Source organism: Petromyzon marinus, unplaced genomic scaffold, assembly GCF_048934315.1.
Source record: "Petromyzon marinus isolate PM22_M1 ecotype Great Lakes invasive population unplaced genomic scaffold, UKy_Petmar_22M1.pri1.0 PM_G_Scaffold_62, whole genome shotgun sequence".
NCBI classification, from domain to species: domain Eukaryota; kingdom Metazoa; phylum Chordata; class Hyperoartia; order Petromyzontiformes; family Petromyzontidae; genus Petromyzon; species Petromyzon marinus.
In genome coordinates, this window is record NW_027423016.1 from 409,092 (window position 1) to 553,270 (window position 144,179).

Genomic DNA, 144,179 nt, shown 5'->3' on the forward strand with positions numbered 1-144,179 from the left:
ATTCCTGATCGTACGTTTATTGCGACAATGTTCATAGGGAACACGTGTGGAGGAGAGTTCCGGGTGAAGTCTCCCCTTACTTGGCAACCATGGTGGCTGTCCGCTGATCACTCTCGCTCCGTCACAGCTACGAGCTGTAGGGACGGGACGCTCCACCCTGGCGCTGTTTTAATTCACAGCACAAAGAGCGGAGAGCCTCATCCCTGCAGTTCCCTCCTGTTGTGCCGCAGCATTTACCGCGTAACGAGGCAACGTTTTCATGAGCAGTGCGTTCCACTACACACCCACACGAGCGAACCATGTGCAACAGTGTGCGTACTACACTACTATACACTACACTATACACAACACTATATTCTAAACTATACACTACACTATACACTACACTACTATACATTACACTATACACTACACTACTATACACTACACTATACACTACGCTACTATACACTACGCTACTATACACTACACTATACACTACACTAAACACTACACTAAACACTATTATACACTATACAATACACTACTGTACACTACACTATACACTTATACACTACAATATACACAACTATACACTACACTATACACTACTATACAATACACTATTATACACTACACTATTATACACTACACCAGGGGTCGGGAACCTTTTTGGCTGAGAGAGCCATGAAAGCCACATTTTAAAATAAATTTCCGTGAGAGCCATATAATACTTTTTTTAACACTGAATACAACTAAATGCGTGTATTTTTAACTAAGACCACCAATTTTAGAATATAATAAGTCTCTGAATGTATCCATTTTAGTAACGTTATACCAACAACCAATATAAATAAAATACTTCTTACCATTCATGCGACTTCTGGTGCTGCATGGTTTTGCTGATGGCTTTGTAGTCTGGTTGATACGTGGTGAGGTTAAGCTTCATGCAGGCGTTGAGGCTTTCATCCGTTAAACGGGATCGTAGGTTGGTCTTGATGTTTTTTAGATGTGAGAATGACTGCTCACATGAATACGTAGAACCAAACATGGTCAATAAAGCAATACTCACGCTGCAGTGTGTGGTATGTGACAGGAGGCGCGTTCCATGTTTTGACAATCAGCTGGTCTGCAGGTTGAAGTTTTTTCATTTCTGTCCACTCGTGTTTGCTCGCCAGCTCTGCTTGCTGTCGTTCAAGTCTTTCCAAAGCTTCATTCAGTGACTTGAACTTATTCACCCACATGTCTGAAGCCTTCAGGTCAGCAACTTCCAGCTCAAAATCTCTGATGGAGACACCAGGGATGTAACTCAGGTCGGCTTTGTCCACTGCACACTCGTGTGGATGAGTGATGAACTTGAAAAGACGAGTGTACTCACGAAATTCTCCAAAGCGTGCTTTGAATGACTGCTGGAGATCAGATGTGAAGCCAGCTAGCTGCTGGAGATCAAAATGTTAAACGGGGTCACTTGCTGTGCACACATCTTTAAATTCTCTCAGTTTTTCAAAGTGCAGTAAACGACCTTTTTCAATATCCACGATGAAGAGTTCCAGCTTGTTTTCAAATGCAAACACTGCTTGTTGAAAGGATAAGACTATTTCCAATGCCTTGCATTTTCACATTGCGCTGGTTCAGATGTCCAGTCATGTCCACAAGATAGTACAACTTCATGAGCCACTCAGTGTTAGCTAGCTCAGGATGCTCGACATCTTTCATTTCAAGAAAATAAATCAATACAAACCGCCACTTTCAAATGTTTCTTGCCGTTGATTTTCGCACCTGATGATGACTGCTTGCGTTGCAGTCGAACCATCGTGAGAATCCTCTACACTTGTTAAATTAGCGCTCGTTTACCATTGATTTACTTATTGTTACCGAGACTATCCTTGCCAAATTACTTGTTTAAGAGATAGCAACTCGCCAGGTGTTTAAGAGGAAAAACCAAAGAGGCAAATTGCTGAGAGGTGCGGCCACAGGCCGAAGAGTGACGCACCTTGAATGTCGTCATTCAAGGTGCGTCACTCTACGTATGAATGTACTCGTCGTCGCTATTAAATCATTGTTTACTGTCGAGCAAGGGCGGGCACGTCCAAGTTGTTTTCCACTGAAGCAAGTGAGTGGTGGGTGTTGATTGGTTACTCGCGATGCGCACCTACCCCAAGTCTGATACGGCTACACGGGGGGGTTTCTGTCCTTGCCTTGGGTCAGAATCAGAATCTCAATCAATATTCACACTGCAGGAATACGATGAACTATAAAGCTCGTTCTCACAGATGTTCAGTACCCTTGGTTCGCCTCGTAGACCGCGACGGCTTCGGCCCAAGCGGCTGTGGATGAGGACCTCGCAGGCTTCTTAGAATCCGGAGTCAAAAGGGAGGGAACCGGGGGTGGAGGAAGAAAATTGTGAAGCGTGCCGCTAAGCACGCTCCTCACATACAGCTGCAGAGACGAAGATCCCCCCCTGGTAGCCTTGGGCCGGAGCCGTGCTGAAGAGCAGCACGGCACACCGCGCCTGGCCACCTTTGTCGCCCCTATGCTGATGCCTTCAAGGGGAGGTCTCCACATTGGTAATGTTTTAACACGTTGAATCAGATGCTGTCATCGTTTTGAGTCTGAGTGGATGTAGAGGAGGCCCATTACTTAAAAAAAAAAGAACTCAACAACTGGAATATAAATTTGTGTTAATCCTCTAGCGACGCAACAGCCCTGCCGACTCCCCACACGGGAATCTACACACACAGCGACACTCGCTCCACTCGCCATGTCAATGTATTTCTGCAGGTGCTCGCTAACAGCACCTGCCCCAACAGTCTGTTAAGGTGCTCGGGGCAGGTGCTCGCTAACAGCACCTGCCCCAACAGTCTGTTAAGGTGCTCGGGGCAGGTGCTCGCTAACAGCACCTGCCCCAACAGTCTGTAAAGGTGCTCGGGGCAGATGCTCGCTAACAGCACCCGCCCCAACAGTCTGTTAAGGTGCTCGGGGCAGGTGCTGCGGGATATTTGTCTTTGCGTGAGTGTGTAAATGTGGGAAGCGGTAGTGTCGTGATGAACACGCTTCGCCACGAAGTCGGCCAACTAGTTGGATTCCCCGCTCACGGCAAAGACCAGTGACGATTGTCTGAATCGGTTATGGCCTCGCCTATGTTGATCACTGTTACATTGTTTTTTGTAGCTTTGTTTTGGTGATTTTGAAAACGTTTGTTGTAGTACAGAGTTAGCCTGGTAACTTTAAATTGTCTTATGGTTATTGTTTCACTTGCATCCCACTGGGATTTGTGCACGCAGCGTTGAAATACGGTTGTTTTTTTCTGGAAGACTGCTGTTTTTTTCCTGGATTTTTCTGTTTGCGCGTAGTCACTTTAAGACGTTTCTTGTTCACGTTTTTGTTTTGTTGCGGTTGCACCCGAGTCAAGGGCCGCACGGCTCACAGGGCTCTACACCTGATACATGAAACTTAAATTGAACTGAAGACGACGTCTCATCAGCATGCATCTATCCTCCACGCGTGGCTTCTTTCATGCGGCTTCTACGATTTTGCCTGAGAGTCTCCCGCCGCGTGCCCCCATAGGTCTTCTCCATCGGTCGCTCGACTCGCGTAAACCATTCATCCGCGTGGTCCACGTGGTCAAAGAAGAAGTTGGTACCAGCCAAGACAGCACAACGCCAGTAACACAGACTTATGTTAATGGTCGATAAGAGTGAAGTACAGTACGTCATAACCCACTCATTTCAAATGTTTTGCCACATAATTCGTTGCTATTGGTCACATGAAGAACTTGGAATTGCTAATGCTGTGCCACCTCAGGTTCTAAGGCAAAGTGAAATGTCTGCTCTGGGCCGGTCAAGGACACCATTTCTGGGATCAAACTATCACATTCACGACACGTGATAAAGCATATAAGCAGTATGCACTGCTGTAACCTTAGCAGGTACCACCACAGTCAGTATGCACTGCTGTAGTGAAAGCAGGTACCACCACAGTATGCACTGATGTAATTATAGCAGGTACCACCACAGTATGCCTGCTGTAATCATAGCAGGTACCATTAGTGAGTATACCTGCTGTAATCATAGCAGGTACCACCACAGTCAGTATGCACTGCTGTTATAGCGTAAAAAAATATAACGATACTATCATAGAATGTTGACTAAACGAGCATAAATTTTTAAGTAATTTAGGATAAACATTAAACTTAATGAGTATGGATAAATATACTGCATTAGCATACATATTAAAATTAATTAGCATACCAAAATTAGCATAGGACAACCGTTGACCAATCGCTGCGTACCATCGCCGGAGACGCTCCCAGGTTTGCCTCTCGACCAATCGGATCGCTGGCCCTCTCCCCCTCCCCTCCCCACTTTGGCACGCGGCGACCAATCAGATCGCGGGAGGACACTACCATTTTTAATGCCCTACACGCTGAACGCCGCGCGCCCATGTGCGTGTGAGTGTTTAGTTTTGTTTTAATTATTTTAATCATTAAAGTTCGCGAGTGTCAAGGTAAGCTACGTTGACTTTTTTTAAAAGCATTTTCTCAAGAGAACCGTTGTTGCTGCTGTTGTTGTGAAAGGCCCGGTACACCCTGAGGCCTTGCCTAGACTAGGACAGCCTTGATGTCACGTGGGTCCACACTCTTTGCTTCTTTCGGTAAAGTCACGGAGGTAAAAAAAAGGTTTAATTTATTATTTAATTTAATTACATTTTATTTTATACCTATGTTTAATTTAATTATTTTTAAAATTAATTTAATTAAAATGTATTTTATACCTACGTAATTTTTTTATAATTTAAATTAATTTTATTTTATACCTACGTTAAATTTAATTTAAATTTGTAATAAATAAAATTTTATTTCATACATACGTTAAGTTAACTTGAAATTTTTATAAATTAAATATTTTTTTATGTATTTTATACCTACGTTTAATTTAAATTTTTAATAAATTACATTTATTTAAATTTGTTTTATTTTAAACCTACGTTAAATTACATTTTTAATAAATTACATTTATTTAAATTACATTTATTTTATACCTACGTTAAATTAATTTTTTAATAAATTACATTTATTTACATTTATTTTATACCTATGTTAAATTAAATTTTTTAGTTAATTTATTTAATTTTATTTTATTTTATACCTACGTTAAATTTAATGTTTTAATAACTAAAATTTATTTTATTTAAATAAAATTCATTTTATTTCATACCTACACAGGTACAGTCATTTTAACTGCTCTGACTGCTACAAGCTAAGTGCACCCTGGAAGCATATTATTAAGTAATACATTTTACAATTCCTTATAGAGGAACCCCATACTAATGAACTGACTACGTATCTATATAATTAAAAGACCGCACACAGATATCGCAAAAGCGGACTCCGTTGTCAATGATATAATTTGATGTACGTACAGCAATTGATGTACGTACAGCAATTGCTGTACGTACATCATTAAAATTACACCGATTGCAACACGTCACCAAAGACAATTTTAATTTGCCCCCCGGGTCTGATCGCGTTAACTGTGCAGGTGGCGGGGGTCGAGAGGTGACTTGCACGTGTGTGCAGCTTGTTGAATATTGACGTGCGATGACTTGTGGAGAGGAAGAATGATGATGATGGCGATGCAAGTCTTGAAGTCTGACGTTGTTCTCCGAGTCGTGTAGCCTACCGCGTGCAACTTTGGGGATTGCTGTGTAATGTCATTTTAGTTTCCTCTGTGGAACTTTTTATTTTGTTGATCATAACGATGTAACTAACGTAGGGCGGGCTTGGGAGCGGCGTTGACGATGTGTTTTGGCATTGCACCAACCAGCACTTTTGCATTCAGAAGTTGGAGGTGCTTTGATTGTTACAGCGAGAGGTGGAATCATCACCACCATGGGTTTTAAGTGGGCACGGAGCCCGTCAAGGGAATGGGTAGGTAGAGGAATGGGGTTGGAGAGTATACACAACTTGCATTTCTAGTAATTTCAACAATTTATGGGCATGCGCATCATTAACAGTGTCCTGATTGATGAGCAAAACAAAATCAATCTATTGTCATAAATGAGTCTGAAATATCAATAGTCATGCTCAAAACCGCATTCCTATTGCTATAAAAAATCATTGCACCCCCATTCATGACAATTCCAATATGGTCATTATGATGCTCAGAATTACACTTATATTCTCAGAATCATGAACATTTATTAAAACAGCAGTGTGCTCAAAATGCTCATTTAACAATTTCAACATGTACACAATCAATTCCAAGATTCTAATCAAAGTAAGTCCTATGTATCGTGGTGTTTTCATGCTTATACATTATTGCGCCCCCCCCCCCCCCCCCAAAAAAAATATACAAAAGTCTATTTTTATAATGTTTTCATGGTGTACAGTCTGGAAATTACCCACATGGCAAATTTCCAGTTTGGTGCGTGTCGGGAAGTACGCTAAACCTTTTGAAAAGACGCACACATTCACAACTTTGCCTTTGGTATATATATGGAGATTAGTAATAAATTGTTAGTTTAACACGTAGGCTTTCGCGACCAATATTATTCATTATAAAGGTTTTTGGGTTAGATCGCGTTTATTTATAAATGTGTCGTAACCCTCCACCACCCGACACGGCCAATCAGCAAAAAAAAGTGTCACGTTGACAAAAGACAAATAATTCACTACTTCAGCCCACCGGTGTGTTGAAGAGTTAATCCACATTTACAGTTTGAGTACGACGTTTCGCTGGTAAATACTTCCAGCATCACAAAACCCGGCCATCCAGTTTATCATGGAAATGGAGGTGAATAACACACTCCCATTCCTAGATATTTTGCTTGGACATGGCCTAAACGGTAAAATAACACACAGCGTTTACAGAAAGCAAACGCACACTGATGCCTATCTGAATGCAGAATCACATCATCATCCAGCTCAAAAATCCTCTCTTATCAAGACGCTCGTACATCGGGCGAAAACAGTGTCAGATGGTGAGAGTCTAGTGAGAGAGATTAAACACGTTAAAGACGCACTACGACAGAATGGCTACAATAATGCTCAAATTAACAGAGCACTGAATGCCAAATCACGATCGCAAAGCAATACTACTGAAAGCGACCAGATTGTTAAAACAATAAAAAAAAATCCATATATCTCAGGAGTAACTGACAAATTAGCCCGCGTTTTGCAAAAGCAAAACATTACAGTAAGATTTGGTACAGTACACAAAATTCAAAAACTAGTATCTTGCACTAAAGACGCATTACCTAAACTATCAACAGAAGGTGTATATCGGATTAATTGTTCATGTGGCAGCTGCTACATTGGGCAGACGGGACGTAACATCAGCGTAAGACTAAAAGAACATCAGAGAAATATTAAATTATCTCAAACACAACTGTCGGCAGTGGCAGAACATGCTTGTCAACAAGGACACTCAATTGATTTTGACAATGTTGCAGTGGTGTGTAAAACTAATTATTACTGGCAAAGACTAATTAGAGAATCCATTGAAATTGAGAGGAACAAGAATAACTTTAATCGCTCTGACAGCTACCGGCTTAGTGCGGCCTGGAAGCGTATTATTAAATAATACACATTACATTTTGATTTAAAGAATTACTAATCTACAAAACATCACCAATGACTGATTACTAATCGATTATATAATTACATTACCTCCGCCTCTAATCACTGCACCTGATGAGTTAAGTGATGACGTCACCCTGCTGCTCTATATAAAACCGGGAGCAAGCGAGGGCTTTACCATTCTGGCGAATTGCCCGATGATGCTGGAAGTATTTACCAGCGAAACGTCGTACTCAAACTGTAAATGTGGATTAACTCTTCAACACACCGGTGGGCTGAAGTAGTGAATTATTTGTCTTTTGTCAACGTGACACTTTTTTTTTGCTGATTGGCCGTGTCGGGTGGTGGAGGGTTACGACACATTTATAAATAAACGCGATCTAACCCAAAAACCTTTATTATGAATAAATTGTTAATTTAACTACTTTGAAGTTGACGGATTGGAACTAGGAATAGCACTGGCTCACCACGGGGCTTATCACGTGGTATCTGGGCACTTTATTTGAAACGTAAACCCCACAGTTTGTGAGTACAATTCCTCGCAAGTTGCGTCCACAGACACAGACAGACAGACAATGACGTTTCTAGGTAAGAGTAAGAAATGAATCTACATGTCGAGGAGAGACGAGAGAGCCAAGAGGTCACCTCGGGAGACGGGGCGGCGCGTCAACCTTAGTCACGTGACGGAAGGAGTGTGGGCGTGCCGTGCGTGTGTGTCGTGTACTGTGTGTGTGTGTACTGTGTGTGTACTGTGCGTGTGTACTGTGTGTGTGTAGTGTGCGTGTGTGTACCGTGCGTGTGTGTGTACTATGCGTGTGTACTGTGTGTGTACTGCGTGTGTGTGTACCGTGCGTGTCGTGTGTGTGTGTGTACCGTGTGTGTGTACTGTGTGTGTGTGTGTACCGTGTGTGTGTGTACCGTGTGTGTGTACTGTGCGTGTGTGTGTGTGTACCGTGCGTGTGTGTGTACCGTGCGTACGTGTGTACCATGCGTGTGTGTACTGTGAGTGTGTGTGCGTGTGTGTGTGTAATGTGCGTGTGTGTGTACCGTGCGTGTGTGTGTACCGTGCGTGTGTGTGTGTATCGTGCGTGTGTGTGTACTGTGAGTGTGTGTGCGTGTGTGTGTGTACTGTGCGTGTGTGTGTACTGTGCGTGTGTGTGTACTGTGCGTGTGTGTGTGTACCATGCGTGTGTGTGTGTGTCGTGCGTGTGTGTGTGTACTGTGCGTGTGTGTCGTGCATGTGTGTGCACCGTGTGTGTGTACTGTGTGTGTGTGTACTGTGTGTGTGTGTACTGTGTGTGTACTGTGTGTGTGTGTATTGTGCGTGTGTAACGTGTGTGTGTACACTGTGTGTGTGTACCGTGTGTGTGTACACTGTGTGTGTGTGTACCGTGTGTGTGTAACGTGTTCGGCGGTAGTCTAGCGGTTAGTACGCTGCTCTACGAACATAACGACCCGAGTTTGATTCCCGCTCACAGCCAACACCCAATGACGATTATTTGAACCGGTTCTGGGCCTCCCCTAGGTCGACTCAGCCTCAAGTGAGTACCTGGTGCGGTGTGTAAACATCGCTACTGGGGAGACAAAGGCGGTCGGGCACGGTGCTGGCCACCCACCCCTTCGTGTACCGTTCCGGCCTTCATAGGTGGCGCTGCTACTTGCTAACAGCACTTGCCCCAACAGTCTGTTAAGGCTACACGGGGGATCTTTGTCTTTGTATCACCACCCGGAAGTCACGGAGCTTTTGAGGCTCCGAGCCACGTGGGGATCCACAACAACGTGAGGCGGTGCCACTCACAGGTGAGACTCGGGGATATGTGATTTCTAATCGATAGCCATCCGTCAGTTAACCCATCGCAACTGCTGAGTCTGTCACGTGACTTCCTCCAGCGAGCCTTTGACGCTTCACGTGGCCTCCAAGTGTACACAGTGTGTACGTATACACAATAATGTCCACGTTGTTGTTGCTCAGTTCACGCACTCAAGGGAGGGGGCAATGGAAAATGAATGTAAATCAACTTAAATTCCATCCCCCATGACCTCATCGGTATGAAGTGCCAGCGGGAGGTGTACCTCGCGAGTGACGTCATGTCACCAAGGTATTCACACTCCCCCAACCCCGTCCATGGCGCTCTGGAGCTAGACGTCACCTCCGCTTGGGTCACTGCCGATATCAATCCAGTGGCAATCCTTATTTGGGCAAAGCCACGCCCAGTGACTACGGTTCATTAACATAATGTGTCCGTTGAAGCCGTCCAGTTTAGCAGCCACGCCCCATCCCTCGACATATGACCAGTTAACATTAACATAATTTATTCAGTTACAGAGCGCTCATTATGGGAGGGGCGTGTCTCTTACCCCGGAAGTGACGTCATGTTACCTGCTTACCCACGTGACGTCGCGAGGTAACAGGAGGCTGCCGATTCGCGCTTGCACTGAAATCCGAGGTGAGAAATTCTCATGGTGGTGGTTGTTGTTGTTGTTTACCAAGGTAGAGCCTCTCTCTCTCTCAGGGATGTCAGTTGAGTAGCAGCGAGCATAGGAATCGATGTCCAGGTTGGAACTTTACAACGCGCGGCCTAGCCACGCGGGGCCTTGCCTCCTGCCCTCGCCTGATTGCATTCACTTTAATTATCTCGCTTAAGTTTAATTTGTCTTCACCCGGCTCGCCACTTTGTAACTTTGTTTTATTGTCAATATTCACGCAGTTTTTATTTTCTTTTGTTAGCAGGCCAAGCCCGCTTGAGCTGCTTTACCGCTCTTGTTATCAGAAGCGACCTGCCCACAACAACACAAGGTGAGGCTTTGTCAACGTGTGTGAATGTTTTGACTTAAAACTTTGGTGACTGCAGGAATTAATATTCTTGGTTCTTTCGGTAAAGTCACGTAGATAGAAAGTTAAATAAAAATGACAATGAAAATAAATATAAATAAATTGTAAATAAAGCAAAAAAACTCACGTCGTTTTGATCGCAACAAAAGTGGTCTTTATTTAATGTAATTGTATTATCTGTTATTGTTATTTTCTATCTACGTAACTTTACCGAAGTCAACAAGAATACGTGTGTCAATGTCTATCGGTCAAAGACGCTCAGCGGAGAGACGCGCAAACTCCAAATATACAGCAGGTGTCAGGGTCGGGATCGAACCCACGACGTCCTGTATACCAGGTGAGGTAGTTAACATCTCACCACGGAGAGAGACACGCAAACTCCATTTAGCCTCGGCTATGTTCGTTGATCCTCAATTAATTACTTGGTGGAGTGAGGAAGCATTCATGCCAAGCAGATGAAGGTGGCCAGGCATGATTCCAGACACGCCACCACCTGTTTACCCAGTGACAGTGTACAGTTTGTGTTTGCAGTGACGTCTATTAACTCTGTTGAACACGGAGGTTATAGCGTAATAATAGTTTACTTTTGTTTTCCTCTGGAACTCTTTATAATAATGGAAACAGGAAGTTAACACAGCACACACATGCAGCTGAAGTCGGAACTATTCATCCCAGCATTCAAGGACATCTGAGCCTGGATTCACACCTCTAAGTTGCGATTGAACGTTAATTTATGCATAACACAAATAGTATTATTTTCAACACCCTTTGCTATGTCAGCTGAATTTAGCTCTCATAAATATTCCTTTTGTAGCCAGACAGCCGAAATTGTGTACTCGGAGTTTTGGGTGAACATTCATTTTGAATATACGAGGGCTTCCAGGCATGTTTATAACCATTTGCCCTCTCATTGTGTGCCATAACAACCCGTGTGATGAATTTGGGAAACGTTTTTACTACATCCTGAATATATGAATAAGTATAGACGTGTAAGTCACATGTGACTATATATGCATTCCGCTGTGCCTCGATACTGTCGTGTAGATGGTGTGGATATTATTTTTTTCTGTCTGCAGCTGACGCTTCCTCTGACGCTTCCTCTGCAGAATTGGTCTGATGGAGCAAAGGCGCTCGGCGCAGCTCGGTACGACAAGGCAACAATGCGACCAGCATGCATACAGCACGGATCGTACTGGAAATTTCACACTGCACGAGAGAACTCACACAGGAGAGAAACCCTTCAAGTGCAGTGTGTGTGGGAAGGCGTTTGCACATTCATTTACTCTTGTAGAACACCAGAGAACACACACGGGAGAGAAACCCTTCAAGTGCAGTGTGTGTGGGAAGGCGTTTGCACGTTCATTTACTCTTGTAATACACCAGAGAACACACACAGGAGAGAAACCCTTCAAGTGCAGTGTGTGCGTGAAGACGTTTGCACATTCATATACTCTTGTAACACACCAGAGAACACACACAGGAGAGAAACCCTTCAGGTGTACTCCGTGCGGCATAGCGTTTTCAAAGCAACAACATCTTCAAGTACACCAGAAAACACAAAAGCATCAGAAGATCCACAAAGAGTGGAGCCTGAAATCGGCTTGTGAAAGTCAAAGTGCCACCATGAGCCCATCCCTCATGAAACACGAACCGGAAGAAAATCCCAGCTTGGACACTTTTAAAGTTATCGAGGTGAAATATGAAAAGGTGATGGTGAAGAGGGAAGAAGTGAAAGTGAAATGTGAAGAAGTGATGGTGAAGAGTGAAGAAGTGAAGGTAAAATGTGAAGATGAATATTCAACTCCAAAATGGGACCTTCACATCGACGGAGGCAACGTGAAGCAGGAGGAGAATTCTGACTGTGAGGCAGAGCGAGGCAACTCCCAGCAGTTTGTGGAAGTGGAGGTGTGGGTGGACTTGCTCCTAGACAATACAACGTCAAGTGGAGACCCGGTAGATGTGTAAGCCAGAGACGATGTCGCTACAATAGATGCACCTTTGTCACAGGCCTTTAATGACAAGAATGCGAAGTTGAACACTCAATTCCTAGGTTCAACCTGCAGAGTAAGAGCGAGCGGCCAGTCTTTGTGGACCTGTGGATTGGGGAGATCTCTGACCAGGAGCGAGAGCCAATAAGCCCCCAAGCATTCACTATGTTATCAATTGCATTTATATGGTGCTTGCTTAATCGCCTCTACGTGACTTTACCGAAAGAACCAATGAGTTTGGATCCCTGCAGTCACAAACTTCAAATCAAGATTGCCTCAGCAACTCGGAGTTTTGTATCTCGTTTCAGACACTCGAAGAGCATCCCCAAGTAGCAGCTGCCCCTGTGTGGTACAAGGTGGTGGCCCTGCACCGGCCTGCATGTGGACAAGAGCCTGTCAGTAGGGGGCGTTGGTTGATGTGTCATCTTAGTTGTGGAGTTTGTTGGTAATGTTTCGATTTAAAGCTTTCGTGACTGCAGGGATTCATCTTCTTGGTTCTTTCGGTAAAGTCACCACGTAGAAGGGAAATAATAAGATAATAAAAATGAAACAAAATAAAATTCTCACGACGTTCGCAAGAAGCCGAAACGTCGTGAGAATTTTATTTGATTATTTTATTATCTTATTATTTCCCTTCTACGTGACTTTGTAGATAATGTTTAGAATGTTATCAATTTTACCGAGACGCCAGCGTGCAAATGGCAATAGTGCGTTGTACATACACTGTTAAGCAGACGGTGCATATTTTTTTAAAAACAGCTTCTTGTTAATACGATGTAACCTGATGAGGTCTATTTCACTGCAGTAATTCAATTTTTGTTCAAATGCCTGTCAATAATTTAGGATGAATACTTGTCTGATTGTGCGTGTGCATGTAACATTTTGTCTGAGGGTCACACATTGAATAAGTGATGTTAGGACAAGGTGTGCCTGTTTGGAAGTAACCTGTACAGAGAACTCAGGTGAGACCCGTTGTTCTTGTGATGCAGGTCAAAGGGCACTTTTGTGTTTCACGAAGCGTCGGCCTCTGAAGCAACTCATTGTCTTTGAAATAGGGAGCACGCTCGGATCATTCATCAGTTACAAGGCATACCACTTAAAAGTTACACGTATAGGAGGAGGTACATTCTCTACAACACGAATTGTAGTTTTGTGTTACGTGTTGACGTAGATTTTGTCTAACTAAGACTAGAAATGCACCTTGCTGATTCACGTCTGGATGTTCGTACCTATCGCTTGAAGCAAGCCCCACTGCAGTTGAGACGCTGTGCACCAATAAGGGTCCAAGCATTTTAGGGCCTTCGGCCAGGAAAGTCACAACATTTACGGCACACGAAGGACGCATTCACGCAAGCGCCCCGTGCTCCGTTTTGAAGTTTTAAAATGAAACATCTTTGAATCGTGTTGTGTTTTGAATTAGATCATTGTTATTTCTTCATTAAAAGCTTCTTTCAAGCAGATTTTGTGTCTCTAACGGCGACTACAGGGACCACGTGATTGTTTAGAAATGTCTTTGATTATAACTATATTTGCCTACAATTCGTCTTGTGTAGCTTATTTAGACTATAATTTATTCACTACCCAAACTGTATTGACTTGAAAGCATAGAGCTGATATTTGTAAGCAATGTCTTTTTTATTTATACGTTTGACAAAAAAATATGTGCACAAATTGAACTTGTTCAGATACAAGGTGAATTCACAAGGCTTTGTAAAGAATCCAATATTTCAGAATTTTGCCTTAACAGAGAATATTTTAAAAAATGTTGGTAACAATAAAGATTCAGAAATATATATTGTGCCGTCTACAATTTTATTGTGAAGTGGAATTGGTAAAAAAAAAAATTGTACACGTAGAGGCATTGTGGTCCATAAGTCTGGTGACACAGGCGTTGTGGTCCATAAGTCTGGTGACACAGGCGTTGTGGTCCATAAGTCTGGTGACACAGAGGAGTTGTGGTCCATAAGTCTGGTGACAGAGGCGTTGTGGTCCATAAGTCTGGTGACACAGAGGCGTTGAGGTCCATAAGTCTGGTGACACAGAGGCATTGTGGTCCATAAGTCTGGTGACAGGCGTTGTGGTCCATAAGTCTATGGGCTGTGTTGAGTCTATGGCAGTGTTGAGTCCATGGGTCGTGCTGAATCTATGGGCAGTGTTGAGTCTATGGGCAGTGTTGAGTTTATGGTAGTGTTGAGTCTATGGTAGTGTTGAGTCTGTGGGTGGTAGTGTTGAGTCTATGGGTGGTAGTGTTGAGTCTATGGTAGTGTTGAGTCTATGGTAGTGTTGAGTCTATGGTAGTGTTGAGTCTATGGGTGGTAGTGTTGTGTCTATGGTAGTGTTGAGTCTACAGTGAGGTAAAAAAGTATTTGATCCCCTGCTGATTTTGTACGTTAGCCCCATGACAAAGAAATGATCAGTCTATAATTTTAATGGTAGGTTTATTTGAACAGTGAGAGACAGAATAACAACAAAATCCAGAAAAACGCTTCGCTACGTGGCCACGAGTGACGGTGAAATATGAAGAAGGGGCGACCTTGAAGCGTGAAGGTCAGGAATCTTCTGCGGGTGCTCCTCCTCCCACGTTTGCAGGTGCCCATCAACGTCATCACAGCATCCCAATGGCAGTATTCTCGACACGAATATCTCGAGACTCAAGGAGGCTATTCTGGACAAAAATCATTCGCGTTATTCTTATGATTATTGTAATCCTCATGTGTGTATGTTGAACTTCTTTCGCACAGTACGTAGCCAACCTTGCTATACATCCTAAATAGAATAGAAGAGTCATCCTGTGCAGAGACCGGTGCCTGCCGATAAATGTGTAACTTCTACCCTCGAGCTCAGATAAGAGCCGTCAAATGTATATTTGACAATGGTGACACTTTGATTTGTGTTCCTGGATAAGGTTAACATATAGGTTGCATTTTGCATTCAAACAGATGATTATACAGGAATACAGCTTCTGACCTTCAAGTGTGCATAACGTTAATTTTATTTAAGCCGAGATGCCATTCATTAATGTGAATGGAAATAAGCTCAAATATACGTTTTATGAAAGTATACCATTGATGAAATTTATGGTGTGCATTATTGAAGGTCTGTGAACTTTATAACAGTCTTCCCAGGAAGTGAAGAAACTTGTGAAGCATTTCTAAAACACTTTATATAAACAAGGTTAATGTTTTAATGGTATCTGTGAAAGCAAGCAGAGGATGGAGCTCTTTTTTATCAGCGTAGTACGGTGCCCACACTCCTCTTACACAGCAACTCTTTGAGTTTATGGATCAAGCAGAGATCGTAAAACTCTGCACGCCCGACTTGCAGGGCAGCACTGTGGTGTCTGTAAGAGCGTTCATTTTGATCTATGCACGTAGTCTTCAGTCTCGGTGGTGCTTTCCTGGATAAATATTCTAATGAAATATGGATGACGAATGTTAGCAACTGCTCAATCTGCTGTGTGTGTATATATTTACATTTCTGCTCTAATTTGATGCGTGAAAAGGGGAGATCCATTTTTCACTTAATGGGAACCAGTCTTCCCGAAAAAAAATTGCAGTATAGTGACTGTACAAATATACTTACAGCTTTGTTGAACAGCACCGCTCACCTTCATTACAGTGGAGATAACCCATGTATATCTGTTCACCAACATTGATCTGTTGTTCACACATTACTAAGCTTGTGGTTATGGTGGTGGAGGCAGAAAAATAAATTCTCATCCCCACAGTCCACAATTGTAATGCGAGCTTGTGATCTTTGCAGGTCTTTCTCCGGCTCAGACCACCTTGCCTTGCACATGAAGAGTGTTGTATGTGTTAGAGGCGTTACGGGAGGGTGACACGCGGTTGTGTAACGGTGGCCACACAAACACGTGTAGAGGCGTTACGGGAGGGTGACACGCGGTTGTGTAACGTTGGCCACACAAACACGTGTAGAGGCGTTGCGGGAGGGTGACACACGGTTGTGTAACGGTGGCCACAAACACGTGGAGAGGCGTTACGGGAGGGTGACACGCGTGTGTGTAACGGTGGCCACAAACACGCGTAGAGGTGTTACGGGAGGGTGACACGCGGTTGTGTAACGGTGGCCACAAACACGTCCGCTACGGCCACCACCCTGGGGGACTGGGGGACGCTGTGATCACTCCCAGCCCCGCCCCTCAGTGAGGGACAGTATAAAAGGTGGGACCCGGGGAGCTGAGGTTTAGTTCGACTCAAGCAAGATGAAGAGCCAGTGAAGAACGAAGATCTACTAGCCAGACCCTGGAACTCCTTTGGCCCGCTGTGTTTCTGAGGGCCGGGCACAGCACGCCAGTGTGTGACCCCAGAGCCACGAGGGCCGATGTCCTTCCGAGGGCCTGACTCGTGTGGCTGGTGATCGGGACCTGCACCGAAGCTGGGCCAGCTCAGACAGCCTCCTGAGAGAGGACCAGGATAGAGGGAACCAGGGAACTGGTGTGGGCTAAGGCTCGGGGAACGTTTCCCTTTGTAGAGTACGGGTGAAGAGGCCGTTACCTCTTCAAGTATCAGATTAGCCACTGCAGAGTGAAGTGTCTGTAATAAATACGTGTTGCCTCCGAAGAATAAGTCTCCGTCGTCAATAAGGCCACTACACTTGCACAGCTGCTTCTGGAGTTGCTTGAAAGAGCCATTCTTACCCAATAGACAGTTCTTCACCATAACACAGGGGGTTATTTTTTGAGGTTATATATAAATGTTGTGTCGTTAAATCTGCCACCACCCGGCGCAGCCAACTAGTAAGGTTTGTCACGTAAACAGAAGACGCCAATTCGTTACTAGTACAACTCACGCCGGTGTGTTGGGGAGCGAAGCCACAACGTTAACGATCTGAGTACGACTTGGCATGTTCTGTTTGTGACGAACCTTACAAATTGGCTGTGTCGGATGGTGGCACGTTTCACAACACAGTTACGTATTCACGCGAACTAACCCAATAAAACCTACGAGGATGATATTTTGATTTAAAGCTTTCGTGACTGCAGGGATTCATATTCTTGGCTCTTTCGGTAAAGTCACCACCACGTAGAAGGGAAACAATAAAACCAAGAATAAGGATGATATTGGTCGCGAAAGCCGACGTGTTAAACAGTTCTTCACATTTCAATAATTCAGCAATGTATTTTTATCTCTCAAAGGTAAACTACAATATATGTAAATGCAGAAATACATTTTTCACAAGACTGATTGTTTGAGCTCTTGTTGGTGATTTGGCTAAGATCTTCATCTTGGCTACACTTGAGAATCTGGTTTAACTTTGCACGCTCGCCTGGGTTTGAATCCAGGATCGGCGGTGCTGGGCTCAGTCATTTGACGCAGCATTACACCTCCAAACCACCTGTCGACTTTCTCATTTATTTTTCACCTACGTTGTGACTTTAACCGAACAAAACCAAAGAGTATGATTCCTTGCAGTCACGAAAGCTTAAAATCTAGAACAAAAAAAATGTCTACTTTCTCTATGAGAAATGTCAGGTGGGGCTTAAACTTCTGCGACGAGGAGGAAGCAAAGCCCTTCCGTGATGCCGTGGAGGATAAGCTGCGACCTGAGGCACCAGAAGAGCCGTGAGTGCACTTTTGTTGCCGAGTTGGGGACGGGTGTGCTCACGTTGACAAGTCAGCGGTGGACGTTTATGTGGTCTGAGCAGGTTAGAGTAAGTAGCACGTAAAACATCGCATCCCGTGCCTTCTTAAAATACTCGTTATTAAAAATACTCAAATGCTACCATGTAACATTTTATAAGCGAAAAACTTTTCATCATTCTTGAGCTGCTTGTGTTCTGAATGACGTGACGGGTTGTACACATGAGTGAAATGGCCGGCATCTGTAAATAGCACTGGGGGGGGATATGAGAGACTGATAAAAATGACAATGATGTAACTGCAGATACAGATTAAAGAGGCTGTGAAAAAAGAATCACATTTGTACATTACATGTTACGTGCCTGAAGTCGTGTTCTAGGATGGACCACCGAAGTGGGCTTGAGAAAGACACTCACACCGCTTTAAGGGATGCTCAAGGCTGCTGATGGAATGGTAGCCAAAGCAGAAATGACTCCCTCAAGGATGATCACCATGGACGTGGAGTAATGTGAAACGATAACGCGCAGGCATGAGATGGATGGTATTAGCACCATCGAAAGACCATGTGGAATTGTATTGGCGTGGGAATGCTTTCATTCAGCGGTGGATATTTCTGAGCTGATGATGTTGTTAATATTGCTCTGATATTAAGTGCATGAATATGCACTTATAAAACAGTCTGCCTCAGCAGCAGGCCAAGGCTTTCCCACTTGATGATGGACGCTTGTGTTGCACCCGAAACGTCGTGATTTATTTTATTTTATACCTACTACGTGACTTTACCGAAAGAACCAAAGAGTATGGCTCCCATAGACTTCAATGTTAAAGTCTCCCATAGAATTCAATGCTGAAGTCTCCCATAGACTTCAATGTTAAAGTTTCCCATAGACTTCAATGTTAAAGTCTCCCATTGACTTCAATGTTAAAGTCTCCCATAGACTTCAATGCTAAAGTCTCCCATAGACTTCAATGTTAAAGTCTCCCATTGACTTCAATGTTAAAGTCTCCCATAGACTTCAATGTTAAAGTTTCCCATAGACTTCAATGTTAAAGGCTCCCATAGACTTCAATGCTAAAGTCTCCCATAGACTTCAATGTTAAAGTCTCCCATAGACTTCAATGTTAAGTTTACCATAGACTTCAATGTTAAAGTCTCCCATAGACTTCAATGTTAAAGTCTCCCATAGACTTCAATGTTAAAGTCTCCCATTGACTTCAATGTTAAAGTCTCCCATAGACTTCAATGTTAAATTCTAGATTTAAAGCTTTCGTGACTGCTAGGATCCATACTCTTTGGTTCTATTGGGTAAAGTCACGTAGGTGAAAATAAAATAACAAAAAATCACGACGTTTTGGCCACAACACAAGCGGCCTTCATCAGGTGAAGGAACGAGACTGTCTGGAGGACAGCGCTGGAGTGGGAGAAGCCACGCTTAGATCACGACCTTTAAGCTGTGTGAGAAGAAAAACACAAAGCGCCTTGACAAAGGAATTAGCATATAATTTAGCATTGAAATGGCTAATTGAAATAGCTAAGTTAAAGTGTACACATCCGGAGAGGTACCCCTTGACAAAGGAATTAGCATAGAATTTAGCATTGAAATAGCTGAGTGATTAGCTTGTAACTGGTCACAGAAATAGCTATGTTAAAGTCAGAGCATATACATTCACCGAGGCACCTAGTACTCATCAAACAGAATTTAGCGAAACACAACCACGCTCAGACATCGGACCTGTGTGCGAGCAAACAAGGTGTTCTGACAAAGAAATTAGCATAAAAATTAGCATTTGATTGGCGGATTTTAGGAAAGAGGTGGTGTACGTGCCGTTTGGCGCGGGGGGGGGGGAAGGGGGAGTTTACCTATTGATGGTGTGAAAAGGGAATTTATAAGAGCTGCGAAAGTTTGGGGTACCACTACTTGAAAAATATACCGTACCATTGAAATTAGTTTAATGTTTAGTTCGATTTAGAACATCTTTCCAATGGTTGCTTAATTTGAAACCATCCTCTCGGTTGAAATTGTGTCTGTGTTTGTAGATCTGAATTGCTTCATGAACAAATCTCTGATAAAAGCCCGTGGGTTTGCAAAGAACCTTGGTATCGGAGAAAATTATATCGTGATCACCCACAGCATTGTAACAATGATCAGCTATGGCAGAAGAATTCGTTCTGCCGTGTTTCAAATCTAATTTGTGCTCGCGAATTCGGTCAGAGACATGTCGCTTTGTCTCACCGATATAGCAATCACCGCAGGTACAACTCAATTTGTAAACCCCGGGGTACTGTAAATCAGAAATGACATCCTTCACGGATGGGATCAGATCACGAATTTTGTGTACTGTATTGAACCGGATCTGGATGTTGTGTTTGTTTAGAAGTTTGGAAATCTTTTTAGTAACGCCTGCTATATATGGAAGTATGATGGTTTTAACCGGAGTATCAAGTGGTTGTTTCTGTATGGAGGGAGAGACAGCTTGGTGGATGGTACGGTCAGAGTAACCATTCATTTTGAGGGCCAAGTGTACATGTTTTAATTCACTGGTCAGGTGGTGTTGGTCCGAAACGCAATGAGCCCTATGGTATAAAGTTTTGATGAGAGAATTCTTTTGGGCTGGGTGGTGGTGGGAATCAGGTTTCAAGTAGGAATCTGTGTGGGTGGGTTTCCTGTAGACAGAATGCCCCAATGAGCCATCAGGTCTCCTCTCAAACAGAACATCTAAGAATGGTAGCTTGCCATCTTTCTCCACTTCCATGGTGAATTTGAAGTCTCCCATAGACTTCAATGTTAAAGTCTCCCATAGACTTCAATGTTAAAGTCTCCCATAGACTTCAATGTTAAAGTCTCCCATAGACTTCAATGTTAAAGTCTCCCATAGACTTCAATGTTAAAGTCTCCCATATACTTCAAAGAGTACGGACACAGTAACCAACCTTATTTATTCACTCTAAGCCCTGCGCAGTTTTAATGAAGGTTATACCTGATCGTAAATCAAATGCTACTTCATTTAATTTCAAAGGCACAAATCAATAATGCTAATAAAACACAATGCAGGAATATCGATGAGTTCAAAATGAAAATGTGTTTTTCTTTGCAAGCTAACTGTATGAAAAATTACATCTGTTGAAGAAATAAATTACTTGCTCAAAGGATTAAATCACCTTCCATTACTCAATGCGCATCTCAGATTACTGTTTCTGTGACTAAAGACAATGCAAGTATAATCATTGCTGAGATTTGTTGCCAAGATTTGTTCCACTTGCTTGTGTACTATATATATATTACTTTCACGTTACTGTTTAAATAGAAGGAAGACGTCGTAATGACCCAACGCCACCTATTTCACGGCGTGACTCCACAGGTGAGCCAGGTGATAGGTTTAAGTCTTCTCGACGATTGCCTTGACCTTTGCTAAGATTAGCCAAATAAGCGGATTCTTTACTCATCCATCCCTCGAAGTTGGCTGTATCACTTGGGGTAGCTAATACCCACATTAGAATGAGCCAGCACCGTTTTTAATGACAGACAGTAAAATGGAATGATGGATTGATCCATTGATATCAATATCGATTTCGCATTTAATTAAGCATGCATTGAATCGAATATGAAAACAATCGATTATTTTTATCTGAATGTTTATGCAATGGGCCCAAATTCACTACAATGTTATAAAAAACGGATAGATGATTTTATTTAAATTGCGGCAATTCATCTAATCACGAGGTGCAACTAGTGACATCATTGTTACACCTACATCAGAGAGCCACCTTGCATTTTTTGTTTCACTTAATTTGGATTCGACCAACTCTGAGAGTGAGATATAAGTAGCACATGTCAGATGACTGACACGCATTGAACTGCTCTAATGGAGCACAGGAATGTGCTGGTTAAGTGTGACCTCTTGAAGAGATGCCAGAAGATATTCTCGTGGTGTTTCTTGTGGCATCTTTACTAATTGAGACATCGATCTGCTGCCAGTAGGAATTTCCCTGCCTTGTGTATTGGCTTCGATATTACAATTCGGAACATAAATAGTTAAGCATTCAGAAAAATAGTAAAATAAAAAATACAACTGCACATTAAACATGTGCTCAGACACATTTGGCTAATCAGGGTGGAGTCTAAGGTGAAACTGGCTGTTTGCTACTGGAAAATTGATTAAGTAACTGTACTCTTTGTTTTACTGTAACCATCTCTGCATAAAAACAAATTGCATTGTCTAAGGGTATCAGCTTTCCCTGTTCCTTGGCTGTTTGCTCAAAATGTCACGGTTAGATCCGTGTTGAAACAAATAAGAGACACTGACCTTCAAAATGTCATGGTTAGATTCGTGTTTAAACAAATAAGAGACACTGATCTTCGAAATGTCACGGTTAGATCCGTGTTTAAACAAATAAGAGACACAGATCTACAAAATGTCACGGTTAGATCCGTGTTTAAACAAATAAGAGACACAGATCTTCAAAATGTCACGGTTAGATCCGTGTTTAAACAAATAAGAGACACTGACCTTCAAAATGTCACGGTTAGATCCGTGTTTAAACATATAAGAGACACTGACCTTCAAAATGTCACGGTTAGATCCGTGTTTAAACAAATAAGAGACACTGACCTTCAAAATGTCACGGTTAGATTCGTGTTTAAACAAATAAGAGACACAGATCTTCAAAATGTCACGGTTAGATCCGTGTTTAAACAAATAAGAGACATTGACCTTCAAAATGTCACGGTTAGATCCGTGTTTAAACAAATAAGAGACACTGACCTTCAAAATGTCACGGTTAGATCCGTGTTTAAACAAATAAGAGACACTGACCTTCAAAATGTCACGGTTAGATCCGTGTTTAAACAAATAAGAGACACAGATCTTCAAAATGTCACGGTTAGATCCGTGTTTAAACAAATAAGAGACATTGACCTTCAAAATGTCACGGTTAGATCCGTGTTTAAACAAATAAGAGACACAGATCTTCAAAATGTCACGGTTAGATCCGTGTTTAAACAAATAAGAGACACTGACCTTCAAAATGTCACGGTTAGATCCGTGTTTAAACAAATAAGAGACACTGATCTTCAAAATGTTATGGCTCGATCCGTGTTCGCGACCTGAGCTCAAAACACAAAAGACACAAGGTGATGATGATGGTGGTGGTGATGATGGTGGTGGTGACGATGGTTGTGATGTTGACGACGGCGGTGTTGGCGCTGACGATAGCGATGGCGGCGGTGGCAAGGAGCCCGCTTGCAGGCCTGCCTCACGGCTCCGTGTGTCTTGGAGGCAGCGGCAGGCCGTCAACACCGCTGCTGCCTCGTCAGTGACGACCGCACATCTCGGCCAGCGACCTGCGGCCGTGCCTGGTGGCCGCGCCCGTGGCCCTGTGCAGCGCCAGCGTGTGGCCACCGCCCTCCTCCTCCTCGCTCACGACGAAGCCGACCGCGATCGCTGCCTCTCCTCCTCCCGATCCCTCCTCTTCCGACTCTCCCGAGCAAACGTGACGAAGGGCCGAAATGATGACGACGAGGAGGGGGACGATCATGAAGATGATGGTGAGGATGATGATGATCCACGGTAGACCACGTCCCGACTCCTCCGCTTCCTCCGCTCCTCCTGCGAGTGGAGAGAGACGGCGTGGGCAGAGAGCGCGGAGAGAGGGCAGAGAGAGTGGAGAGAGTGGAGAGAGAGTGGTGAGTGGAAAGAGATAGAGAGGAGAGAACGTGGAGAGTGGAGAGAGAGAGAGGACAGAGTGCAGACAGATAGAGAGGAGAGAGATAGAGAGGAGAAAGAGTGGAGAGAGGAGAGAGAGAGGAAAGAGTGGAGACAGATAGAGAGGAGAGCGAGTGGAGAGAGAGAGAGTGGTGAGTGGAGAGAGAGAGAGAGTGGTGAGTGGAGACAGATAGAGAGGAGAGAGAGTGGAGAGAGAGGTGAGTGGAGAGAGATAGGAGAGAGTGGAGAGAGAGTGGTGAGTGGAGAGAGATAGAGAGTAGAGAGGGTGGAGAGATAGAGGAGAGAGTGGAGACAGATAGAGAGGAGAGAGAGTGGAGAGAGAGGAGAGAGAGTGGTGAGTGGAGAAAGAGTGGTGAGTGGAGAGAGAGTGGAGATAGAGTGGTGAGTGGAGAGAGATACAGAGGAGAGAGAGTGGAGAGAGTGGAGAGAGAGTGGTGAGTGGAGAGAGAGTAGAGAGAGAGAGTGGAGAGAGATTGGAGAGAGTAGTGAGTGGAGAGAGAGTGGAGAGAGTGGAGAGAGTGGAGAGTAGAGAGAGAGTGGAGAGAGTGGAGAGAGTAGAGAGAGTGGAGAGTGTGGAGAGAGTGGAGAGAGAGAGAGGCGTCTCTGCTAGTGGTATGTGAGAGAGAGAGAGAGAGACTCAGCGTCATCGCTGAGTCTCTCTCTCTCTCCTGCCGCCCCGGTTACCTTCCACTGTGACCTTGACGGATCGCGACCTCACCAGGCCCGGCACGGAGTGCGGCGAGGTGACGCACCGGGAGCGGCCGTCGCCGCCGCTCCCCCCGGACGGCCTCGCGTGCCGCGGGGCCGGCGTGGCACCGCCGGACACCGCCTCCCCGGCCTGAGGCACGCAGAGCGCCGGGGAGGCGACGGCCGTGAGGCTCCACGGAGCGTCGGGCGCTCTCTCCGCTACACCACCCCCCCCCCCCCCCCCCCCCCGGAACGCTCACCGACACGCGAACGCTCACCGACACGCAACGACACGCCCACACGCGTCACCGCCAAGCGGCGGTGACGTCACCGCGGCGCTCGCGCCAGGCCGTGTGCACGTCGAGGCCACCACGTGAAGTGTCGAACGCCCGCGGGCAGGAGGTCACGAGGCAGACCCAGCAGGTGCCACGGTGCCATGGGTCGACTGAGATGCCTGGCACGGTGCACCACCTGTACCCCCTACTGTGCCACTCACCTCATTCTCATCTTCGTAAATGTCACCCACCACCATCACCACCGTCACCACCGTCACCACCACCGTCACCACCACCACCGTCACCACCACCGTCACCACCACCGTCACCACCATCACCACCACCACCACCACCGTCACCAACGTCACCACCACCGTCACCACCGCCGTCTTTGTCTCCCCCGTGCTAGCGATGTTTACTACAAGTACTCATTAGAGGTTGAGAAGACCTAGGGGAGGCCCAGGACCGGTTCAGAAAATCGCTATCACTGCTGTTGGCTGTGAGCGGGAATCGAACTCAGGTGGTGGTGGTGGCACGGTGGTGGTGGCATGGTGGTGGCACGGTGGTGGTGGTGGTGGTGGCACGCTGGTGGTGGTGGTGGTGACGGTGGTGGTGGCACGCTGGTGGTGGTGGCACGGTGGTGGTGGTGGCACGGTGGTGGTGGCACGGTGGTGGTGGCGGTGGCACGGTGGTGGTGGCACGGTGGTGGCACGGTGGTTGTGGTGGTGGTGGCATGGTGGTGGTGGTGGTGGCACGGTGGTGGTGGCACGGTGGTGGTGGTGGTGACGGTGGTGACGGTGGTGGTGGTGGCACGCTGGTGGTGGTGGTGGCACGCTGGTGGTGGTGGTGACGGTGGTGACGGTGGTGGTGGTGGCACGCTGGTGGTGGTGGTGGTGACGGTGGTGGTGGCACGGTGGTGGCACGGTGGTTGTGGTGGTGGTGGCATGGTGGTGGTGGTGGTGGTGGCACGGTGGTGGTGGCACGGTGGTGGTGGTGGTGACGGTGGTGACGGTGGTGGTGGTGGCACGCTGGTGGTGGTGGTGGCACGCTGGTGGTGGTGGTGACGGTGGTGACGGTGGTGACGGTGGTGGTGGTGGCACGCTGGTGGTGGTGGTGGTGACGGTGGTGGTGGCACGGTGGTGGTGGCACGCTGGTGGTGGTGGTGGCACGCTGGTGGTGGTGGCACGCTGGTGGTGGTGGTGGTGGTTGTGGTGGTGGTGACACGGTGGTGGTGGCACGGTGGTGGTGGCATGGTGGTGGTGGTGGCACGGTGATGGTGGCACGGTGGTGGTGGCATGGTGGTGGTGGTGGCACGGTGATGGTGGTGGTGGTGGCACGGTGGTGGTGGTGGTGGCACGGTGGTGGTGGTGGCACGCTGGTGGTGGCACGGTGGTGGTGGCACGGTGGTGGTGGTGGCACGCTGGTGGTGGCACGGTGGTGGCGGTGGCACGCTGGTGGTGGTGGTGGCACGGTGGTGGTGGTGGTGGTGCTGGCACGCTGGTGGTGGTGGTGGCACGGTGGTGGTGGTGGCATGGTGGTGGTGGCACGGTGGTGGTGGCACGGTGGTGTTGGTGGCACGGTGGTGGTGTTGGTGGTGGTGGCACGGTGGTGGTGGTGGCACGGTGGTGGTGGTACGCTGGTGGTGGTGGTGGTGATCGTGACACAGCGACTGGGTACCTCTGCGCACTTGTAGTCGGGTATCCCGGACGACGAGGGCGTGACCTGGGTCGCCCCGGCCGTGACCTGGGTCGCCCCGGCCGTGACCTGGGTCACCCTGGCCGTGACCTGGGTCGCCCTGGCCGTGACCTGGGTCGCCCCGGCCGTGACCTGGGTCGCCCCGGCCGTGACCTGGGTCGCCTCGGCGGGGCCAAGCCTCACGTCTTCCGGGTCTGGTGAGGAGGACAGACGACAACCCCCCGCTGAAATCTCGATTTGAAGCTTTCGTGACTGCAAGGATTCATCTCCTTTGGTTCTTTCGGTAAAGTCACCACCACGTAGAATGAGAATAAAATAATAAATCGATAAAATAAAATAACGCGATAAAATTCTCACGACGTTTCGGGCACGACACAAGCGGCCTTCATCAGGTGAAGGGACGAGACTGTCTGGACTGATGCTCCTGTTGTTTGTGGAGTGACTCATGCAGCTGGAGCTCCAGCGCTGTCCTCCAGACAGTCTCGTCCCTTCACCTGACGAAGGCCGCTTGCGTCGTGGCCGAAACGTCGTGAGAATTTTCATCGCGTCATTTTATTTCATCGATTTATTATTTTCATTCTCATTCCACGCGGCGGCGGCGACTTTTACCGAAAGGACCGAAGAAGACGACCGCCCACTTACTCGCGGCCAAGCGGCGCCGTCCGCTCGCGACGTCCCCCCCGAGGAGCCGCCGGCGGAGGAATCCGTGGAGTCGCGGGGCTCTCGGCGTGTCCCAGACGTCCAAATCGGGGTCGCCTCCACCTCGTCTCGCGGTGACGACGACGACGACGACGACGATACAACGAGGTGGAACGGGTGGCACGAGGTGGGACGGGGTGGAACGACGATACAACGAGGTGGAACGAGGTGGAACGACGATACGAGGTGGAACGGGGTGGAACGGGGTGGAACGAGGTGGAACGAGCCGTCGCGCCCACCCCCACCGGGATTCCCCCAACGCGCGACGCGCGAGAGGCGACGGTTCAGCGCGAGGAAATTCGTCCCCAGGCGACGTGGGTTCGACGCCTGGGCCAGGGCATCTCTCCTGCCTCGTAGCAGCAACAACAGCAAAACAACAACAAAACAACAACAACAACAACAAAATAACAACAACACAACAACAAAACAACAACAACAAAACAATAACAACACAACAACAACAAAACAACAACAACTCAAATAGTACAACACGCCATTCCGTCCCGGGATGCCACCTATTGTAGATGCCACTGGTTCTTCACGTTCTGCAGATGTAGAAGCCACTGGTTCTTCACGTTCTGCAGATGTAGAAGCCACTGGTTCTTCACGTTCTGTAGATGTAGAAGCCACTGGTTCTTCATGTTCTGTAGATGTAGATGCCACTGGTTCTTCACGTTCACTAGATGTAGATGCCACTGGTTCTTCACGTTCTACAGATGTAGATGCCACTGGTTCTTCATGTTCTACAGATGTAGATGCCACTGGTTCTTCACGTTCTACAGATGTAGATGCCACTAGTTCTTCGTGTTCTGCAGATGTAGATGCTACTGGTTCTTCATGTTCTACAGATGTAGATGCCACTAGTTCTTCGTGTTCTGCAGATGTAGATGCCACTGGTTCTTCACGTTCTCCAGATGTAGATGCCACTGGTTCTTCACGTTCTGTAGATGTAGAAACCACTGGTTCTGCACGTTCTGTAGATGTAGATGCCATTGGTTATTCACGTTCTGTAGATGTAGATGCCACTGGTTCTTCACGTTCTGTAGATGTAGATGCCACTGGTTCTTCACGTTCTGTAGATGTAGAAGCCACTGGTTCTACACGTTCTGTAGATGTAGAAGCCACTGGTTCTTCACGTTCTGCAGATGTAGATGCCACTGGTTCTTCACGTTCTGTAGATGCCACTGGTCTTCACGTTCTGTAGATGTAGATGCCACTGGTTCTTCACGTTCTGTAGATGTAGATGCCACTGGTCCTTCACGTTCTGTAGATGTAGATGCCACTGGTTCTTCACGTTCTGTAGATGTAGATGCCACTGGTTCTTCACGTTCTGCAGCTATAGATGCCACTGGTTCTTCACGTTCTGTAGATGTAGATGTCACTGGTTATTCACGTTCTGCAGATGTAGATGTCACTGGTTCTTCACGTTCAGTAGATGTAGATGTCACTGGTTCTTCACGTTCTGCAGATGTAGATGTCACTGGTTCTTCACGTTCTGTAGATGTAGATGCCACTGGTTCTTCACGTTCTGTAGATGTAGATGCCACTGGTTCTTCACGTTCTGCAGCTATAGATGCCACTGGTTCTTCACGTTCTGTAGATGTAGATGTCACTGGTTCTTCACGTTCTGCAGATGTAGATGCCACTGGTTCTTCACGTTCTGTAGATGTAGATGCCACTGGTTCTTCACGTTCTGTAGATGTAGATGTCACTGGTTCTTCACGTTCTGCAGATGTAGATGCCACTGGTTCTTCACGTTCTGCAGATGTAGATGCCACTGGTTCTTCACGTTCTGTAGATGTAGATACCACTGGTTCTTCACGTTCTGTAGATGTAGATGCCACTGGTTCTTCACGTTCTACAGATGTAGATGCCACTGGTTCTTCACGTTCTGCAGATGTAGAAGCCACTGGTTCTTCACGTTCTGTAGATGTAGATGCCACTGGTTCTTCACGTTCTGTAGATGTAGATGCCACTGGTTCTTCACGTTCTGCAGCTATAGATGCCACTGGTTCTTCACGTTCTGTAGATGTAGATGTCACTGGTTCTTCACGTTCTGCAGATGCAGATGCCACTGGTTCTTCACGTTCAGTAGATGTAGATGAAACTGGTTCTTCACGTTCTGCAGATGTAGATGCCACTGGTTCTTCACGTTCTGTAGATGTAGATGCCACTGGTTCTTCACGTTCTGCAGATGTAGATGCCACTGGTTCTTCACCTTCTTCAGATGTAGATGCCACTGGTTCTTCACGTTCTGCAGATGTAGATGCCACTGGTTCTTCGTGTTCTGCAGATGTAGATGCCACTGGTTCTTCACCTTCTGCAGATGTAGATGCCACTGGTTCTTCATGTTCTACAGGTGTAGATGCCACTGGTTCTTCACGTTCTACAGATGTAGATGCCACTGGTTCTTCACGTTCTGCAGATGTAGATGCCACTGGTTCTTCACGCTCTGCAGGTGTAGATGCCACTGGTTCTTTACGTTCTCCAGATGTAGATGCAAGTGGTTCTTCATGTTCTGTAGATGCCACTGGATCTTCACTATCTGTAGATGTAGATGTCACTGGTTCTTCACGTTCTGCAGATGTAGAAGCCAGTGGTTCTTCACGTTCTGCAGATATAGATGTCACTGGTTTTTCACGTTCTGCATGTGTAGATGCCACTGGTTGTTCACGTTCTGCAGATGTAGATGCCACTGGTTCTTCACATTCTGTAGATGTAGATGCCACTGGTTCTTCACGTTCGGCAGATGTAGATGTCACTGGTTCTACACGTTCTGCAGATGTAGATGCCACTGGTTCTTCACGTTCTGCAAATGTAGATGCCACTGGTTCTTCACGTTCTTCAGATGTAGATGCCTCTGGTTCTTCACGTTCTGTATATGTAGATGCCACTGGTTCTTCACGTTCTGTAGATGTAGATGCCACTGGTTCTTCACGTTCTGCAGCTATAGATGCCACTGGTTCTTCACGTTCTGTAGATGTAGATGCCACTGGTTCTTCACGTTCTGTAGATGTAGATGCCACTGGTTCTTCACGTTCTGCAGCTATAGATGCCACTGGTTCTTCACGTTCTGTAGATGTAGATGTCACTGGTTCTTCACGTTCTGCAGATGTAGATGCCACTGGTTCTTCACGTTCTGTAGATGTAGATGCCACTGGTTCTTCACGTTCTGTAGATGTAGATGTCACTGGTTCTTCACGTTCTGCAGATGTAGATGCCACTGGTTCTTCACGTTCTGTAGATGTAGATACCACTGGTTCTTCACGTTCTATAGATGTAGATGCCACTGGTTCTTCACGTTCTACAGATGTAGATGCCACTGGTTCTTCACGTTCTGCAGATGTAGAAGCCACTGGTTCTTCACGTTCTGTAGATGTAGATGCCACTGGTTCTTCACGTTCTGTAGATGTAGATGCCACTGGTTCTTCACGTTCTGCAGCTATAGATGCCACTGGTTCTTCACGTTCTGTAGATGTAGATGTCACTGGTTCTTCACGTTCTGCAGATGTAGATGCCACTGGTTCTTCACGTTCAGTAGATGTAGATGTCACTGGTTCTTCACGTTCTGCAGATGTAGATGCCACTGGTTCTTCACGTTCTGTAGATGTAGATGCCACTGGTTCTTCACGTTCTGCAGATGTAGATGCCACTGGTTCTTCACCTTCTTCAGATGTAGATGCCACTGGTTCTTCACCTTCTGCAGATGTAGATGCCACTGGTTCTTCATGTTCTACAGGTGTAGATGCCACTGGTTCTTCACGTTCTACAGATGTAGATGCCACTGGTTCTTCACGTTCTGCAGATGTAGATGCCACTGGTTCTTCACGCTCTGCAGGTGTAGATGCCACTGGTTCTTCACGTTCTCCAGATGTAGATGCCAGTGGTTCTTCATGTTCTGTAGATGCCACTGGATCTTCACTATCTGTAGATGTAGATGTCACTGGTTCTTCACGTTCTGCAGATGTAGAAGCCAGTGGTTCTTCACGTTCTGCAGATATAGATGTCACTGGTTTTTCACGTTCTGCAGGTGTAGATGCCACTGGTTGTTCACGTTCTGCAGATGTAGATGCCACTCGTTCTTCACATTCTGTAGATGTAGATGCCACTGGTTCTTCACGTTCGGCAGATGTAGATGTCACTGGTTCTACACGTTCTGCAGATGTAGATGCCACTGGTTCTTCACGTTCTGCAAATGTAGATGCCACTGGTTCTTCACGTTCTTCAGATGTAGATGCCTCTGGTTCTTCACGTTCTGTATATGTAGATGCCACTGGTTCTTCACGTTCTGTAGATGTAGATGCCACTGGTTCTTCACGTTCTGCAGCTATAGATGCCACTGGTTCTTCACGTTCTGTAGATGTAGATGCCACTGGTTCTTCACGTTCTGTAGATGTAGATGCCACTGGTTCTTCACGTTCTGCAGCTATAGATGCCACTGGTTCTTCACGTTCTGTAGATGTAGATGTCACTGGTTCTTCACGTTCTGCAGATGTAGATGCCACTGGTTCTTCACGTTCTGTAGATGTAGATGCCACTGGTTCTTCACGTTCTGTAGATGTAGATGTCACTGGTTCTTCACGTTCTGCAGATGTAGATGCCACTGGTTCTTCACGTTCTGTAGATGTAGATACCACTGGTTCTTCACGTTCTGTAGATGTAGATGCCACTGGTTCTTCACGTTCTACAGATGTAGATGCCACTGGTTCTTCACGTTCTGCAGATGTAGAAGCCACTGGTTCTTCACGTTCTGTAGATGTAGATGCCACTGGTTCTTCACGTTCTGTAGATGTAGATGCCACTGGTTCTTCACGTTCTGCAGCTATAGATGCCACTGGTTCTTCACGTTCTGTAGATGTAGATGTCACTGGTTCTTCACGTTCTGCAGATGTAGATGCCACTGGTTCTTCACGTTCAGTAGATGTAGATGTCACTGGTTCTTCACGTTCTGCAGATGTAGATGCCACTGGTTCTTCACGTTCTGTAGATGTAGATGCCACTGGTTCTTCACGTTCTGCAGATGTAGATGCCACTGGTTCTTCACCTTCTTCAAATGTAGATGCCACTGGTTCTTCACCTTCTGCAGATGTAGATGCCACTGGTTCTTCATGTTCTACAGGTATAGATGCCACTGGTTCTTCACGTTCTACAGATGTAGATGCCACTGGTTCTTCACGTTCTGCAGATGTAGATGCCACTGGTTCTTCACGCTCTGCAGGTGTAGATGCCACTGGTTCTTCACGTTCTACAGATGTAGATGCCACTGGTTCTTCACGTTCTGCAGATGTAGATGCCACTGGTTCTTCACGCTCTGCAGGTGTAGATGCCACTGGTTCTTCACGTTCTCCAGATGTAGATGCCAGTGGTTCTTCATGTTCTGTAGATGCCACTGGATCTTCACTATCTGTAGATGTAGATGTCACTGGTTCTTCACGTTCTGCAGATGTAGAAGCCAGTGGTTCTTCACGTTCTGCAGATATAGATGTCACTGGTTTTTCACGTTCTGCAGGTGTAGATGCCACTGGTTGTTCACGTTCTGCAGATGTAGATGCCACTCGTTCTTCACATTCTGTAGATGTAGATGCCACTGGTTCTTCACGTTCGGCAGATGTAGATGTCACTGGTTCTACACGTTCTGCAGATGTAGATGCCACTGGTTCTTCACGTTCTGCAAATGTAGATGCCACTGGTTCTTCACGTTCTTCAGATGTAGATGCCTCTGGTTCTTCACGTTCTGTATATGTAGATGCCACTGGTTCTTCACGTTCTGTAGATGTAGATGCCACTGGTTCTTCACGTTCTGCAGCTATAGATGCCACTGGTTCTTCACGTTCTGTAGATGTAGATGCCACTGGTTCTTCACGTTCTGTAGATGTAGATGCCACTGGTTCTTCACGTTCTGCAGCTATAGATGCCACTGGTTCTTCACGTTCTGTAGATGTAGATGTCACTGGTTCTTCACGTTCTGCAGATGTAGATGCCACTGGTTCTTCACGTTCTGTAGATGTAGATGCCACTGGTTCTTCACGTTCTGTAGATGTAGATGTCACTGGTTCTTCACGTTCTGCAGATGTAGATGCCACTGGTTCTTCACGTTCTGTAGATGTAGATACCACTGGTTCTTCACGTTCTGTAGATGTAGATGCCACTGGTTCTTCACGTTCTACAGATGTAGATGCCACTGGTTCTTCACGTTCTGCAGATGTAGAAGCCACTGGTTCTTCACGTTCTGTAGATGTAGATGCCACTGGTTCTTCACGTTCTGTAGATGTAGATGCCACTGGTTCTTCACGTTCTGCAGCTATAGATGCCACTGGTTCTTCACGTTCTGTAGATGTAGATGTCACTGGTTCTTCACGTTCTGCAGATGTAGATGCCACTGGTTCTTCACGTTCAGTAGATGTAGATGTCACTGGTTCTTCACGTTCTGCAGATGTAGATGCCACTGGTTCTTCACGTTCTGTAGATGTAGATGCCACTGGTTCTTCACGTTCTGCAGATGTAGATGCCACTGGTTCTTCACCTTCTTCAAATGTAGATGCCACTGGTTCTTCACCTTCTGCAGATGTAGATGCCACTGGTTCTTCATGTTCTACAGGTATAGATGCCACTGGTTCTTCACGTTCTACAGATGTAGATGCCACTGGTTCTTCACGTTCTGCAGATGTAGATGCCACTGGTTCTTCACGCTCTGCAGGTGTAGATGCCACTGGTTCTTCACGTTCTCCAGATGTAGATGCCAGTGGTTCTTCATGTTCTGTAGATGCCACTGGATCTTCACTATCTGTAGATGTAGATGTCACTGGTTCTTCACGTTCTGCAGATGTAGAAGCCAGTGGTTCTTCACGTTCTGCAGATATAGATGTCACTGGTTTTTCACGTTCTGCAGGTGTAGATGCCACTGGTTGTTCACGTTCTGCAGATGTAGATGCCACTCGTTCTTCACATTCTGTAGATGTAGATGCCACTGGTTCTTCACGTTCGGCAGATGTAGATGTCACTGGTTCTACATGTTCTGCAGATGTAGATGCCACTGGTTCTTCACGTTCTGCAAATGTAGATGCCACTGGTTCTTCACGTTCTTCAGATGTAGATGCCACTGGTTCTTCACGTTCTGCAGATGTAGATGCCACTGGTTCTTCGTGTTCTGCAGATGTAGATGCCACTGGTTCTTCGCGTTCTTCAGATGTAGATTCCTCTGGTTCTTCACGTTCTGTAGATGTAGATGCCACTGGTTCTTCACGTTCTGTAGATGTAGATGCCACTGGTCTTCACATTCTACAGATGTAGATGCCACTGATTCTTCACATTCTGCAGATGTAGATGCCTCTGGTTCTTCACGTTCTGTAGATGTAAATGCCACTGGTTGTTCATGTTCTACAGATGTAAAAGCCACCACCGCCATCTATTGCGTGGCGGTTGAACTTACAACTCTCGTTCCGAACAGGCAACTGGACTTACAAACAGGTTTGAGCGTCTCTCTGAACGTTCAAAAGTCAAATGTTCATAGGTAGTGGTAGTCTCTGTGTTTAATTTGACCTTAACCCAATAAGATGGTCCGTCAGGCATGTATTTTCTGTTGTGCACATCACACACATGTCTGTTGTGCACGTCACACGCATCCGTTGTGCACAGGCGTCTGCCTGGTGTCCCGTGTACTCACAATGCAGCCCCACGTGGATCGTCTCCGAGGCAAAGGCCTCACTCCTGCCGCCCGGCATCGTGTAGTTCACCACGCAGCGGTACCCGGCTCCCACATCCCGCTCCTCCGGTTTGTAGCTCAGGACGGATGTCACGGCGAAGGTGCCGTTGGCCTCCGTCGCTACCGTCCGCGTCACTTTCACGTCTAGCCACGCGCACGCACGCAAAGACAAAGATCCCCCGTGTGGACTTCAACAGACCGTTGGGACAAGTGCTGTTAGCGAGTGGCAGCCCGGCACGACACGCGAGGGGGTGGGCGGCCAGCACCACGCCCTGCCAGCTTTGTCCCCGCGGCGCTAGCGATGTTTACTCACTGCACCACGTAATAGTATACACTACGCAATACACGGCACTATAGCAGACGTATTCACCAACAGATACATTAACCGACAGATACATTCACCAGCAGATATATTCACCAGCAGATACACTAACCAACAGATATATTCACCAACAGATACATTAACCAACAGATACATTCACCAGCAGATATATTCACCGGCAGATACATTAACCAACAGATATATTCACCAGCAGATATACTTACCAGGTGATGGCAACAGGGGCAGGGAAGCCTTGTACCAGGTGATGTGGGGCTCTGGGTAAGCGTTGTGCACGAAACATTTACCAATCTGCACGAGAGGGAAACAGACCAACACATACAACAAAGAACCCCTGTATAGCCTTAACAGACTGTAGGGGCAAGTGCTGTTAGAGAGCACCTATAAAGGCCGGAACGGTACACGAGGGGGTGGGTGGCCAGCACCACGCCCGACCGCCTTTGTCTCCCTAGTGGCAATGTTTACACACCGCACCAGGTACTCATTTGAGGCTGAGTCGACCTAGGGGAGGTCCGGGACCGGTTCAGATAATCGTCACTGGTGTTGGCCGTGAGCGGGAATCGAACCCGGATCGCCAGGTTCATAGCGCAGTGCGCTAACCGCTACACTACCGCTCCTCACTCACACAGAGACACTCACACAGAGACACTCACACAGAGAGACACACATAGAGACACACAGAGACACTCACACACAGAAACACACACAGACCAACACACACAACAAAGACAAAGAACCCATGTATAGCCTTAACAGACTGTACGGGCAAGTGCTGTTAGCGAGCACCTATGAAGGCCAGAACGGCACACGAGGGGGTGGGTGGCCAGCACCACGCCCGGTCGCCTTTGTCTCCCCGGTGCTGGCGATGTTTTTACGCACCGCACCAGGTATTTGAGGCCGAGTCGACCTAGGGGAGGCACAGGAACCGGTTCAGATCATCGTCACCGGTATTGGCCGTGAGCGGGAATCGAACCCGGGTTGCCAGGGTAGTAGCGTTATCCACGTCGGGATCGAACCCACGACCTCCTGCGTACCAGGCGAGGTAGTCAACATCCCCCTAACCAAAACTAAACCACGTTTGAATCTACGCACGAATCGGTGGCGTCTACAGCACAGCCATTGGCGTGCGGCCGTTTTCGCGAAGGGGACGCCGTGAAGGTTAAAAAAAGAACAACCCTTAAATGACCGTCAGCGGACGGCGCAACAGGAATTTGAAATAAAAAAATGTCAACGTATTCTAGATTTAAAGCTTTCGTGACTGCAAGGATCTCCATACTCTTTGGTTCTATTCGGTAAAGTCACCACGTAGGTAAAAAAGTAAAACAACAAAAAATCACGACGTTTCGGCCACAACACAAGCGGCCTTCATCAGGTGAAGGGATCAGGCTGTCTCGAGGACAGCGCTGGAGTGAAACACAGCCACGCTCAGACCGCGAGACAACCTGATCCCTTCACCTGATGAAGGCCGCTAGTGTTGTGGCTGAAACGTCGTGATTTTTGTCGTTTTACTTTTTTACCTACGTGGTGACTTCACCGAATAGAACCAAAGAGAATGTCAACGTAGGCCAAGGGCTCACCTCGTGGCGCTGTCCGTTGAGCAGCACGGGCCGCTTGCTCGCCGTCACGGCCACCGTGGGGGCCGCTGGAAGGGAAGCGAGGGGAGGGGCCGTCCCGTGCGTCAATTTGTCGCGGGGCCGTCATCGGCCACTTGCTCGTGAGTCCGACCTCACTCCGAAATGTGGTCGAGTAGTGCGTCATGTATAGTAGCAGCAGTGTGCACGCCGTGCAACGCGTGTGGAATCGACGGGAGCGAAGTTGGACTCACGGGCAAAATCGACTAACGAACGTGGGCCCTCTGGATCCCGGCTTGTTCGTATGTGGGCAACGTTCGTAAGAAGTAACGTCGGTAAGTAGTAGAGACCACGCAAAAATGTTCGCGAGTGAGTCACTGCAGTAACGTTCGTAAGTAGAGGCGTCACGCAGTAACGTTCGTAATGTCCACTAAGGAGTCTCCGTAGCAACGTCCGTAAGTAAGGGGAGCCCTCGTAATGTCCACTAAGGAGTCTCCGTAGCAACGTCCGTAAGTAAGGGGAGTCCTCGCAATGTCCACTAAGGAGTCTCCGTAGCAACGTCCGTAAGGGGAGCCCTCGTAATGTCCACTAAGGAGTCTCCGTAGCAATGTCCGTAAGTAAGGGGAGTCCTCGTAATGTCCACTAAGGAGTCTCCGTAGCAACGTCCGGAAGCAAGGGGAGTCCTCGCAATGTCCACTAAGGAGTCTCCGTAGCAACATCCGTAAGTAAGGGGAGCCCTCGTAATGTCCACTAAGGAGTCTCCGTAGCAACGTCCGTAAGTAAGGGGAGTCCTCGTAATGTCCACTAAGGAGTCTCCGTAGCAATGTCCGTAAGTAAGGGGAGTCCTCGTAATGTCCACTAAGGAGTCTCCGTAGCAACGTCCGTAAGTAAGGGGGGTTCTCGTAATGTCCACTAAGGAGTCTCCGTAGCAATGTCCGTAAGTAAGGGGAGTCCTCGTAATGTCCACTAAGGAGTCTCCGTAGCAACGTCCGTAAGTAAGGGGGGTCCTCGTAATGTCCACTAAGGAGTCTCCGTAGCAACGTCCGTAAGTAAGGGGGGTCCTCGTAATGTCCACTAAGGAGTCTCCGTAGCAACGTCCGTAAGTAAGGGGGGTCCACGTCGTAGGGGACGTCCCCCCCCCCCCCCCCACTGCGCGTCATTCTAAAGTGAGTAGCCCCGACCGTGAGCTCGCTTACAAAACAGCCGCACTCTTGTGGTCGCCTCTGCCACGCCGGCCCGCCCCGCAAACACCTGGCAGATGAAGTCTCGCTCATCTGCGACCACCGTCGCGTCCAGCGCCAGGGCGGAATCGTCGCGTTGGGCATCAATGCGGTCCGTGTAGCCGGTATCCGCGTCGGCCACGAAGCGTCGTGAGTCGCGGTACGATATCCTCACTCGCGAAGTTGTCGAAATCTGCGCCGGGGGGGGTTTTGGCGACGGCGGTCGGGCGTATGACAGCGTGGTGAGTCTATGGGTAGCAGTGGTGAGTCTATGGGTAGTGGTGAGTCTATGGGTGGCAGTGCTGAGTCTATGGGTAGTGTTGAGTCTATGGGTGGCAGTGTTGAGTCTATGGGTAGCAGTGTTGAGTCTATGGGTGGCAGTGCTGAGTCTATGGGTAGCAGTGTTGAGTCTATGGGTAGCAGTGTTGAGTCTATGGGTAGCAGTGTTGAGTCTATGGGTGGCAGTGTTGAGTCTATGGGCAGCAGTGTTGAGTCTACGGGCAGTGTTGAGTCTATGGGTAGCAGTGCTGAGTCTATGGGTGGCAGTGTTGAGTCTACGGGCAGTGTTGAGTCTATGGATAGCAGTGCTGAGTCTATGGTGCAGTGTTGAGTCTATGGTGCGGTGTTGAGTCTATGGGCAGTGTTGAGTCTATGGTGCAGTGTTGAGTCTATGGGCAGTGTTGAGTTTATGGTGCAGCGTTGAGTCTATGGTACAGTGTTGAGTCTATGGTGCGGTGTTGAGTCTATGGGTAGCAGTGTTGAGTCTATGGGTGGCAGTGTTGAGTCTATGGGTAGCAGTGTTGAGTCTATGGGTAGCAGTGTTGAGTCTACGGGCAGTGTTGAGTCTATGGGTAGCAGTGCTGAGTCTATGGGTGGCAGTGTTGAGTCTACGGGCAGTGTTGAGTCTATGGATAGCAGTGCTGAGTCTATGGTGCAGTGTTGAGTCTATGGTGCGGTGTTGAGTCTATGGGCAGTGTTGAGTCTATGGTGCAATGTTGAGTCTATGGGCAGTGTTGAGTTTATGGTGCAGCGTTGAGTCTATGGTACAGTGTTGAGTCTATGGTGCGGTGTTGAGTCTATGGGTAGCAGTGTTGAGTCTATGGGTGGCAGTGTTGAGTCTATGGGTAGCAGTGCTGAGTCTATGGGTAGCAGTGTTGAGTCTATGGGTGGCAGTGTTGAGTCTATGGGTAGCAGTGTTGAGTCTATGGGTAGCAGTGTTGAGTCTATGGGTAGCAGTGTTGAGTCTATGGGTGGCAGTGCTGAGTCTTTTGCTCATGACAAGTGGAGGTGTGCGGGGGGGTGGGTGGGGGTGGCGGTACTCACGATGTACCACTGGGTGACCACGCCGCTAGCCACGGAGACGTTGTACGTGCAGGGGACCACCAGAGGGCGTCCCAGTTCCACCTCGACCAGCGGCCTCACGGAGATGGAGATCGCCGCATGGCCACCTGCCACGATCACCGCACGCAGATTCCTAGTGTAGTGTATAGTGTAGTGTATAGTGTAGTGTATAGTAGTGTATAATGTAGTGTATAGTGTAGTGTACAGTGTAGTGTACAGTGTAGTGTACAGTGTAGTGTATAGTGTAGTGTACAGTGTAGTGTATAGTGTAGTGTATAGTGTAGTGTATAGTGTAGTGTATAGTGTAGTGTGTAGTAGTGTATAGTGTAGTGTATAGTAGTGTAGTGTATAGTGTAGTGTATAGTAGTGTATAGTAGTGTAGTGTATAGTAGTGTAGTGTATAGTAGTGTAGTGTATAGTGTAGTATACAGTAGCGATGCCCCCGCTGTGTGCTGCGGTGTGACGACGTACACGATGGCGATTATCACCTTGCAAGGAGGAGGCGAGGAGGAGGAGGAGCACCACCAGACACCATGGCAACATTTGGTCGGCACCGTCCTCGCCGCAGATTGTGGAGCCGTCAAACCACCGTGGCCTTCCCGTCGCTAGTCCTAGTGTAAGTATTAAACGCGACGCATTTCACGATACAGGTCGAGCGGTCCTCCACTCATGACGGAGATGCGTTACGACAACCCTCATCGCAGGTCTAAAATATCGTTAAGTCTAAGATGGCCCTAGCCTACCCGGGAGTCTTAAAGAATGGTGAAAATTTATCAAGACAGAGTAATTTACAGTACCGTACTGTGTAAACTATATACTGTATTGCACAGTAAAATTCAAAGTAAAAAACAAGGTAAATTCTTAGCCTACCTATGTGAACTGCAATTTCATAGAAAGTGTTTTCAGGAAACAATCCTCTGCTATAAAAACTTTTAACATGCATTAAACGTATGTATCGTAGTAACCCTAAAATGAAATCGCTAAAGCTATGTTATCATACACGCATTGAACGTATCGTAACGTATCATATTGTACTGTACTCACCAAGATTCTGTCCGTCGTCTGCACACTTGAATGATGTTAGGTTGTTGATGGCCACATTAACTTAGTTGTTGGAAGAGGAGGATGGCGATGATCAAGTTACAGTCTCGTACCTCGTAGCACGCTGCTGCGTTTGCCTGCCGCGCAAAATTAAAAATATTTTGCTATTTTGTCATATTGCTATCGCCATCGTAACTGTGGTGCCACCACAGCGGAGCAACTCCACCGGCTATACCCTCTCCTCGCACCCCCCTCCCCATCCCACGAACGCACGCACGCCCCACTAAACACCCGCATGTACCCCCGTAGGGTCGCGAGGAGGGATCACCTGGTGCGATGGGTTTTCACCCGAGGACCCCACTAGCAGGGACGTTCCACGGTTTCCCCGGACCAGGAAATTGGCCCAGCCCCCCAGACCGGATTACATGGCGCCCCCCCCCCCAAGAAGGGGGCATAGAGCTTTACAGGCCGGCCGCGATGAAGCATACACAGCACGGGGGGGTGGGACCTTCAGCCAGTACCCAGCGGCAGGGTAAACAGTGGGGTGGGAGGGAAAAGCCCCTAGGCAGATAAGAAGTTGACTTAAGTTGGAGGGAACGAGGGGATTATCGATGAGTCAACGGCGAGGAACACAGGCACAGAGACAATGGGAAGGGGGGGGATGACGCGACCCCCCCCCACCCAACGGCCAGAGCGCTCAAAGCGGCCGCAAAGAGGATTCGATTGGATGCGCAGGATGACGTCATGTGACCCGGGGGTTAAGGGGCTTTGGAGACATAAGGGGGCCGGAGGGGCGGATTGAATCAGAGTTCTTCTGGAGCGGCGGGAGAGACCAGCCGTCCTCAGCGTCCGTTCGACGCCTGCAGGGTGGAGCTGGAAACGGTCGGCCAGAAAAAGTCCCCGAGGCGAGCATCTTCCCCAGCCCCCATCGGGCAGCTGAAGAGGTGAGTGGGTACGGGAAAGGGGGGCCAATTCAGTCAGCTCGAGCTTGGGGGATAGACGCACTCTGCGACGGGTAAGTGATAGGAGGAAGGGTGCTGGCTGGAGGGGGTCATAAACGGGGGTTCACTATTCGCTCCGGGAAATAAATCTTAGCACAGACTGACGCTGTGACGCGTGGTGCCATGTGTGCGTCTGTGAAGAGCGGTGGGAGAGCGGTCGGCGCAACGACGGTGTGTGGGTGACTTTAATCGGCATAGGCAAGACGCGCACGAACACAAATAAATAATTAATTAGAGGGACGCTTGAACGCGCCCGCGAGCGTAGTGCGCAGAGAGTAATTAATTATTGATTCCGAGCGCCGTTGGCTTGTTGACACAATGGCTTAGCAGAAGTAATTAATTAACTCTAAACAGCCGGCCAGTCAAACCATTACGTCATCCACACGGTTAGGCCACACGGAGTGGGGGAATCACACGGCGCCTAATCAACCCCTAGGCGGGCTGGGCCAGCCGCTAGCTATGTCGGTCCGAGAGACACAAACGCGGAGGGGACGGGGGTGGGGGAGGCAAACACCCCCCCCCGCGCGTGGAGGGGGAGGGGGGTACCAGCCCCCACCCATTAGACGTGGCGCCCCCCCCCGCTCGTGGTGAGTGAGATCAGCCCCCACGTAATGGGGAGTGGGGAGGGGGGCACTAGCCCCCACATGACATCTAAATATCGTAAGTCGGACCGTCGTAAGTCGGGGACCACCTGTATAGAGACCACACACACCACACATTATGATAGAGAACACATTATTATTTATATAGAGACCACACACACACACAACACATTATTATTATAGAGAGACCCCCCACACACACACATATTCTACAAACAAAATGAAGGTACCCCCATGGGTTCTCCCTTATCAGTGGTACCAAATGTTTTCAATGAGAAATTTGAAACAGATGCCATCCAGCCATCCACCCTACGTCCTTCCTTGTGGAAGAGATACGTAGATGACACTTTCGTCATTTGGCCGCATGGCCTGCCAGCACTGAACCATTTTTTCAACCACATAATTTCCATACACCCATCCATCAAATTCACCATGGAAGTGGAGAATGACGATAAGCTACCATTCCTGGATGTTTTGATCGAGGAGAGGCCTGATGGCTCATTGGGACATTGCATCTGCAGGAAAGCCATCCACACGGGTTCCTTTCTAAAGCCTGATTCCCAACACCATCCGGCCCAGAAGAATTCCCCCATTAAATCACTACACTATAGGGCAACACTGCATCTCCGACCAACATCACCGAGCCAGTGAACTGGAGCACGTACACAAGGCCCTCAAGGTGAATGGATACTCAGGCCGCACAATGAACGGGACGGATGAACGAGACGAACAGGAACGAATAGGACTAATGAACGGGACGGATGAACGGGACGAACAGGAACAGGAACGAATGTGACTAATGAACGGGACGGATGAACGAGACGAACAAACAGGAACAGGAACGAATGGGACTAATGAACGAGACGGATGAACGAGACGAACAGGAACAGGAACGAATTGGACTAATGACCGGGACGGATGAACGAGACGAACAGTAACAGGAACGAATGGGACTAATGAATGGGAGGGATGAACAGGAACAGGAACGAATCGGACTAATGAATGAGACAGATGAACAAGGTGAACAGGAACAGGAACAAATGTGACTAATGAACGGGACGGATGAACGAGACGAACAGGAACAGGAATGAATGGGACTAATGACCGGGAGGGATGAACAGGAACAGGAACGCAGCTTTGGCGACAGGCTCCGTGACATCGCGAACGCGGTGGAGGCCGCAAGCGGCGAGCGAGGACGCAGGAGGCGGAACGACGCCGCCATTGACACAAATAAACGCGCGGCGGTGGCGAGATTGGAGATTGTATCGCCGCGGTGAAAACACTACAACTACGACCGCAACAACATCGTCAACAACAACAACGTCGTCAACAACAACATCGTCAACAACATCGTCAACAACGTCGTCAACAACATCGTCAACAACAACGTCGTCAACAACATCGTCAACAACAACATCGTCAACAACAACATCAACATCGTCAACAACAACATCGTCAACAACAACATCGTCAACAACGTCAACAACATCGTCGTCAACAACATCGTCAACAACATCAACAACATCGTCAACAACAACATCGTCAACAACGTCAACATCGTCGTCAACAACAACATCGTCGTCAACAACAACAACATCGTCAACAACAACCAACATCGTCAACAACAACATCGTCAACAACATCATCCTCAATAACAACATCATCGTCAACAACATCGTCAACAACATCGTCAACAACGCCAACAACATCGTCAACAACCTCGTCAACAACATCGTCAACAACATCGTCAACAACAACAACATTAACATCGTCAACAACAACATCGTCAACAACGTCAACAACATCGTTGTCAACAACATCGTCAACAACAACATCGTCAACAACATCAACAACATCGTCAACAACGTCAACAACATCGTCGTCAACAACATCGTCGTCAACAACAACATCGTCAACAACAACCAACATCGTCAACAACAACATCGTCAACAACAACATCGTCAACAACAACATCCTCAACAGCAACAGCATCGTCAACAACATCGTCGTCAACAACAACGTCAACAACAACGTCAACAACAACAACGTCAACAACAACATCGTCAACAACAACATCGTCAACAACGACCAACATCAACAACAACCAACATCAACAACATCGTCAACAACAAGAACGTCAACAACAACATCGTCAACGACAACATCGTCAACAACAACATCGTCAACAACATCAACAACAACATCAACAACATCGTCAACAACATCGTCAACAACATCAACAACAACATCGTCGTCAACAACATCGTCAACAACATCAACAACATCATCAACAACAACATCAACAACATCGTCAACAACAACAACAATGTCGTCAACAACATCGTCAACAACAACGTCATCAACAACAACAACATCAACAACATCAACAACATCGTCAACAACATCGTCAACAACATCAACAACAATGTCGTCAACAACATTGTCAACAATGTCAACAACAACATCGTCAACAACATCAACGACGTCGTGAGCGGCCACAGAGAGTGGCGGCGGGACGCTCGGAGCGAGCGGAATCCGAGCAGCGACAGCTGAAGATGCCCCAAGTAGCTCAAGGAGTTGGGGAGTTGGGGGGGAGCCCGGATTGATGGCAAAGGTAGGAGCTGAATCAGACGTCAAAAATATACAGCAGCAGCAGGCATTGTCAGGGTCTGGATAGAACCCACAACCTCCTGTAGACCATGCGAGGTGGTCAACATCTCATAGCCACCGTGATAATGATGAGAGACAGACTACAAATATACAGCAGCAGTAGCAGGCATCGTCAGGGTCTGAATAGAACCCACGACCTCCTGCCTACCAGGCAAGGTAGTTAACATCTCATAGCCACCATGATGATGATGAGAGACACACAGACTATAAATATACAGCAGCAGCAGGCATCGTCAGGGTCTGGCTAAAACTCACAACCTCCTGTATACCAGACGAGGTAGTCAACATCTCATAGGCACCGTGATGCTGAGAGACACAGACTACAAATATACAGCAGCAGCAGGCATAGTCATCGTCTGGATAGAACCCACGACTTCCTGTATACCAGGCGAGGTAGTTAACATCTCATAGGCACCGTGATGACAACAACAACCACAAGACAACTTTAGATTAAGGCCATCAGTCTAACTAACAACAAACAGTGACGAGGTGGGGGCAAAAAAATCGCAGACGTTAGCTGAATGTGTGTCGGGGGAGGGGGGTTGGGGAGAAAGTTAATGAGTTTATATTTAAACAAACTTTGTTGTAACAACTCCGCCACCACCGCCACCACCACCGCCGTGAACTTCACCGCAATGCTGAACTACACGCGACCTAAGGGACCGCGGTGATTTGCGGCTCAGCGTCAGTTGCTGGACAACACGCGACCCCCAGGAAGTGCCCCCCCCCTCGAGGCTAAGGGACCGCGGTGATTTGCGGCTCAATGTCAGTTTCTGAGCTCCACGCGACCCCAGGAAGTGGCCGTCCCCCTCGAGGCTTGCCGCGACCTAAGGGACCGCGGTGATTTGCGGCTCAACGCGACTTGAGCGTGGACAATGAGAACCAAGCCAAAAAACGTAACTTGTATATAAATAAATATTGTTTACAAATATAAATATATTTTTTATTGTCAACGATAGAATCTAGTATTGTCACGAGTGTGACGTACGTATAGCAAGTTTAACAGTAGTCGATACGACATTGGGGAAGTGTGTTAAAATTTTAGTCCTTGCCGGTAGAGGTCAGAGGTCGCTCCGTCTCACGCTGACGACGTCCCGCGGACGTTCACGATGGGCAGCTGGAGACTGCTTCAAGCACAGCTGCTGCTGCTGCAGCTGCTTCAAGCCCAGCTGCTGCAGCTGCTGCTTCAAGCCCAGCTGCTGCTGCTGCAGCTGCCGGGCACGAGCGGTTGGCCTCCTGCAACCGGTAACGAGGCTATTCACTATTTTTATTTTATTTAAACCAGTTAAGGCGCCACACTGAGATGTTTTTTTAAAAATATATATTGTAGCTCTCTGTTTGCACCTGGCACGCCGCATCCACACGCGCACGCACGCACATGCACACACAAAGACAAAGATCCTCCGTGTAGCCTTTAACAGACTGTAGGGGCAAGTGCTGTTAGCGAGCAGCACCTGTGAAGGCCGGTAACGGTACACGAGGGGGTGGGTGGCCAGCACCACGCCCGACCGCCTTTGTCTCCCCAGTGGCGATGTTTACACACCGCACCAGGGTACTCATTTGAGGTTGAGTCGACCTAGGAGAGGCCCGGGACCGGTTCAGATAATCGTCACTGGTGTTGGCCGTGAGCGAGAATTGAACCCGGGTCGCCAGGTTCATAGCGCAGCGTAGCGCTAACTTGCTACACCACCGCTCCCCACTCATACACACGCACACGCGTGTGCACACACGCACGCATTTACACACACACATGTACACACACACGTACACACACGCACGCACGTACACACACGCACACAAAGATCACCATCACCACCACGTGACGCCCTTTGACAGGCTGCCGTGGCGAGCGCCGTCCACGAGCAGCAGCAGCAGCAGCACCACGTGAAGGCCGCTACTGTGGTACACGTGGTGGGTGAGCAGCACCACGTGAAGGTCGCTACTGTGGTACACGTGGTGGGTGAGCAGCACCACGTGAAGGCCGCTACTGTGGTACACGTGGTGGGTGAGCGACACCACGTGAAGGCCGCTACTGTGGTACACGTGGTGGGTGAGCAGCACCACGTGAAGGCCGCTACTGTGGTACACGTGGTGGGTGAGCAGCACCACGTGACAGCCGCTACTGTGGTACACGTGGTGGGTGAGCAGCACCACGTGAAGGCCGCTACTGTGGTACACGTGGTGGGTGAGCAGCACCACGTGACAGCCGCTACTGTGGTACACGTGGTGGGTGAGCAGCACCACGTGAAGGCCGCTACTGTGGTACACGTGGTGGGTGAGCGGCACCACGTGAAGGCCGCTACTGTGGTACACTTGGTGGGTGAGCAGCACCACGTGAAGGCCGCTACTGTGGTACACGTGGTGGGTGAGCAGCACCACGTGACAGCCGCTACTGTGGTACACTTGGTGGGTGAGCAGCACCACGTGAAGGCCGCTACTGTGGTACACGTGGTGGGTGTGGGTGAGCGGGCAGCACCACGCCCGCCCGCCTTTGTCTCCCCCAGCGGCCGTGTTCGTACGCTGCATCCAGCTACGCACTTAATGCCGAGTCGACCTAGGGGAAGGCACGGGTACCGGTCGAGGTTAATCGTCGCCGATTTGGTAACACGCGAGCGAGAGAGAATTATTCGAGCTCGTCGTCACCGGGGGTTCACGGGGACACCTCGCGATGCCCCCCACAGCCTTCGACAGGCTGTGGGGGGCAAGTGCTCACAGGCTGTGGTGGGCAAGTGCTCGTAGCGAGCGGCACGACGTGAAGGCCGCTACGGCGTACACGAGGGGGCGTGGCTGGAGCGGGCGGGCGGCACCACCACGCCCGGCCGCCTTTGTCTCCCCCAGTTGCCAGCGATGTTTTACTACTGCACACCGCACCGGTCAAACCAAAGGGCGGAGGCCCGTGACGGGTTCAAATAATAATCGCCGCTGCTGTTGGGCTCACGTGAGCACGAATTTAGTTTGGGGTTACCGGGTTCAAAGGTCGGCGTGCTAATCGCTTGCAGTCCACCACTGACCCCGTACACTTTTTTATTGTGTGCACCTGGCACTCCGCATCCGTTATTCTATCTCGCTGCGGCTATCGGCAACAATCCGGGTGCATTTTTTTTCTTCGATTTAAAGCTTTCGTGACTGCAAGGATTCATCTTCTTTGGTTCTTTCGGTAAAAGTCACCACGTAGAATGAGTATAAAATAGTAAAAAAACACAATAAAATTCTCACGACGTTTTGGCCACAACGCAAGCAGGCCGTCTTCAGGTGAAAGGTACAGACCTGTCGGGACGACAGAGCTTCAATGAACGGTGTTAAGATTCGTAGCGACTTTTAAAGTGAGGCACCTTGACAAAGGGGTTTACATATCAAATAGCTGAGGGATTAGCTTGTGACTGGTCACAGGAATAGCTATGTTAAAGTCAAAGCCTACACATCCACAGAGGCACCTAGTACAAATCAAACAGGAGAATTTAGCATTGAAATAGCTGAGTGATTAGCTTGTGACTGGTCACAGAAATTGCTATGTTAAAGTTAAAGCCTACACATCCACAGAGGCACCTAGTACAAATCAAACAGGATAATTTAGCATTGAAATAGCTGAGTGATTAGCTTGTGACTGGTCATAGAAATAGCTATGTTAAAGTCAAAGCCTACACATCCACAGAGGCACCTAGTACAAATCAAACAGGAGAATTTAGCATTGAAATAGCTGAGTGATTAGCTTGTGACTGGTCACAGAAATGGCAATGTTAAAGTCAAAACCTACACATCCTCAGAGGCAACCTAATCCGGGTGCCTTTTCCATTCTGCCTTGCGGACTGGAAGATGTTCGGCGTGATTATGAAACGCACAAGCGTACAAACGCACGCGTGTACCACGCCGAGCTTGAGGTACGGCTGTCAAAACCAAACAATTCAATTGCGCGTGCACTCACCAAAAGTTATTATAAAATCGAACCGACGCATTCCCAACTATTTTCTGGGGTTCGTTAACGGCGTGGCGACTATGTGACATCGTCGTTGCCACGGTTCGCGTAATTGCCGACCGCTTTTCTGGCGTGGCCTTCAGTGCCGTGCGTTCATGAGCCTCGGAGACTGCATCGATTGCGACCGGAACTAACGCCATGCTAAATACGAGCGCCTCAACGAATATTGGGAAATCGTCCTGTTGTGAAATTTGATGGCGTATCGTGAAAAAAATATCTTGCGGCAATCCCAGTAACAACACCTTCAGTCGAAATTCGTTTAGGCTAAGCCTCGGCGCGTCCTGGGAAACCCCACAATCCTCTGCATGCTAGCTGTTTCTGTTGCAACAGCTGAATTGCCTGTGTCCACGACGGGTTTTATTTCACCCGAGTATTTACAGTGAGGGAAAAAAAGTATTTGATCCCCTGCAGATTTTGTACGTTTGCCCACTGACAAAGAAATGCTCAGTCTATAATTTTAATGGTAGGTTTATTTGAATAGTGAGAGACAGAATAACAACAATAAAATCCGGAAAAACCCATGTCAAAAATGTTATAAATTTATTTGCATTTTTACGAGGGAAATGAGTATTTGACCCCTCTGCAAAACATGACTTAGTACTTGGTGGCAAAACCCTTGTTGGCAATCACAGAGGTCAGACGTTTCTTGTAGTTGGCCACCAGGTTTGCACACATCTCAGGAGGGATTTTGTCCAACTCCTCTTTGCAGATCTTCTCCAAGTGATTAAGGTTTCGAGGCTGACGTTTGTCAACTCGAACCTTCAGCTCCCTCCGCAGATTTTCTATGGAATTAAGGTCTGGAAACTTCTTGAGCCACTCCTTTGTTGCCTTGGCCGTGTGTTTTGGGTCATTGTCATGCTGGCATTCCCATCCACGACCCATTTTCAATGCCCTGGCTGAGGGAAGGACGTTCTCACCCAAGATTTGACGGTGCATGGCCCCATCCATCGTCCCTTTGATGCGGTGAAGTTGTCCTGTCCCCTTAGCAGAAAAACACCCCCAAAGCATAATGTTTCCACATCCATGTTTGACGGTGGGGATGGTGTTCTTGGGGTCATAGGTAGCATTCCTCCTCCTCCAAACACGGCGAGTTGAGTTTATTCCAAAGAGCTCCATTTTGGTCTCATCTGACCACTACACTTTCACACAGTTGTCCTCTCAATCATTCAGATGTTCATTGGCAAACTTCAGACGGGCATGTATATGTGCTTTCTTGAGCAGGGGGACCTTGCGGGCGCTGCAGGATTTTAGTCCTTCACGGCGTAGTGTGTTACCAATTGTTTTCTTGGTGACTATGGTCCCAGCTGCCTTGAGATCATTGATGCCAGTTAAAAAGGGTAAAACCTATTACTATATCCTCCCGTGTAGTTCTGGGCTGATTCCTCACCGTTCTCATGATCATTGCAACTCCATGAGGTGAGATCGTGCACGGAGCCCCAGACCGAGGGAGATTGACAGTTCTTTTGTGTTTCTTCCATTTGCGAATAATCGCACCAACTGTTGTCACCTTCTCACCAAGTTGCTTGGCAATGGTCTTGTAGCCCATTCCAGCCTTGTGTAGGTCTACAATCTTGTCCCTGACATCCTTGGAGAGCTCTTTGGTCTTGGCCATGGTGGAGAGTTTGGAATCTGATTGATTGCTTCTGAGGACAGGTGTCTTTTATACAGGTAACAAGCTGAGATTAGGAGCACTCCCTTTAGAGTGTGCTCCTAATCTCTGCTCGTTACCTGTATAAAAGACACCTGGGAGCCAGAAATCTTTCTGATTGAGAGGGGGTCAAATACTTATTTCCCTCATTAAAATGCAAATCAATTTATAACATTTTTGACATGCGTTTTTCCGGATTTTGTTGTTGTTATTCTGTCTCCCACTGTTCAAATAAACCTACCATTAAAATTATAGACTGATCATTTCTTTGTCAGTGGTCAAACGTACAAAATCAACAGGGGATCAAATGCTTTTTTTTCCCTCACTGTAACCGACGTGCGATGATGAATCTGTCGATGTATGCCACAGGCTAAGCTCCCGATGCACATGCCACATGTGCATGTTTAAGAAACGCGATCGTTCCCTGTGGACATTCGGCTTCATCAGGCTCTGCTGCGATGCAGACGGCACCCATGTTAACATACGCCCATCAGTACACGCATGCAAACGGTGGTGGGGTGTCAACTACCTCGCCTGGTATACAGGAGGTCGTGGGTTCGATCCCAACCTTGAGGCTTGTATACTTGGAAGCTTGCACGTTAACCCTGTGGTCATGTGGAGTTCTCGCCGGGTCCTCCAGTTTCTCCCTCCGCGTGTAGAATCAACGTCACGCATTGCGAGTATTTGGACACTGCTGTGCATTTCCACATGATAAGTCACTTTCGTTGATCTGTCATTTGTGTGGCCAAGTTGCTTCGGCGAAAGAGTTTCGTGGCTCAGTGGGCCTTACTTGCTCAAATATTAAGAAAAGTTTTCATTTTTTTATTTAAAGCTTTCGTGACTGCAGGGATTCATATTCTTGGTTCTTTCGGTAAAGTCACCACGTAGAAGGGAAACAATAAAATAATAAAAATAATAAACTTCTCACGACGTTTCGACTGCAACACAAGAAGCAATCATCATCAGGTGTGAAACCACAGCAAGAAAATTTGAAAAAAGTGGCGGTTATTTTTTTTCTTCAAATTTTCTTGCTGTGGTTTTCACACCTGATGATGATTGCTTGTGTTGCAGTCGAAACGTCGTGATAATTTAATTGTTTTATATTTTTATTATTTTATTTCCTTTCTACGTGGTGGTGACTTTACCGAAAGAACCAAGAATAAAAAAAACGTTTTCAGTTGATAGAATATCAACTTAGGGAGCAGCCGCGAATCCCTGACCCGACCGTTCGTTCATTCGTCTGTCCCTCGTTTTCCCTGGGCAGTCTTCCCGTGCCCGGGCAGCGTCCTCCTCGTTGGCGAGGCCTCGCACCTCCTGGAGGCGAAGCAGCAGGCCGGCTCGTGGTGCCGCGACCCGCTGCAGGCCACCGACAAGGTGTACGTCATGCCGTGGACGCCGTTCCGCACCGACAGACTCGTGGAGTACGCCTCCCTCCAGGACATCCTGGCCAGGCGACCGCTCACCAACTACAAGCTGCCGCACCGCGTCGACGGCACGGGCTTCGTGGTGTACGACGGAGCTGTGTTCTTTAACAGGGTCGGTGCCCGGCGCCGGGGGGGGGGGGGGGTTTCCGCGTGAGCACCAGTGGGATGATGGATGGCAGATGGCGGTAGGGGCGGTAGGGGCGGTAGGGGCGGTAGGGGCGGTAGGAGCGGTCGGGGCGCCGCGGTGGAGAGATGTTAACTACCTCGTTTAGAATCCACACGCTTTTAGAGTAATTGGCCGCTATTACTTTGCCACGTGAGAAGCCGCTTGGTTGAGCTGTCATTTTTTGTGTGGCCAGCTCGCTTCTGGAAAAGAGCTGTATGGCTTGGTGGACCTTGCCTGGTACGACAGAGCCGTGATGATGATGATGATGATGACGATAGGGGCCGTAGGGGCGGCGCGGTGGAGAGATGTTCACTACCTCGCCTGGTATGCAATAGGCCGTGGGTGAAACCACTTGGCAACGTCGCCCCTTCCCCCTACTGGCAGCGTATACCCGTCTGTGAAATGGCGCCTTCATTCGTGATGGCCCCTGCGGTTCTCAGATTGGCGCGAATACCAAATGTGTTGAATTATTAATCGTGTTCATTACCCGAAGTATAGGACGGTGGTGGGGAGAGAGCTTTTGCCAGAGGGCCGGATAGAACTTTGATTTCTCTTTCCAGGTGGGGGCACCCACACATACGCTGACACTAAACTTTTATCAGGCTAGGGACTGTTGCAATGACTGGTGGAGAGATATTTTTATTATTTTATTGTTTCCCTTCTACGTGACTTTACCGAAAGAACCAAGAATATGGTGGAGAGATGTTTACGACCTCGCCTGGTATACAGAAGCTCGTGGGTTCAATCCCGACCCTGGCGCCTGCTGCTGTATATTTGGAGTTTGCGTGTTCTCCCCGTGGATTTTTCCTCTGGGTCTTCCGTTTTTTTCCCTCCACGTTGAGAATCGACTTCACGCGTTCAGAGTATTTGGCTGCTGTACATTTCCACTCCGTTGAGCCATCATTTAGTGGCCAGGTTGCTTCTGAAAAAGAGCTATCCCGGCTCAGTGGTCCTGACCTGTACAATAAAAATAGTTAATAGTTTTATAGTTTGTAAACTGAGCTCAGAACTCCAGTAAACATTGCAGTTGCTGAATGAATTAACTGGGGAGCGAGAGACCTCCAGTTGTGAGCTGTATATACAACAACAACAACAACCGCCTTTCGCCACTAAGTGGCGGTGACGTCACCACGACGCTTGTGCCAGGCCATGTGCACCTTGAGGCCACGTGAAGTGTCGAATGCCCGCTGGCAGGAGGTCACGGGACACACCCAGGTGCCATGGGTCGACTGACTGAGATGACCGAGATGACCGGCTGATGCACCACCTGTGCCCCCTACTGTGCCAACTTGCTGTGTTTTAGCCACCCGGCGCTCCGCTCGTTGTTGTGAGCGTCGCTCCTCAACCCTCTGTTGTTGTTGGAGGGCGACTGCCTACAACTGCCCAGTAGTGTCCTTCACGAGCCTCCTCCACAGAGGCCGATCTTGACACCGCTGGTACCAGTCATTGGCAAGTCCACTCAGCTCCACATCCTCCTGTACCACGTCACTCCATCTCTTCTCTAGCCCGTGCCGCGCCCGTTTAGCCACCTCGATCCGGCCGAACAAAAGCGATTTGGGCATGCGGTGATTGGGCATGCGGGCTACATGGCCCAGCCAACGCAGCCTTGCCTGCCGGAGGAGCTCACCGATGGGACTTTGTCCAGATCTTTCGAGGATTTGTGAACTCCTCACACAATCCAGTCTGGTTAAACCCAGGATGGATTGTAGGCAGGCCAGCCTAAATGTTTCTAACTGGCGAAGGTGTTCCATTAGGGGTGTCCACGTTTTGCAAGCATAGAGTAGGGAGGGAATGACTGTGGCCGAGAAGACCTGAAGCTTCTTGCGGAGTGACAGACCAGGTAGCTTCCACACAGCTTTATGCAACGATGAAAAGATGATGCCGCTCGACTGATTCGGAGTGAGACCTCTGCTGTTAAACCGGAGCCTGTCATGAGCACACTGCCCAGGTATGGGAAACTCTCCACTCTCTCCACAACTGCCCCATCACCGATTGGGAGTTGTGGGGGTGGAGTGTCCGATGGTACAAAATACCCAGGCAGGTGCTTAGTTTTGGTGTGGCTGATGGTAAGGCCCCACCACTTCATGGCACACTCAAGTTTCAGCAGCAGCGCCTCCAATTTCTCCTCTGAGTGAGCTGCTATTACCAGGTCGTCGGTATACATAACTTGGTTGACCAATAGGGAGCCATCCCTTGACCGCACCCGGGCATCAATCAGCCTCCCATTCTACCTGTACCAGATGGAAATTCCTCGGGTACAGCTACTGAAGGCTTCACGAACTACGTGGTCGAAATAGATGTTAAATAATGTTGGAGCCAGAGGACATCCCTGTTGCACCCCAAGGTGTACAGGGAATGGCTCTGACTCCCGGCCACGTAGTTTTACCTGGGCCCGCTCACTATCATGAAGGTCCTTAATGATCATGAGCAGAGGCTCAGGGATTCCGAAAATACGAAGAACAACCCAGAGCCCAGGCCTATTGATGGTATCATAGGCCTTGACCAGGTCAATGGAGCAGAGATGCAGGTCTTGTTGGAATTCCCTACACTTCTGCTGTAGCACACGGGCAGAATATATGGCATCTGTTCAGGACCGCCCTTTCCTGAAACCGTATTGGAGCTCTGCCAGCCTCTCCTCAGTGTGCCTAGCAAGGCGATGTTGAATAATCCTTGAGATTCCCCTGTAGTTGTTACAGTCTGTGCGGTCCCCCTTCTTAAAGAGGGGGACCACCAGGGCATCCTTCCAATCCTGCAGAACCCATCCAGTGGTCCAGACTGTTGTTATGATGTCATGTAGGGCAGTCTGTGCACAAACGCCACAATCCCTCAGCATTTCGCTTGGGAGATCATTTCTGCCCGGTGCCTTTCCTGGTTTCAGGCTCTGGATCGCCTTCAGTACTTCCTCAATGGATGGCACATCAGCCAGCCACTCACAGGGGGTGACTTCTTCCTCCAATATTTGAGGCACCGCAGCCTCAGCAGGGTCATCCCCACTTTGTCCCATGATGTTTTCCAGGCTGAGGGATTCCCCCTCCCCCAGGACCTCACAGAAATGCTAAGCAAATCTGCAAACCTGTTCCTGGGGGTCAGAGATCGGATCACCGTTCTTTCCCCTAATGATGGTAATAGGTGTGGCGCTGCAGGTTACTTTTTTGATGGAGTTAAATAGAGATTTGTGATCGCGGGCCATTGAGGCAGACTCCATCTCCACAGCAACCCGCGACCACCACCCATCCTTGCAGTGCCTCACGGCTCTCCGAACCTCCGAGCGAAGGATGCGGTAAGCCTCCTCATTCTCCAACGTGGGATGCTGTAGCCGATGAGCGTGGGCCTGTCGCTTTTTCTCAACCATCCTGAACACCTCCTCTGTCAGCCAGGGTCTCTGGGGAGGTCTGGACCGCGTACCCAAAGCAGCCATACACACACACAAAGATAAAGATCCCCCATATAGCCTTAACAGACTGTAGGGGCAAGTGCTGTTAGCGAGCAGCTATGAAGGCCGGAACGGTACACGAGGGGGTGGGTGGCCAGCACCACGCCCGACCGCCTTTGTCTCCCCAGTGGCAATGTTTTTATCCACCGCACCAGGTACTCATTTGAGGCTGAGTCGACTTAGGGGAGGCCCAGGACCGGTTCAGATAATCGTCACCGGTGTTGGTCGTGAGAGGAAATCGAACCCGGGTCGCCGGGTTCGTAGCGCAGTGCGCTAACCGCTACACTATCATACACACATACACACACACATACACACACACTCAGACACTCGCACTCAAACACCTTTGTACCTTCACCTCCGCTCTCCCTCACACACTGTGAGGAGCGCCCCCACGCACTTCACTTGTGCTCATCAAAGACCAAGATCCCCTGTAGAGCCTTCAACAGACTGTTGGGGCAAGCGCTGTTAGCGAGCAGCACCTATAATGGGCAGGCTCAGCGTACGAGGGGCTGGCGTGGCCAACACCACCACCACCACGCCCGGATCTTTCATGCTCACACCTTCACCCACTTATACACGCACACACACTCACACTCTCCTCTCACGCTCACCTTTCCTCTCCCCACCCCCTCTCCCTCACACACTCACTCACTCACCTCTCTCCACACACCCACCTCTCCCCACACACTCACTCACTCACTCACCTGTCACACCCACACTCACCTCTCACACCCACACTCACTCACCGCTCACACCCACACTCACTCACCTCTCCACCACACACACACTCACTCACCTCTCACACTCACTCACCTCTCCACCACACACACACACTCACTTAACCTCTCACACCCACACTCACCCACCTCTCCACCACACACACACTCATTCACCTCTCACACCCACACTCACCTCTCCACCACACCCACACTCACTCACCTCACCACACACTCACTCACTCACCTCTTACACTCACTCACCTCTCCACCACACACACACACACTCACCTCTCACACTCACCCACCTCTCCACCACACACACCCACACTCACTCACCTCTTACACCCACACTCACCTCTCCACCACACACACACACCACACTCACTCACTCACCTCTTACACCCACACTCACCTCTCCACCACACACACACCACACTCACTCACTCACCTCTTACACCCACACTCACCTCTCCACCACACACACACCACACACTCACTCACCTCACCACACACTCACTCACTCACTTAACCTCTCCCTGCCACCCACGCTGTGCGCCGTCGCAGGAGCGAACGCGCAGCGTCGTCAAGTTCGACCTGCGCACGCGCGTCAAGGACGGCGAGGCGTTCATCCCCAACGCCAACTACCACGACACTTCGCCCTACCGCTGGGGCGGCAAGTCCGACATCGACCTGGCGGCCGACGAGCACGGCCTCTGGGTCGTCTACGCCACGGAGCAGAACCACGGGCGCATGGTGGTGAGCCGCTTAAATCCGCGCGCGATGCGCGTCGAGGCCTCCTTCGAGACGGCCTACGTCAAGCGCTCGGCCTCCGACGCCTTCATGGCGTGTGGCGTCCTCCACGTCCTGCGCTCGACTTACGAGGACGACGGCGACGGAGGGGCGGACGCCGCGGGAGGAGGAGGAGGAGGAGGAGGGGGAGGAGGGGGGACGAGCGACCGCATCGACTACGTGTACGACACCGACTCGCGGCGGGACGCTCGCGTCTCCGTCCCGTTCCCCAACCCGTTCCGGTTCATCACGTCGGTGCAGTACAACGCGCGCGACCGCGCCCTCTACGTGTGGAACAACCACCACGCGCTGCGCTACGTGCTGCGCTTCGGCACGCGGGACCCCGCTGCGGGTGAGCGGGAGGGTGTCGGTGGGGTTGGTTGTGGGTTGGGGTGAGCGGGGGGGGGGGTTGTGGAAGAGTGGGGCGGTGGGGAGAGGTTGGATTGGAGTTTGAAAGTCCGCTTTGTCTTCTTTGGTTCTTTCGGTAAAGTCAGTTCTTGAATTTTTTCTTGAATTTTGTTGTTATATTCTGTTTTGTCCATGATGACAGTGGCATTGCCCTTGTCGGCTGAGAGGACGACAATATCATCCCTCTTTTTTAATTGAGATAATTCAAAACGTTCGTCTTTGCTGATGTTGCTGGGTGGCAACTTAGCGTTTTTGAAGGTTGCAGCGATTTCAGATCTTGCTACGTCTGCAGCGATGGGACTCAAGCCCTTGAGTGCAATGTCGACATGGGCAATGATATCATTAACCGGTAAGTGTCTCGGTGTGACAGCAAAGTTTAGACCTTTAGCTAAAACGGATTTCAGACCATCAGAAATGGAACTGTTACTGCGATTAATTACGACTTTGTTGACGTCTATCTTTTCGGTGTGTGGATCCGATTTTTAGCTGGAGAGGTGATTGAATTTGGAAATCAAATTGTCCCTACATTTGGTCGACATAGTGGCAGCCGAAGAGGTAGTCATATTGTCTACATGTTCCCAATCCGATGTAGACATTGTTGCTGTCAATGTTAAGTGTGATTTGTAGAGTGTCTTGTCTAACTGATCGAGTTCGGTGCGTGTAAGTCTGATTTTTCCGAGATAAGAGCGAAGCAAGTTCTAGCTAGAATTCGTTTTGCATTTAGAGAAGTTGCAACAGCAGAGGTTGGTATTACCTTAGAGTTGCGGCATCTCTTCAGAAAGGTGAGAGACTCGATTAGTTGAGCCTTCTTATCCCGGAGTCTGTTGAATGATCTTAAGGATGTGTGAAATCCCTCCCCGTAGAGGCGGTTAAATTTCGATTTAAAGCTTTCGTGACTGCAAGGATTCATCTTCTTTGGTTCTTTCGGTAAAGTCACGTAGAATGAGAATAAAATAATAAATTGGTAAAATAAAATAACACAATAATATTCTCACGACGTTTCGGCCACAACACAAGCGGCCTTCATCAGGTGAAGGGACGAGACTGTCTGGTAGGACAGCGCTGGAGTGATTAAAAGCCACGTTCAGATCACGACCTTTAAGCTGTGTCAGAAGAAACAAAGCGCCTTGACAAAGGAATTAGCATATAATTTAGCATTGAAATGGCCGAGTGATTAGCTTGTGACTGGTCACAGAAATGGCTATGTTCAAGTTAAAGCATACACATCCGCAGAGGCACCCCTTGACAAAGGAATTAGCATAGAATTTAGCATTGAAATAGCTAAGTTAAAGCATACACATCCGCAGGGGCACCCCTTGACAAAGGAATTAGCATAGAATTTAGCATTGAAATAGCTGAGTGATTAGCTTGTAACTGGTCACAGAAATAGCTATGTTTAAAGTCAGAGCATACACATTCACCGAGGCACCTAGTAAATATCAAACAGGAGAATTTAGCATTGAAATAACTAGGCGAATTTAGCATTGAACTAACTGAGTGATTAGCTAGTGACTGGTCACAGAAATGGCTATGTTGAAGTCAAGATCTACACATCTGAGCTATTCACAGTAACTGGGTATACAATACAATGTATAATGAATACTACATAGTGAACCAATAAAAAACTAAAATATAAATTACCTTAATGTTATCAATAAACTCTATATTCTCCAATCAGCTAAGCTACCAACAATAAGTCGTTATATATCACAATGCTATATGGCGAAAAAATGGGTGGATTCTTACCCTCAACTTTAGCAACACGGATAGCTACGGGCCCCGTTCAGACGGACGAGTTCATCCAAGGTCGGAACAGAGGAGGGGGAGAGAGACAGCTGCGAGGCGCTATTATACTCCATGTTGTAAACCATACCATTAACCGTGGTGTGAGAGGTATTAAGAGTCAATGCTGGTGAAAGAGCTGCGGTCTGAAGGTCATCGTAAAATACAATTAATTAAGAACAGAAATGGTTTGAAACATCTTTCCAATGGTTACTAAGCCAGAATCCATCTTCTCGGTTGAAATTGTCTCTGTGCTTGTATATGTGAATGGCCTCATGAACGAATCTCTCATGGTAGCCGGTTGGTATGCAAAGAACCTCCGTCTTGGAGAAGTCAATGTCATGTGAGCTCACTGAATTATAACAGTGATCTGCCATGGCAGAGGAGTTCGTCCTACCGTGTTTCAAGTCTGCTTTATGTTCACGGATGCGGTCCGAGATATGTCGTTTGGTTTCTCCAATGTAGCTATTACCACAGAGGCACTTTAGTTTGTAAACGCCCGGGTACTGTATGTCTGGACCAGCATCTTTTACAGATGGAACTAGATCACGGATTTTATGTATTGTGTTGAATCGGACCTGGATCTTGTGTTTATTCAGGATTTTGGAGATCTTTTTAGTGACCCCTGCAATGTAGGGTAAGGTGATGGTTTTGAGTGGCTCCACAAGAGAATCCTTCTTCATGACTGGAGTGATGGCTTTGCGGATTGTGTAGTCGGAGTAACCATTAGCCCTGAGAGCCTGGTGTACGTGCTTGAGTTCACTGGTAATGTGTTCCTGGTCGGAAATGCATTGGGCTCTATGGTATAGAGTCTTGATGAGGGAGTTCTTCTGGAATGGATGGTGGTGGGAATCCGGTTTCAAGTAAGCATCTGTATGGGTGGCTTTCCTGTAAACAGAGTGGCTCATTGAACCATCATGTCTCCTTTTAATTAAGACATCCAAAAAGGGTATTTTGCCATCTTTTTCGACCTCCATGGTAAATCTGATGGCTGGGTGTATGGAATTGATGTGGTCACGGAATTGGTCTAGAGCAGGCTGGCCATGTGGCCAGATGACAAAGGTGTCATCCACGTACCTCTTCCATAAGGTCGGGCGTAGAGTGGCAGTCTGGATGGCGTCAGTTTCAATTTTTTCCATGAATACGTTGGCTACAACCGGAGATAGGGGGGAGCCCATTGGGGTGCCCTCAGTTTGTTTGTAGAAAGTTCCATTCCAGGTGAAGTATGTGTTGGTTAAGCAATGTCTCACCAGGGGGGGTACATCAGTGTGCAGTCCTTGATGAACCAGGTCTTCAATGATAGCGATGGTGTCAGGTACCGGGACTTTGGTGAACAAGGACACCACATCAAAACTGACAAGCAGGTCGTCTGGGGACAGGGAAATGCCTTTGATTGTCGATACCAGGTGAGTAGAATTTAGTACCGCAGAGGTGGTTTTTCCAGTGAAAGGTCACAGTATATCAGCAAGAAAACGTGCCAGTTTATAGGTGGGGGAGTTGATAGTAGAGACGATGGGACGAAGGGGTGTATCTTCTTTGTGTATCTTTGGAAGGCCATATAATCTTGGTGGTCTGGCAGCAGAGGGTTTCAACGAGAACTGTTTGGTCTCATCAATTAATTCTGTTGAATCAGAGATGATTTTGTTCGTTTTGGTAACCAGGCTGTTGGTGGGATCTATTTTTATTTTTGTATAGCTGCCATCGTTGAGTAGTTCTTGAATTTTGTTGTTATATTCTGTTTTGTCCATGATGACAGTGGCATTGCCCTTGTCGGCGGAGAGGACGACAATATCATCCCTATTATATTCTTAGTTTTTTCGGTAAAGTCACGTTGAAGAGAAACAACAAAATAACAAAATATATATAAAACAATAAAAAAATTCTCACGACGTTTCGACCATAACTCAAACGGTCATCATCAGGTGTGTCGGTTTGCATAAATTTATTTTGAAAACGGCATATTTATTTATTTATATAAAAATAACGTTTGCGTCACGCGCAACGATTGGCTGTTTGCCAGGACTAGTCCATCTATTTTTTGAAAAGAGGAGGGGGGAGACGAAATTTGTTTTTATGTATGCTGTCTGAAAGCCACTGTAAGCGTGAACAATCAATCAAGAACTGAAATGATTTATCAAATCTTTCCAATGATTGCTAAGATAGAATCCATCTTCTCGGTTGAAATTGTCTCTGTGTTTGTATATGTGGATAGCCTCATGAACGAATCTCTCATGGAAGCCAGATGGCTTACAAAGAACCTCCGTCTTGGAAAAGTCAATGGCATGTGAGCCTACTGAATTAGAACAATGATCTGCTACGGCCGAGGTGTTGGTCCTACCGTGTTTAAGGTCTGCTTTATGTTCACGAATGCGGTCCGAGATATGGCGTTTGGTTTCTCCAATGTAACTACTACCACAGAGGCAACTTAGTTTGTAGACACCAGGGTATTGTATGTCCGGAATCACATCTTTTACAGACGGAACCAGATCACGGATTTTGTGTAATGTGTTGAAACGGACCTGGATCTTGTGTTTATTCAAGATTTTGGAGATCTTTTTTGTGATCCCAGCAATGTAGGGTAAAGTGATGGTTTTGAAAGGCTCCTCAAGAGGGTTCTTCTTCATGGTTTGAGTGATAGCTTTGCGGATTGTATAGTCGGAGTAACCATTAGCCCTAAGAGCTTGGTGTACGTGCTTGAGTTCACTGCTTATGTGTTCCTGGTCGGATATGCATTGGGCTCTATGATACAGAGTCTTGATGAGAGAATTCTTCTGTGATGGATGGTGGTGGGAATCCGGTTTCAGATAAGCATCCGTATGGGTAGCTTTCCTGTAGACAGAGTGGCTCATTGAACCATCAGGTCTCTTTTTAATTAGGACATCCAAAAAAGGTATCTTGCCATCTATTTCGACTTCCATGGTAAATCTGATGGCTGGGTGTATGGAATTGATGTGGTCGAAGAATTGGTCTAGAGCAGGCCGGCCATGTGGCCAGATGACAAAAGTGTCATCCACGTACCTCTTCCATAAGGTTGGGCGCAGAGTGGCAGTCTGGATGGCGTCAGTCTCAAATTTCTCCATGAAAATGTTAGCTATAACTGGAGAAAGGGGGGAGCCCATTGGGGTGCCCTCAGTTTGTTTGTAGAAAGTTCCATTCCAAGTGAAGTATGTATTGGTTAAACAGTGTCTCACCAGGGGGGGTACCTCAGTGTTTAGTCCTTGATGAACCAAGTCTTCAATGATTGCAATGGTGTCAGGTACAGGAACCTTGGTGAATAAGGAAACTACATGAAAACTGACAAGCAGGTCGTCTGGGGACAGGGAAATACCCTTGATTGTTGATACCAGGTGAGTAGAATTTTGTACCGCAGAGGTGGTCTTTCCAGTGAAAGGACGCAGGATTTCAGACAAAAAACGAGCTAGTTTGTAGGTGGGGGAGCTGATAGTAGAAACTATGGGACGAAGAGGTGTATCAACTTTATGTATTTTTGGTAAGCCGTATAATCTTGGTGGCCTGGCAGCAGAAGGTTTCAACGAAAACTGTTTAGATTGATCAATTAATGCGGTTGAATCAGAAATTATTTTGTTGGTTTGTGTGACGAGGCTGTTGGTGGGATCTCTTTTTATTTTTGTATAACTACCATCGTCGAGTAATTCTTTAATTTTGTTGTTGTATTCTATTTTATCCATGATAACAGTAGCATTGCCTTTGTCAGCTGAGAGAACTACAATATCATTCCTCTTTTTAATTGAGATAATTCAAAACGTTCGTCTTTGCTGATGTTGCTGGGTGGCAACTTAGCGTTTTTGAGGGTTGCAGCGATTTCAGATCTTGCTACGTCTGCAGCGATGGGACTCAAGCCCTTGAGTACAACGTCGACATGGGCAATGATGTCGTTAACCGGTAAGTGTCTCGGGGTGACAGCAAAGTTTAGACCTTTAGCTAAAAGGGATTTCAGACCATCAGAAATGGAACTGTTACTGCGATTAATTACGACTTTGTTGACGTCTATCTTTTCGGTGTGTGGGTGTACCCCCCCTTGTGAGACATTGCTTAACCAACACATACTTCACCTGGAATGGAACTTTCTACAAACAAACTGAGGGCACCCCAATGGGCTCCCCCCTATCTCCAGGTGTAGCCAACGTATTCATGGAAAATTTTGAAACTAACGCCATCCAGACTGCCACTCTACGCCCGACCTTATGGAAGAGGTACGTGGATGACACCTTTGTCATCTGGCCACATGGCCAGCCTGCTCTAGACCAATTCCTCGACCACATCAATTCCATACACCCAGCCATCAGATTTACCATGGAGGTCGAAAAAGATGGCAAACTCCCCTTTTTGGATGTCTTAATTAAAAGGAGACATGATGGTTCAATGAGCCACTCTGTCTACAGGAAAGCCACACATACAGATGCTTACTTGAAACCGGATTCCCACCACCATCCATTCCAGAAGAACTCTCTCATCAAGACTCTATACCATAGAGCCCAATGCATTTCCGACCAGGAACACATTACCAGTGAACTCAAGCACGTACACCAGGCTCTCAGGGCTAATGGTTACTCCGACTACACAATCCGCAAAGCCATCACTCCAGTCATGAAGAAGGATTCTCTTGTGGAGCCACTCAAAACCATCACCTTACCCTACATTGCAGGGGTCACTAAAAAGATTTCCAAAATCCTGAAAAAACACAAGATCCAGGTCCGATTCAACACAATACATAAAATCCGTGATCTAGTTCCATCTGTAAAAGATGCTGTTCCAGACATACAGTACCCGGGCGTTTACAAACTAAAGTGCCTCTGTGGTAGTAGCTACATTGGAGAAACCAAGCGACATATCTCGGACCGCATCCGTGAACATAAAGCAGACTTGAAACACGGTAGGACGAACTCCTCTGCCATGGCAGATCACTGTTATAATTCAGTGGGCTCACATGACATTGACTTCTCCAAGACGGAGGTTCTTTGCAAACCAACCGGCTACCATGAGAGATTCGTTCATGAGGCCATTCACATATACAAGCACAGAGACAATTTCAACCGAGAAGATGGATTCTGGCTTAGTAACCATTGGAAAGATGTTTTAAACCATTTCCGTTCTTAATTAATTGTATTTTACGATGACCTTCAGACCGCAGCTCTTTCACCAGCATTGACTCTTAATACCTCTCACACCACGGTTAATGGTATGGTTTACAACATGGAGTATAATAGCGCCTCGCAGCTGTCTCTCTCCCCCTCCTCTGTTCCGACCTTGGATGAACTCGTCCGTCTGAACGGGGCCCGTAGCTATCCGTGTTGCTAAAGTTGAGGGTAAGAATCCACCCATTTTTTCGCCATATAGCATTGTGATATATAACGACTTATTGCTGGTAGCTTAGCTGATTGGAGAATATAGAGTTCATTGATAACATTAAGGTAATTTATATTTTAGTTTTTTATTGGTTCACTATATAGTATTCATTATACATTGTATTGTATACCCAGTTACTGTGAATAGCTCAGATGTGTAGATCTTGACTTCAACATAGCCATTTCTGTGACCAGTCACTAGCTAATCACTCAGTTATTTCAATGCTAAATTCGCCTAGTTATTTCAATGCTAAATTCTCCTGTTTGATTTGTACTAGGTGCCTCGGTGAATGTGTATGCTCTGACTTTAAACATAGCTATTTCTGTGACCAGTTACAAGCTAATCACTCAGCTATTTCAATGCTAAATTCTATGCTAATTCCTTTGTCAAGGGGTGCCTCTGCGGATGTGTATGCTTTAACTTTAACATAGCCATTTCTGTGACCAGTCACAAGCTAATCACTCGGCCATTTCAATGCTAAATTATATGCTAATTCCTTTGTCAAGGCGCTTTGTTTCTTCTGACACAGCTTAAAGGTCGTGATCTGAACGTGGCTTTTTTTCACTCCAGCGCTGTCCTACCAGACAGTCTCGTCCCTTCACCTGATGAAGGCCGCTTGTGTTGTGGCCGAAACGTCGTGAGAATATTATTGTGTTATTTTATTTTATCAATTTATTATTTTATTCTCATTCTACGTGACTTTACCGAAAGAACCAAAGAAGATGAATCCTTGCAGTCACGAAAGCTTTAAATCGAAAAGTCCGCTTTGTCTTGCAGTTCGATGGCATTATGACAATAATAATAATAACAGTGACGATAAAAATTAATTTGCTTGCTTCATGCCGCTGCTGGTGGAAGGGATTCTACTCGAGGGAGCTCTAGAGAGGGTACTTGGCCTACTCTTCCACGCTTGCCAGACTTCTTTGAGAGGCGGGAGTACGAGGACACGCTTTGGCCCACCATAGCGACCTACCCATCGAATACCAGGCGAGGCGGTTAACATCTCACCACGGAGAGAGAGAGAGAGACACGCAAACTCCAAATATACAGCAGCAGCAGGCGTCAGGGTCGGGATCGAACCCACGACATCCTGTATACCAGGCGAGGTAGTTAACATCTCACAACGCAGAGAGACACGCAAACTCCAAATATACAGCAGCAGGCATCAGGTTCAGGATCGAACCCACGACTTCCTGTATACCAGGCGAGGTAGTCAACATCTATGCCACTGCGGTGCCCAAGTTGAGGAGTTGGTTGTCAACAGACACTCGCCGTCGCATTCGACGACGACTCAAAACTGATTTTCCTGCTCAAGAAGAGAGCGTCTCGACGCATTTGGCTCTCATCTCCCGCTTACAACCCTGAGCCAGCGGTGGGAATTCCACCTTCCTATGGCGGGGCCAAGTTTGCTCACAGGACAATGTCATTACATTCAGAGCGAGTGATTAAATCCAGCCGCTCGTACCAAACTGACCTTTTAAAACCAGAGGTAGGACCCCATCCATGGCCCTGCGGCTTTGCTTCACAGAGGCCCACAGCCGCATGAGGACTGCCACAGGTGATTGTTATCCATCGCCGGGAGGCACTCATCGGCTAAACGGCGCAGGGGTCTCAAGTCGCTCTCCCATCACCGCCTCGTCTGTTTGACATTTTTATTGAACTCGCTCCGTCTGTTGTTGACGTGTACTCAACAGACGTCTGCAATAACCGCGCACATACTCACGGTGAACTTGCAAATGGAAACATCACGCTCCGGTAGTATGTGATGCACTGTCTTTGAAACGTATTGGCCTACACCAGAGACAGCCGTCTTTATGGCCCAGTCCCATCAGTGTCTGGCCAGAGAATGCCGAAAGGTGACCAGGACAAGGACAGCGGCACTATCGGAGCGTTGATAGCTCGGAGGTGAACAGCAACACCATCGGGAAATATTGTTTTGCCAGTATCAAAAGTATTGAAAGATAAGAATAGGTTTTAGCCCTTTCTGCCAATAACACAGGAGGCTTTATTTAAAGCTTTCGTGACTGCAGGGATTCATATTATTGGTTCTTTTGGTAAAGTCACCACGTAGAAGGGAAATAATAAAATTATAAAAATATAAAAAAAAACAATAAAATTCTCACGACGTTTCGACTGCAACACCAAGCAATCGTCATCAGGTGTGAAAACCAGAGCAAGAAAATGTTCTTGCTGTGGTTTTCACACCTGATGATGATTGCTTTGTGTTGCAGTCGAAACGTCGTGAGAATTTTATTGTTTTATATTTTTATTATTTTATTGTTTCCCTTCTACATGGTGGTGACTTTACCAAAAGAACCAAGAATATGAATCCCTGCAGTCACGGAAGCTTTGAATCAAACCTCCTGTGTTATTGGCAGAAAGGGCTAAAACCTATTCTTATCTTTCAATACTTTTGATACCAGCAAAACAATATTTCCCGATGGTGTAGCTGCTCACCCCCGAGCTATCAAGGCTCCGATAGTACCGTTGTCCTTGTCCTGGTCACCTTTCGGCATTCTCTGGTGAGACACTGATGGGACTGGGCCATTAAGACGGCTGTCTCTGGTGCAGGCCAATACGTTTCAAAGACAGTGCATCACATACTACCAGAGCGTGATGTTTCCGTTTGCAAGTTCACCACAAGTATGTGCGCGGTTATTTCGGACGTGATTGCTTGTGTGAGGTTTCGTCTGTTTTAGTGTTTGAGCATCTTAACACCTCCTGTTTTAGTGCCAGAAAGGGGTCAAGCCTATTCTTGTTTTTCACACGGTGACCGACTTTGTTCGACGGTAGCGATCGGGGCGGTACGTTGGAACTTTCTCTCGCGCCCCGCGTGGCCGACTGCGCTAATCGGAGGTGCGTGAGGAGGCCTCCTCCTTGCCTTTTGTCTCTGACGTTGCGCTCGCCAGCTGCCCCCCCCCCCCCCCCCACGGGTCGAGCATGAGGCCAGAAAACTTTGAAGCGGCTCAAGCTTTGAACTTTTTGGGACTTCGGGGATGGCCTTCCTGAAACCGGGGAACGTTCGGCCAGTGCAGGACGTTTGGTAGCCCTGCGCCGCTGCGCTTGGGTTGTGAATGTTTGCACGTTGAACTTTTTCCACGCCGTACGTAGCCGATCATGCCAATAGGCGGTGTCGAATGGAGCGGCCGGCCGTCGCTGCTCTTGCCGCCGTCGACTGTGTAAATGTTAGCCGGTCGCGCCCGTGTCATCAATGCGGTCTTTTTGTTCTTTGCGTTTCCCACAATGCAGTGCACGAGATTTCGACGTCGGGGCCTTCCAGCGGAGGCGGCACCGCAAGTCCTCCACGGAGCCGCGTGGCGACGGTGCCGCCCATCCCTGCGCAACTGCCGCAGGTGACGGTGGTGGTGACGGTGGTGGTAGCAGCAAGAGTGTTGGCAGTAGTGGTGGTGGTGGTGGTGATAGTGGTGGGGAGCGGTGGTGCGGCGGTTAGCGCTACGCCGCGCTACGAACCCGGCGACCCCGAGTTCGATTCCCGCTCACGGCCAACACCGGTGACGATTATCTGAACCGGTCCTGGGACTCCTCTCCTAGGTCGACTCAGCCTCAAATAATTAGCTGGTGCGGTGCGTAAAAACATCACCACAGGCGGTCGGGCATGGTGCTGGCCACCCATCCCCTTGCGTGCCGTGCCAGCCTTCATAGCTGCTCGCGAACAGCACTTGCCCCTACAGTCTGTTAAAGGCTATACGGGGGGGTGGGGGATCTTTATATTTGTTGGCAGTGGTAGTGGCGACTGTGGTGGTGGCGTTGTTGTTGCTGATGGTAGTGGTGGTGAGCGGTGGCGGTTGGCGCACCGCACCTCCGATTAGCACGGTTGGCTCTGCACGGTTGGCGAAAGAGGTTCAACACTTGCAACGCTGCGCTCCACTCTTTAACGCCACCGCAGGACACGACCGACGTGAAACCGGGAGACGCGGTGCCCGCTGACGGCGGCGAGGGCGGCACCCGCGAGCCCGCATTCTGTCCCCCCACGCTCGCCCACGCCGTCCAGTGGCCCCAGCTGCCGCCGGGCAAGACGGCGGAGAGGCCCTGTCCTGCGGGTGCCGTCGGTGAGTCCGCCCGCCCTCCGCCTCCGCCTGTCTCCCTCTGTCTCCCTCTGTCTCCGAGTCTCTATCTGCGTCTCTGTCTCTCACGTCTCCCTCTGTCTCCCCCTGTGTCCGAGTCTCTATCTGTGTCTCTGTCTCTCACGTCTCCCTCTGTCTCCCTCTGTCTCCGAGTCTCTAGCTGTGTCTCTGTCTCTCACGTCTCCCTCTGTCTCCCCCTGTCACCGGGTCTCTAGCTATGTCTCTGTCTCTCACGTCTCCCTCTGTCTCCCCCTGTCTCCGAGTCTCTAGCTGCGTCTCTGTCTCTCACGTCTCCCTCTGTCTCCCCGTGTCTTCGAGTCTCTAGCAGCGTCTCTGTCTCTCACGTCTGCCTCTGTCTCCCCGTGTCTCCGAGTCTCTATCTGCGTCTCTGTCTCTCACGTCTTTCTCTGTCTCCCCCTGTCTCCGAGTCTCTAGCTGCGTCTCTGTCTCTCACGTCTCCCTCTGTCTCCCCCTGTCTCCGAGTCTCTAGCTGCGTATCTATCTCTCACGTCTCCCTCTGTCTCTCCCTGTCTCCGAGTCTCTATCTGCGTCTCTGTCTCTCACGTCTCCCTCTGTCTCCCCCTGTCTCCGAGTCTCTATCTGTGTCTCTGTCTCTCACGTCTCCCTTTGTCTCCCCGTGTCTCCGAGTCTCTATCTGCGTCTCTGTCTCCCACTTCTCCCTCTGTCTCCCCCTGTCTCCGAGTCTCTAGCTGCGTCTCTATCTCTCACGTCTCCCTCTGTCTCCCCGTGTCTCCGACTCTCTAGCTGCGTCTCTGTCTCTCACGTCTCCCTCTGTCTCCCTCTGTCTCCGAGTCTCTATCTGCGTCTCTGTCTCTCACGTCTCCCTCTGTCTCCCCCTGTCTCCGAGTCTCTATCTGTGTCTCTGTCTCTCACGTCTCCCTCTGTCTCCCCCTGTCTCCGGGTCTCTATCTGCGTCTCTGTCTCTCACGTCTCCCTCTGTCTCCCCCTGTCTCCGAGTCTCTAGCTGCGTCTCTGTCTCTCACGTCTCCCTCTGTCGCCCCCTGTCTCCGACTCTCTAGCTGCGTCTCTATCTCTCACGTCTCTCTCTGTCGCCCCCTGTCTCCGACTCTCTAGCTGCGTCTCTGTCTCTCACGTCTCCCTCTGTCTCCCTCTGTCTCCGAGTCTCCATCTGCGTCTCTGTCTCTCACGTCTCCCTCTGTCTCCCCCTGTCTCCGAGTCTCTATCTGTGTCTCTGTCTCTCACGTCTCCCTCTGTCTCCCCCTGTCTCCGAGTCTCTATCTGCGTCTCTGTCTCTCACATCTCCCTCTGTCTCCCCCTGTCTCCGAGTCTCTATCTGCGTCTCTGTCTCTCACGTCTCCCTCTATCTCCGTGTCTCTGTCTCCCAAATCTTCCTCTGTATCAGTGTCTCTATCTGCGTGTCTGTTTCACATCTTCCTATCTCCATCTTTCTTTCTATTTATCTGTGTGTGTGTGTGTGTCTGTGTGTGTATCTGTGTGTGTGTCTGTGTGTGTATCTGTGTGTGTGTGTGTGTGTCACTGTGTGTGCGTCTGCGTGTGTATCTGTGTGTGTGTTTGTGTGTGTGTCTGTGTGTGTGTCTGTGTGTGTGACTCTGTGTGCGTCTGTGTGTGTGTCTGTGTGTGTGTCTGTGTGTGTCTGAGTGTGTGTCTGTGTGTGTGTGTCTGTGTGTGTGTCTGTGTGTGTGACTGTGTGTGTGTCTGTGTGTGTGTGTCTGTTTGTGTGTCTGTGTGTGTGTGTCTGTGTGTGTCTGTCTGTGTGTGTGTCTGTGTCTGTGTGTGTGTCTGTGTGTGTGTCTGTGTGTGTCTGTGTCTGTCTGTGTGTGTGTCTGTGTCTGTGTGTGTGTCTGTGTGTGTGTCTGTGTGTGTGTCTGTGTGTGTCGCTCTCTCTGCCCCCCGTCCCCTCGCTCTCCGTTTTTGCGTCTCATGCTCTTATTTCTGTAGAACTCTCTCTGTCTATCTCTCTCTACCTATCTATTTTCTCTGTCACCCTATCTCTGTATCTTTATCTCTTTGTGCCTCTCTCTCTATCTCTCTCTACCTATCTGTTTTTCTCTGTCACCCTATCTCTGTATCTTTATCTCTTTGTGCTTCTCTGTCTATCTCTCTCCGGTTGTCTATCTCCTGCTTATCTCAGTCTCTCTTTCTCTCTGTATCCACCCCCCCCTACCCATCTCCCTTTGTCTCGCTGTCTCAGTCTGTGTCTGTGCCTCCCTCCGTGCGGGGTGGGGAGCGGCGGTGCAGCGGTCAGCGCTACGCTGCGCTACGAACCCGGCGACCCAAATTTGATTCCCACTCACGGCCACCAACAGCCAGTGACCATCATCTGAACTTGTCCCGGGCCTCCGCTTGGTCGACTCGGCCTCAAATTAGTACCTGCAGCGATTAGTAAAAAAAACATCTCCACTGGGGAGACAAAGGCGGCCGGGCGTGGTGCTTGCCACCCACCCCTCTCGTGTGCCTTGACGGCCTTCATTCGTTGCTTCTCGCTAACAGCCACTTGCTGCAACGGTCTGTTAAGGTTACACGCGGGGGTCCTTTTGTCTTTGTGGAGTGTGGGAGGTGGTGAGACGTGGCTAGATGGGATGTGGGGCTCAAGCACCGCTCAGCAATGTTGCCTTGAGGATATCACGTGGGAAAACCACATCCAATCACACACATTCTCACCAATAGTGGAGTTTTTTTGGGGGGTTAGATCGTGTAAATGTATCAGTGTGTGTCCTTAAACCCGCCACCACCCAACGCAACCAACTAGTAAGGGTTGTCACGTCACTTGCCAATTCGTCACTAGTACAGCACTAGTGTGTAGTGTATAGTGTAGTGTATAGTGTCGTGTATAGTGTCGCGTATAGTAGTGTATAGTGTAGTGTATAGTGTAGTATATAGTAGTGTGTAGTGTAGTGTATAGTAGTGTAGTGTATAGTAGTGTAGTGTATAGGCTCCAGATGATTATTTGTGTGTGTGTGTACTAGGGAGACAATGGTCTATGTAGGCTACAGAGGGATCTGTGTGTGTGTGTGTACTGGGGAGACAATGGTCTATGTAGGCTACAGAGGGATCTGTGTGTGTGTACTAGGGAGACAATGGTCTATGTAGGCTACAGGGGGATCTGTGTGTGTGTGTGTACTAGGGAGACAATGGTCTATGTAGGCTACAGAGGGATCTGTGTGTGTGTGTACTGGAGAGACAATGGTCTATGTAGGCTACAGAGGGATCTGTGTGTGTGTACTAGGGAGACAATGGTCTATGTAGGCTACAGAGGGATCTGTGTGTGTGTGTACTAGGGAGACAATGGTCTATGTAGGCTACAGAGGGATCTGTGTGTGTGTACTTAGGGAGACAGTGGTCTATGTAGGCTACAGAGGGATCTGTGTGTGTGTACTAGGGAGACAATGGTCTATGTAGGCTACAGAGGGATCTGTGTGTGTGTGTGTGTACTAGGGAGACAATGGTCTATGTAGGTTACAGAGGGATCTGTGTGTGGGTGTGTGTACTAGGGAGACAATGGTCTATGTAGGCTAAAGAGGGATCTTTGTGTGTGTGTGTACTGGGGAGACAATGGTCTATGTAGGCTACAGAGGGATCTGTGTGTGTGTGTGTACTAGGGAGACAATGGTCTATGTAGGCTATAGAGGGATCTGTGTGTGTGTGTAATGGGGAGACAATGGTCTATGTAGGCTACAGAGGGATCTGTGTGTGTGTGTACTAGGGAGACAATGGTCTATGTAGGCTACAGAGGGATCTGTGTGTGTGTGTGTACTAGGGAAACAATGGTCTATGTAGGCTACAGAGGGATCTGTGTGTGTGTGTGTACTAGGGAGACAATGGTCTATGTAGGCTACAGAGGGATCTGTGTGTGTGTACTAGGGAGACAATGGTCTATGTAGGCTACAGAGGGATCTGTGTGTGTGTGTGTACTAGGGAGACAATGGTGTATGTAGGCTACAGAGGGATCTGTGTGTGTGTGTACTGGGGAGACAATGGTCTATGTAGGTTACAGAGGGATCTGTGTGTGGGTGTGTACTTGGGAGACAATGGTCTATGTAGGCTACAGAGGGATCTGTGTGTGTGTGTACTGGGAAGACAATGGTCTATGTAGGCTACAGAGGGATCTGTGTGTGTGTGTACTAGGGAGACAATGGTCTATGTAGGTTACAGAGGGATCTGTGTGTGTGTGTGTACTAGGGAAACAATGGTCTATGTAGGCTACAGAGGGATCTGTGTGTGTGTACTAGGGAGACAATGGTCTATGTCGGCTACAGAGGGATCTGTGTGTGTGTACTAGGGAGACAATTGTCTATGTAGGCTACAGAGGGATTTGTGTGTGTATACTAGGGAGACAATGGTCTATGTAGGCTACAGAGGGATCTGTGTGTGTGTATACTAGGGAGACAATGGTCTATGTAAGCTACAGAGGGATCTGTGTGTGTGTGTACTAGGGAGACAATGGTCTATGTAGGCTACAGAGGGATCTGTGTGTGTGTGTGTACTAGGGAGACAATGGTCTATGTAGGCTACAGAGGGATCTGTGTGTGTGTGTGTACTAGGGAGACAATGGTCTATGTAGGCTACAGAGGGATCTGTGTGTGTGTGTGTGTACTAGGGAGACAATGGTCTATGTAGGCTACAAAGGGATCTGTGTGTGTGTGTGTACTAGGGAGACAATGGTCTATGTAGGCTACAGAAGGATCTTTGTGTGTGTGTGTACTGGGGAGACAATGGTCTATGTAGGCTACAGAGGGATCTGTGTGTGTGTCTGTGTGTGAACGCGTGCGTGTGTGGGTGTTTGTGCACACGCTGTGTGTGCGCGTGGATCAATCACGTGAGGTGGGGAGCGGCGACTCCACTGTTGGCGCACTGCGCTTCGAACCCGGCGATCTGAATTGGATTTTCCAGCCGCAGCATCGGTGGCGATTGATATCTGACCAGAGTCTTGGGCATCCCTTAGGTGAACTCAGACTAAATCGATGAATTACCTATATGTGCAAATGTGTCCGATTGTGTATTGTGCGTGTAAATGTGTGTGCCTTCTTGTATATTTAAATGTGCGTGATTGAATATTGATTATGTGTGAGAGTGTGTATGTGTGATTGCATATTGATTATGTGTGAGAGTGTGTGTATGTGTGATTGCATATTGATTATGTGTGAGAGTGTGTGTATGTGTGATTGTATGTTGATTACGTGTGAGAGTGTGTGTATGTGTGATCGTATATTCGTATGTGTTGGTGGGCTATGAACCCATTGAACTGAGTTTGATTCCCGCTCGTGGCCAACATTGGTTCCGAACATACGAACCTACCCTGGGCTCCCCCGTGGTCTAGACGTTAACCACCTCGCCCGGTGGTCGTGGGTTCGATCCCAATGCTGACGCATTGCGGATTGAAGTTTGCATGTTTCGCTCCCCGTGGTCCCGTGGATTTTTCCCTGGGTCCTCCGGTTTTCCCCTCCACATTTGAGAATCGCCACGCGTCGTTTGGGGCGTTTGGCCGCCGCTACAAATTCCCGCGCGGTGATCCACTTTCGCCAGAGCCGTCATTCGTTTGCCAGGTGACTCCTGAAACAAAGGGGCTGTACAGCTCAGTGGGCCTTACCCGGTTAACTGCTGCAGACGTTGTTGGCGGTAACGCGGCGCGCTTTGTAAACAGCAGCACCGGAGATGCAAAGGCGACCGGCCGCCCGCCCCATCATGTGCCGTGCCGTCTCTCAGAGGCGTTCGCTAACGGCACTCGGCCCAGCGGCGTCTGTCAAGGGCCGCACGGGGGAACTTTGTCTCTGTGCGCGTGCACGCTTCAGGCACGGCGCTCTACACCTGCGATGCCGTCGCTGGAGTCTGGTCTGCCCGAGGGCCCGATTTGAGCAACTGCACTTCCGCCTGGGTGAACAGAATCGCGCAATGGGTGAGCCGTCAACTCCCTGCTGCCTCCTTCACTGGCCTGCCTCTCCTCCCTGCCTCACCTCCCTCCCTCCCTGCCTCTCCCTTCCCCCCATGTGAGACACCAATCGAGTCGTCATCATCGTCGTCACGGCCGTCGCAATGCCCGCAACGCCCCCCCCCACCCACCATCTCGTCTCCTCCGCTCCGTCTGTTCGGCGGTCTTCACCCCCCGCCTCGTCCGTCGCCTTCGGCTGCCGCCGTTCCGTCACGCCCGGCTGTCGCTCATCCGCCGGGCGTCGTTCCGTCACGGGGATGGCGTCCGTCAGCGAGCCCGTTCGTCCACTCCAAATCGAAATCGGACGCCTTCTGTGAATGATGAGAAAGTGAATCAAAAGAGAAGAAAAACTGTCTGAGCCGGCTAAACTATAGGGGATAGTAAACCTGATACAGCCACCGCGTTCAGCTTCACTCTGAGCTGGTGGTCTAGACAAGGCTGAGAACACCGTGACGTGCACCCGGGTGCACGTCACGGTGTTCCGTCAATCACGCTCCATGTTCCGTCAATCACGCTCCGTGCCGTGTTGTGCAGCAATGCACTGCACACCACAGGGCTCCGCTCCATGTTCCGTCAATCACGCTCCGTGCCGTGTTGTTGAGCAATGCACTGCACAACACAGGGATCCGCTCCATGTTCCGTCAAGCACGCTCCGTGCCGTGTCGTGCAGCGCACCTTGCACGCGCATCATAGAGACTCGTTACGTGCGGTCAGAGACTCCGGAGGGAGCGATGGTTGACAACCGGGACCGGTCAAACGGAAACCGGGCAGCTGGCAAACAAAGCCCGATTGCTCGTCGGCAGCAGCAGCAGCTGTTGTTGTTGTGTTGTCGTTGTGTGCGAGTCTGGAAATCGCGCGGTGTCTTTATATAATGCCACCTTCCCCCCTTACCCGCTCCCCCTCCTTTATGCCCCCCTCCCCCCCCAATCTCTTCACTCTCAGCTGCTCTGTGATGACGACGACGTTCCCCTGCTCTGTGATGACGACGTTCCCCTGCTCTGTGATGACGACGTTCCCCTGCTCTGTGATGACGACGTTCCCCTACTCTGTGATGACGACGTTCCCCTGCTCGGTGATGACGACGTTCCCCTGCTCTGTGATGATGACGTTCCCCTGCTCTGTGATGACGACGTTCCCCTGCTCTGTGATGACGACGTTCCCCTGCTCTGTGATGATGACGTTCCCCTGCTCTGTGATGACGACGTTCCCCTGCTCTGTGATGACGACGTTCCCCTGCTCTGTGATGACGACGTTCCCCTGCTCTGTGATGATGACGACGTTCCCCTGCTCTGTGATGACGACGTTCCCCTGCTCTGTGATGACGACGTTCCCCTGCTCTGTGATGACGACGTTCCCCTGCTCTGTGATGACGACGTTCCCCTGCTCTGTGATGACGACGCTCCCCTGCTCTGTGATGACGACGTTCCCCTGCTCTGTGATGACGACGTTCCCCTGCTCTGTGATGACGACGTTCCCCTGCTCTGTGATGATGACGTTCCCCTGCTCTGTGATGACGACGCTCCCCTGCTCTGTGATGACGACGTTCCCCTGCTCTGTGATGACGATGTTCCCCTGCTCCGTGATGATGACGATGTTCCCCTGCTCTGTGATGACGACGTTCCCCTGCTCTGTGATGACGACGTTCCCCTGCTCTGTGATGACGACGTTCCCCTGCTCTGTGATGACGACGTTCCCCTGCTCTGTGATGACGACGTTCCCCTGCTCCGTGATGACGACGTTCCCCTGCTCTGTGATGATGACGATGTTCCCCTGCTCTGTGATGATGACGACGTTCCCCTGCTCTGTGATGATGACGACGTTCCCCTGCTCTGTGATGACGAAGTTCCCCTGCTCTGTGATGATGACGATGTTTCCCTGCTCTGTGATGACGACGTTCCCCTGCTCTGTGATGATGACGACGTTCCCCTGCTCTGTGATGATGACGACGTTCCCCTGCTCTGTGATGATGACGACGTTCCCCTGCTCTGTGATGATGACGACGTTCCCCTGCTCTGTGATGACGACGTTCCCCTGCTCTGTGATGAAGACGTTCCCCTGCTCTGTGATGACGGGGTGGGTGGGGGGCGGTGGGGGGGCACGGGGGGAGGGGGGTTGTGAGCTTGGGGGTCGTTGTTGAATGACGAGTTGGGTGCCGTCCTCCTCCTCCCCGTACACCACCCCCCCCCCCCCCCAGACGTTGGACCACTTGAGCCCCAGCTGCTCTTTCTGGAGCTACTCGTCCCACACCACGAGGGGCAACTGGTCGAGCCACGGCTGCGAGCCGCTGCCCAGCAACAGCAGCAGCGCGCACGCCGCCTGCTCCTGCGGCCACCTCAACATTTTGGCGGTGCTCGTGGCGAGGGGCCACGTCGAGGTGCCCAGAGATTCGGGAGGGGGGGGGTGATGGTGGTGCCCCTCGGCCCGCTGGTGGTGGCGGTGGTGATGGTGGTGGTAAAGTTTAGATGTAGTGGTGAGGGTGGTGAGGGTGGTGATTGGAGGTGATGGTGGTGTTGTTGGTGGTAAAGAGGTGGTGATGAGGGTGGTGATTGGAGGTAATGGTGGTGATGGTGGTGGTAAAGAGGTGGTGATGAGGGTGGTGAGGGTGGTGATTGGAGGTGATGAGGGTGATGGTGGTGGTAAAGAGGTGGTGATGAGGGTGGTGATTGGAGGTGATGATGGTGATGGTGGTGGTAAAGTGGTAGTAAAGAGGTGGTGATGAGGGTGGTGAGGGTGGTGATTGGAGGTGATGGTGGTGGTGATGTTGGTGGTAAAGAGGTGGTGATGAGGGTTTTGAGGGTAGTGATTGGAGGTGATGGTGGTGATGTTGGTGGTAAAGAAGTGGTGATGAGTGTGGTGAGGGTGGTGATTGGAGGTGATGATGGTGATGGTGGTCAAGTTTAGATGTGGTGGTGAGGGTGGTGATTGCAGGTGATGGTGGTGATGTTGGTGGTGGTCAAGTTTGGATGAGGAGGTGGTGGTAGTTGACTTGATAGTGGTAATGTTTATGTTGTGGGGGAGCGGTGGCCTGGCGGTTAGGGCGCTGCGCTACGAACCCAGCGACCCGAGTTCAATTCCCACTCATGACCACCAACTAATTATCTCAATCGACTCGGCCTCAAATCAGTAACTATTGCGGTGTGTAAACATCGCCACTTGGGAGAGAAAGGCGGCCGGGCGTGGTGCTGGCCACCCACCCCCTCGTGTGCCGTTCCGGCCTTCATAGCTGCTAGTCGCTAACAGCACTTGCCCCTGCAGTCTGTTAAGGGCTATATTTGAAATCTCAATTGACAACTAATTTCTTTAAGTACTTTTTTCCGTTTAGTTTCCTTCCCCCGCACCCCCCACGAGCACGGCCGGCTACGGTACTTGGCCAAAGAAGTTCCCGATGCGTGCGTACGGCTGCCCACGGCACCCTCACGCCCCTCCGTGTGTCCCGTGCCCGCGTCTTGCCCGTGCGTGCCAGTACGGGCACCGCGCCCACGAGCTGCTGCTGCTGGTGATCACGTGGGTGGGCGTGCTGGTGTCCCTCGTGTGCCTCGCCGTGGCCACGTTCACCTTCTGCTTCTTCCGCGGCCTCCAGAGTGACCGCAACACCATTCACAAAAACTTATGCCTCAACCTGCTGCTCGCCCAGCTGCTGTTCCTTGTGGGCATCGACAAGACTCAGTACACGGTGCGCCCGCCCGCCCGCTCACGTTTAGTCACTTGCTTACCACTTTCTCTATTTTGCACTCGCTCCTGAAACAAATTGTTTAACAGCTCGGGGGGGGGGGGGGCTTTGCCTGGGAAAATAAAAAAAATAGTTGATTTTTGTTCATGATTTGTTTACCTTTCCTCTACTTTGCACTCCTACCGCGTTGTTTTGCTTTAAGTAAACTCGCTGACACCTGTGACCCCCCCTAACCGGTGGACGTCTGTCAGAAAAGAGCTTCTTGGCTCATCGGATTCCTCCCTCCACGTCCAAATAAAGATTCAGATTCCGTGTAACGCCACCGCCGCCCGCCCGCCCGCCTGCCCCCCGCCACCGCGCCGGCTCCGCAGGTGGCGTGCCCCGTGCTGGCGGCGCTGCTGCACCTGCTCTTCCTGGCGGCGTTTGCGTGGATGTTCCTGGAGGGCGTGCAGCTCTACCTCATGCTGGTGGAGGTGTTCGAGGGGCGCCGCTCTCGCCGCAAGTACTTCTACCTCCTGGGCTACGGCCTGCCGCTCGCCGTCGTCGGGGTCTGCCTCGCCGTCGACCGCACGGGCTACGGCACCGAGCGAGCGTGAGCCCCCCGTCGTCCCTCTTCGCCGCCAGCCGGCCGGCGCGCCGAGCTTACTAACCGGAGCGCGGTGTCGCCGGTTCACGCCTGGTGTTGCCACCTGGCGCCCGGGCTTACTAACCGGTGCCCGGCCTTGCCGGCTGGCGCCCGGTCTCACCAGATGTCCTCGCATACAACAAATGACACAAATGTCCCCCAATGTTACCAGATGGGGGCTCAAGTGCAACTGAACGGTGGCAAATGTTACCAGATGCCGGCGAATGAAACCGGATGCATGGACGCGCTATCCCGGCCTGTCAGGCTAACCAGGCGATCGTTTGTCCTCTGTTTCGCCTGCAGCTGTTGGCTCCGGACCGACAATCATTTCATCTGGAGTTTCCTTGCGCCCGTGGCCACCATCATCCTCGTGAGTTCCGTGCGTGCGCGTCGTGCCGGGGGGCGGGAGATGGGCGGGCGGGTCGCCGTGTCTGCTGCTCGACGTGCGCATAGCGTGACGGGTCCCGCGATTAATCTGATGCGATTCCCACGTTCGTCTTGAGCGCGAATTCCCGAAATCGTCCCGTGCCAAAATCCCGTCTCGTCCCCAAATTGCAGGCGGGCACCTCCGATTGCCGCGCCAACGCCAGTACGTACGTACATACGTAGCGTTGAACTTCTTTCCCACCGTACGTAGCCAACCGTGCTAGTCGGAGGCGCTAGCTCGCCTGCAACAGTCCGGCGCACGTGTGCACGCGTGCTCTGCTTCGTGCGCGTGTCTGTTTCCCGTCCCATTTGTCCCCGTGTTGATCCCTCCCTGCCGGTTCTAAAATTGTGACGTGAGCGTGTCGTTGGGGGACGAGTTGCAGACGTGCCAGCGGCTTTCGTGCCTTTGGGGGTGTTTCGAGGATGCAACGTCGCTCCGTGCGGGTAGGGAACCAGAGAACCCGGAGAAAAACCCACCTTGTATACGACGAGGGGATGATGCAACAACAACAAAACTCAACGCCACACAGGTGGATTCAATCCACTTGCACTCTACATCTGCAGAACGTGAAAACTACAGCAAATTTTCCTGCCGTGGTTTTTACACCTGACGATGATTGCTTGTGTTGCGGTCGAAACGTCGTGAGAATTTTATTGTTTTATATTTTTATTATTTTATTGTTACCCTTCTACGTGACTGTTCATGATTATTAATGAGGGGGGCTGGTCGATGTGGAGTGACGTCACGAGCGTTACGGGCAGACATGATTATTGTAGGTAGAGGCATCCACTGCTATTTACATCACTAAATTCACCCCCCTCTGATATTCGCACCTGATAGGCTCAGTGACGACATCACCTCTACGCCTCCGTTTAAGACCAAAACAGCAGGAGGAATCCTCCACAATTCTGGCTATCGCCTGACGATGGTGGCTGTTGTTGTAATTACTGGCGAAACGTCACGCTGCTCGAATTGTAAATGTTGCTGTGGGTTTACTCTCGAACACACCGGTGCGCTGAACTAGCGACGAATTGTCAGGTTCTGTTTACGCGACAAAGCTTACTGATTGTCCGTGGTCGGGTGGGGGTGGTGACGGGCTTAGCGACATGTAATCTAACCCAACAAAAAACAACGTCTCGTGGACTCGTTGACTCGTGTGCGCGGTGCGTGTGTGGTGTCACAGGTGAACTTCGTGTTCCTGCTGATGACTCTGTACAAGATGGTGCAGCATTCGGCGCCACTCAAGCCCGAGAGCATTAAGTGAGTGAGGTGGCCGGGTGTGGGGGGGGGTTAGGGTTAGGGGGGAGAGGGGCGAGGGGGGGGTTCATCACTTAAAGCGACCGCATTTTCCGTGAGGTTCAGCCGGGACACACGGTGGGTGAAGCTGGCTGTTCCCGCGCCAGCCCACTCTTCACATTAGGGCCCTCCCTTGCCTTTTCGTTTGACCAACTGGGTCCCAGCCACCCGTGATTGCACTTGGAGTGTTCCGGTGTCGCGAGCGAATGTTGGTGGTTCTCAGCCGCGGTCGCCAATGACCCCTGCGCAAAAATGTAACCGTCGTTTAAAATTCGGGTTTCGCTTTTAACGAGCTCCGTCCAGCTCTCGGGGGACCATCGGTTCGCTTTGACCCACCGTGTAACGATCGCCCTTTGCAAGGGATTTATAAATCACGCGCCTGCTTGCATTAGTTTAAACCTTTCCCGTTCCGGTGACGTACGTAGGTGTAACGTCATCCGGTTTTTCTTCCGATTCCGTTCCCATGACCTACGTGTGTGTCGTCAAAACGAAACCGGAAGAAAAACTAAAATAAAATAACTTTATCGAGACCGTTGCTCCCACAAGGCCATTCATCCCTTTGTCCTTCCAATCAGTCTGACTCGTCATCCAACCCGTCTCGTGTAGCAAATGAGCTTTCCTGCACAGCGACAGAACTCCACGAAGTGGCGATGTCGGAGTGGGCCCTCGGTGCCCACAGATGCTGCCCTCTCAAAAGTGCTCGCGTTCGGTGACACCGACTGACAGCGCTGGCATTCCCGCTGGCGGTGTGACTCCCGTGTCCGTGGGGCAGACGGTTTAATCGCTCCGTATGCGTTTCGTCTCTCCAGCCATGCATCTGTCCGTTTGTCTGCTCGTTCATCCAGCGATCCGTCCATTTAACAGTCAGTCTGATCCACCTCCCGAAACGTCAATCTGTCTGTCCATCCATCGTGGTGGCTAGGAGATGTTAACTCCCTCGGCTGGTATACAGGAGGTCATCGGTTCGAACCCGACCCTGACATTGCCTGCTGCTGCTGCTGTATATTTGGAGCTTGAATGTTCTCCCTCTGTCTCATCATCATCATCATCACGGTGGCTAGGAGATGTTAACTCTCTCGGCTGGTATACAGGAGGTCATGGGTTCGAACCCGACCCTGACACTGCCTGCTGCTGTATATTTGGAGCTTGAATGTTCTCCCCGTGGTTGCGTGAATTTTTTCTCGGGGTCCTACGTGTCTTTTCCCTTCACGTTAAGAAGCGTGTGCTTAGAGCGTTTGGCCGCTATAAATGTCCACGTTTTGCTCACATGACAAACCTTACCAATTGGCTTGTCTTACTCATGGGCTTTTAAATTTTGATTCTAATCTCACTTCTTCAGAACTGCATTTTTGTGTTTTTAGTTAGTTAGTTAGTCCTTCCCCCGCACCTCCGATGAGCACTGTTGGCTACGTACGGCGCGAAAGAAGTTCAACGTTCAGAGCGAAACCTTGGATTGCGAGTAACTTGGTCTGCGAGTGTTTTGCAAGACGAGCAACACATTGTTTAAATATAAATATTCACTTGATGAACGTGCGAGGGTCTTAGCAATACGAGCGGCAGCACGTGTAGACGCTTCGTGCTGCCGAGCGTCACGTGATCACAACTGACGTACGAGTGCTTTGGATTACAAACACGTTTCCGGAACGAATTGTGCTCGCAATCCCAAGGTTTTACTGTACGTCGATACGCACGTAACGTGTCGCGTGGGTCGGTAAGTTCACGACGACGACGATAATAGCGACGATGACGACAACGCTCCGCGATGGCAAATATTCACCACGGCGCTCGCTTTTTTGCCGGCCGTTGTTATCGTTCGTTTTTGTTCTTCCTTGCCCACAGGTCCTGTGCGCTGGGCGGCGTGGCGCTGCTGTGCCTCCTCGGCCTCACCTGGGCGTTCGGGTTCCTCTTCATCGACAAGGCCACTCTGGTCATGGCCTACCTCTTCATCATCTTCAACTCCTTCCAGGGCACGTTCATCTTCATCTTCCACTGCGCTCTGCAGATGAAGGTGCCTAACCCCCTCTTCGACGTGGAAGTGCGCCCAGAAATCTTGACAACTCGTGAGGCCCACTGAGCACTGTGGCTCTTTTTCAGAATCTTAAACAATTTTAAACTGGAGGCGGAAGCCAAAGAGCCATGAAGCTCTTTCTCGCAGATGTACAGTCAGGGCACGGGGTCAGAGCGTGACAACGCAAACTGTAAATATGCGGCGGCAGCAGGCGTCGTCAAGGTCGAGATCGAACTCTCGACCTTCTGTAGACCAGGCGAGGTAGTTAACATCTCATAGCCACCGTGATGATGATGAGAGAGACACAAAAAACTCCAAATATACAGCAGCAGCAGGCATCGTCAGGATCTGGATCAAACCCACGACCTCCTGCGGACCAGGCGAGGTAGTTAACATCTCATAGCCACCGTGATGATGATGAGAGAGAGACGCAGACTCCAAATATACAGCAGCAGCAGAAGCGTCGTCAAGATCTGGATCGAACCCTGACCGTAACCCCCGACTCTAAACGCAAACTTCAACACCGTATAACCCTAACTCTAGGCCTGACTTGAACTCTGACCCCCAACCCCTCGCCTCTTACCCGTGCAAGGTGTGCAAGGAGTATAGAAAGTGCTTGGGGCACGCCGAGTGCTGCCGATCCTGGGGCAACCACTTCTCTTACGACTCGTGGCTCTCCAGCAGCAAACGCTGCTCTTCCAACGCGCAGGTACGCACGCACGCTGCATGCACTACACACCATACACACACTACGCACACTGCAACAACAACAACAACCGCTGCTCTCCCAACGCGCAGGTACGCACGCACGCTACACGCACTACACACCATACACACACTACGCACACTGCAGCAACAACAACAACCGCCGTTCGCCACTAGGTGGCGGTGACGTCACCACGGTGCTTGTGCCAGGCTTTGTGCACCTTGAGGCCACGTGAAGTGTCAAACGCCCGCCGGCAGGAGGTCACGGGGTAGACCCAGGTTCCACAGGTCGACTGACTGAGATGAGTGGCTGATGGACCACCAGCTGTACCCCCCTACTGTGCCATCTTGCTGTGCTTTAGCCGCCCGGCGCTTCGCTCGTTGTTGTGAGCGTCGCTCCTCCCCCCTTCGTTGTTGTTGGAGGGCGACTGCCTCTAACTGCGAATAGCGGTTGTTGTTGTTTTGGCTCTGTTTGTTTTGGTTCATGTGTTGTATGTACAGTGCTTTGAAGTTTTTTCGCACCGTATGTATCCAACCGTACTAATCAGAGGTGCGGGGGAAGGACAACAAACTAACACAACGTGTCCGTTTGTGTGTCAGTTGGATGTCGGTTCGTGTATCGATCTCCCTAACCCTCAATTCCTCGATCCCTCTATGCACACCGGCCTACGAACCCAGTGACCTGAGTTTGATTCCTGGTCTCGGCCAACATCAGTAGCGAGTGACATCTGGGCCTCCTTTTAGCTCCACTCGGCCTCGGGCGAGTATTTGTCGCGGTGTCGTCTAAACATCGCCACTGGGGAGACGAAGGCACCGGGCGTGATGCGGGCCACCCCACCCCCATGCCGGCCTTCATAGGCGCTCGCTAACATGATAAATAGTTCACCGTCGTTGTTGTTGTGAAGCCGATTCACTGCTGGCAACTGCCCGACAGCGCCGGTTGCACGCAGCTACCCGCGGCACGTCCGCTGCCCGTTTTTATTCGGCGTCTTGCGTGGATCGCTCGCCAACGGCGACGAGATCACCGGCGGTGCTGCCGAGGCAGCGATAAATTGGCGGCGTTTGTTCACCACGAGAGAGAGGTTTTGTTCAATTGGCTGTCGTTCCGAGTGGAGGGAGGGTGCGTGGCGCAACGCGTTACACGTGCGGCGATCCGACCCCCTTGAAAAATCAATCACGGCGGCTTTGCGATGATATTCTGCCCACTGTTTTTTGTCGAAACTTGTTATCAACGGAGGTGTGATTGTTGTTGTTATTATTGTGAGCATTACTATGACGATATACCGTGGACTGAGTGGTTCCGGCTTGACGCATCCCACACCGATCCCGTGCGCCTACTCAAGATGGCGCTCGCACACTTTCCCCCTCCCGCCGTTGTTGATATTACGTGAAATTGTGATTCTTGTTTAAACCTGTATTTCCTATAAACAAAAAGATAAAATTAAGCGCGCTGTCGTCGTGAATTCACACGTGCGGTCAAGGGAGCGACGGAGAAAGATCAAGAGCTTTCCTTTGATATTAACTCCGTAATTGTGGATAACACGTGTACAACGGAGAGTGAGGCACACACATTATAAATGTGGATTACATTCCCAACAGCATATGCGAGCGTATTATACAGTGACGTGGCAGCGATTTTGTTGGTTGTTGCGGATGTCCGGGTGTATTGCTAAGTCTAACAAAAGGGTCAGAGACAGGGTCAGAGTTCAAGTCAGGGCTAGAGTTTAGGGTTGTGGTGTTATGGTTGGCGTTTAGGGTTAGGGTTCGAGTTGTAGTTCGTTATGGTTAAAATAACGGTTCGTGTTGGGGTTAGAGTTAGTATCCGACTGGAGTTAGGTTTAGGGTTAATGTTAGAAACTAAACTAAATTATTTTAAATTTTGATTTAAAGCTTTCGTGACTGCAGTGATTCATATTCTTGGTTCTTTCGGTAAAGTCACGTTGAAGGGAAACAACAAAATAATAAGATACAAACAGTCATCATCAGGTGACTGATGATGACTGTGTTACAGTCGAAACATCGTGAGAATTTTATTGTTTTATTTATATTTTATTATTTTGTTGTTTCCCTTCAACGTGATTTTACCGAATGTTCCAAGAACATAATTTATTTTATTTTACCAGGTAAAGGCCCACTGAGCCGTTTCAGCTCTTTCGCAGAAGCTGCCTGTCCATCACAAACGATGGTTCAACTAAGCTGCTTATCGCCTATCACGTGGACGTTTATAGCGGCAGCCAAATACCCCGTTACTTTTATTTTTTTATCTCCCCCGCAGATCGTCTGGCGACGGGCCCGAGAGACGCCGGCGCCCTGGCGATCGCGCCGCACGACGGCGACAAGCGCCGGCGGCGAGCCGTCGCCCGCGGCGGCGGCGGCCACTTCCACCTGAGCGGCCGCGACTTTGCGGCGCCGGGCAGCGACGCCAAGCCGGGGAGGAGGAGGACGACGAGGAGGAGGCGAAGGGATGCCGAAGCCGAGGGGGTGAAAGCAAGCGAGCCGACGAGGGTCGACGTCGACATCGGCGGCCGTGGCGGCGGCCGTGTTGGCAGCCCGATCCGGATCCCTCTGCGAGGTTGCTCGCCGGCGGAGCGCCCCGGCTCGGGCGCTCCGCCGCCACCACCGCCGCCGTGACGGACCGACGGACGCGCTCGCTGGCGCGGGCTTCCCCTCCGCCCCCGCCTCCGCCCTCGGCGATCGTCGCCAGGGAGGACGTCCGCTCTCCTCCTCCTCCACCTCCTACTTCCCCCTGCTCGCACCGCGCCAGGCGGCCGAGCTCTACGCTAGGCGGAGGGCGGCGGCAGGGGACGCGTAAATGTCTCGCGCTGATGATTCACCGGTGACGTTACGCAAACGACGCATTTACTAATGCAGACGTGTGTGCGTCGTTACGGGACACGTTGTACGTGATTGTACGTGAAGAATATTCAGAACGTTGGGAATAATGTCTTCTATTTATATATAATCGTTTATGTATATAATGTGCACTACCTCACTGCATTATGTCGTGTGTCCTGCATTGCGCAGTTAATATTGGTAATTGCGTACAAATGCACATTTTGCATTAAGCAAGCAAGGGGTGGTAACTATTGCAAATAATGCGTAATTACGTTTAAAAAATTCACGTTTACAAATTCAATAAAGTACCAAATGACAGTTTGCAAATATTTGATTGATATTGATTGACTTTCAAATTCTTGAATAGACACTCATTGTTTATGGTCTCATCAATATCAGAAATAAGTTTACACTGATTGCATTGTCCAACATATTGCACGCTGATCAGATGATGCACAACTACTACGCCTTGCAATAAATCACGACCGAGGAACGGTCCGTTTGCGGCACTTCGCTACGAACCTCGCGGCCTGAGTTCGAGTCCAGGCCACGGCTAACATCGGTGGCGAGGGATATCTGAACTGGCCCTGGGCTCCCACCTTCACCAACCTGCAATGTCACTCATGGGGAAATGTGAATACAGTGTAATTTTAGTCTGGCAGGCTATCGGCCATTCCGAAACTTTCATCAACCAGCAGTGTGTTTGTTTTTAAGGTCTCGGCCCTTCTGGGGCTGATCAGAAGCGTCACGCTCGCTCAACACGTGCTGCTGGCTTTGTGGTTCGCATTGTCATAATGCGCTCCCTCAAATTAAATGATGAGGCCCTGTCAGCACAAAACAACCAGACGATGTTTTGTCACGATTTATGACCCAGAGTACCTCGCAACAGCACAATAAATGTTTAACCATATCCACCAGAATGGTTGGACGGTGCATGAGGGTAAATTTTATATTTTTTCCAAATGTTTTGCTAAAAACGTGAAACAATAATTCACTGTGTAACAAAAACAGATTTTTTTTGGTTCCTGGGTGATGTGTTATTTTGCAATTGCTTACGCCTCAAAAGTATATAAAATGGCTATTATTATTCCCCACAAACTTTGCTTTTGTGACCAGGACACAAAAGCAAAGTTAATAATCCACTCCCATTAATAACACTGTTTAACAAATTTATTATGTTCTTGTTCCTGGGTAATAAGTGTTATTTCCTAGTTGCTTATACCTCAAAAGTACAGAAAATTGCTATTATTCCACACAAACTTTGCTTTTGTGAACAGGACGGTGATATTTTGAAATGTATCTACTTTCAATGGGAAAACGTGGTGTGCATTTGTGTCATTCCTTTACATCAAGTCCTGGTCACAAAAGCAACGTTTGTTGGGCAAAGAGGCCAGCAAAGCACTCAAGTTGGTAGCACAGAGGATGCCATTCTTTATACTGACGCACTGCCTCGGCGATTCATTTAAGACTGAGTCGACCTAGGAGAGGTCCCAATCAGGTTCAGAAACCGAATACCGCCGGTGCCACGGTGGCTAGGAGATGTTGACTACCTCATCTGGTATACAGGAGGTCGTGAGTTAGACCCTGACGCCTGCTGCTGCTGTATATTTGGAGTGTACATGTCTCTCATCATCATCACGGTGGCTAGGAGATGTTGACTACCTCACCTGGTATACAGGAGGTCGTGGGTTAGACCCTGACGCCTGCTGCTGCTGCTGCTGTATATTTGGAGTCTGCGTCTCTCTCTCATCATCATCATCATGGTGGCTAGGAGATGTGAATTACCTCGCCTGGTATACAGGAGGTTGTGGGTTAGACCCTGACGCCTGCTGCTGCTGTATATTTAGAGTCTGCGTGTCTCTCTCATCATCATCATGGTGGCTAGGAGATGTTGACTACCTCACCTGGTATACAGGAGGTCGTGAGATAGACCCTGACGCCTGCTGCTGTATATTTGGAGTGTACATGTCTCTCTCTCATCATCACGGTGGCTAGGAGATGTGAATTACCTCGCCTGGTATACAGGAGGTTGTGAGTTAGACCCTGACGCCTGCTGCTGCTGTATTTTTAGAGTGTACATGTCTCTCTTTCATCATCATCATCATCACGGTGGCTAGGAGATGTTGACTACCTCACCTGGTATACAGGAGGTCGTGAGTTAGACCCTGACGCCTGCTGCTGCTGTATATTTGGAGTGTACATGTCTCCCTCCCCGTAGTCGCAGTAGATTTTTCTCCAGGTCTTCCGTTGTTTCCTCCACATTGGAAATCAACGTGCGTTTAGGGTACTGTATTTGGCTGTGATACATTACCTCATTAAAATGCAAATCAACGTATACAATTTTTGACATGCGTTTTTCTGGATTTTCTTGTTGTTATTCTGTCTCTCACCGTTCAAATAAACCTACCATTAAAATGATAGACTGATCATTTCTTTGTCATTGGCTAAACGTACAAAATCAGCAGAGGATCAAATACTTTTGGGTGAAAGAATCAAGGAGTGAAGTTCACGATAACAAGTAACCACGGTAAGTAGCGATAGGAGGGCGATGAGGAGGTTGACCATCGGTAAGCGAGTGCCAGGAGCAACAGTGGAGAATCATGAATCACGATGATTGCTTCACACAAATAAAAACACTCAACACGCGTCACTAACCGCTGTGCGCCCTTCAAAGGAAAATATCCCGCATGAAGTCGAGGATGTCCCTTCTTGACAGCACTGAACGACTGTGACCAGTCACAAGCTAATCACTCAGCTATTTCAATGCTAAATTATCCTGTTTGATTTGTACTAGGTGCCTCTGTGGATGTGTAAGCTTTGACTTTAACATAGCTATTTCTATGACCAGTCTCAAGCTAATCACTCAGTTATTTCAATGCTAAATTCTCCTGTTTGATTTGTACTAGGTGCCTCTGTGGATATGTAGGCTTTGACTTTAACATAGCTATTTCTATGACCAGTCACAAGCTAATCACTCAGCTATTTCAATGATAAATTCTCCTGTTTGATATGTAAACCCCTTTGTCAAGGTGCCTCACTTCTCTAAACCAGCTTAAAAAGACGCTACGAATCTTAACAGCGTTCATTGAAGCTCTGTCGTCCCGACAGGTTTGTTCCTTTCACCTGAAGAAGGCCACTTGTGTTGTGGCCGAAACGTCGTGAGATTTTAATTGTGTTATTTCATTAATTTATTATTTTATTCTCATTCTACGTGGTGACTTTACCGAAAGAACCAAAGAAGATGCTTTACAAGTGCCGCGAGGTAGGAACTAGCTGACCCAGCGCGATGGCCGTGGCCATGGAGTCAAGATTTGTGGGGGGCACCAAATCTTAAGAGGTCTCCCACCCACCAGAAAAAATAAATCTAAATTTGAAAACTAATTTCCTGTCTTAAATATGAAAAAAAATTCACGAACACATGGGACGGACTTGTTATTTGTTTATTACAATAATGTCTAATAGTGGTGTTGTATTATTACATTGTTCTGTTTTTATTTATTTATGACCTTTGCTTGTATCATCGTATGTAATGGCAGAGATTAGGGATTTAAAAAGTACAACCATAACCACAATCACGCGAACTGAAATCTATGCGTTGTTACATGAAGACAAGTCCAGATATTGTGGCCAAGGTTTAGCAAGTTGTCGTTTTTATTTACATGGCATAGCAATTATAATTTTTTGTAAAAAATATTGTTTATAGCAATATATTATAATTAGTACGGCCTTGCCCTGCACACATCATCAGTGGGTTACCGCTCACAGTCCAGGCACGTGGTGTCCTACGGGCGCTGTGGGCACTGATTGGCGCCACAGGTCACGACGTCATCCTCATTAACATAACGAGCGCCGCGTGCGCTTTTGGCGGGAAACTGCAGCGCGAGGGTGGGGAGGGGGAAGGGGCCGTCACGTGACGGTCGGTGGCAGTTGGCGGGAGACGCCGTTGCCAGGGCAACGCCCCCAGTCGGTAGTCGTCATGGAGTCATCGGCGCCTCAGTGAGACTCGTTAGAGATTAACTTAGTAAGAGATTAACTTAGTAAGTTATTAACTTAGAGATTAACTTAGTAAGAGATTAACTTAGTAAATATTAACTTAGTAAGATATTAACTTAGTAAGATATTAACTTAGTAAGAGATTAACTTAGTAAGAGATTAACTTAGTAAATATTAACTTAGTAAGATATTAACTTAGTAAGATATTAACTTAGTAAGAGATTAACTTAGTAAGATATTAACTTAGTTAGAGATTAACTTAGTTAGAGATTAACTTAGTAAGAGATTAACTTAGTTAGAGATTAACTTAGTTATTAACTTAGTAAGATATTAACTTAGTTAGATATTAACTTAGTTAGATATTAACTTAGTTAGAGATTAACTTAGTAAGAGATTAACTTAGTAAGATATTAACTTAGTTAGATATTAACTTAGTAAGATATTAACTTAGTTAGATATTAACTTAGTTAGATATTAACTTAGTTAGAGATTAACTTAGTAAGAGATTAACTTAGTAAGATATTAACTTAGTTAGATATTAACTTAGTAAGATATTAACTTAGTTAGATATTAACTTAGTTAGAGATTAACTTAGTAAGAGATTAACTTAGTAAATATTAACTTAGTAAGATATTAACTTAGTAAGATATTAACTTAGTAAGATATTAACTTAGTAAGATATTAACTTAGTAAGAGATTAACTTAGTAAGATATTAACTTAGTAAGATATTAACTTAGTAAGAGATTAACTTAGTTAGATATTAACTTAGTTAGAGATTAACTTAGTTATATATTAACTTAGTTAGATATTAACTTAGTTAGAGATTAACTTAGTTAGTTATTAACTTAGTAAGATATTAACTTAGTAAGAGATTAACTTAGTTAGAGATTAACTTAGTTAGAGATTAACTTAGTTAGAGATTAACTTAGTAAGATATTAACTTAGTTAGAGATTAACTTAGTTAGATATTAACTTAGTAAGAGATAAACTTAGTAAGAGATTAACTTAGTAAGAGATTAACTTAGTAAGAGAATAACTTAGTAAGATATTAACTTAGTAAGAGATTAACTTAGTAAGAGATTAACTTAGTAAGAGATTAACTTAGTAAGAGAATAACTTAGTAAGAGATTAACTTAGTAAGAGATTAACTTAGTAAGATATTAACTTAGTTAGAGATTAACTTAGTAATAGATTAACTTAGCTAGAGATTAACTTAGTAACAGATTAACTTAGTAAGATATTAACTTAGTAAGAGATTAACTTAGTTAGATATTAACTTAGTAATAGATTAACTTAGAGATTAACTTAGTAAGATATGAACTTAGTAAGAGATTAACTTAGTAAGAGATTAACTTAGTAAGATATTAACTTAGTAAGAGATTAACTTAGTAAGAGATTAACTTAGTAAGATATTAACTTAGTTAGATATTAACTTAGTAAGATATTAACTTAGTTAGAGATTAACTTAGTAAGAGATTAACTTAGTAAGATATTAACTTAGTAAGAGATAAACTTAGTAAGAGATTAACTTAGTAAGAGATAAACTTAGTAAGATATTAACTTAGTAAGATATTAACTTAGTAAGATATTAACTTAGTAAGACATTAACTTAGTTAGAGATTAACTTAGTTAGATATTAACTTAGTAAGATATTAACTTAGTAAGATATTAACTTAGTAAGATATTAACTTAGTAAGACATTAACTTAGTTAGAGATTAACTTAGTTAGATATTAACTTAGTAAGAGATTAACTTAGTAAGATATTAACTTAGTAAGACATTAACTTAGTTAGAGATTAACTTAGTTAGATATTAACTTAGTAAGAGATTAACTTAGTAAGATATTAACTTAGTAAGATATTAACTTAGTTAGAGATTAACTTAGTTAGATATTAACTTAGTGAGATATTAACTTAGTTAGAGATTAACTTAGTAAGAGATTAACTTAGTAAGAGATAAACTTAGTAAGATATTAACTTAGTAAGATATTAACTTAGTAAGACATTAACTTAGTTAGAGATTAACTTAGTTAGATATTAACTTAGTAAGAGATTAACTTAGTAAGATATTAACTTAGTAAGATATTAACTTACAGATTAACTTAGTTAGAGATTAACTTAGTAAGATATTAACTTAGTAAGAGATTAACTTAGTAAGAGATTAACTTAGTAAGAGATTATCTTAGTAAGATATTAACTTAGTAATAGATTAACTTAGAGATTAACTTAGTAAGATATTAGCTTAGTAAGAGATTAACTTAGTAAGATATTAACTTAGTTAGAGATTTACTTAGTAAGATATTAACTTAGTAAGAGATTAACTTAGGTAGATATTAACTTTTTAAGATATTAACTTAGTAAGCTATTAACTTAGTAAGATATTAACTTTGTAAGATGTTAACTTAGTAAGAGATTAACTTAGATGTTAACTTAGTAAGAGATTAACTTAGTAAGAGATTAACTTAGTAAGATATTAACTTAGTAAGATATTAACTTAGTAAGAGATTAACTTAGTAAGAGATAAACTTAGTAAGATATTAACTTAGTAAGATATTAACTTAGTAAGATATTAACTTAGTAAGATATTAACTTAGTAAGATATTAACTTAGTAAGAGATTAACTTAGTAAGAGATTAACTTAGTAAGATATTAACTTAGAGATTAACTTAGTAAGAGATTAACTTAGTTAGATATTAACTTAGTAAGATATTAACTTAGTAAGAGATTAACTTAGAGATTAACTTAGTTAGAGATTAACTTAGTAAGATATTAACTTAGATAGATATTAACTTAGTAAGATATTAACTTAGTAAGATATTAACTTAGTAAGAGATTAACTTAGTAAGATATTAACTTAGAGATTAACTTAGTAAGATATTAACTTAGTAAGATATTAACTTAGTTAGAGATTAACTTAGTAAGAGATTAACCTAGTAAGAGATTAACTTAGTAAGAGATTAACTTAGTAAGATATTAACTTAGTAAGATATTAACTTAGTTAGATATTAACTTAGTAAGATATTAACTTTGTAAGCTATTAACTTAGTTAGAGATTAACTTAGTTATATTTTAACTTAGTAAGAGATTAACTTAGATGTTAACTCAGTAAGAGATTAACTTAGTAAGAGATTAACTTAGTAAGATATTAACTTAGATATTAACTTAGTAAGATATTGACTTAGATATTAACTTATTAAGATATTAACTTAGTAAGAGATTAACTTAGAGATTAACCTCGTTAGAGATTAACCTCGTTAGAGATTCACCTAGTCAGGGATAACTTACTAACAGTTATTTCAAAGTAAATAAACAGCAATGGTTTAACACAAAGCAACATTCCGCACATGTTCAACATTCACCAGTCTGGCTCGCTTCAACCAATGCTGGTGAACTGCAAGATGGATCATTACAGGTGAAGGACATTTTTATTTAAACTTTCGTGACTGCAGCGGTCCGTATTCTAACGGTTCTTTCGGTAAAACAAAGTTAACGTACATAGAAAAAAATAATAATCCAAATAAAGCGATTAAAAATATCACGACCTTTCGGTTAAAACACAAGCGTATGACGGACCGCTTTGTGTTTGCGTATCGAAACGTTGTGATGTTTTTAATAACTTTTTTTCGATCTACGTGGCTTAATTAAAAGATACTCTTTGGTTCTTTCAGTAAAGTCACGTAGGTATACATTTTATATAGAGTATGGATTCCTGCAATCACGAAAGCTTCAAATCTAGATTTTACTGAAAGAACCATAGAACACAGGCAAGGACCCTATCAGATATGGGTCCTATAACCAAAGGCAACATCGCCCCCTGCCGGCAGATACCTGTTTAGGTTGTTCTATGGATGAACTCGCCTCTGTCATAGGCACGTGGAATTTCCATTGGCTCAGGGTTGTGTTTACCTTGTGCTGCACAAGGACAAGCTGTCATGAGGGGGTCCCTTAGGCTAAAATGAAGCTGACGCTCAGATCATTTGTTACAGTGTGTGTGCAATATGAATACATTTATAATCTTTCACAACTATCGACATATGCCTTCAACTAATGTTTGTATCATGTATTTCACTGTCTAAAAACATCTAAATACAACAAAAAACTAAGTGAAATCACGCGTCGCTATGTGCAAATGACTGCGTACAGTGTTAGCATTTTTATATTTGCATGGCACGCCTTAAGTGTACTACATTTCGAGGACAACATTTGCCCTTTGATAGGTCAAAACATGTTTTTTACATTTTAGCACCCGATTTGAAGATGGATTGTAGCCCTTGAACGTCATTGTCCCATAGTTGTGGAGTTGGGTGCTCTATGCAATGCATTTGGATTAATGTGGCTTATTTATAGCACCTCATCTCAAACAACGCAGTGGGCATGTTTACTCTATATTATTAATCTACGTTTTACATTTAATTATGAAGGTTGACTAGAGTACATTTTTTATCATATTTCCCATTGCCATGACAACAAACATTTGTTGCAACATACGTATTGTGGTAGCAATGATGGTCTGCTAGCTTGCAGGGCCGTGAGAGAAAGCGGCGGCTTATTGCGGAGGCCTTTATCCAGCAGTGGATCGACCATGGCTGATGACGATCCACTGTAGTGCCCTCATCTATACGCAGAAAACGAATCGCTGGTGTGTTGCATGGTGAGGTGGCCCAGAGACCCTTTCACACGATGCTCTATTTGAAGTTAAACATCATATTCACGTGGAGCCACATCTCCACATTCGATATACAATGTTGCCAGTATCAAACACACCGTAATACCCGCACCTCCGATTAGCACGGTTGGCTACGTACGGCGCGGAACACGCGTACGTGTGTGTCCACGCTTCTACACGAGGATAAGTGGACGGAGATAAGCATTGATATTTGGATCCACCAACAATACCCCGCATATCGGTGTGGATAAGAAGAGTTTACAACATGCGCGTTGCTATATGTATGAGTTCCCTAACACAGAAACGGAATTCTTGTTTTGCAAGAATAATGCGAGAATAATGTGATGTTTGTTGTTGTCATTACAGTGTTCACAAAGGCGTGGAGTCGATGGATGGCTTTGGCCAGTATTCTGGTACGTATACCAATGACTTTCAAGGAAATCTCAAATGCGGCGATTCCTCAGAAAGTAGAGAAGCCAAAGAGAACGTTGGAGGTGAGATAATGAGACTTGGTGTATGAGTACATGTGATGGGTAGTCTCAAATGGTTTCGTTTTATCGTTGCGTAAGGCATCAGTCGCTTCACCAGCATTGGTGCAAGCAAGCTTGAAGATACTCAATGTCGAAACCAATACAGAGCTTGCCTGTGTTGTACCAATGCTGCTGATGGGATGTGCAAATAATACTTTTATATTTTTTTACGTGGAGGCGCATATATGGGAAGGGGTCATAGCTGCTTATTTATGTAGTTACCTATAGTATTCTCCACAATCGTGCTCATTATACGTTTGTGTTAACTGTACATTGCAACCTTCTTCCTAATATTCCGAAGGGACTTTTCAGATTTCTCTTTAATTGTATAATTATGTAATAATAGGGATTTTCCCCTTTTTTCTGGCAACAAAACTGAAACCTTTTTAACAAGGATTCACGTTACTGCATTAACCACAATAATTGCAGTCAAAATGCAAACAAAAAACATACTATGATAATATATGCATTGTCCTTGAAACTGAAAACATATCTCTTTTTTTCCCCAGAAAACTCAGAAGACTTTAGTATCAGTGAAATGCGATCAGTTTCTGAAATTCGTATCCTTTTTGAGATTGCCTCTTTAAAACAAAAAAATAATCGATCATATCAAGTGAGGGCCCTTGCCTGTAAGATTGGTATTTCACTCACCAGAATTGAGCTTCAACCGGACTAGACTTTGCTTTTTTGTTGTTGCATCAACGCTGCTGAAATTATTCACTCCGAGAAAGACGTGTGGCCGCTCGGATGTGTAATACATCGCCTTATTTTTTATATTATGTGCAGGGACAGGTATGTGACAGAGGAGTATTGCATGCTTGATATTTTTGTGCTATTTTTACTATGTTCATTTGTGAACATTCAACAAAATATATATGAAATTAATGAGTGGACTTCCTTCAGCTGTGTTGCTCTTGAAACGAGTAAGAACCAACCAGGTAGGCTTCAGCGGTAGAGGGATCAGCTCACAATCTCAAGGTTGTGAAATTCAAATCCTGATTGGAGGTTGACTCAGCCAATTTTCCCTCTGGGGTTAATATAAAATTATTACCACTTTGTTGGGGAAGTCAACTGGTTGTCCTATAAGAATGTGGAATTTCCACCACTGGTTCAGGGCTGTAAACAGGAGTTTAGCACCGCCTCAGTGCTCATTTGAGCAGGAAATCACCGACTTTTTTGTTTACCTTGTTTACCTTAGAAGTGTCTTAGTCTGTCTTCTGGGTTCTTTCAGTAAAGTCACCCACGTAAAAGGGAAATAATAAAATAATAAAATAAAACAATAATATAAAATTCTCACGACGTTTCGGCCACAACACAAGTAACCTTCTTCTGTCTTAGTCTGGTGCTCTATCATTGTGTTATCTATATATTCAGAGTGGTCCAGATGTTTTGTGACCCCCCCATTTAATTCACAAAACCTTCATATTTTTAAAATAAAGTTTCTTCAAAACAGAAATGAATACACAAAGGGGGAAAATGTTACGAGTCAATTAATTGGAGGTCACAAAACATCTGGAGCACCCTTCAGAATATAAATAACAAACAATAACGTCAATGAAACCAAAATAATTAAAATACTTGCTGGATTGTGTGACATTGTGTGTTTTATGAGCAAAAATGTAGTTATGCTTTCTGAAAAAGGTGTTGAGACTCAGTGAGACTCTCATTGATAAATAAGCGTAACAACGACAATAACCCCAAACAATGCGAATGTACAATTTCCTCAATAAATGTTAGCACATGTTTGTCTTTGAATAAAGTAACAAAAGTCTCCTTTTTTAGTTATTCTCCATGGGAATTCATAATCCTAAACATATGTTATCCTAAACTTACCTTCAGCGTTGCCTTACAGACATATTTTCAAGGAGTTTCCTTTTTTTAACTCGGTTCAGTCTCGCGTCATGGATGACGTAAGCATATGGCATTTTACACTTAAACAAACGTGTAACTTACGGTTTGATTTCTATGCAGTGATACCAGTTTTGTTTTGCTCGGTACTATACATCTTCATTACTGATGGTAACTATGTCTGTGGAATGTACCAAGAGGGTTGATATTAATGGTCATTACTAAGTGAAACAATCATAAGGTTACAACATTTAAGATTTCTAGAGGTAATCATACAGGCATATTTAACACGTAGGCTTTCGCGATCAATATTATTCACCATTCTGGCGAATTGCCCGATGATGCTGGATGTAATTACCAGCGAAACGTCGTGCTCAAACTGTAAATGTTGTGGATTCACTCTTCAATACACTGGTGGGCTATAGTAGTGAACTATTTGTCTTTTGTCAACGTGACACTTTTTTGCTGATTGGCCGTGTCGGGTGGTGGAGGGTTACGACACATTTATAAATAACGCGATCTAACCCAAAAACCTTTATTATGAATACATGCATATCATGCAAGCATATGCATGCTATAATGAGGTGACTGAACAGCAGAGTGAGCGGCTCACAATCTGAAATTTGTGATTTCAAATCTAGGTTGGGGGTTAACTCACCCCATCATCCTACCAGGGTTGATATAATTGGTACCACTTTGTGGATGAGTCTGCAGTGATTACCCAATGGAGAGACAGACTCATCCCCAACTTAACACCGCCTCAATGCTTACTTGTGACTAACTCTGCCGAATTGATAACACTTGCACAACTTCCAAGAGGCAATGACAGTACCTCATATGAATGCTGGATATGACTTTATACGATGTTTAACAAACTTTGTCTTACATTTTTTAAAATTAAGATTCTGTGCACAAACAGACCTGTAGTGGTTTGTGCTCCAACTGGTTCTGGGAAGACTGTTATTTTTGAGCTGGCCATAATTCGACTCTTAATGGAATGCCAAGGGCCCTCCTACAATGCAAAAGTTATTTATAGTAAGTACGTCTCTTAATTGTTACATTATACATTGTTGCAATTGCCCACACGGTATTGTATTCGTACAACAGCAAGCACGCTTGATGTAGACCTGTGTGAGCATGAATGTGACGCGCACCCCCTAGTGGCCCCCATCAAGGCACTGTGTCGGGAGAAATTCGAAGACTGGCAGAACAAGTTTGGAGCACTCGGCATTCAGTGCAAAGAGCTTACCGGAGACACGGACGTCGATGACTATTTTGAGACACAAGATGCCCAAATAATATTGACAACACCGGTAAGTGTTGAAAAAATAAATAAGCTGACAATACGCCTCCTTCACGTAGCTGTCCTTCCACATTAAAATTAAGGGTATATTTTTTAGACATCCCATCAGCCACCACACGACCTTCTGGGATCATAATAATTTCAGCAGTATTGGTTCAACACAAGCAATACTCTGGACCGGTTTTGCTTATCACTGTCTCATTAGCAGAGTCAGGCTTTCTTAAGCCTATTTTTCTGAATTGCTCGATGTGTATAGGTGAGGACCCACTCTGTTAGATATGGGTCCTAGTTTGATGCTGACCTACATAATACGGAACACAACGTAATGTCTCACCTGTGCTCAGGTTTCTCATTGGCTCCCAGTTCACACCCGCATTGAGTTTAACGTTCTCCTACTCGTGTTCAAGGCCTTCAATGGGCTTGCTGCACCTCACATCCAGGAAACGATTCAACCGTACACTTCGCAAAGTTGATTCAGCCGTACACTCCACCGGGATCTTTCATATCCACCGATAATTCCATACTCGGGTGTGGCACGCTCCCAGAGTGTGAACCTGGGGTCACGGGGCTTTTGTTTGTACATTGTAATGTTATATCTCTACTGGGCTCACTGACTTCATTTGTTTGCAGGAAAAATGGGATAGCACAACAAGACAGTGGCACGACAGGTCTCTCGTGCAGGTCGTGAGGCTGTTTCTGATTGATGAGGTAGAGTACATGACTGTATTGTTCTTGGTTTTCCTCGGCATACTTTTGTAAATACAGCGATACCCCCATTTACTCCCCCCCCCCCCCCGCCACCTCACATATCGCAAATACGTCGTCACTTCATGGATACCGCGACCTGTTTTGCGTCGCCTCCACCCACACATACGTCGATGACAGCATCCGTCCTTTCTCGGGTCCGTCACCTCAGCCTTCGCCTCCACCTGCCCTGTAAATTGCTTCGATTGACGTCGTTTGGATATTCGCTATCGCACCTTTCAGGAACGCATCCCCGACGTAAACCGGGTTATTCCTGTGCACAGTATTGAATTTATAGGAAGCGGCCACAGTGGTGTGATGGTTAGCGCGCTGGATTTGCAATCCAATAAAGTGACATAGTTATACAGGGACTCCTTGACTTATGAGATAGACGTGTGCCTGGAAAGGTGCGCGTATCTCAAAATCGCGTATGTTCAATAGCAATTTTCCCAGAATAAATAATGGTACAGGAGGTGGTTCGGGGATTTCACTCGCACTCGCTGACGTAATCGCTTTTATTATCCTAGCCTATATCAATACAATACATGTACCCACAATATAATACTTTACATTAAAAAGAAAATCACGTAAACTCTAATTTACTTCCTATAAAATAAAGAAATCCGGTATTGCTTGTTAAGACGCCGGAGTTGCATTGCGGAGGGGATGGATGGAGGCGAGGAGGGAGACAGACTTAGAGTTAGTGAATGCCGTACAAGTATAGCGCACGAGTTATCGTACCGCACTGGTTGCTGGCAACGCCGTTGGGTCGCGGTGCCAGGCTAGGGTGGCGCATCTCGTGTTGCGGATGACGATATTCCGAAAATTGCCTAGCGTATGTCAATATAAAGTCTAAATACAACGCGCACGTTATTCCAAAATGACGTACCACAAAAGCAGGTAAACCGAGGATTGCATGCATACGGTTACAGTACCTAATTTGAATATATGGTCATCGAATTGAAGTGGGAGTACCATGTGTTAATTTTTCGATCATAAAGTTGGACCCATTCAAACAACTTATAAAGAAGTTGCTGGCATTTGTGCCCAGGTGTCTGAGATGTTGGGAATTTCGTGGCAAGACAGAATACTGTAAGCAATGCAGAAGTCTGGAAGAGTACACGACAGCTCAGTACTTCAGGGTGGTTCATGCTTGCAGGATGGGGAAGGGCCGATTGCCGATACAGGCATTGTAGTGGTCTCCACGAGTTTGGACAACTCAAGGAAAAGAACCTGAGACAAGATCGTGGGATACTTCGATAAAAAAAAAATCATGGAAGTTGCGTCGTGTTATGCTGTGGGTCATGGTGCAGGTACACACAGTAGGGGATGAGTCACGTGGTGCCACCTTGTAGGCTGTGGTCAGCAGAATGAAGACGCTTTATAACCTTGTCCCTCCAACCTCCACAAAGGATGCGCTTCAACCGCTGCATACCTGTGCGGGAGTACGGATCATCGCCCTGTCAGCCACCATTCCCAATATAGAAGATGTGAGTTGGCATACTTATTATACATTGTTTAAACATATACTGTATCGCTACAATCTTGATTTGAAGCTTTCGTGACTGCAGAAATCCATACACTTGGGTTCTTTCGGTGAAGTCACGTATATATAATTTGTATTTATTTTATACCTACGTGACTTGAGCGAAAGAACCAAAGAGTATATATATTGCTATAACATTGGCTAATAGCCAGGTGGCTCAGTGGTAGAGCGAGCGGCTCGCAATCAGAAGGCTGCGAGTTAAAGTCCTCGTTGGGGGTGCTAACTCGTTCCATGGTCCTTCGGGGGTAATTAAAATCAGTATCACTTTGTGGGGGAGTCAATATTGGTTCTACGGATAGACTCTCCCCCGTTATAAGAATGTAGAATGTCCACCGCTGGCTCAGGGCTGTAAACAGGATATGAGCACCGCCTCAATGCTCATTTGAGTAAAAAAATAACCTTCACGTCTACTATAAACTAGTTGCATTTAATTTGTAACATCCACTGTTAAAAGGAATTTGTGTCATCTTAATCAAGTTGCACGTGGGCAAATGCCCAGACATTTTTTTTGACTTATATATATATAAAATATGGAGAGGTATGAATACCTCTCAATGCATTTAAATTAATATTTGTATATCCTCTACAAATATTGCTGAGGCATCCACCTTTCTCTTTCTAGGTTGCCGAGTGGTTGTCTGATAGGGATGGAACGGCAATCTTCGTAAAATTGGATGAAAAGCATCGGCCTGTGAAACTCCGCAAAATCGTGTTGGGATTTCCTTTCTATCGTCTACAGACTGCCTTTAAATTTGACTTGATACTCAACTACAAGCTCGCAAAAATTATACAAACATATTCTGAGCAAAAGCCAACGCTCATTGTGAGTACATGTCTTATTTGTTGTTCCAAGTCAAAATGGCATGATTAGTTTAATTGCATATTTTTTAAAATTTAAATATTTTGCATGCATAGCCCTTAAATATGGAATATGTTAAGGTGTATATGGCCTCCATTGACACATACGTAGCAAACAGGAAATGCAATGTGGACAAAAATCTCATGTGTAGCCTTAACAGACTTTTGGGGGAAGTGCTGGTGGAAGTGCTGGTAAGCGAGCACTTATGAAGACCATCATGAGCACACGAGGGGGTGGGTGGGCAGCACCACGCCGGACCGCCTTTGTTTCCCCAATGCTGATGTTTCAGTATCAAGGCAGGTACTCATTTGAGGCTGAGTAGACCTAAGGAAGCCCCAGAATTGGTTGAAATATTCACCGTCGCTTTTGATCATGAGCGGGAATCGAACTCGGGTAACAGGGTTTGTAGCACGGTTCACTAACCACCACTCCCCACTTGCATATCTATAACCATGCATATACAATCACACAACGGCAATATCCCCTGTTTAGTCTTTACAAGACTCAGTTTCAGTTTTCTCAGTTTCATTTATTCGGTGTAGAGCCCTGTGAGCCATCCGGCTCTTGAATCGGGTGCAACCGCAACAAACAAAAACATGAACAAGAAAAACATGATTATTCTTAGCTCTTTCGGTAAAGTCACGTTGAAGGGAAACAATAAAATAATAGAATATATATAAAACAATAAAAATTCTCACGACGTTTCGACCATAACACAAACGGTCGTCATCAGGTGTGAAAAGCAATGGCAAGAAACATTTGAAAGAAGTGTCGGTTCGCATTAATTAATTTATTTTTGAACGGTGTTTTTATTTATAAAAAAACGTCAGCGCCACGTGCAGCGATTTGGCAGTTTATTTAGAAGGACGAGTCCATCTATGTTCTGAAAAGAGGAGGGGGGAGACGAAAAATTAATGTATGCTGTCTGAAAGCCACCGTAAGCGTGAACAATCAATTAAGACCTGAAATGGTGTATCAAATCCTTCCAATGATTGCTAAGCCAGAATTGTGTGCTCCATTTAGAAAGTGTTTCTTTCGTGGACGGTTTGGTAACGCTGGCGCGCAAGCCGTTTAGAAGAGGTGGGTGGCTCTGAAGAGAGCCTTTGGGTTGGTTGAGTGCGCGAGAGATGAAGCCGTAGAGAGTGCGGCCCTGGCGCTTGAGGGCGTAGATCACGTCCGTGGCGGTGACGGCCTCGCGCTGTCTGGGCAAGAAGCATTTAGCGAGCACCTGTAGAGGCCATACACATATACGTTTGCGCACACAAAACGTTATAAAAGTATGCATTTATACAATGAATATCACACCTAGTCAAGCGCACATATATAAATATTAAAATGGTTTAGGCCTTAGATATTTCACGTGCATTCCTTTGGAAGCAGGCATACTTTTTTAATAGCGTGCATTGAAGGCACCTTGTGGTTATTCTTTTACAGTTCTGTGCGACGAGAAGAAGTGTTCAGCTGGCTGCAGCCACACTGGCTAAATATGCTAAATTCATGATTGATTTCCAGCACAGGCAGAGGTAGGCGTGGGAATTGGGCTCTACACATATTCGTGTTTCGCAAATGTTCTGTGATTAAGATATTGGTGTAAAAGTAACGGTCAAGGTGCCGCCTCAAGTTCCTTGTTCGAGCCACTGCTGGTGTTAACCTCCGCTTGAGAGAAAAAAATATGTTGAATGACTCCAATATCCACGATGATGTTGGTCGCGAAAGCCTACGTGTTAAACTGACTTCATAATTTATTTTGCAATATGAAATACGTACCGAGGCCCTTCGCTCTTATTTGCCTTAGGCCCCTCATAAGTTTAATCTGGGCCTGATCATAATGCATCTAAGGCCCAGGGAACAAGGTGATCAAGGGGAGATTGACACATGTGATTGTGAAAATTCCACACTTACACTATGGCACCAAGTCCGTCAGCCGACAAGGGCAATGCCACTGTCATCATGGACAAAACAAAATATAACAACAAAATTCAAGAACTACTCAACGATGGCAGCTATACAAAAATAAAAAGAGATCCCACCAACAGCCTGGTCACCAAAACGAACAAAATCATCTCTGATTCAACAGCATTAATTGATGAGATCAAACAGTTCTCCTTGAAACCCTCTGCTGCCAGACCACCAAGATTATATGGCCTTCCAAAGATACACAAAGAAGATACACCCGTTCGTGCCATCGTCTCTACTATCAACTCCCCCACCTACAAACTGGCACGTTTTCTTGCTGATATACTGCGACCTTTCACTGGAAAAACCACCTCTGCGGTACTAAATTCTACTCACCTGGTATCGACAATCAAAGGCATTTCCCTGTCCCCAGACAACCTGCTTGTTAGTTTTGATGTGGTGTCCTTGTTCACCAAAGTCCCGGTACCTGACACCATCACTATCATTGAAGACCTGGTTCATCAAGGACTGCATACTGATGTACCCCCCCCTGGTGAAACATTGCTTAAGCAACACATACTTCACCTGGAATGGAACTTTCGACAAACAAACTGAGGGCACCCCAATGGGCTCCCCCCTATCTCCGGTTGTAGCCAACGTATTCATGGAAAAATTTGAAACTGACGCCATCCAGACTGCCACTCTACGCACGACCTTATGGAAGAGGTACGTTGATGACACCTTTGTCATCTGGCCACATGGCCAGCCTGCTCTAGACCAATTCCGCGACCACATCAATTCCATACACCCAGCCATCAGATTTACCATGGAGGTCGAAAAAGATGGCAAACTACCCTTTTTGGATGTCTTAATTAAAAGGAGACATGATGGTTCAATGAGCCACTCTGTCTACAGGAAAGCTACCCATACAGATGCTTACTTGAAACCGGATTCCCACCACCATCCATCCCAGAAGAACTCCCTCATCAAGACTCTATACCATAGAGCCCAATGCATTTCCGACCAGGAACACATTACCAGTGAACTCAAGCACGTACACCAGGCTCTCAGGGCTAATGGTTACTCCGACTACACAATCCGCAAAGCCATCACTCCAGTCATGAAGTAGGATCCTCTTGTGGAGCCACTCAAAACCATCACCTTACCCTACATTGCAGGGGTCACTAAAAAGATCTCCAAAATCCTGAATAAACACAAGATCCAGGTCCGATTCAACACAGAACATAAAATCCGTGATTTAGTTCCATCTGTGAAAGATGCTGTTCCAGACATACAGTACCCGGGCGTTTACAAACTAAAGTGCCTCTGTGGTAGTAGCTACATTGGAGAAACCAAACGACATATCTCGGACCGCATCCGCGAACATAAAGCAGACTTGAAACACGGTAGAACGAACTCCTCTGCCGTGGAAGATCACTGTTATAATTCAGTGGGCTCACATGACATTGACTTCTCCAAGACGGAGGTTCTTTGCAAACCAACCGGCTACCATGAGAGATTCGTTCATGAGGCCATTCACATATACAACCACAGAGACAATTTCAACCGAGAGGATGGATTCTGGCTTAGTAACCATTGGAAAGATGTTTTAAACCATTTCTGTTCTTAATTAATTGTATTTTACGATGACCTTCAGACCGCAGCTCTTTCGCCAGCCTTGACTCTTAATACCTCTCACACCACGGTTAATGGTATGGTTTACAACATAGAGTATAATAGCGCCTCGCAGCTGTCTCTCTCCCCCTCCTCTGTTCCGACCATGGATGAACTCGTCCGTCTGAACGGGGCCCGTAGCTATCCGTGTTGCTAAAGTTGAGGGTAAGAATCCACCCATTTTTTCGCCATATAGCATTGTGATATATAACGACTTATTGTTGGTAGCTTAGCTGATTGGAGAATATAGAGTTTATTGATAACATTAAGGTAATTTATATTTTAGTTTTTTATTGGTTCACTATATAGTACTGTGAATAGCTCAGATGTGTAGGCCTTGACTTCAACATAGCCATTTCTGTGACCAGTCACTAGCTAATCACTCAGTTATTTCAATGCTAAATTCGCCTAGTTATTTCAATGCTAAATTCTCCTGTTTGATTTGTACTAAGTGCCTCGGTGAATGTGTATGCTCTGACTTTAACATAGCTATTTCTGTGACCAGTTACAAGCTAATCACTCAGCTATTTCAATCCTAAATTCTATGCTAATTCCTTTGTCAAGGGGTGCCTCTGCGGATGTGTATGCTTTAACTTTTAACATAGCCATTTCTGTGACCAGTCACAAGCTAATCACTCAGCCATTTCAATGCTATATTATATGCTAACTCCCTCCCTCTCTCCCTCACCTCCCTCACCTCCCTCTCTCACCTCACCTCCTTCACCTCCCTCACCTCCCTCACCTCACCTCCCTCTCTCACCTCCCTCACCTCCCTCACCTCTCTCACCTCCCTCAACTCCCTCCCTCACCTCCCTCACCTCCCTCCCTCACCTCCCTCACCTCACCTCACCTCCCTCTCTTCCTTCACCTCCCTCACCTCGCTCACCTCCCTCCCTCACCTCCCTCACCTCCCTCCCTCACCTCCCTCACCTCCATCACCTCCCTCACCTCCCTCACCTCCCTCCCTCACCTCCCTCACCTCCCTCCCTCACCTCCCTCACCTCCCTCTCTCACCTCCCTCTCTCACCTCCCTCACCTCACCTCCCTCCCTCACCTCCCTCACCTCCCTCACCTCACCTCCCTCACCTCCCTCCCTCACCTCCCTCACCTCCCTCTCTCACCTCCCTCACCTCACCTCCCTCCCTCACCTCCCTCACCTCCCTCACCTCCCCTCCCTCACCTCACCTCCCTCACCTCCCTCCCTCACCTCCCTCACCTCCCTCCCTCACCTCCCTCACCTCCCTCACCTCACCTCACCTCCCTCCCTCACCTCACCTCCCTCACCTCCCTCCCTCACCTCCCTCACCTCCCTCACCTCCCTCTCTCACCTCCCTCACCTCACCTCCCTCCCTCACCTCCCTCACCTCCCTCACCTCACCTCCCTCACCTCCCTCACCTCACCTCCCTCACCTCCCTCACCTCCCTCCCTCACCTCCCTCACCTCCCTCACCGCCCTCACCTCACCTCACCTCCCTCACCTCCCTCACCTCCCTCCCTCACCTCCCTCACCTCCCTCACCTCACCTCACCTCCCTCACCTCACCTCACCTCCCTCCCTCACCTCACCTCCCTCACCTCACCTCACCTCCCTCACCTCACCTCTCTCACCTCCCTCCCTCACCTCCCTCACCTCCCTCACCTCCCTCACCTCCCTCCCTCACCTCCCTCACCTCCCTCCCTCACCTCCCTCACCTCCCTCTCTCCCTCACCTCCCTCACCTCCCTCACCTCCCACCGCAGGATTGACGACCGCCCCCCCGTGTCGATGTGCCGCCCGCCCACGCCCGCGACCCGCGACCCGCCCGGCACCGGCGCCTCCGTCGGCCTCCCAGCACCGGCGCCCCCCGACGGCCTCCCGGCGCTCCGCCGGGCCCCGGGCGGGTCGCCCCGCGGGCGAGCGGAGGGCCGCGCGGGGGCCGGGGCCTTCTCCGGCGCGAGGGGGGGGGAGAGCGGCCCGTGAGAGCGTCGCCGTTCCGTCGTGCGGCGGCGACCTCTCGGCTCGCTCCCGGTTCTCGGAGGGGGGGGGGGGCGGGGGGTGGGGGGGGGCTTGTGGGACGGCGAGCGAGAGACCCCCGACGCCCGATTGGATCGGCGGCGTCGGGAGCCCTCCGTTGGCGTCGCGTCGCGGACGTTTCAAACGAAGGCGGAACGACGCGTCAGGCGAATCGCCGAACGGTAATCCGGAGAGAGAGAGAGGGAGAGTGGGTAGCGGTGGGGGTGGTGGCGGTTCTGGTTAGACGTGCGATCATGATTTCAATTTTGTCAGCGCGTAGCTCCCAGCGGCGAACGTGCCGCACGCCTCTCTCGCCCGCCTCCCCCTCCACCCCGACGCGTGATCGGTCGATGGTGGAATCGGCAGGGTGGGCGGGCGAGCGAGTTGGGCGAAAGGTTTGTTCAGTGTCGGGGGGGTTCCGGATTAGAGAATCGAATCTTAAAATCCGTCGATTTTTGCTTTAAAAAAATAAATAAATAAGTTGCACAATTTAACACCGCGGCTTATCGCGAGCCAAACCGCCATGCGGCAGACGAGGGGGGCGTGGCCTGTTGGGGTGGGCGGGGCACGGCGAGGGGGTTTCCGGCCTTCGCGAGGCTGCAATTGGCTTGTCGCGGGTGACTCCGTCCGCTCGCGAGCGAGTTTGGGTTCCAGAGGGGCCGTTCCCGAAGTCGCTTTGTTGGCGAGCCCAAAATTTGGTTCGCGAGTCCAACGTTGAGCCCCGTCGATTCGCTCGCTCGGCGCGGCATCGCAAGCGGGCGGCGGTGGTCGGCACGCTCCCGGCAACGGCGCCGCATTCCGCGGTATAACAGGCGCGTAGCGACGGTGCACGTTGTACACGGTGACGGTGGTGACGGTGCACGTTCTACACCGTGACGGTGGTGACGGTGCACGTTCTACACCGTGACGGTGCACGTTCTACACCGTGACGGTGTCACGCTCTACACCGTGACGGTGCACGTTGTACACGGTGACGGTGGTGACGGTGCACGTTCTACACGGTGACGGTGCACGTTGTACACCGTGACGGTGGTGACGGTGCACGTTCTACACGGTGACGGTGCACGTTGTACACCGTGACGGTGGTGACGGTGTACACGGTGACAGTGTCACGTTCTACACCGTGACGATGGTGACGGTGCACGTTCTGCAACTTGCCGTGTTGCTGTGGAGTTTCGTGTCGAGCTGAGGGGGTGGGAGGGACCCGCATTGAATAGAGAAGGGGGGAGGCTGGGGGGGTGAGTTGCCTCTTGTGGTCTGGAAGTTCACCGGCCTTGCCTCGGGCGAAGCCTCTGGGCGTCACACACAGTGACGCTTTTTCCTTTCGCGTTGAACCCAGAACACGGTGGGTCACGGCGGTGGGTCAAAGTCAACGGGTTCCTTTAGGAGGCTTTCACGACCGATATCATCCGCAACGGAGGTGTTTTGGGGGTTAGACGGCGTGAATATTTAAACGCGTCCTGAAAGACCCGCCAACCACCGGACACAGCCAACGAGCAAGGGTTGTCAACGTCAACAGAACGTGGCAAATTCGTCACCGGTTGTGCACGTGTTTGATTGTGCACAGTCGTCTATTCGTTTCGTTGTTTTAGTTGACGTCATTAAATTTTTACGCGGAAATTTGCAAAAAAATGTATTCCGTGTCAACGCTCAAAACAAGTGGTGTGTGGGGTGCAGAGTCGGTGGTGGAGATTCCACATCCCTACTGGGGGGGGGGGCAGAGCCAAGCCACAACATTTACAATCCGAGTGCCGTGACGTTTCGCCAGTAATTACAACCGGCTTCATCAGGTCGACAGCCAGACTTGTGGAGCAGTCCACCAGTTTCGTTCCTTGTACGTAGCCGGCCGTGCGCTAACCGGAGGTGCGGAGCGGTGGCGCAGCAGTTAGCGCCACGCTGCACTGCGAACCCGGCGACCCACAGTTCACTTCCCACTCACGGCCACCGGCACCGGCGACGATTTGTTGTCATCCGGTCCCGGGCAACCCCCTAGGTCGACTTAGCCTTACATGAGTAATCTGGTGTAGTGTGTATACATCGGCCTCGAGGGAGACAAAGGCAGCCAGGCGTGGTGCCGGCCACCCACCCCCTCTTGTTCTGTGCCGGCCTTCGTAGGTGCTGCTCGCTACACTGGGGGTCTTTGTGTGTGGTAGCACCAGGACTAGATGTGTGGAATCTGTCCACTTTTGGCTGGGTTGGCAGTGGTGAGCAACTTTGTGGACTCGTGGTGAGCTATTCTTTCTGTGTGCCAGTGGTGAGCTGTTCTCTCTGTGTGCCAGTGGTGAGCTGCTCTCTCTCTGTGTGCCAGTGGTGAGCTGTTCTCTCTGTGTGGCAGTGGTGAGCTGTTCTCTCTCTGTGCCAGTGGTGAGCTGTTCTCTCTGTGTGCCAGTGGTGAGCTGTTCTCTCTGTGCCAGTGGTGAGCTGTTCTCTTTGTGTGTGCCAGTGGTGAGCTGTTCTCTCTGTGCCAGTGGTGAGCTGTTCTCTCTCTCTGTGTGTGCCAGTAGTGAGCTGTTCTCTCTGTGTGTCAGTGGTGAGCTGTTCTCTCTGTGTGTCAGTGGTGAGCTGTTCTCTCTGTGTGTGCCAGTGGTGAGCTGTTCTTTCTGTGTGTGCCAGTGGTGAGCTGTTCTCTCTGTGTACCAGTAGTGAGCTGTTCTATCACTGTGCCAGTGGTGAGCTGTTCTCTGTGTGTGCTAGTTGTGAGCTGTTCCCTCTCTGTGTGCCAGTGGTGAGCTGTTCTCTGTGTGCTAGTGGTGAGCTGTTTTCTCTGTGTGCCAGTGGTGAGCTGTTCTCTCTGTGTCATTGGTGAGCTGTTCTCTCTGTGTGTGTGCCAGTGGTGAGGCCGTCGCCGTGCCGGTGAGTGGGTTAATCCGGCGTCTGCCGTTCCTCACCACCCCTGTACAGCTCTCACACTAACAACAACTATTCTCTCCGCCTGATGAAGGCCGCTCGTGTTGCCATCGAAACGTCGTGGGCTTTTTTGGCTTTTGTTATTTTCCCAGTGATTATTTAACATGTTTACTATCTAATTTTTGCCGCGTTATTTTTATTTTCTATCTACCGTTACTTCATCGAAAGGACCAAGAATCACCAATAAAACCCTCAAGGCCGTCCCGTGTCTCTCCGTGTCTCTCTGTGTCTCTCCGTGTCTCTCTGTGTCTCCGCGTGTCTCTCTGCGTATCTCTCCGTGTCTCTCCGTGTCCTTGTCTCTCCACGTCTCTCCGTGTCTCTCCGCGTCTCTCCCTGTCTCTCCGTGTCTCTCCGTGTCTCTCCGTGTCTCTCCGTGTCTCCGCGTGTCTCTCCGTGTCTCTCTGTGTCTCCGCGTGCGCTCGCTGCGCGTGGAGCGACCCGCGTCACAGACTCACGCGCTATCTTCCTTTCTCTTCGCCGCCCGCCCGCCCTTCTCTGTCTCTCCTCCTCCCTCTCCGTGACCTCGTCGCCCATCGAGTCGACGAGCGACGAGCGGCCAAATTCAGCGGCGCGCCGGCCAGCGGGGTGGAAGGCCGGACACACTGGACATACAGGGGAGGGTCGTGCGTGCGGGCGTGCGGGCGGGCAGGCGGGCGGGCGGGCTCGCGTTCCACTTACTCACTAACTCACCCGCTCACCCACTCACTAACTCATTATGAGACCTCCTTTGCCTGGCAAAGGAGGTCTCTCTTACATTATGAGACCTCCTTTGTCTGGCAAAGGAGGTCTCATAATGTAAATGCTCACCCCGAGCCCTCAATACTCTGATGGTGCGCTGTTTTTGAGTTGTACGCCTTTTGGCGTCTTCTGGTCCAACACCAATGGAGAATAGGCTCTAAGAAAAGCTGTCTCGGGTGTGGACCAATCAAATTCAAGGACAGTGCATATTATTATCAGAGTTTTGCATTTTGACTGCTTGTGTTGTGGTTATTGCAAACATGATGCCTTGAATAAAGGTGTCAGTGTTTGTGCCAGTTAAAAGGGTAAAACCTATTCCTACACTCACTAACTCACCCGCTCACTCACCCGCTCACTCACCCGCTCACTCACCCATCCACTCACTCACTCACCCAACCACTCACTCACCCACTCACCCGCTCACTCACCTGCTCACTCACCCGCTCACCCATCCACTCACCCACTCACTTACCCAACCACTCACTCACCCACTCACTCACCCAACCACCCACTCACCCACCCACTCACTCACCCACTCACCCACCCACCCACTCACTCACCCGCTTACTCACCCGCTCACCCACTCACTCACCCACTCATTAATTTTTTCCCCCCAAAGACGTCCAGCAGGGGCAAGGGGCGTCAGCGAGTGACACCGACAATCGGGTCGACATTCTCGTCACAACAGACGGTCACGTGGGCTGGCGGCACCTGACAACGGCACGTGGGCCAAAACGTTGGACACCGCATTTGGTAGAATCGGGTGACATTGCTCATCGCTGTGCCAAGGTGCGACTCGAAGTGGTCTAAGTAGTGGCCAAACAGCGGAATAAAACCCATCGCATTTAGAGGATATTGTCCCTTGTGATGCTTTGAATGTTGAACTGTGTCCATGTACATACAGAACAGAACAAACATACTCGTGATTAAAAAACACAAACAAACATTAAATTCCGATTTAAAGCTTTCGTGACTGCAAGGATTCATCTTCTTTGGTTCTTTCGGTAAAGTCACCACCACGTAGAATGAGAATAAAATAATAAATTGATAAAATAATAAAATAACAATAACATTCTCACGACGTTTCGGCCCAAACACAGGGTGATGCCACTTCAGGTTGTCCGTTAGTTCTGCAAGATATAAACCCCACGGCGAAAGGTCTCGAGACCTCCCACGAGGCACAAATCAGACCGCGCGGCGTTGCAGCGGCGGTTTCTTATACGAACTACTCAAAATGTTACCTATAGCAAAGTCTTTTTTAAATGAAAAATCATTCTCATGTCCAGCTGCCTGGTGGGGTGGCGCCCCACCGCCCCCTAGTGGACTAAGTCAGACACCACCCCCACTGCCCCCTAGTGGACTGTCAGACACCACGCCCACTGCCCCCTAGTGGACTAAGTCAGACACCACCCCCACCGCCCCCTAGTGGACTAAGTCAGACACCACCCCCACTGCCCCCTAGTGGACTAAGTCAGACACCACCCCACTGCCCCCTAGTGGACTAAGTCAGACACCACCCCCACTGCCCCCTAGTGGACTAAGTCAGACACCACCCCCACTGCCCCCTAGTGGACTAAGTCAGACACCACCCCACTGCCCCCTAGTGGACTAAGTCAGACCACCCCCACTGCCCCCTAGTGTGTGAACACGCACCACCACCACTGCCACCACCGCCACTGCCACCACCACCACCATGACCACCGCCACCACCACTGCCACCACCGCCACCACCACCACCGCCACCACCACCACTGCCACCACCACTGCCACCACCACCACTGCCACCACCACTGCCACCACCACTGCCACCACCACCACTGCCACCACCGCCACCACCACCACTGCCACCACCACTGCCACCACTGCCACCACCACCACCGCCACCACCGCCACCACCACCACCAACACCGCCACCACGACCACCACCACCGCCACCACCACCACGGCCACCACCACCACCGCCACCACCACCACCGCCACCACCACCACCACCGGCACCACCACCAACACCACCACCACTGCCACCACCGCTACCGCCACCATGACCACCACCCACCGCACCTCAAATGAGTACCTGGTGCGGTGTGTAGTAAACATCGCCAGGAGGGAGACAAAGGCGGCCGGGCGTGGTGCTGACCACCCACCCCCTCGTGTGCCACAGTGCCGGTAGCCTCTCATAGGTGCTGCTACTCGCTAACAACACTTGCCCCTACAGTCTGTTACAGGCTACACAGTGGGGAATCTTTGTCTTTGTGTGTGCCTGGCCCCGCCCTGCCTCACCCACCACAGCCAGAACACCTCGTCACACACACAGCGTGACGAGGTGTGAACACACAGCGTGACGAGGTGTGAACACACACAGTGTGACGAGGTGTGAACACACACAGTGTGACGAGGTGTGAACACACACACAGTGTGACGAGGTGTGAACACACAGTGTGACGAGGTGTGAACACACACACACACAGCGTGACGAGGTGTGAACAAGCACAGCGTGTGACGAGGTGTGATCACACACAGTGTGACGAGGTGTGAACACACACAGCGTGACGAGGTGTGAACACACACACAGCGTGACGAGGTGTGAACACACACAGCGTGACGAGGTGTGAACACACACACAGTGTGACGAGGTGTGAACACACACAGTGTGACGAGGTGTGAACACACACACAGTGTGACGAGGTGTGAACACACACACACAGTGTGACGAGGTGTGAACACACAGTGTGACGAGGTGTGAACACACACACACAGCGTGACGAGGTGTGAACAAGCACAGCGTGTGACGAGGTGTGATCACACACAGTGTGACGAGGTGTGAACACACACAGCGTGTGACGAGGTGTGATCACACACAGCATGACGAGGTGTGAACACACACAGTGTGACGAGGTGTGAACACACACAGCGTGACGAGGTCTGAACACACACAGCGTGACGAGGTGTGAACACACACACAGCGTGACGAGGTGTGAACACACACAGCGTGACGAGGTGTGAACACACACACAGTGTGACGAGGTGTGAACACACACAGTGTGACGAGGTGTGAACACACACACAGTGTGACGAGGTGTGAACACACACACACAGTGTGACGAGGTGTGAACACACAGTGTGACGAGGTGTGAACACACACACAGCGTGACGAGGTGTGAACAAGCACAGCGTGTGACGAGGTGTGATCACACAGTGTGACGAGGTGTGAACACACACAGCGTGTGACGATGTGTGTGATCACACACAGCATGACGAGGTGTGAACACACACACAATGTGACGAGGTGTGAACACACACAGCGTGACGAGGTGTGAACACACACACAGTGTGACGAGGTGTGAACACACACAGCGTGACGAGGTGTGAACACACACAGCGTGACGAGGTGTGAACATGTACAGCGTGACGAGGTGTGAACACACACACAGCGTGACGAGGTGTGAACACGCACACACAGTGTGACGAGGTGTGAACACACACAGTGTGGCGAGGTGTGAACACACAGCGTGACGAGGTGTGAACAAGCACAGCGTGACGAGGTGTGAACACACACAGCGTGACGAGGTGTGAACACGCACAGTGTGTGATGAGGTGTGAACACGCACAGTGTGACGAGGTGTGAACACACAGTGTGTGACGAGGTGTGAACACACACAGCGTGTGACGAGGTGTGAACACACACCGTGACGAGGTGTTAACACACACAGCGTGACGAGGTGTGAACACACAAAGCGTGACGAGGTGTGAACACACAGCGTGACGAGGTGTGAACATGCACAGCGTGACGAGGTGTGAACATGCACAGCGTGACGAAGTGTGAACACACACACAGCGTGACGAGGTGTGAACACGCACACACAGTGTGACGAGGTGTGAACACACACAGTGTGACGAGGTGTGAACACACAGTGTGACGAGGTGTGGACACACACAGTGTGACGAGGTGTGAACACACACAGCGTGTGACGAGGTGTGAACACACACAGCGTGACGAGGTGTGAACACACACACAGCGTGACGAGGTGTGAACACACACAGCATGACGAGGTGTGAACATGCACAGCGTGACGAGGTGTGAACATGCACAGCGTGACGAGGTGTGAACACACACAGCGTGACGAGGTGTGAACACACAGTGTGACGAGGTGTGAACACACACAGCGTGACGAGGTGTGAACACACACACAGTGTGACGAGGTGTGAACACACACAGCGTGACGAGGTGTGAACACACACACAGCGTGACGAGGTGTGAACACACACAGCGTGACGAGGTGTGAACACAGTGTGACGAGGTGTGAACACACACAGCGTGACGAGGTGTGAACACACACACAGTGTGACGAGGTGTGAACACACACAGCGTGACGAGGTGTGAACAAGCACAGCGTGACGAGGTGTGAACACACACAGCGTGACGAGGTGTGAACACACACAGCGTGACGAGGTGTGAACACGCACAGTGTGACGAGGTGTGAACATACACAGTGTGTGATGAGGTGTGAACACACACAGCGTGTGACGAGGTGTGAACACACACCGTGACGAGGTGTGAACACACACACACAGTGTGACGAGGTGTGAACACGCACACACAGTGTGACGAGGTGTGAACACACACAGCGTGACGAGGTGTGAACACACAAAGCGTGACGAGGTGTGAACACACACAGTGTGACGAGGTGTGAACACACACAGTGTGACGAGGTGTGAACACACACACAGTGTGACGAGGTGTGAACACACACACAGTGTGACGAGGTGTGAACACACACAGTGTGACGAGGTGTGAACACATAGTGTGACGAGGTGTGAACACACACAGTGTGACGAGGTGTGAACACACACAGTGTGACGAGGTGTAACACACACAGTGTGACGAGGTGTAACACACACACAGTGTGACGAGGTGTGAACACACACAGTGTGACGAGGTGTAACACACACACAGTGTGACGAGCTGTGAACACACACAGTGTGACGAGGTGTAACACACACACAGTGTGACGAGGTGTAACACACACACAGTGTGACGAGCTGTGAACACACATTGTAACGAGGTGTGATCACACAGTGTGTGACGAGGTGTGAACACACACACAGTGTGACGAGGTGTGAACACACACACAGTGTGACGAGGTGTGAACACACAGTGTGACGAGGTGTGAACACACACATTGTAACGAGGTGTGAACACAGTGTGACGAGGTGTGAACACACACACAGTGTGACGAGGTGTGAACACACATTGTAACGAGGTGTGATCACACAGTGTGTGACGAGGTGTAACACACACACAGCGTGACGAGGTGTGAACGAGGTGTGAACACGGAGTGATTGGGAACCCAGCAATAATGATCATTTCATTCACGCACGACTTGACCGTGGTAAAATCCTCTATACAAAAATAATAATTAAGGGGACGTCCATAAATGACGTCACGCGACTTTGGGTCATTCGGTAAAGTCACGGATAAAGGTTTCAAAGGAAATAAAATTAACTACGACGTTTCGATCCCAACACCAAGAAAATGAATTCCTGCAGTCATGAAAGTTTTAAGTCTTAAAATTGTATTTCTTACACTTGGCCAAAATAATGGGGTGGAGGGTATCGCGTGATTTCAAGAGGAGATTTTATATACACACCACCACACCTGGCTAAAGCAATTAACCACTCAATTAATTAAGGTGCTAAGTGGAGGCACGTGGCTGGGCTAAACCATTTAAATACTCACGCGCCACCCGCTAAAGCAATTAACCACTCAGTTAATTAAGGTGCTAAGTGGAGGCACGTGGCTGGGCTAAGACATTTAAATACTGACACGTGACACACCAGCTAGGTACTTTGAACACAGCACGTGGCTGGGCTAAGACATTCAAATACTGACACGTGACACCCGCTAGGCACTTTGAACACAGTACGTGGCTGGGCTAAGACATTTAAATACTGACACGTGACACACTCGCTAGGCACTTTGAACACAGCACGTGGCTGGGCTAAGACATTTAAATACTGACACGTGACACACCAGCTAGGCACTTTGAACACAGCACGTGGCTGGGCTAAGACATTTAAATACTGACACGTTACACCCCCACCCCCACACGCACAGCAGCGGTGGTGGTGGTGACGGTGGTGGTGGTGGAATCTGCTCCTCCGCTTCTCAGTTGACGAAATTTTTTTTTATCTGCCGTTGTAGCGATGGAGAATGTAAAATCTCCGCTGGAAGTGAGTAGATAACCCCCCTCTCTCTCGTTCAGCGCTCCCCCATCTCTCCCCATCTCTCTCTCTCTCTCCCCCTACCCCGACTCTCTCCCCCATCCACCTCCCGTACCGCGCGTCCTTCATTTCCGCAGTTTTGACTTCAGCAGCCAAAGTGCGTCTCTGTGTTGTCTCTCTCTCTGTGTCTCTGTGTTGTTGCTGTGTCTCTCTCTATCTGTGTCGTTGCTGTGTCTCTCTCTGTGTCTCTGTGCTGTGTCTCTCTCTCTCTGTGTCTCTGTGTTGTTCCTGTGTCTTTATCTGTGTCTCTGTGTTGTTGCTGTGTCTCTCTCTCTGTGTCTCTGTGTTGTTGCTGTGTCTCTCTCTCTATCTGTGTTGTTGCTGTGTCTCTCTGTGTCTCTGTGTTGTTGCTGTGTCTCTCTCTCTATCTGTGTTGTTGCTGTGTCTCTCTCTCTGTGTCTCTGTGTTGTTGCTGTGTCCCTCTATCTGTGTTGTTGCTGTGTCTCTCTCTCTGTGTCTCTGTGTTGTTGCTGTGTCTCTCTCTCTATCTGTGTTGTTGCTGTGTCTCTCTGTGTGTCTCTGTGTTGTTGCTGTGTGTCTCTATCTGTGTTGTTGCTGTGTCTCTCTCTCTATCTGTGTTGCTGTGTCTCTCTCTGTGTCTCTGTGTTGCTGTGTCTCTCTCTATCTGTGTCTCTCTCTGTGTTGTTGCTGTGTGTCTCTCTCTATTTGTGTCTCTCTCTGTGTCTCTGTGTTGTTGCTGTGTGTCTCTCTCTATCTGTGTTGTTGCTGTGTGTCTCTCTCTATCTGTGTCTCTCTCTGTGTCTCTGTGTTGTTGCTGTGTCTCTCTCTTTGTGTCTCTGTGTTGTTGCTGTGTGTCTCTCTCTATCTGTGTCTCTCTCTGTGTCTCTGTGTTGTTGCTGTGTATCTCTATCTGTGTCTCTGTGTTATTGCTGTGTCTCTCTCTATCTGTGTCTCTGTGGTGTGCCTCTCTCTGTGTCTCTGTGTTGTTGCTGTGTCTCTCTATCTGTGTCTCTCTGTGTCTCTGTGTTGTTGCTGTGTGTTTCTATCTGTGTCTCTCTCTGTGTTGTTGCTGTGTGTCTCTCTCTATCTGTGTCTCTCTCTGTGTCTCTGTGTTGTTGCTGTGTCTCTCTCTATCTGTGTCTCTGTGTTATTGCTGTGTCTCTCTCTATCTGTGTCTCTGTGGTGTGCCTCTCTCTGTGTCTCTGTGTTGTTGCTGTCTCTCTCTCTGTGTCTCTGTGTTGTTGCTGTGTTTCTCTCTCTCTGTGTTTCTCTCTGTGTTGTTGCTGTGTCTCTCTCTTTGTGTCTGTCTCTGTGTTCTCTCTCTGTGTCTCTGTGTTGTCTCTCTCTCTGTGTCTGTGTGTCTATGTTGTGTGTCTCTGTGTGTCTCTGTGTTAGCAGTGGTGTAGGCAATTCCAACAAGACCTACATCTCTGCTTTATTGACCTGGTCAAGGCCTATGATACCATCAGTAGGCCTGGGCTCTGGGTTGCTCTTCGTGCTTTTGGAGTACCTGACCCTCTGCTCACGATCATTAAGGACCTTCATGATGGTGAGCGGACCCGGGTAAAACTACGTGGCCGGGAGTCAGAGCCATTCCCTGTACACCTTGGGGTGCGACAGGGATGTCCTCTGGCTCCCACATGATTTAACATCTATTTTGACCACGTAGTTCGTGAAACCTTCAGTAGCTGTACCAGAGGAATTTCCATCTGGTACAGATACAATGGGAGGCTGGTCGATGCCCGGGTGCAGTCAAGGGATGGCTCCCTATTGGTCAACCACGTTATGTATGCCGACGACCTGGTAATTGGGGTTCACTCAGAGGAGGCGTTGGAGGTGCTGCTGCTGAAACTGGAGTGTGCCACTAAGAGGTGGGGCCTTACCATCAGCCCCACCAAAATGAAGCACCTGCCTGGGTATTTTGTACCATCGGGCACTCCACCCCCAAAACTCCCAATCGGTGATGGGACAGTTGTGGAGAGAGTGGAGAGTTTCCCATACCTGGGCAGTGTGCTCATGGCCGGCTCCGGTTTAACAGCAGAGGTCTCACTCCGAATCAGTCGAGCGGCATTATCTTTTCATCGGTTGCGTAACGCTGTGTGGAAGCTACATGGTCTGTCGCTCCACATCTCTACGCTTGCGAAACATGGACCCCCCTAATGGTATATCTTCGCCGGTTAAAAACATTTAGGCTGGCCTGCCTACGATCAATCCTGCGTTTAACCAGGCTGGATTGTGTGAGCAGCTCACAAATCCTCGAAAGATCTGGACAAAGTCCCATCGGTGAGCTCCTCCAGGCAGGCAAGGCTGCGTTGGCTGGGTCATGTAGCCTGCATGCCCAGCCACCGCATGCCTAAACAGCTTTTGTTCGGCCGGATTGAGGGGGCTAAACGGGCGCGGCACGGGCTAGAGAAGAGATGGAGTGATGTGGTACAGAAAGACGTGGACCTGAGTGGACTTGCCGATGACCGGTACCAGCGGTGTCAAGATCGGCCTCTGTGGAGGAGGCTCGTGAAGGACGCTGCAGGCCAGTTGGAGGCAGTCGCCCTCCAACAACAACGGAGGGCGGAGGAGCGACGCTCACAACAACGAGCGGAGCGCCGGGTGGCTAAAGCACAGCAGGTTGGCACAGTAGGGGGCACAGGTGGTGCATCAGCCAGTCATCTCAGTCAGTCAACCCGTGGCACCTGCTGGGTCTACCCCGTGACCCCCTGCCAGCGGGCATTCGACACTTCACGTGGCCTCAGGGTGCACATGGCCTGGCACAAGCGTCGTGGTGACGTCACCGCCACTTAGTGGCGAACGGCGGTTGTTGTTGTTGTCTCTGTGTTATCTCTCTGTGTCTGTGGCGAGGGGTGATGCAGCGGGCCGTGAGCGGTGTGCTCCCTCTCCACGCCCCCACGCTACGTCCTGATGACACCCAAACGGGCAGAATCATTCTTCGTTACATTTTCAGAAAAGGCAAACAGCGATGGTGCTGCTGCTGCTGATGATGATGCTGCTTGTTACTGCATTATGATGGGTGATGATGGATGCTGCTGATGATGATGATGCTGCTTGTTACTGCATGATGATGGGCGATGATGGTGCTGCTGCTGCTGATGATGATGCTGCTTGTTACTGCATGATGATGGGTGATGATGGTGCTGCTGCTGATGATGATGATGCTTGTTACTGCATGATGATGGGTGATGATGGTGCTGCTGCTGATGATGATGATGCTTGTTACTGCATGATGATGGGTGATGATGGATGCTGCTGCTGATGATGCTGCTTGTTACTGCATGATGATGGGTGATGATGGATGCTGCTGATGATGATGATGCTGCGTGATGATGATGAATAGGGGAGTGTATTGCCTAGAGCTCCTGTGTTATCTCCCGCAGCTGCAGCAGCAGCTGGAGCTGCAGCAGCAGCAGCTGGAATTCCAGCAGCAGCAGCTGGAGCTGCAGCAGCAGCAGCAGCTGAGGCGTCAGCAGGAGGAGCTGCTTTTCCAGCAGCTGGACGCGAGCCTGGAGCTGCACCTGGTGATGAGACTTCAGCACCACGAGTGGCTGGAGCAGGCGGAGCTCCGGCAACAGCAGCAGGAGCTGCAGCAGCATCTGGAGCTGCGGCACCAGCAGGCGCTGGAGCAACAGCAGCAGGAGCTGCAGCAGCAGCTGCGCAAGCAGCAGCAGCCGCTGGAACTTCGGCAGCAGCAGCAGCCGCTGGAGCTGCGACACCAGCAGCAGCTGGCGCAGCAGCAGCAGCTGGAGCTGGAGCTGCAGCAGCAGCTGGAGCTGCTGCAGCAGCAGCATCAGCTGGAGCAGCAGCAGCAGCAGCAGCAGCGGTTTGAGTTTGAGGAGCAGCAGCTGGACCCACACCTGGAGCTGCACCTGGTGCTGAGGCACCGGCAGCATCAGCGGCCGCAGCAGCTGGCGCTCCGGGAGCAGCAGCGGCTGGAGCAGCTGGATCTTCGGGAGCAGCAGCGGCAGCAGCGGCTGGAGCATCCGGAGTGGCAGCAAGCTCCAGCGGATGGAGCATGACCTGGAGCATGTGGAGCGGCAAGCTGCCGCTGCCGCTGCTCCTCGGTGAGCATCCAAACGACGTCAATCAGCCGACGCTGACACCGAGAGTGGTGGTGCTGGGGGTAGCGGTGGTGGTGGTGTCAAGAAGCCGCTGTTTGCTTCTCTTGGACAGCCGCTCAGCGTGCAGCAGCACGATCACAGCCAGATGCTGAGTGAGCTCTTGAGTCGAAAGTGATTGGGGGGGGGGGGCAATAAGCCAATTGCTTGACCGCATTCATTTTTTTATTTTTCCATCCCCATAGGAGATACTCTGCAGCGACACAAGCGCCGGTGCTTTTGCCGAGATTGTTGACAAAGCACGCTGGCCTTGAACCAGTTGATGCGTGCTGCTGTATGCCTCTTCGTGCTTACCTGCAGCGTGGAAAATAAAGACGATTTCTTGTCTTCTGTCCGGGCCACTTTATCACAGTTCGTTACACAACACTCGCCTGCTAGGCCCGTCGCTCGTTCGCTCCCTCACTCGCCTCGTCCTTATCCTATTACTACACTCCTTCACGATCCTATTACTACCCTCCTTCACGATCCTATTACTAAACTCCTTCCCGATCCTATTACTACACTCCTTCACGATCTTATTCACTACTCTCCTTCCCGATCCTATTACTACACTCCTTCCCGATCCTATTACTACCCTCCTTCATGATCCTATTCACTACTCTCCTTCCCGATCCTATTACTACTCTCCTTCACGATCCTATTACTACTCTCCTTCCCAATCCTATTACTACCCTCCTTCACGATCCTATTCACTACTCTCCTTCACGATCCTATTCACTACTCTCCTTCCCGATCCTATTCACTATTCTCCTTCCCAATCCTATTCACTACTCTCCTTCCCAATCCTATTCACTACTCTCCTTCCCTACTCTCCCCGTTTCACCCCTCCCGGCTGCCGTGTCTCGCCGTGTCTCAGCGGTCCCCGGGGGGTCAAGCGTGCCGACGTACGGACCGCGCTTAACCCCCTAGTGGCCCTACCCTAGGCAGCTACGCAGGGCCACACAGGGCCACTCTCAGCCTGGCGAGCTTGGCCGGTCCGGCTTCGGCTTCTCTCGTCCTCTGTCTTCATCGACTCGACCCCCTAGCGGCCCTATCCTAGGCAGCTACGCAGGGCCACACAGGGCTACTCTCAGCCTGGTGAGCTTGGCCGGTCCGGCTTCGGCTTCTCTCGTCCTCTGTCTTCATCGACTCGACCCCCTAGCGACCCTATCCTAGGCAGCTACGCAGGGCCACACAGGGCCACTCTCAGCCTGGTGAGCTTGGCCGGGTCCGGCTTCGGCTTCTCTCGTCCTCTGTCTTCATCGACTCGACCCCCTAGTGGCCCTACCCTAGGCAGCTACGCAGGGCCACACAGGGCCACTCTCAGCCTGGCGAGCTTGGCCGGTCCGGCTTCGGCTTCTCTCGTCCTCTGTCTTCATCGACTCGACCCCTCCGGCTCGTCTTGCCCCTCTCTCTCTCGTGTGTCCCTCGTGACCCCTCCCAGGTCTCCCCGTCGATCCTCTCGTTTTGTTTATTTCCATGTTTTTTGCGTGCACCATCCATCCCGAGAGACAAAGTGCACAGTGGCTTGCGGCTCTTGGTTTTGATTGACGTGCCATTAAATGACCCCCATTGGGCGAGGCAGTCACGCCAAAACCCGTTGGCTTCCGCTACATTTCAGTCCTTGGCCTGCAAGCAGATAGGCCGGTAATTAATTCATCTGTAACTTTAGACGGTGGTGCACGTGGGGGCACATTGTCAGAACTCCACAATTGTGCTGTAATTTAAGTCGTTGAGGGAGCGGGATTTTATCGTTATTGGGTGCTCCCAATTACAACTGTCATCTATCGTGTCACGTCCCCCGAAAATAAAATTGCGCAGTTCACACGAATGGAAGTCGGGCAGATTCATGTCGTATGAGCTCGGCAATCACAACGTTTGTGTGTTTCACATTAAATAAAATGCTGGTTATGACTCCAAATAATTGGATTTTTTTATATGTGATGGACACTAATCCATTTGTTGCGAAACGGATGCCTTCTGATATGAGATTAAGACAACGATGTTGAAAAATTCCCGATGTAACATCTCATGAATCGTGAAGGTGAATTTTAAATCGTAAATGGTAACGTGACCGTAGACTTCGACAATCCTTTTTCTCTTTACAGGTCACTTATTTGTGAAGTAGTCATACATTACCACAACAAATAATTTTTGACAATGCTAATTTTGTATGCTAATTCCTTTGTCAAGGCATCTTGATTCCTCTCACACAGCTTAAAGGTTGCGGTCTGAGCTTAGCTGTGTTCACTCCAGCGCTGTCCTCCAGACAGTCTCGTCCCTTCACCTGATGAAGGCCGCTTGTGTTGTGGCCGAAACGTCGTGATTTTTGTTGTTTCATTTTTTTTACCTACGTGGTGACTTTACCGAATAGAACCAAAGAGTAATTTTTAGTTCTATTCTAGTCGAGAGACTCTGTGACGTGACGTGAACACGTGGTCAAGGCTCACAGTCTTGCCCACGGCAACAACTCCCTCGCCAGGTACGCAGGAGGTCACCGATTCGATCCCGATCCTGACGCCCGTATATATTTGGAGTCTGCGCGTCCTCTCCATTCCCCGTGGCCGAGCAGATTTTTCTCCGGTTCCTCAGGGGGGTTTTTCCCCCTCCGCATTTGGAATCGACGTGCATTTAGAGTTTTTTTTTGCTTGCTGCCGGCTATACATGCCCACGTGATAAGCCACTTTTGTTGAGCTGTTATTTGTAACCAGGTCGCCTCTGAGAAAGAGCTAAATAGCTCGGTGGGCCTTTACCTGGTAAAATAATAATAAATAAAAACACAGTTTGAAGTCACGTGATCATATACTTCACGGAATCTCAAAACATTCGCCCGTAACACTGCCCTGCTAGGAAATGAATTGCGTGGAGAGAGAAAAAAAATAGACAAGTTTTACATGAAAAAGGGTCATTTCTCAGAAATGTCACTGATGTATATGTAGTGCCGTGTGAATTCACTCGGACGACAACCGTCTCTTTTCCCGCCGTCACTTTTATTCCATCGTTCCGTACACACAGTAATTCTCTCCGTGCTCCGCCAACTCGGACACTCTGATTTACTTCAGCATCGTCCGTGCATCCCCTTCCACACACAGTGTTTCTTCGCCTATCTCTTGACACAGTGTCTACCCTTCCACACACAGTGGTTCGTCTTCTATCTCTTCCACACACAGTGGTTCGTCTTCAATCTCCTCACACACAGTATCGCCGCTATCTCTTCACACGCAGTGACTTCCATCTATTCACACACAGTGACTCTATCTATCTCCGCTAACGCTGACTCTCCCTATCGCTATTTACTGTCTTTGGGGTCCGGCTCTCTATTCTTCCCTAACATTTCCAGCTCTCTTCTCCGTATCTCTTCACCTCTCGCCAACAACTGCCCAGCAACAACTTCCCAGCAGCAACTCTCCAACAGCAACCACCAACAGCCACCCCCTTCCGTTCAAACCACCTCGCGTTTTATCCCCTCTCGCATTAGCCTTAATTAATTGCCACGTGGCTCGCTGGCCGTTTCCCGCCAGCCCGCACCTGTCTCCCTCAGACATTCCGACGCCACCACTTAACGCTAACAGCCTCTCGACCAATCACAGCCCTCGTGCCACGACTCCCTTAATTACTTGGGTTTGTTTACGGCACTTGCGACTCGACCACCTGTTCGCCCTCGTGTGACCCGTTCTCCTTGTCTGTCTGTATGTACTGTACATGGCCAATTCCCATGCGCATTATCTACTCCACTACATCACCCCCCCCCCGTGATGAAAGAACCTAGCCGTCCCCGGCTACGATATACTCGAATTGGAGTAGTGGAGTGAAGCGGACGGAACGATGACAACATATATACAGAACGCATTCGCAACACATAACCATTTTGTACAACCACACAACGACACGCACTCAACACCTTTATACAGAATTCCCAAACCCAACGTATTGTATTCCTCCTGGAACGGGTTCCCGCTGCCGGCCCATCTACCCTGCACGCGACACCCTGCGGTAAGGGAGGGCCTCGCTCGTCTCGCCAACGAGGGGCGCTCCTGGGCTCCACCCTGCGCCCATCCCTGTCCCAGCGACACTCCGCTGGCGGGGCTGTCCGTCGTTCATGGTAGGGATGGCCATTGGTCCGGATTTGCGGCCGTTAAATCGGCGTCCGGTCGGTAACCCTGCCCAAAAAGGGTGATCCTGCAGGCACACGGGGGGCAGATCTCTGGGACACGCGCACTTGTGACCTCCCCACAGGTTCGTCGGACACATCCAATACAGGCCGCTCTCGGATGGGGGATGACGCGTCATATGGTAACACAAATTTCTTCAAGCGCGACGGGTGAACAAACCGTGTCCGACGACCGAATTTTATTCGCACACTCTGATCCCGTAAAACCTCCACAATATCAACGGGCCCCTGCAAGGGGCGGTGAAATTTCGGGGACGTTCCCACCGGCACCATGGGGCAGTGCAACCAGGCTTTATCTCCAACACTCCACGGCTCTCGTGACTGCTGCCTGCCGTACAATCTTTCGTTAGCGGCTTGTCGTCGTGCCGTATTTTGCAATGCAGCCTCTCGGGCTTCCCTCAGACGGTCTAAAGCCACCTGCATTGGAGCAGGCACCGTCGTAGATTTCTCTCGCTTCCGAATTCCCAATTTAACAATAGCCGGCGCTTCTGGTTCCCGTCCATACATTAGAAAAATGGCGAGTACCCCATTGAGGCATGCGGGGCCAATCTATACGCGGCCAGCGTTGCTGCAACATGCAGGTCCCAATCATCTTGAGCGGTGTTTACTTGGTGACAAAGCATGGACGTCAGTGTCCTATGCAGCCGCTCGACAATCCCGTCAGTCTGCGGGTCGTATGGGGACGTCCGGATTTTTTTGGTCCCCAGCGAGTCACACACGTCTTTAATCAATATCGATGAAAATTTCTGCCTTGGTCAGTAAGCAATTGTTCCGGGGCCCCCTTATACAAGACGTACCCTTTCAAGAAAGCCTCAGCGATCAATGTCGCTGACTGGTCTACTAGCAGCCAGGCCATCGGCCAACGAGTTAAGTATTCCACCCCGACGAGAAAATATTTGTGCCCTCGGGGGGTGATGGGGAACGGACCCAAAATATCTAGTGCCACAATTTCGTTCACTCTCGAAACTTGAATCGATTGCAATGGGACACGATATGGCCGTGCCGGCGCTTTCCTCCGCGCACATTCCTGGCACGCTTTTACATACTGTTTCACATCATTAAACATTCCCGGCCAGTAAAATTCATTCCCCACTGTCAACGCGGTCTTCTTCTCCCCCAAATGCATAAATTTCTCATGTATCTCGTTAATGAGTTTCCCCCGCAACATCCTCGGGACAACAATACAAAATGTTTGTGCTTCCACATTTCAGCGAACAGGCAACCCCTCCGTCAACATCAAAAATGGGCGATCCTCCGATCCCCTTGAACGAGAGGCACGCAGCCTCATCCTGGTCAGCGAGGAATCCTCTACCTGCAGTTGCTTCCACTGTTTCAATGACAACCCCAACAATCCAATTTCTGCTCCAGGGATTATCCCCGGCACTCCCGAACCCGTTGCAGCGACCGTTTGCGGAACCTCCTGCAGCGGCAGGCCGCAACGCAGCGAGCCCTCTGCGCACCGACACGTCTCAGCCGGTCGCGGCAACCTCGACAAAGCATCCGCGTTTACATGGCGCGTTCCTTTCCTATGTTGGATCGTGAAAGAGTACTCCTGGAGGGTCTCAAGCCAGCGAGCCATCTGCCCCGACGGCTGATCCACGCGCAGCGAGTACTGTAGTGCCACGTGATCAGTGCGGATCAAAAATTCCCTGCCATAGAGATACGGTCGGTACTGCCGAACAAAATGGACAATCGCTAACAATTCTCAACGCGTCACACAGTATTTTTGCTCCACCGGCGATTACACCCAGCTGCCATATGCCACTACTCTCTCGACGCCATCAACCATTTGTGACAAAACTGCGCCTATGCCCATATCACTGGCATCCATGTCAAGTATAAATCGCTTCATAAAATCCGGGTATCCCAACGGCGGTGCGTCCGCCAGTGCGGCCCGCAACGCTTCGAACGATTTTTGTTCTGCAATCCCCCATTGAAACTTCACACCTTTCCCGGTCAGCGTATGCAATGGTCGAGCAATCGTGGCAAAATCCTTAATGAACCGCCAATAATACGATGCAAAGCCCACAAAGCTACGCACTTCCCCTGCTGTTCTCGGCACTGTCCATGTTCGCACACAACTCATCTTTTCCGGATCAGTGGCCACTCCCTGACGCGCTAACAACGTGCCCCAAATACTTCACCGATGTTCTCAACAATTGGCACTTCTGTGGTTTAAATTTCAATCCGGCGCGCCGCACTCTGCCAAAAACGGCGCGCAGTCGTTGCAAATGTTCATCAAAATTCCTACTGAAAACAATCACATAATCTAGATATATGAAGCATGACTCCCACTGCAGGCCCGACAACACGAGTTCTATTAATCGCTGGAAGGTAGCCGGCGCGGAGTGGAGTCCCATCGGGAGCACGTTAAATTGATACAATCCTTGTGGTATCCGAAATGCCGTTTTAGGTCTTGACTCCTCATCCAGGGGCAATTGCCAAAAGCCCGACAACAGATCGAGGGTCGAAAAAGTTTCTGGCGCCGGACAGGGCGTCCAGTGAATCATCAATTCGTGGAAGCGGGTACGCTTCCGCCACCGAAACTTTATTCAATTTCCGATAGTCAACACAAAATCGCATGGTTCCATCACGTTTTTTTAACGAGGACAATATGGGCTCCCCACGGGCTCGACGATGGGGCAATAATATCCTGCTCTAGCATTTCATCAACAGATCACCGAATACATTCTTTCTCAAGAGGACCTACACAATGCGAATTTAACCTGATCGGGGGTCCGTTCCCCGTGTCAATACGATGCCGGAAAAACGTCGTTCGACCCACGTCGTATTTCCCTGAACTGAACACATCTTTAAATTCCACTAGTAACGCATGCAAACTCGACCGTTGCACAGGCGATAACTCTGGGTTTTGTTTGTAAAGATCCCTTAACCATTCCGGATCGTCTTCCTCCCTTGACAACATTTCATTATGTCCCCTAGGCAAGCATGTTTTCGTTTCTGGACCCGGCGCACTCGTCGCGTGCGCCAACGTAGTGCCCCCTTGAATAACAACCTCTTCGTGCCCCACGTTTACAATTTGAATGAAGGGATCACAATAAGTTGGTATTATGGTCAAAGCTCCTACCACGGTGGGCATTCTCGACACAGCATTTGAGGGTGTCAACAGCACTCCCTCCTGTAGCTCATCCCAAGGCAATTCCTTCTTTAACCGTAGCGGTACCAATATTTGCGATGCAGGCGGGACGCGCACGGTGCGGCTCACCACGGCCTGCACCACAGCGTTCGCCACCGCAAATTTCGAAGGCGTCCCCAAAAATTTCATACATTTCCCCGACGGTAATTCCAAACAACCTTTTTCCACTGAAATCTTAATTGGCATCTTTGCAAAAAATTCGTGCCCAACAAACACGGTACCGCCAAGGCCGTTGAAACCAAAACACTTCCTGTCACAATAACCTCCCCAATTTGAATTGTCGCAACCATGCAGCCCATAATGCCCAAACTACCCCCGTTTGCCGCTACACATGGCCCTTCCACTGGCGCTAACGAGCCAGGCGACGTCGGCAGCGACCGAAAAGTTTGCAACGAAATGAGAGTTGCCGACGCCCCGGTATCCACAATAACCCGTACCATAACACCTTGAATACATGCCATCACATCCGACGATCCCGGCGCGGCCCCCAACACACGATGTGCCAACGCGCCCCACATATCCCGGCCATGCGTACTATCCGAACCCGATGAATACGGTTGAGATGACGCGGATGAGTGATGTGGATAGGGCGGCCGTGTATTGAATGCATCTCGACTCACCCGGGATCCTTGGTGTTGTTAGGCGCCCACGGAGGACCACCTCTTCGTCTCCAGCAGTCGCGGGCGAGATGACCCCTCCACCCGTACTCGTAGCATGTCTGATGCACGCTGTCTCTATATGCCCCGGGACGACGCCGTCGGTCTCCGGTCGACACTCCGGCCGCCGCTGGCATCGGCGGCGCCTCGTCCACCACCACCGCCACCGTGCTCGCAGCCCCGGCAGGGGTTGTCAGCGACGGCTGAGCTACCACCGCCGCTGGTTCATCTCGTATTTCAAGGTTGACTTGTATGTTCCTGGCGATCAGCAACAATGACACGTCGTCATCATCATCCTTGTCCGGGAGCGACAAGACGACTTTCAGTTCCTTTGCCAGCTGTAACATCTTCTCTTGCAGCAGGGAGTCCCAGCCCTCCTCGTCCATCGCCGGGTACGCAACCTGGGCGAGGGCCAGCAAGGCGCTGCGAAATGCCAGGGGGGACTCCATGGCCTCCCGTTTCCTCTGTTGAAATCGACATTTGGCGACCGACCGCGGCTCGTAGACCTTCCTCATTGCCGCAATAGCACCGTCCAATGTTTTTTCTGACAACGGCAGGGAGTCCGTTAAAAGTCGCCAAGGAGTCATCTTCCAATGCCGTCGGCAGTGCTCGTAACGCGGCACTCTCCATCCACTTCAGGGACTCGTAAGCCGCACGGAATCTTCGTATGAATGCCGTCCAATCTCCCACCTTGGCCTCAAATCGTTGTACGTGTAGCCGTCGTGGCGGTCCCTCCGACTGGTCGTCTTCGTCGTTAGATTCTTCCAACCGCTCCGGCTGAGCGGCAACCTCCGGTGGTGGACCCGGTACGGGTAGTTGAATGTGATTCTCCGTAAAGAAGTTCTGGAATTCCTCTGACAACTTCTCCATTCTGACCTCCCACTGGGTCATGAGGAGTCGCCAATCCTCCGGCGATCCCGGGCCTTCAGCACCACCCGAACCGCTGTCACCATCCGGAGTACTGCCGGCCATCTGGCCGGGCTGCAAATTGTCGTTGTCGCGGTCGCCGCCCGAGTCCACTGGCACATTTATTTTCTTTGCCGCTTTCCTTGACATTGTGGCGTGTTGCGTACTTTTTCTGACACCAAATGTAGTGCCGTGAATTCACTCGGACGACAACCGTCTCTTTTTCCGCCATCACTTTTATTCCATCGTTCCATACACACAGTAATTCTCTCCGTGCTCCGCCAACTCGGACACTCCGAGTTACTTCAGCATCGTCCGTGCATCCCCTTCCACACACATTGTTTCTTCGCCTATCTCTTCACACACAGTGTCTTCCCTTCCACACATAGTGGTTCGTCTTCTATCTCCTCACACACAGTATCGCCGCTATCTCTTCACACGCGGTGACTTCCATCTATTCACACACAGGGACTCTATCTCCGCTAACGCTGACTCTCCCTATCGCTATTTACTGTCTTTGGGGTCCGGCTCTCTATCTATTCTTCCCTAACATTTCCAGCTGTCTTCTTCGCATCTTCTTCTTTGGTTCTTTCGGTAAAGTCACGTAGAATGATAATAAAATAATAAATTGATAAAATAAAATAACACAATAATATTCTCACGACGTTTTGGCCACAACACAAGCGGCCTTCATCAGGTGAAGGGGGCGAGACTGTCTGGTAGGACAGCGCTGGAGTTAAAGAGCCACGTTCAGATACGGCCTTTAAGCTGTGTGAGAGGAACAAAGCGCCTTGGAACAAAGCGCCATTGAAATGGCTGAATGATTAGCTTGTGACTGGTCACAGAAATAGCTATGTTAAAAGTTAAAGCATACACACCCGCAGAGGCACCCATTGTTAAAGGAATTAGAATAGAATTTAGCATTGAAATAGCTAAGTTAAGGCATACACATCTTGACAATGGAATTAGCATAGAATTTAGCATTGAGATAGCTGAGTGATTAGCTTGTACCTGCTGCAGAAATAGAGCTTGTACCTGCTGTAGAAATAGCTACGTTAAAGTCAGAGCATACACATTCACCGAGGCCCTTAGTACAAATCAAACAGGAGAATTTAGCATTGAAATAACTAGGCGAATCCAGCATTGAAACAACTGAGTGATTAGCTAGTGACTGGTCACAGAAATGACTACACATCTGAGCTATTCACAGTACTATATAGTGAACCAATAAAAACTAAAATATAAATTACCTTCATGTTATCAATAAACTCTATATTCTCCAATCAGCTAAGCTACCAACAATAAGTCGTTATATATCACAATGCTATATGGCGAAAAAATGGGTGGATTCTTACCCTCAAATTTCAGCACCACGGATAGCTACGGGCCCCGTTCAGACGGACGAGTTCGTCCATGGTCGGAACAGAGGAGGGGGAGAGAGACAGCTGCGAGGCCCTAGTATGCTCCATGTTGTAAAACTATACCATTAACCGTGGTGTGAGAGGTATTAAGAGGCAATGCTGGCGAAAGAGCTGCGGTCTGAAGGTCATCGTAAAAATACAATTAATTAAGAACAGAAATGATTTAAAACATCTTTACAGTGGTTACTAAGCCTGAATCCATCTTCTCGGTTGAAATTGTCTCTGTGCTTGTATATGTGAATGGCCTCATGAACGAATCTCTCATGGTAGCCGGTTGGTTTGCAAAGAACCTCCGTCTTGGAGAAGTCAATGTCATGTGAGCCCACTGAATTATAACAGTGATCTGCCACGGCAGAGGAGTTCGTCCTACCGTGTTTCAAGTCTGCTTTGTGTTCGCGGATGCGGTCCGAGATATGTCTTTTGGTTTCTCCAATGTAGCTACTACCACAGAGGCACTTTAGTTTGTAAACGCCCGGGTACTGTATGTCTGGAACAGCATCTTTTACAGATGGAACTAAATCACGGATTCTATGTACTGTGTTGAATCGGACCTGGATCTTGTGTTTGTTCAGGATTTTGGAGATCTTTTTAGTGACCCCTGCAATGTAGGGTAAGGTGATGGTTTTGAGTGGCTCCACAAGAGGATCCTTCTTCATGACTGGAGTGATGGCTTTGCGGATTGTGTAGTCGGAGTAGCCATTAGCCCTGAGAGCCTGGTGTACGTGCTTGAGTTCACTGGTAATGTGTTCCTGGTCGGAAATGCATTGGGCTCTATGGTATAGAGTCTTGATGAGGGAGTTCTTCTGGGATGGATGGTGGTGGGAATCCGGTTTCAAGTAAGCATCTGTATGGGTAGCTTTCCTGTAGACAGAGTGGCTCATTGAACCATCATGTCTTCTTTTAATTAAGACATCCAAAAAGGGTAGTTTGCCATCTTTTTCGACCTCCATGGTAAATCTGATGGCTGGGTGTATGGAATTGATGTGGTCGCGGAATTGGTCTAGAGCAGGCTGGCCATGTGGCCAGATGACAAAGGTGTCATCAACGTACCTCTTCCATAAGGTCGGGCGTAGAGTGGCAGTCTGGATGGCGTAAGTTTCAAATTTTTCCATGAATACGTTGGCTACAAGCGGAGATAGGGGGGAGCCCATTGGGGTGCCCTCAGTTTGTTTGTAGAAAGTTCCATTCCAGGTGAAGTAAGTGTTGGTTAAGCAATGTCTCAACAGGGGGGGTACATCAGTATGCAGTCCTTGATGAACCAGGTCTTCAATGATAGCGATGGTGTCAGGTACCGGGACTTTGGTGAACAAGGACACCACATCAAAACTGACAAGCAGGTCGTTTGGGGACAGGGAAATGCCTTTGATTGTCGATACCAGGTGAGTAGAATTTAGTACCGCAGAGGTGGTTTTTCCAGTGAAAGGTCGCAGAATATCAGCAAGATAAGGTGCCAGTTTGTAGGTGGGGGAGCTGATAGTAGAGACGATGGGACGAAGGGGTGTATCTTCTTTGTGTATCTTTGGAAGGCCATATAATCTTGGTGGTCTGGCAGCAGAGGGCTTCAACGAGAACTGTTTGATCTCATCAATTAATGCTGTTGAATCAGAGATGATTTTGTTCGTTTTGGTGACCAGGCTGTTGGTGGGATCTCTTTTTATTTTTGTGTAGCTGCCATCGTTGAGTAGTTCTTGAATTTTGTTGTTATATTCTGTTTTGTCCATGATGACAGTGGCATTGCCTTTGTCGGCTGAGAGGACGACAATATCATCCCTATTTTTTTATTGAGATAATTCAAAACGTTCGTCTTTGCTGATGTTGCTGGGTGGCAACTTAGCGTTTTTGAGGGTTGCAGTGATTTCAGATCTTGCTACGTCTGCAGAGATGTGACTCAAGCCCTTGAGTGCAACGTCGACATGGGCAATGATATCATTAACCGGTAAGTGTCTCGGTGTGACAGCAAAGTTTAGACCTTTAGCTAAAACGGATTTCAGACCATCAGAAATGGAACTGTTACTGCGATTAATTACGACTTTGTTGACGTCTATCTTTTCGGTGTGTGGATCCGATTTTTTGCTGGAGAGGTGATTGAATTTGGAAATCAAATTGTCCCTACATTTGTTCGACATAGTGGCAGCCGAAGAGGTAGTCATATTGTCTACATGTTCCCAATCCGATGTAGACATTGTTGCTGTCAATTTTAAGTGTGATTTGTAGAGTGTCTTGTCTAACTGATCGAGTTCGGTGCATGTAAGTCTGATTTTTTCCGAGATAAGAGCGAAGCTAGTTCTAGCTAGAATTCGTTTTGCATTGAGAGAAGTTGCAACAGCAGAGGTTAGTGTAAATGCGGTTGGTATTACCTTAGAGTCGCGGCATCTCTTCAGAAAGGTGAGAGACTCGATTAGTTGAGCCTTCTTATCCCGAAGTCTGTTGAATGATCTTAAGGATGTGTGGAATCCCTCCCCGTAGAGGCGGTTAAATTTCGATTTAAAGCTTTCGTGACTGCAATGATTCATCTTCTTTGGTTCTTTCGGTAAAGTCACGTAGAATGATAATAAAATAATAAATTGATAAAATAAAATAACACAATCATATTTTCACGACGTTTTGGCCACAACACAAGCGGCCTTCATCAGGTGAAGGGGGCGAGACTGTCTGGTAGGACAGCGCTGGAGTTAAAGAGCCACGTTCAGATACGGCCTTTAAGCTGTGTGAGAGGAACAAAGCGCCTTGGAACAAAGCGCCATTGAAATGGCTGAATGATTAGCTTGTGACTGGTCACAGAAATAGCTATGTTAAAAGTTAAAGCATACACACCCGCAGAGGCACCCATTGTTAAAGGAATTAGCATAGAATTTAGCATTGAAATAGCTAAGTTAAGGCATACACATCTTGACAATGGAATTAGCATAGAATTTAGCATTGAGATAGCTGAGTGATTAGCTTGTACCTGCTGCAGAAATAGAGCTTGTACCTGCTGTAGAAATAGCTACGTTAAAGTCAGAGCATACACATTCACCGAGGCCCTTAGTACAAATCAAACAGGAGAATTTAGCATTGAAATAACTAGGCGAATCCAGCATTGAAACAACTGAGTGATTAGCTAGTGACTGGTCACAGAAATGACTACACATCTGAGCTATTCACAGTACTATATAGTGAACCAATAAAAACTAAAATATAAATTACCTTCATGTTATCAATACACTCTATATTCTCCAATCAGCTAAGCTACCAACAATAAGTCGTTATATATCACAATGCTATATGGCGAAAAAATGGGTGGATTCTTACCCTCAAATTTCAGCACCACGGATAGCTACGGGCCCCGTTCAGACGGACGAGTTCGTCCATGGTCAGAACAGAGGAGGGGGAGAGAGACAGCTGCGAGGCCCTAGTATGCTCCATGTTGTAAAACTATACCATTAACCGTGGTGTGAGAGGTATTAAGAGGCAATGCTGGCGAAAGAGCTGCGGTCTGAAGGTCATCGTAAAAATACAATTAATTAAGAACAGAAATGATTTAAAACATCTTTCCAGTGGTTACTAAGCCTGAATCCATCTTCTCGGTTGAAATTGTCTCTGTGCTTGTATATGTGAATGGCCTCATGAACGAATCTCTCATGGTAGCCGGTTGGTTTGCAAAGAACCTCCGTCTTGGAGAAGTCAATGTCATGTGAGCCCACTGAATTATAACAGTGATCTGCCACGGCAGAGGAGTTCGTCCTACCGTGTTTCAAGTCTGCTTTGTGTTCGCGGATGCGGTCCGAGATATGTCTTTTGGTTTCTCCAATGTAGCTACTACCACAGAGGCACTTTAGTTTGTAAACGCCCGGGTACTGTATGTCTGGAACAGCATCTTTTACAGATGGAACTAAATCACGGATTCTATGTACTGTGTTGAATCGGACCTGGATCTTGTGTTTGTTCAGGATTTTGGAGATCTTTTTAGTGACCCCTGCAATGTAGGGTAAGGTGATGGTTTTGAGTGGCTCCACAAGAGGATCCTTCTTCATGACTGGAGTGATGGCTTTGCGGATTGTGTAGTCGGAGTAGCCATTAGCCCTGAGAGCCTGGTGTACGTGCTTGAGTTCACTGGTAATGTGTTCCTGGTCGGAAATGCATTGGGCTCTATGGTATAGAGCAGGGGTCGGGAACCTTTTTGACTAAGAGAGCCATGAAAGCAAAAAATTTGGAAATTTATTTCAGTGAGAGCCATATAATATATTTTAAAAGTGAATTCAACGAAATGTCAGTATAATAAGCCTCTGAATATATTCTTTTAAATAATGTTGTTATAACACTCACCATTAATGCGACTTCTGGTGCTGCATGGATTTGCTGATGTCTTTGTAGTCGGGTTGGTACTTGGTGAGGTTAAGCTTCATGCAAGCGTTGAGGCTTTCATCCGTTAAACGTGATCGTAGGTTGGACTTGATGTTTTTAAGATGTGAGAATGACTGCTCACATGCATACGTAGATCCAAACATGGTCAATACAGCAATACTCACACGCTGCAGTGTGTGGTATGTGACAGGAAGCGCGTTCCAAGTTTTGAGAATCAGCTGGTCTTCGGGTTGGAGTTTTTTCATTTCTGTCCACATGTGCTTGCTCGCCAACTCCGCTTTCTGTCGTGTGATTCTTTCCAAATCTTCATTCAGTGACTTGAACTTATTCACCCACATGTCTGAGGCCTTCAGGTCAGCCACTTCTACTTCAAAATCTCTGACGGAGACACCAGGGATGTAATTCAGGTCGGCTGTGTTCAGTGAACACTCGTTTGGATGGGTGATGAACTTAAAAAGACGAGTGTGCTCACGCAATTCTCCAAAGCGTGCTTTGAAGGACTGTAGGAGACTGGATGTGCAGCCAGCTAGTTGGTGGCGATCAAGGTTTTGAATGGGCTCACTTGCTGTGCATGCATCTTTAAATTGGCTCAGTTTTTCAAAATGTAGTAAACGACCTGTTTCAAGATCCGTGATGAAAAGCTCCAGCTTGTTTTCAAAAGCAAATACAGCTTGTTGAAGGGATAACACTGTATTTCCAATGCCTTGCATTTTCACGTTGCGCTGGTTCAGATGTTCAGTCAGATCTACGAGATAGTAAAACTTGAGGAGCCACTCGGTGTCGGCTAGCTCAGGATGCCCGACGCCTTTCATTTCAAGGAAAGTCCGGATTTCGTTCAGGCAAGCCGCAAAACGGCTAAGCACCTTCCCTCTTGACAACCAACGCACATTGCTGTGCAAAAGCAGACCAGGATAGTTATTTACAACTTCATCCAGCAGTGTTTTAAACTGGCGATCATTTAAGGCTTGGGCAACAATAAAGTTGATCACACGAATGACCAGCGACATCACTTCGCCAAACTGCCTGTCACACATCTGAGCACAAAGTGCCTCCTGGTGTATAATGCAATGGAAACTTAGGATGGGTCTATTTTCATGTTCACGGAGAAGCGCCACAAATCCTTTGTTTTTCCCCACCATACACGGAGCACCATCAGTACACACTGAGAGAAGTTTATCCATAGGTAGACTTTTTTCTTGAGCAAACTCCATGAAAGACTTGAATAAATCCTCACCTCTTGTGGACCCTTTTAATGGCAGAACAGCAAGACTTTCTTCGCGCAGTGTGTCACCAACAGCATATCTTGCAATCACGCTGAACTGCGACAAATGGCTCACGTCTGTTGACTCATCCAAAGCCAGAGAAAAGAACGGCGCTGCATTTATGTCCTTCACTTGCGTTTCCTCCACTTTGTTTGCCATCACGATGGTACGATCATGAACAGTTCTTGCCGACAGAGGCATGTCTTGTATCCGTTTGATTATCTTGTCTTTGTTCGGAAGATCATCAAAAAGTTCATTGGCTACATCCAGCATGAACGTTTTAGCATACTCGCCATCTGTGAATGGTTTTCCGTTCCTCACTATTGCTAAAGAACCAGCAAAGCTAGCCGAATTATAGTCACCTTGCCGGGTCCATACGCGGAGTTGCTGCTGGCTAGCTTGCACCCTGCTCAGAAGCTCTTGGCACGCTTTCTTTCTGCTGTCTCCCGCAGGGTATTTTGATGCAAAGGTAGCGTGGCGCGTGTCGAAGTGCCGCTTTACATTCGACCGTTTCAACGATGTAATTTTGTCATTGCAAATTAGACACACCGCAGAACCCGCTCTCTCCACAAAGGCGAATTCTTCGGTCCATTCGTCCTGAAATGTACGATACTCGTCGTCTTTTTTTCTTTTCGCCATCTTCTTCGTCGAAGGGTTAGCTTTGAGCTAATGACCGAGCAGACGCAGTCTCAGACTGATTCAAAAGGGGGCGTTTACCTGTTTTACCCAGCAACGGCAAACGTAGGCCAGTATCATCCAATTAAAATAATGGACAATTGCTCCTGCAGCCCTGAACAGGACATGCGCAGTGAAAAATCGATGGATGGATTAAAACAAGTGAGAATATTTTGTTTTATCTGCGAGCCATATGCAATCATCAAAAGAGCCACATCTGGCTCGCGAGCCATAGGTTCCCGACCCCTGGTATAGAGTCTTGATGAGGGAGTTCTTCTGGGATGGATGGTGGTGGGAATCCGGTTTCAAGTAAGCATCTGTATGGGTAGCTTTCCTGTAGATAGAGTGGCTCATTGAACCATCATGTCTTCTTTTAATTAAGACATCCAAAAAGGGTAGTTTGCCATCTTTTTCGACCTCCATGGTAAATCTGATGGATGGGTGTATGGAATTGATGTGGTCGCGGAATTGGTCTAGAGCAGGCTGGCCATGTGGCCAGATGACAAAGGTGTCATCAACGTACCTCTTCCATAAGGTCGGGCGTAGAGTGGCAGTCTGGATGGTGTCAGTTTCAAATTTTTCCATGAATACGTTGGCTACAAGCGGAGATATGGGGGAGCCCATTGGGGTGCCCTCAGTTTGTTTGTAGAAAGTTCCATTCCAGGTGAAGTAAGTGTTGGTTAAGCAATGTCTCAACAGGGGGGGTACATCAGTATGCAGTCCTTGATGAACCAGGTCTTCAATGACAGCGATGGTGTCAGGTACCGGGACTTTGGTGAACAAGGACACCACATCAAAACTGACAAGCAGGTCGTTTGGGGACAGGGAAATGCCTTTGATTGTCGATACCAGGTGAGTAGAATTTAGTACCGCAGAGGTGGTTTTTCCAGTGAAAGGTCGCAGTATATCAGCAAGAAAACGTGCCAGTTTGTAGGTGGGGGAGCTGATAGTAGAGACGATGGGACGAAGGGGTGTATTTTCTTTGTGTATCTTTCACTGGAAAAACCACCTCTGCGGTACTAAATTCTACTCACCTGGTATCGACAATCAAAGGCATTTCCCTGTCCCCAAACGACCTGCTTGTCAGTTTTGATGTGGTGTCCTTGTTCACCAAAGTCCCGGTACCTGACACCATCGCTATCATTGAAGACCTGGTTCATCAAGGACTGCATACTGATGTACCCCCCCTGGTGAGACATTGCTTAACCAACACTTACTTCACCTGGAATGGAACTTTCTACAAACAAACTGAGGGCACCCCAATGGGCTCCCCCATATCTCCGCTTGTAGCCAACGTATTCATGGAAAAATTTGAAACTGACGCCATCCAGACTACCACTCTACGCCCGACCTTATGGAAGAGGTACGTTGATGACACCTTTGTCATCTGGCCACATGGCCAGCCTGCTCTAGACCAATTCCGCGACCACATCAATTCCATACACCCAGCCATCAGATTTACCATGGAGGTCGAAAAAGATGGCAAACTACCCTTTTTGGATGTCTTAATTAAAAGAAGACATGATGGTTCAATGAGCCACTCTGTCTACAGGAAAGCTACCCATACAGATGCTTACTTGAAACCGGATTCCCACCACCATCCATCCCAGAAGAACTCCCTCATCAAGACTATACCATAGAGCCCAATGCTTTTCCGACCAGGAACACATTACCAGTGAACTCAAGCACGTACACCAGGCTCTCAGGGCTAATGGCTACTCCGACTACACAATCCGCAAAGCCATCACTCCAGTCATGAAGAAGGATCCTCTTGTGGAGCCACTCAAAACCATCACCTTACCCTACATTGCAGGGGTCACTAAAAAGATCTCCAAAATCCTGAACAAACACAAGATCCAGGTCCGATTCAACACAGTACATAAAATCCGTGATTTAGTTCCATCTGTAAAAGATGCTGTTCCAGACATACAGTACCCGGGCGTTTACAAACTAAAGTGCCTCTGTGGTAGTAGCTACATTGGAGAAACCAAAAGACATATCTCGGACCGCATCCGCGAACACAAAGCAGACTTGAAACACGGTAGGACGAACTCCTCTGCCGTGGCAGATCACTGTTATAATTCAGTGGGCTCACATGACATTGACTTCTCCAAGACGGAGGTTCTTTGCAAACCAACCGGCTACCATGAGAGATTCGTTCATGAGGCCATTCACATATACAAGCACAGAGACAATTTCAACCGAGAAGATGGATTCAGGCTTAGTAACCACTGGAAAGATGTTTTAAATCATTTCTGTTCTTAATTAATTGTATTTTTACGATGACCTTCAGACCGCAGCTCTTTCGCCAGCATTGCCTCTTAATACCTCTCACACCACGGTTAATGGTATAGTTTTACAACATGGAGCATACTAGGGCCTCGCAGCTGTCTCTCTCCCCCTCCTCTGTTCCGACCATGGACGAACTCGTCCGTCTGAACGGGGCCCGTAGCTATCCGTGGTGCTGAAATTTGAGGGTAAGAATCCACCCATTTTTTCGCCATATAGCATTGTGATATATAACGACTTATTGTTGGTAGCTTAGCTGATTGGAGAATATAGAGTTTATTGATAACATGAAGGTAATTTATATTTTAGTTTTTATTGGTTCACTATATAGTACTGTGAATAGCTCAGATGTGTAGTCATTTCTGTGACCAGTCACTAGCTAATCACTCAGTTGTTTCAATGCTGGATTCGCCTAGTTATTTCAATGCTAAATTCTCCTGTTTGATTTGTACTAAGGGCCTTGGTGAATGTGTATGCTCTGACTTTAACGTAGCTATTTCTACAGCAGGTACAAGCTCTATTTCTGCAGCAGGTACAAGCTAATCACTCAGCTATCTCAATGCTAAATTCTATGCTAATTCCATTGTCAAGATGTGTATGCCTTAACTTAGCTATTTCAATGCTAAATTCTATGCTAATTCCTTTAACAATGGGTGCCTCTGCGGGTGTGTATGCTTTAACTTTTAACATAGCTATTTCTGTGACCAGTCACAAGCTAATCATTCAGCCATTTCAATGCTAAATTATATGCTAATTCCTTTGTCAAGGCGCTTTGTTCCTCTCACACAGCTTAAAGGCCGTATCTGAACGTGGCTCTTTCACTCCAGCGCTGTCCTACCAGTCTCGCCCCCTTCACCTGATGAAGGCCGCTTGTGTTGTGGCCAAAACGTCGTGAGAATATTATTGCGTTATTTTATTTTATCAATTTATTATTTTATTATCATTCTACGTGACTTTACCGAAAGAACCAAAGAAGATGAATCATTGCAGTCACGAAAGCTTTAAATCGAAATTTAACCGCCTCTACGGGGAGGGATTCCACACATCCTTAAGATCATTCAACAGACTTCGGGATAAGAAGGCTCAACTAATCGAGTCTCTCACCTTTCTGAAGAGATGCCGCGACTCTAAGGTAATACCAACCGCATTTACACTAACCTCTGCTGTTGCAACTTCTCTCAATGCAAAACGAATTCTAGCTAGAACTAGCTTCGCTCTTATCTCGGAAAAAATCAGACTTACACGCACCAAACTCGATCAGTTAGACAAGAAACTGTACAAATCACACTTAAAATTGACAGCAACAATGTCTACATCGGATTGGGAACATGTAGACAATATGACTACCTCTTCGGCTGCCACTGTCGAACAAATGTAGGGACAATTTGATTTCCAAATTCAATCACCTCTCCAGCAAAAAATCGGATCCACACACCGAAAAGATAGACGTCAACAAAGTCGTAATTAATCGCAGTAACAGTTCCATTTCTGATGGTCTGAAATCCGTTTTAGCTAAAGGTCTAAACTTTGCTGTCACACCGAGACACTTACCGGTTAATGATATCATTGCCCATGTCGACGTTGCACTCAAGGGCTTGAGTCACATCTCTGCAGACGTAGCAAGATCTGAAATCACTGCAACCCTCAAAAACGCTAAGTTGCCACCCAGCAACATCAGCAAAGACGAACGTTTTGAATTATCTCAATTAAAAAATAGGGATGATATTGTCGTCCTCTCAGCCGACAAAGGCAATGCCACTGTCATCATGGACAAAACAGAATATAACAAAATTCAAGAACTACTCAACGATGGCAGCTACACAAAAATAAAAAGAGATCCCACCAACAGCCTGGTCACCAAAACGAACAAAATCTCTGATTCCACAGCATTAATTGATGAGATCAAACAGTTCTCGTTGAAGCCCTCTGCTGCCAGACCACCAAGATTATATGGCCTTCCAAAGATACACAAAGAAGATACACCCCTTCGTCCCATCGTCTCTACTATCAGCTCCCCCACCTACAAACTGGCACGTTTTCTTGCTGATATACTGCGACCTTTCACTGGAAAAACCACCTCTGCGGTACTAAATTCTACTCACCTGGTATCGACAATCAAAGGCATTTCCCTGTCCCCAAACGACCTGCTTGTCAGTTTTGATGTGGTGTCCTTGTTCACCAAAGTCCCGGTACCTGACACCATCGCTATCATTGAAGACCTGGTTCATCAAGGACTGCATACTGATGTACCCCCCCTGGTGAGACATTGCTTAACCAACACTTACTTCACCTGGAATGGAACTTTCTACAAACAAACTGAGGGCACCCCAATGGGCTCCCCCCTATCTCCGCTTGTAGCCAACGTATTCATGGAAAAATTTGAAACTGACGCCATCCAGACTGCCACTCTACGCCCGACCTTATGGAAGAGGTACGTTGATGACACCTTTGTCATCTGGCCACATGGCCAGCCTGCTCTAGACCAATTCCGCGACCACATCAATTCCATACACCCAGCCATCAGATTTACCATGGAGGTCGAAAAAGATGGCAAACTACCCTTTTTGGATGTCCTAATTAAAAGAATACATGATGGTTCAATGAGCCACTCTGTCTACAGGAAAGCTACCCATACAGATGCTTACTTGAAACCGGATTCCCACCACCATCCATCCCAGAAGAACTCCCTCATCAAGACTCTATACCATAGAGCCCAATGCATTTCCGACCAGGAACACATTACCAGTGAACTCAAGCACGTACACCAGGCTCTCAGGGCTAATGGCTACTCCGACTACACAGTCCGCAAAGCCATCACTCCAGTCATGAAGAAGGATCCTCTTGTGGAGCCACTCAAAACCATCACCTTACCCTACATTGCAGGGGTCACTAAAAAGATCTCCAAAATCCTGAACAAACACAAGATCCAGGTCCGATTCAACACAGTACATAAAATCCGTGATTTAGTTCCATCTGTAAAAGATGCTGTTCCAGACATACAGTGCCCGGGCGTTTACAAACTAAAGTTCCTCTGTGGTAGTAGCTACATTGGAGAAACCAAAAGACATATCTCGGACCGCATCCGCGAACACAAAGCAGACAAGAAACACGGTAGGACGAACTCCTCTGCCGTGGCAGATCACTGTTATAATTCAGTGGGCTCACATGACATTGACTTCTCCAAGACGGAGGTTCTTTGCAAACCAACCGGCTACCATGAGAGATTCGTTCATGAGGCCATTCACATATACAAGCACAGAGACAATTTCAACCGAGAAGATGGATTCAGGCTTAGTAACCACTGGAAAGATGTTTTAAATCATTTCTGTTCTTAATTAATTGTATTTTTACGATGACCTTCAGACCGCAGCTCTTTCGCCAGCATTGCCTCTTAATACCTCTCACACCACGGTTAATGGTATAGTTTTACAACATGGAGCATACTAGGGCCTCGCAGCTGTCTCTCTCCCCCTCCTCTGTTCCGACCATGGACGAACTCGTCCGTCTGAACGGGGCCCGTAGCTATCCGTGGTGCTGAAATTTGAGGGTAAGAATCCACCCATTTTTTCGCCATATAGCATTGTGATATATAACGACTTATTGTTGGTAGCTTAGCTGATTGGAGAATATAGAGTTTATTGATAACATGAAGGTAATTTATATTTTAGTTTTTATTGGTTCACTATATAGTACTGTGAATAGCTCAGATGTGTAGTCATTTCTGTGACCAGTCACTAGTTAATCACTCAGTTGTTTCAATGCTGGATTCGCCTAGTTATTTCAATGCTAAATTCTCCTGTTTGATTTGTACTAAGGGCCTCGGTGAATGTGTATGCTCTGACTTTAACGTAGCTATTTCTACAGCAGGTACAAGCTCTATTTCTGCAGCAGGTACAAGCTAATCACTCAGCTATCTCAATGCTAAATTCTATGCTAATTCCATTGTCAAGATGTGTATGCCTTAACTTAGCTATTTCAATGCTAAATTCTATGCTAATTCCTTTAACAATGGGTGCCTCTGCGGGTGTGTATGCTTTAACTTTTAACATAGCTATTTCTGTGACCAGTCACAAGCTAATCATTCAGCCATTTCAATGCTAAATTATATGCTAATTCCTTTGTCAAGGCGCTTTGTTCCTCTCACACAGCTTAAAGGCCGTATCTGAACGTGGCTCTTTCACTCCAGCGCTGTCCTACCAGTCTCGCCCCCTTCACCTGATGAAGGCCGCTTGTGTTGTGGCCGAAACGTCGTGAGAATATTATTGCGTTATTTTATTTTATCAATTTATTATTTTATTATCATTCTACGTGACTTTACCGAAAGAACCAAAGAAGATGAATCATTGCAGTCACGAAAGCTTTAAATCGAAATTTAACCGCCTCTACGGGGAGGGATTCCACACATCCTTAAGATCATT

At 48.3% G+C, this 144,179-nt stretch overlaps 3 protein-coding genes and 2 long non-coding RNA genes across 5 annotated transcripts; 4 read left to right on the forward strand and 1 right to left on the reverse strand.

The window, feature by feature from the left end:
* Positions 1–22,971: 22,971 nt before the first annotated feature.
* Positions 22,972–45,233, reverse strand: LOC142919833 (basal cell adhesion molecule-like). The gene is made up of 11 exons (XM_076062484.1): positions 45,127–45,233; positions 40,278–40,411; positions 39,722–39,844; positions 39,216–39,340; positions 37,869–38,085; positions 36,679–36,743; positions 35,308–35,392; positions 34,723–34,905; positions 26,343–26,554; positions 24,388–24,541; positions 22,972–23,586 (listed from the first exon to the last, which is right to left on the reverse strand). Exons 3-11 carry the CDS (start codon positions 39,774–39,776, stop codon positions 23,291–23,293), a joined length of 1,392 nt encoding a protein of 463 aa, XP_075918599.1. The 5' UTR covers positions 39,777–39,844; positions 40,278–40,411; positions 45,127–45,233; the 3' UTR covers positions 22,972–23,290.
* Positions 45,234–51,437: 6,204 nt separating this feature from the next.
* Positions 51,438–82,365, forward strand: LOC142919841 (adhesion G protein-coupled receptor L3-like). The gene is made up of 11 exons (XM_076062501.1): positions 51,438–51,704; positions 56,478–57,054; positions 67,509–67,612; positions 68,167–68,329; positions 74,137–74,240; positions 76,468–76,647; positions 77,737–77,946; positions 78,315–78,535; positions 78,872–78,938; positions 80,179–80,255; positions 82,131–82,365. The coding sequence occupies exons 1-11, from the start codon at positions 51,552–51,554 to the stop codon at positions 82,363–82,365; spliced, it is 2,091 nt and encodes a 696-aa protein (XP_075918616.1). The 5' UTR covers positions 51,438–51,551.
* Positions 82,366–89,770: 7,405 nt separating this feature from the next.
* Positions 89,771–97,075, forward strand: LOC142919826 (uncharacterized). Its single transcript, XR_012938507.1, has 5 exons — positions 89,771–89,835; positions 93,195–93,244; positions 94,865–94,992; positions 95,538–95,588; positions 96,868–97,075. It is a non-coding gene; the product is annotated as an uncharacterized LOC142919826 (long non-coding RNA).
* A 709-nt stretch (positions 97,076–97,784) lies between these two features.
* LOC142919827 (uncharacterized) lies at positions 97,785–103,233 on the forward strand. The gene is made up of 6 exons (XR_012938508.1): positions 97,785–97,911; positions 98,038–98,189; positions 98,810–98,887; positions 100,237–100,413; positions 101,092–101,292; positions 102,763–103,233. It is a non-coding gene; the product is annotated as an uncharacterized LOC142919827 (long non-coding RNA).
* A 13,161-nt stretch (positions 103,234–116,394) lies between these two features.
* Positions 116,395–121,233, forward strand: LOC142919828 (uncharacterized). Its single transcript, XM_076062482.1, has 2 exons — positions 116,395–116,765; positions 120,164–121,233. Exons 1-2 carry the CDS (start codon positions 116,739–116,741, stop codon positions 120,800–120,802), a joined length of 666 nt encoding a protein of 221 aa, XP_075918597.1. The 5' UTR covers positions 116,395–116,738; the 3' UTR covers positions 120,803–121,233.
* Positions 121,234–144,179: the final 22,946 nt, after the last annotated feature.

Coding starts and splice junctions, on each gene's coding strand:
- LOC142919833 (XM_076062484.1), bottom strand. CDS start 39,776: ATGTTGCCATGGTGTCTGGTGGTGCTCCTCCTCCTCCTCGCCTCCTCC. Junction 38,086..39,215: donor TGGTCACCCAGTGGTACATC/GTGAGTACCGCC, acceptor CCCCCGGCGCAG/ATTTCGACAACTTCGCGAGT. Junction 26,555..34,722: donor GATCCACGTGGGGCTGCATT/GTGAGTACACGG, acceptor CCTCCTCACCAG/ACCCGGAAGACGTGAGGCTT.
- LOC142919828 (XM_076062482.1), top strand. CDS start 116,739: ATGGAGAATGTAAAATCTCCGCTGGAA. Junction 116,766..120,163: donor ATGTAAAATCTCCGCTGGAA/GTGAGTAGATAA, acceptor TATCTCCCGCAG/CTGCAGCAGCAGCTGGAGCT.
- LOC142919841 (XM_076062501.1), top strand. CDS start 51,552: ATGCCGTGGACGCCGTTCCGCACCGACAGACTCGTGGAGTACGCCTCC. Junction 78,939..80,178: donor CCGTGGCCACCATCATCCTC/GTGAGTTCCGTG, acceptor GTGGTGTCACAG/GTGAACTTCGTGTTCCTGCT. Junction 80,256..82,130: donor CTCAAGCCCGAGAGCATTAA/GTGAGTGAGGTG, acceptor CCTTGCCCACAG/GTCCTGTGCGCTGGGCGGCG.